The following is a 130,431-nucleotide window of genomic DNA, read 5'->3' on the forward strand; positions in this document are numbered from 1 at the left end:
CCAAGATTTACAAGCAACGAATGAAAGTCTTCCATGACAAGCAAATTATGAGAAAATCGTTCACTCCAGGTCAGAAAGTGCTTTTATTCAATTCTCGCTTGCACCTATTCCCAGGTAAGTTACGCTCTCGTTGGTCTGGCCCATTTATTGTTCATACTGTTTTTCCACATGGGGCAATTGAAATTAAAGACCCAAAGAACGGTGTCACGTTTAAAGTTAATGGTCAAAGATTAAAGCCATATCTAGAGTACCAACCACATGAAGAAGACACCGAAATAAATTTGAGTGACCCACCAAATTTGAATTGATTTTTTTTTCTTTTCGTTGATTTGATTTTTCTTTCTTTCTTTTTATTATTATTCTTTTGCTAATTGAAATTGTTTTTGCATAAGTGTGTTTATTTTACCATTAAGTTTTCTCTTATCATTTTTAATCATGAGTCTCATACTTAGACCGTTCCTCCTGAACATTCTTAAACCACTTCAACGTGTCAAAACTCATCTCAAAAGACAGATTCAATTTTGTAAAACACATCGCATTTGGGCTCTACAACCACCAGAGTTAGTAGCCTATGTTGAGGGTTTAGAACACCAACTCAGAGACATTGAGAGAAGTGTTTACGACATCCAGTTGGAGCTTGAGGTAAATTCAATAAGAGGACGATTTTAATTTTCTTTGTGTGTTTTAATTTGTTTTTCTATTTGTGTGCTTTAGTTTGTTACCCCGGTGAAATGGCGGATAACGGTACTCTGTGACAATCAAGTCGATTACTTCAGTTTCCCATAATAACTGATATTCTGAGGCGAAGGTATGGACAGAAACGAGATTCTAGCGAAGCTTCACAAGCGATTCCCTTCACTTCCTCAGAATGCCCTCCTTACGATCTATAAAGCTCGGTCCGAACGCATGCGATTACTCATGAGGAATAACATACCTGCTGACATCCGTTGGTTAATCGAGGCTAAAGTACGATCGGCAGGTGAGTTACCTCCAAAATTTATTGCATACATGCCTGGTTGTGGTAAAGGAAATTATGCAAGAAAACGACGAGCTCGAAGAATTTCTGTTGCTTGTCATAAGTGTGCCAGAATGAGTTGCAATAAAAACCCATGTTCTTTAGGAATGGTGTCTGATAACAGGGAAGATAAGATTCAATTCATTAGGGATGGCTTGAATAAGGAGTCATTGGATGATATCCTTTTGTCTCTTGAAACGCATCCCAGTGGATATGTGCAAGGAGCGATTCTCCAGTTATGGCCGTTATTCCAGAAAGAGCATGCACGATATAGTCTCGGGAATCTGACTATAAACGACCCTGTTTGCCAGTTTATAAGAAAACTGGATAGGAAGCCTATCCTCGACCCATAGAGGGCGTTCAAGCCGTTTCTGGACGTAAAACCAGAGGAAGATGTGAGCCACAGTCGCAACTACCTGTAAATATCCTTTTACTTTATTGTTATTTTATTTCACTATTGTCTTATTGTTTGCATTATTGTCTTTAATAATTTTATTACTGTTTGCTTTTTCCTTTTTACTGTTTTCTTTTTGACTTGCGAGCCACGTGCTTTACGCGTTATTTGACACTGACATATTACCTCATACACAACCATGACCCACTATCACCAAGACTCTTAAATGTGATTTCTTTTTTGTCAAGCACTCACAAATTGTTTTCGAGAAGTATCACAATGGCAGCTACTCCCAATAGACAATTCAAGAACATTTGTGTGCTTTCTGGATTTACCTATGGCAAACATAAAGAGTTCGTTGAGGCAGCCATAGATCTTGGTCGAAGCATAGCAGCGAGAAAATTACACTTGGTGTATGGAGGAGGTAATCGAGGGTTATCAAAAATGGTCTCAGAAGCAGCTTTTATCAGAGGAAGTCAAGTGTTAGGCATCATCCCAAGAGTCTTAAAACCATTGGGCAGTTCGTCTGACTCATCAACTGGAGAAGAGTTAGTCGTCTCAGGTATGCAAGAAAGAATAACTGAAATGCTTAATCATGCTGATGCTTTTATTTTCCTTCCAGGAGATCTTGCAACACTAGAGGCACTTATCACGCTAGCATCTTGGGCCCATCTGCACATCCACCAAAAACCCATCGGTTTGTTAAATGTCAATAACTTTTATGATGGCTTTATCGCATTTCTTAACCATGCAATAAAAAACTATTTCATTCCCGCTAATGTGAAAAAACTCTTTATTTGTGCTCACACTGCTAATGAGCTACTTGATCTGTTACAAGCGTATAAACCGGAGCCAGACCCCTGGACCTTTGTGTTGGAGCGCCCAAATAATGATGGTAACAGTAGCAGTAGTAAGAAGTACAAATTAGATTTAACTCTCCGCCTGTAAATATTTTCTTCTGTGTTGCACCACCCAGGTGATGTCTTCTAAACTCTACTTCTTTCATTTCAAACATTGAGGACAATGTTTCGTTCTGGTTGGGGGGAGGGAATAGTCGACAATTATGAAATTTTGGTTAAGTTTTTACTAATTGTTTGTTGTAGAAACTAACTGTTGCTAACTTTTTGTGTTGAAGATGGCTGAATATGGAGTGTAGTGACTCTAGAAACGCATCTTCATCGTTTAAAAAAAAAAACTTAAAAAAAAAATTAAGACATTTTTTTTTCTTTATTATGTGTTTATGTTTATTTTTCTTCTTTTTAATTTATCCTCTATAAAAATGCATTTTCCAACTTTTGAGTCGAAGATGGCTGAATATGGAGTGTAGTTCCTCTAGAAACGCATCTTCTTTAAAAAAAATAATAAAAAAATCATTTTCTTTTCTATCATTTTAAATGTAACTTTTCTAAATTAATTTTTCTACATCATTTTCACATTTCTGCATGCATATTTTTTTCTTTTTTATGTTTAGAATAGGTTGGGGGGTAGAATGTTTTTTTTTTTAAAAAAAAAAATTTTGATTTGTTTTAACATTGGGTGACATGATTAATTTAAATTTTAGTATTTGTATTATCTTTGGTCTTAAGTGATGTTACATTATGTTTGCTACTCTACATGTTGATGTTGGAGACATATATGAGTTGCTTGAAGGAATGAACATGTCATAATAAGTACCAAGTGAGTTTTTGAGCCTATCATTTTTCTTGGAGAGTAACCCTTTTGCCCATTCTTTATACAGCTTAACAGTTTATTATTGTATACACGATCTCTAAATTTCTTTTGAGTTAACCCTTAATAAAAAAAAAAAAAAGTGTGTTGCTACATTTGGAGGCCCATCTAACTAGTAGATATGGAAGGTTATTCAGAGCCCTAAAAGACGATGGAAAGGCCATCTTTGATCCGTTTGAGCCTTTCTAGCCATCCCTTTTATTAAATATCCATAGTTAACCCTTTTGAGCCTTTAAAAAAAAAAAAAAACATTTTCTTTGTCAACTTATCATCTTGACCCACTCCGATTTGGAGTATTACCCGATGTCTTATAAGTTCCATCACCTATTTATGTTTGAGAAAATGTAAATAAAAGCAAAAAAAAAACAAAAACAAAAACAAAAACAAAAAAACAAAAACAAAAACAAAAACAAAAGTTGTTGTTTCAAAAGAATAAAAATAGGTGAAATCCACCTTGCAACTTCCAAAAAAAAAAAAAAAATTCTCTGCATTTTTCTCAAACATACACTTTGTTTTCCTTATTTCCCTTCTTTGTTAACCATGTCCCTAGCCTACGTTACGTCCTAATAAAAGTCCTTCTTGATTTTAGGGAACTATAGTCCGAAGTAGAAGCTAGTTATATGGGCTAAAAAGATGTAGTGATGCATAATTAAAAAAAAAAAAAGATAAATAAAGTGGGTTGACTAACATTTTATTTGACTTGAGATCGTATTATTTCTAAGCTGAGGGCATATTTATTTCATCTTGGTGAGAGCATGTGATATCACTTCTTTATTATTTTCTCTCTCAATTACCATTCATTGGAGTGACTATTTTTATTGGGATTAATTTATTTGTGAGAGTGTCACTACTTCCAGTGAGATTTTGGGGTTTGACATGTCATTCTTGAGAGTAGCTAAAACAAAGTCTACTGGGCTAATTCATGTGGATGGTTGATGTGGGTGTGATGTTGCTTTAGACTGGAGATAATGCTTATACTTTTATTTGATTGCTATCATTAATCTGATGGAATAAATACGAGTGTTTCTATTAAAAAAAATATATATATATTTTGAATTTGAATTTTATTTTCGCTTTATTTGCTAGGGACTAGCAATAAGCTGGTTGGGGGGTGTGTTGAGTGTTAGAAAATGCATATTTATAAAGGAGAAAACCGTCATTTTACATTTTAAGTCTTACTAACAACCCTTACTTTTATATATTTAACCTTCTTGTGATTTAATTACATGTGTTTTATTTTAATTAAGTATTTTATGTATTTTAGGGGCATTATAGTCATTTCACAATAAAGGAGAGATCAGACGGCAAAACGGACATCACTTTTGAACTCAGGACGGTCGAAAACCTTAGGAGGAGCATAAAAGGAAAAATGGCACTATTCACATGTACGGTACTATTCACGTGTACGGTACTGTATACGTTACTGTTCACGACACTGTTCACATAGACGGATGATGACGTGGCATTGACCGATGATGTGGCATTGACTGATGAGGTGTCACGATCCTGTTGGACTAAAATTCTTATGTACTGTTGATGGTGACGTGGCAGCATATCAGTAGACGAAAAATCTCGCGTACGGTGCATGCATCACACATGATTATTTTCAACCAAACCGCGTTACTGTTCATCCGGGTCAAACCGCGTTACTGTTCAAAGTCGGGTCAAGTAATCAAGTAAAGCAATGGATGAGTTCCATTACAAAATCACCTGAGCTCATGCTCGCCCTCCAACCATGATTTACTCCATGTATCTATAAAAAGGGGGCCTCCCCCCCCCCCTAATTGGATATCTCTGAATCCATTTTTGGGATCCATTTTCTGTAATTCCCTCTCCATCTTGTATTTTCTTTGTATTTTAATAAATTCCCATTTTGCCCCTAGTTCAATTATGAGTGGCTAATTTTCTTTCAAGCTTGGGTTGAAGGTGAAGTCTCAACATGTGTCATGGGCTTAATTTGGTAAATTTATTTTCTCTTCCCCTCTAGTTTTTGTGGATGTTTTGACTTCTCGTCGACAAATAATACTAATCTTGTCTAGTACCGCCTTGGTTTCACCGGCCCTCTGGTACAAGGTTATTATTATTTGGCACGATAAGCCCTTAGCACCATATTAATTAGAGCGTGGTTCATGAGGTGTGGATTCCCCCCTCATGATTTAATTGGTATTAATAAGGAATATTTAGCCCATGATGCATGTTGATACGGATCCAGATACCCAAGTACGTCAATTTAATAGATTTTCTCTTCAATTTATTCTCTCAATTGCAATTCCAATTTTAGAATTTATTCTCGCCATTTTAATTTAATTATTAGCATATTCCAAATCATTTCCACCATAAATCCAACTACCCATTTACAAAATTAATTCTACATATAATTAAAATCCACCTCCTTGTGGGATCGACACTCGTCACCATTAGTCTATACTACAATAGATTCGTGCGCTTGCGAGTACATTAAAATTTGCACAACAGTCCGCTCCACAATGAAACCAGTAGGAGTTTCTAAAGAGCAAGTTAAGCTAATGGCCTTCCCATTCTCTTTGGCGGATTCAGCCAAGGAATGGTTGTACTATCTCCCCTCTGGTACTGTCACTACATGGAATGAGATGAGTCAGCTATTTTTGGAGAAATAATTCCCAGCATCAAAAGCTGACAGCATTCGGAAAGAAATTTGTGGAATCCGACAGTATAATGGAGAGCCGCTCTACGACTATTGGGAACGATTCAAAAAGCTATGTGCTAGTTGCCCCCACCATCAGATAAGCGATCAACTTCTTATTCAATACTTTTATGAGGGTTTACTACCTATGGACAGGAGTATGATTGATGCCGCTAGTGGAAGAGCACTCGTGGATAAGACACCAGAAGCAGCCCGAAATTTCATTGCTAACATGGCTGTTAATTCCCAACAGTTCAACACCAGGAACAATTTACTGCCGCCACCTAAGTGAGTCAATGAGGTAAGTACTACTTCTCTGGAACAGCAAGTTTCAAATCTTACTTCTTTGGTGCAACAATTAGCTCTAGGGCAACAAATGAGACCGTGTGGCGTATGTTCTATGGTCGGGCATGCAACTGACATGTGCCCTGCTATTCAAGAGGGTTCACATGAGCAGGCCAACGCAGTTGAGGGGTTCCTAAGCCAACCAAGACAAAGGTATAATCCCTACTCTAATTTTTACAATGAAGAGTGGAAGGATCACCCTAATTTTAGGTATGAGAACCAACAACAAGGCATTTCTAATGTGGCACCGTCTCGACCACCGGGCTACCCCCAACGCCGGGTGCAACAGCCTTACCAAGTTCGGCCACCTCTACCTTCTTAAAATCAAGGTACGTCTTTGGAAGATCTTGTAAAAGCTCTCGCTACTAACTCTATGCAATTCCAACAGACTACCCAGACACAGCTCCAACATTTAGATAATCAAATTGGCCAACTGGCCACATCTATGAGTAGGATAGAGGGTAGAACTTCAGGAAAGTTACCTTCTTAACCAGAAATTAATCCAAATGAGAATGCTAGTGCCATGTCTCTTAGGAGCGGAAAGCAATTGGAACCATTATTAGCTAAGCCATCAAAAGTGTCCACAACATCATCGCCCTCTGTGACCAATTCCTCCCCTGAGGCTCTTCCTTTAACAAGGAAAGACGATTCCCACTCGGCATTGCCAGTCGATCCATTTGGCCAGGTAAATACCCCCTCACCTCGAATTAAGACTCTTTCAATTCTTCCACCATGTCCTAGCAGATTTAAACAATCCAAGAAAGAGTAGCAAGAAAAGGTAAATATTCCTCTACTTGATGCTATTAAACAAGTGCCGGGTTATGCAAAGTTTTTGAAGGAATTATGCAGTAACAAGCAAAAGTTAAGCGGTAAGGAAAAGGTAAGTGTTGGAGAGAATGTTTCTCATGTACTTCAAAGAAAACTTCCGCCTAAGTGCAAGGATCCAGGTACTTTAACTATCCCCTGCACTGTTGGTAATACCAGATTCGAAAGATGTATGCTAGATTTAGGGGCCTCAATTAATGTTATGCCATATTCGATTTATAACTCCTTGAATTTAGGTCTAATGGAAGAAACTGGTATAATTATTCAATTGGCTGACAGATCTAATGCTTACCCGAAGGGGGTTGTGGAAGATGTTCTTGTGCATGTCAATGAATTGGTCTTTCCAGCTGATTTTTATATGCTTGAAATGGAGGATGAGTTGTCGCCCAATCCTACTCCTATTCTATTAGGGCGACTATTCCTTAAGACAGCCCGAACCAAGATTGATGTTCACGATGGAACCCTTACAATGGAATTCGATGGTGAAGTGATATGCTTCAATATCTTTGAGGCAATGAGGTATCCTAGTGATGTTCATTATGTTTTTGCCATAGATGATATTAATACTTTGGTGCAGGATTTCTTTGAATTCTTTGGTAATGACAGTTTTGAAATTGCCATAAGCAAAAATCTTACGAAAGATGATTCTAAGAAACATACAAATTTGATAAAGTTGGATGATGAGATAGAGGAAGCTATGGCGATCTTAGATGGAGCAGTCCCATTACGCACCAATGGGTATATTGTTTCTTATCTTGAATTGCCTTTATTAAACGAGAAACTTTTACCTTCAGTTGTGCAAGCACCTACCTTAGAACTTAAGCCACTCCTAGAACACCTGCAATATATTTACTTGGGTGAGAATGAAACACTTCCAGTCATAATTGCTAAAAACCCTCACCCTAGTTCAATAGGAAAAGTTAATTAGGGTGCTTCGAGATCACAAGACGGCGATTGGCTGGACCATTGCTGACATTAAGGGAATTAGTCCTTCCATGTGTATGCATCGCATTTTACTAGAGGAAATGTCTAAACCAACAAGAGATGCACAACACCGCCTTAATCCACCAATGATGGAAGTCGTAAAAAAAGAGATATTAAAACTCCTTAATGTAGGGATTATCTATCCCATTTCTGATAGTAAATAGGTGAGTTCTGTGTAGGTAGTTTCAAAAAAATCAGGCATCACAGTAGTCAAGAATGAAGAAAATGAGCTTGTGGCAACAAGAGTTCAAACTGGGTGGAGAGTTTGCATTGACTATCGTAAATTGAATGTAGTCACTCGCAAGGATCATTTTCCTCTACCATTCATTGATCAAATGCTTGAAAGGTTAAGTGGTCACTCTCATTATTGTTTTCTTGATGGTTACTTAGGTTATAATCAGATCGTTATCACTTCAGAAGACCAAGAGAAAACGACCTTCACATGCCCCTTCGGAACATTTGCTTACCGACGCATGTCGTTTGGTCTCTATAACGCTCCTGCCACTTTCCAAAGATATATGATGAGTATTTTTTCTGATTATGTAGAGAACATCATTGAGGTATTTATGAATGATTTTACAGTTTATGGTGATTCTTTCGATAGATGTTTAGATAACCTTACACTTGTTCTTAAACGATGCACTGACACAAACCTTGTGCTTAATTGGGAAAAATGTTATTTTATGGTTAATCAAGGTATTGTACTAGGCCATGTTATTTCTGAAAGGGGGATTGATGTTGATAAATCTAAGATAGAATTTATTCGCTCCTTCCCACCTCCCACTAGTGTGAGGGAGGTTCGTTCTTTTCTTGGTTATGCAGGTTTCTATCGCAGGTTTATCAAGGACTTCTCCAAGCTAGCATTACCACTCTACAACTTACTTCAAAAGGATGCAACGTTTGACTTCAATGAAGAGTGCCAAAGAGATTTTAAGAAGTTAAAAAAGGTTTTGACATCGGCTCCTGTGATTCAACCACCAAACTGGGATTTACAATTTGAGATTATGTGCGATGCCAGTGACTATGCTGTTGGAGCCATGTTGGGCCAGCGTGTGGGCAAGCTTCCTCATGTCATCTATTATGCCTCTCGTACATTGAATTATGCACAACTTAACTACTCCACCACAAGGAAAGAACTTTTAGCAGTTATCTTTGCCTTAGAGAAATTTCGTTCTTATTTAATTGGATCTAAGGTAATCGTTTACTCTGACTATGCAGCTATTAGGTACTTGCTCACCACAAAGGATGTCAAACCGTGCCTTATACGATGGATACTTCTATTGCAAGAATTTGACATAGAGATTCTAGATAAAAGAGGTTCTGAGAATTTGGTGGCAAATCATTTGAGTCAACTTATCCATAACGAAGATGCACTTCCATTGCATGAGAACTTTCCAGATGAGCAGTTATTACAGGTAGGTACAGTTACTCCTTGGTATGCAGATATTGTCAATTACTTAGTTACCAGGACAGTACCAGAAGAGATAAGCCATGAACAAAAGGCCAAGATCAAAAGTGATGCCAAGTACTATGTGTGGGATGAGCCATACTTGTGGAAGCATTATTCTGATCAAGTTATTAGAATGTGCGTACTCGAAATTGAATTTACTTATATTCTCACCTTTTGTCATACTTGGGCTTGTGGAGGACATTTTGGACCAAAGAGAACAGCCCTTAAAGTACTTGCGAGCGGTTTTTATTGGCCATCACTATTTAAAGATGCATATTTGTTCTGCAAATCTTGTGATCGTTGTTAGAGAACATGTAATTTGGGACCTAAAAATCAGATGCCACAATCTCTCATTCTTATAGTTGAGATTTTTTATGTTTGGGACATCGACTTCATAGGACCATTTCCTTTATCGTTTGGTAATCTCTATATTGTTCTTACGGTTGATTATGTTTCAAAATGGGTGGAAGTAAAAGCCACTCGAACTAACGATTCTAAGGTTATGGTAGATTTTATAAAGAGTAACATCTTTACAAGGTTTGGAATACCAAAGGTAATTATCAGCGACAGAGGCACTCACTTTTGTAACAGGTCAGTAAAAGCTCTCTTTCGAAAATACAACATCACTCACAAGGAATCTACATCTTACCATCCCCAAACTAGTGGGCAAGCTGAGGTGTCTAATAGGGAAGTGAAATCAACCCTTGAAAAGACAGTTAATCCAAATAGAAAGGATTGGAGCTTACGGTTTGATGATGCACTTTGGGCATATAGGACCGCATACAAAACTACTATTGGTATGTTACCCTACAGGTTAGTATATGGTAAGCCTTGTCATCTTCCAGTGGAACTTGAACATAAAGCATGGTGGGTTGTGAAACAATGTAACCTGGAACTGGACGCCGCCGGCTAACACAGAAAACTCCAATTGCAAGAATTAGAGGAAATTCGAAATGATGCCTATGAGAGTTCACGAATCTACAAGGAAAAAACTAAAGCTTTTTATGATAAGTAGATCTTGAGAAAGAATTTTAAAGTTGGACAGAAAGTTTTGCTATTCCATTCTCACCTTAAGCTGTTTTTAGGTAAGTTATGTTCTCGATGGGCTGGGCCTTTTGTTGTTATTAATGTTTTTCCTCATGGTGCAGTTGAGATCAGGAGCTTAAAGACAAGTAAAAAGTTCAAAGTTAATGGTCATAGGTTGAAGCCTTACTATGAAAACTTTCAGACACTCAATGTAGATAAGGCTCCACTTTATGAATCTGCGTACGTTGATGAGTGAAACTTGAGAACCATGTCAGGCTGAGGACAATAAACCAAGTGCTTATTGGGAGGCAACCCAATGGCTGGAGAAAAGATTTTGAGAGTACGCCATAACAGATTTGATATTTCTCCCTCTCATTCTCATTTACTTTACCCACTTTGTGTTGAATTTTGTTTGTTTCTGTTTGTGTGTCTCATCTTATTTTCCCATGTTTAATTCTGTCTTTTGTTAGCTTAGGCTTACATTGAGGACAACGTAAGAATTAAGTGTGGGGGGGTGGATTTCGAACTTAGTTTTTATTGCTTCGTCTTTTTCTTTTTACAAAAAAAAAACATTGTTTTGAATATTAGCCAGTAATAAGAATTTGATTGACAATGAATATGGTTCTTAGAAAGGGTTGAATATTACCTTAGTTTATACTTGATTTTTGTGTTGATTTCCTCTTAATTGAGATTCTTTAAACAATGAGCACTAATATCAATTCTTTCATAATTTTAACTTAGAATTTGAGATTGACGCAGCTTGAGTTGAGAATTTTAGATTGAGTAAATGACTGTTTGTCTTGATTCTTATCTCCACAATACAGTGTAGTATACACAGGCACCATAATCAGAAATAGCTACCTATAACCCTTAAGAGTGAAGCTATCCTTGGGTAATTTGGTTTTTTTTTCTTCTATGGAAAGAGGGGATGATACGTGGCGTGGTATACCTAATCGTTTGGTCAACGAGACGTACTATAAAAAAAAAAAATCAAAAGAAAATGCACACAAATGCCTGTAAAAGAAAAAAAAATTGGAGATCAATATGATAAGATTAGTTTGACCTACTCTTTTCTTTGTTCGAGGCAAAGGCTGCTGACATTGAAGATTTTGGAAATGAATTTTAATTGAATTGATTCACACACACACTATGAGAATCAAAAGAGAGATAAGATTGACTATTGAATTAAAGTTAGAACTTCGATAATATTTGAAATTTTCTTTGAGCTATATGACTTATGCAATCTTTGAGGCTAGTTTTATTTTAAATTCTTTTGTTCTTTGTTCTTAAAAAAAAAATGCAATGATGTTTGTGGGTATCATCGCTGAAGCCCTCATGAGAGTATAACTCATCCACTGGGACCGCTTAGGGGTTTAAAGGCTTGTTGCATACGCTAAATGCAATCGTGATTTCCTACGAAAGTGGACTAGTTTAGGTTTTCTTTTTATTTTTGTTCTAGGTTTGCTCGAGGACGAGCAAAGGGTAAGTGTGGGGGAATTTGATAAGTGCATGTTTTCCATATATTTTGCTATTAATTTTTCCATCTTTTTCTTGTTTTGGTCTTAAATATTCTAGTTATTTTAGTTAATTTTTAATTTAATAAATTATATTTTATTTTGTTAATTTTTATCTTAGTTTTATTTATTTTGTTATTTTAGATATATTCTGGAATTAAAGAGAAATTAAATCGGAGCATTCAGGAAAAAAATTTGATTGAAGATTAAGAGACAAAAGTGCACAAGAAATCAAGAATTGGAAGGAATTAGAAAATAAAGAATATTCTCTAATTAAAGCTTATATGGGCCAAGCAAAATTAATGTTGCACGTGGAGCTAAAATTGGAAAATGAAAGTAAAAAAGGAAGCCAAGCCAATTAACAAGCCAAGCCATCACATGAAAGCAAAATTGGAAAACAAAGATTGCAAACCAAAAGTGGCCAGCATGTGAAAGGAAAGAGAATAAAGCCTTTTGGCTTTAGGAAATCATGGCCAAATCATTATTGGCTTATTAATTGAAGCATGAAAGTGGCGGTTTTGGGCTTTAGATTTAATTCTTTCCATGCAAGGATTTAAAAAAAAGCCACAATTGAAGCATTATAAAAAAGGATCAAGCGGAAGCAACACGGGGGGATTTTATATATTCGGCAGCCAAGAGGATTTAAGGAACTACCAGCCGCAAGAAGAAGAAAAAATCAGCAGCCATAATTAAATTGAAACAAAGGCAGCCGCTTGAATTAATCTCCATGATTGATTTTGTCAATTCTCTTATTCCCAATTCATTTATGTTAGGCTAGATTTTTATTTGGTTGAGGGTGAATTCAAAACCCCGAACATGTCACATGATTAATTTTTAATTTCTATCATTCAATTTATTTAATTGAGATTGTTTATGTTCTTCTATAATTAATGTTTATGGTTTATTCTTGTTTTATTTGAGTGGCCAATTAGATAAGACTTGAATAATTTTTATTGCTAGATTAAAATTCTTGATCCGTAATTGTCTTGATATTTTAATCATTAGTAGCAGGTTGGAATCAGTGATTTCAATTGGAGAACATAACCCAGGTTAAATAATCCGAGCTTGTGTGTTTATTGCCTAAATCAACCTAATATCTTTCTATGTTTAATGCTTCCATTATCTTAAATTTAAAGAGCTTGTTTTAAATTATTTAATGGTTAGAGATTAGGTGAAGAGCTTGTTTTGCCTAACGACACACTAAGGAAAGATTGAGACTAACAAAGCTTATTGTTGTCTACGGTTGATAGTTTCAATATAAATTGATGATAGAATTGATATATTATGTGCATGTTTGGTGGTGGCTAATGATCCTTTAACCAAAGTTTTCATCATTATTATTTCTTTTTCCTTTAATTAGAGTTTTTATTAAATTCTTGTTCGTAGTTTTAATTTTTTTTTATTTCTTACTATTTAGTTAAAATTTCATAAACCCCCCCTTTTTATTTATAATTGGCATTTTCTTTAGTTAGATTAATTTATATTATTATTACTATTATTATTACTACTATTATTTTATTTTAAATCTTGCTTTAAAGTTGATAATAAATATAACTAGCATAGTTTCTGTGGGATCGATCCTTACTTGCTCTGTACTAATTATTTATATTAGTGGTAAGGTTTTAAATTTGGTGCACCTTAACGACACTACCACATATTTTGTTATTAATTCTTGATAATACAACACAAATATTTTTAAATTATAGATGATGATTTCTATCAAAGATTTAATTATATTCTAACATATTGAACTAGAAAACACCAAGCAATTGAAAAAAAAAACAAAAATTTAGAACACTGAAAGAAAGAAAGCCGGCCGGAGAGGCATACAAATTCTTTTTTTTTTTCAATTGTTTGTTCCGTATAATTATATTCTTTAATTATGTACACTGAAAGCAAAGTCTAAACCTAGCATATAAAAAAAAGTGAAAGAATTAATATAAATTACAGCGTTTTATTTGGATAAGGTCGATCATCATGTTAATATAAATTTAAAAATGGAAAGGCCTCTAACAACCGTCTAAATCTTTTAGCCTTTTTTTTTTCCCAATCCCCTTGTGGTCCAAATTAAGCCATCCCTTTCATGTCGACAATCCAGGTCTCACATTATTGTTTTTGAAGTACTTACCATTAATTCGGTGACTAAGCAGCTATATATTTTAATAAAATCTTTCCAAAAATATCGTGAATTATTGATCTAATCATTGAGTATTCATTATGGGAATCAATGGACTTATTTTCTAAGCCATTTGTACATTTAATTATTAATTAAACTTTCCTTCTAAGTTTGCAATTACTTCTAAATTCTAACAATGTTCCACATGTGAATAAATAGTATAAATGATTGTAATCCATATGTAATACCCTTTATAACCTTTTTGAGTTAGATTGAAAATTATACTCGACCAACCAATCAAATTTGAATGAGATCCAATAAACCCAATAATAATGCTAGCTTGTCTTACGAGCTTTTTTATTATTTCACAAAATTCAACTGATTAACAATGTGAGCGATGGCGTGTTACTGATAATACACACAGACATTGATAAATTTATTCTATTAATTTAGAAGAGGATTGGCCTCAAATGGAGCCATTGGCGTGAGGAAGCTACCAAAAGGTCAAGGAAAGTGGCTTAGTGGAGGTTACAATTTCATCTTACCACTTTCTATATAAACACTCGCACAGGCTGCTGTTTGTATCACTCAAAAATAAAGCCAAAGCTTGCAAGTGCTTATCAGAAAATGGCCACTACTAAGAGGCTACGGTTTCATCTTTCCCCAAGTTTCTTCTTTCTGTTATTACCGTTGCTCTTGCAGTTTCATTCTGGTAAATATTTGTTTTCTTTTTTTTCTTTTTTCTTTTTTTAATACGCTGGTACGTAAAACAGTTTTCACTCTTGCATGGGTTACATTATTTTCTTGTTTCTTTGACTCAGGAATGAGTGAGCTGCAGTTTAATTACTACGCACAGAGTTGCCCAAAAGCCGAAGAAATCATCAAGCAACAAGTCGTTCAGCTATACTACAAACATGGAAACACTGCAGTCTCCTGGGTCAGAAATCTTTTCCACGATTGCGCCGTCAAGGTATTTTAATCCGGATTTAGGTTCAATGTTGATCTAATAATAAGCTTTATATTAATTGATTATCTCTTTTCAGATTGTGATGATTAATAGTTAAATAATTTTGCAGTCATGCGATGCATCGCTCTTGCTGGAGACAGTGACAGGTGTTGCATCGGAGCAGGCATCGGAAAGAAGCTTTGGAATGAGAAATTTCAAGTACGTGAGCACAATCAAAGCAGCTCTTGAGGCTGAATGCCCCTTGAAAGTTTCTTGCGCCGATATCGTGGCCCTTTCTGCACGAGAAGGCATTGTCATGGTACGTCAATTAGTTCGTTAAAAGGTCAGTGATAGCCGTGGTTTGACGAAATGATGACGAAAGTTTATTGTTTTAAGATTTGTAGAATCATTTTTTAACAAAAATGGGAAGAAATTAATGTGACCATTTCTAAAATTAAGAAATCTCTGCGATCATTTCAGCAAACCAGGACGGCGCTATTATCCTTTTATCCTCTTGAAAATTGAAAATGTTTCCGAAAATCAAATTTGATTATTGAAACGGATATGTATTATTTTGGTGGACGTGTTAATTATTACTAACAGTTGGGAGGCCCCCGTATCCCAATTAAAACTGGACGAAGGGATAGCAGAGTGAGTTATTTGGCGGAGGTCGAAAAGTTCATCCCCAATCACGATGATAGCATAGCCACAGCCCTTTCCGTTTTTAATTCCATTGGCATCGATGATGAAGGAGTCGTTGCTCTTTATGGTATTTCCACTTCCTAACATCTTTTTTTTTTCTATTTTTCCCCCGATAATGACATAATTCGTGTTTAACTTTCTTGCAAGTTGTAATTAACTTTTCGTAGGGGTAATTTAGTCTTCTTAATTTATTATTTTTAAAAATTATGAGAAATTTTATAATAAATTAGAGCTACTACGTTAGTCTTATAACATTTATTTTATAAACCAATATAGAAGTGATGTTTATATTAAATTCAATTATATATATCACACATCTAATAATTAGTCATATTAACTCTTATGTAATACGGATTTTCTCATAAAATATAACTTTGGTTTTGGTTTGGGGAGCAGGAGCTCATTCTGTAGGACGAGTCCACTGCGTAAATCTCGTACACCGACTCTATCCCACCATTGATCCCACATTGGATCCCGTATACGCAGAGTATCTCAAAGGCCGGTGCCCTACGCCGGACCCCGATCCCGATGCAGTTGTATACGCAAGAAACGACAGAGAAACGCCAATGATTCTTGACAACAACTACTACAAGAACATAATAAACCACAAGGGATTGCTCATTGTTGATCAGCAATTGGCTTCTGATCCAAGAACAACTCCATTTGTTCAGAAGATGGCCGCCGATAACAGCTACTTCCACGAACAATTTTCCAGGGCCATCGCCTTGTTGTCGGAGAATAATCCTCTTACCGGAGACCAAGGTGAAGTAAGAAAGGATTGCCGCTATGTGAATATATAGCAGTTAATGAGCAATATGAGGGTTGTGTTTTTATTTTATTTTTTTTTTCACTTAAGAGACCTATGTCTCTACTGGTTTCTTCTGTCAATGTTTGCAAATTTGAAGTGCTTTGTGCAAATATCGAAATAAAGAGTTGCAAGACTGTGCAACTGTGAGTCTGTATAATTGTGTCCTTAATTGACTTTTTAAAAATTAAGCATATTAACTTTATGTGAAATAATGAAATAATTTTATTTTTTTCAGTCTGTTTGGGGGAAAAATAGGAAGGGTAGTAAAGCGCCATGTGTTGACGAACGGAATAACTCCAGCACAATCTGAGGTACCCAGTATGATTCAAGGTACCCCACATAATTAGTGGTACCCCCCACAATCCGAGGTACCCCGCGCAATCTGAGGTACCCGGCATGATTCGAGGTATCCGACATGATTCAAGGTACCCTGCACAATTAGAGGTACCCCACATAGATTGAGGTACTCCATGTAACTGGAGGTACCCGGCAGATCGAATGCAAGAGAACCCTTCGAAAAAGTCCGCCGTGAGAAACGTCTCCACCTTTTAAAATGTATTATTCGATTTTGTTAGAATCAGGAATCAAAAATGCTGTGCTAAAAGGGGGGGACAGCCGCCTACCACTCTGCCAAAAGTGAAGGACATTGTCCCAAGGACAGTGGTCCTCGGCCACCTACCCTACAACTACTGCAGAGGTACCTTGGACCACTCTCCAGTGCGCGCGACATTTCCAAAGGATGAGATACGCCACAAACATGCACATAACGACCCAAAAATCATAAAAAGGTAAAAAGACGTTAGCCAAAAAGGGTACGCCACGTGGCAGCTGAGGTACTCCATATATAAAGGTGCTTAGGTTTCATTCTCTATCATGCTCTCACTCCCCATAAACATTCACACTCCACAAAATAGGTTTTCTTCAACCTTAAACCTTAATTTACAGAGGGTTGGCAAGCTCTCTTTACCATAAAAAGCTTGAGTTTGCTAACTTGAGCGTCGGAGTGTAAATGTTGTGGTACCTCGGCTTCACCTCTAACCTTTATTTCACTATTTTACAGGCGTGAAGCTCATTTGGAATAACTCTTTTCTTGGTTCGGACCCATCTCCATTATTGCCACTCCCTCTTCCCCTCTCACCTCCATAAATTTTTGATACACCTCACACAACAAACCAGCGAGGTACCCCGTCTCCCCCAAAAATACAAATTCATTCTTTTAGATAGGTTTACCTTTTCCTACCCCCAAAATCCATCGAAAACAACCAATTGTGGGGTACCTCTAATTGTACGGGAAATCTTGAATCATGCCGGGTACTTCGGATTGTGCGAGGTACCACTAATTATGCGAGGTACTTTGAATCACGCCAGGTACCTCAGATTGTGCTGGAGTTCCATTCATTGACACATGGCACTTTACTACCCTTCCTATTTTTCCCACAAACAACATCCCCCTATTTCTTTTGGCGAGAAGTATTGGAGGTAAGAGAAACTTATTATATGATGTATGAGTGACATGTGGCGATGTAGGGTTCAACTTGGCGAGCGGCTGGACCGGGGGTATTTTGCATAGTTTTTTTTTAGTGATTAAACTTTGTGTATTGTCGAGCTAAAAAATCTTCTCTTTTTCCTTTTCTTTTCCTGCCTTTTTTTTTTTTACGATGGGAACGAACAATTGTCTTCATGTCTCTCTCCCATTTTTGTTGGGAAGTGGTAGCTGTCTGACATGCAGTTTGAATTTTAAAAATATCAATCTCACGCAAACATCCATGACTTCCTTTTTTGTGCAATGTACTCTGTCAGGTTTAATTAAAAACCCCTAACGTAAATATCAATCTCTTATCAACTATTTTAAAAATCCCAAAACAATCTCCCATAAAGCCGATTGTCTCCAGTGGCCTCTTCCTTCAAACTTTCGTCTTTTCTCCTGACTACATCAATATTACTCACAGGTAAAAAATTTCTTCTTTACTCTTTTTTATTATTTTTTTTGCCCGATCGTCTCCCCTGGCTTATTCCATCTCTTTACTTTTCTTCCTTTTTTATTTTCTCATTTCCTTCTTCCAGTGTTTTCTTTCTTTCTCATTTTCTTTTCTTTCTTCATTTTCTTTCTTTCTTCTCTTTGCTTTCTTTCTTTCTTATCTTTTCTTTCTTTCTTTCTCTTCCACTCTCGGCCGACGTTCTTCTCGCGTGTTTTTCGGAGTGGGTCTTGGCTGCTGCAGCAGCGGTTTTGGCTCCCGATCTGGTCAGTTCTAGGCGGTCTTCATGGCTTCATGGTAAGATCCTGATCCGGCGATAGACACGGTAACCCCCTTATTTGTTTTTTCATTTTCTCATTGCTTTCTCTCTCTCCTTTTTTTTTCTTCTCTCATTTTTTTATTTCGGTCGGCATTCTCCTTTGCGATCTCCGGCGTCGGTTCTTGGTGGCCGCAGCCACGACAAATGGTGTTGGTTCGGTGACTGCAGCCCCCCCCTCCGCGATGTCTTCTTTGTTCTTCGTTTTCTCTTTCTTTCTTTTTTATATTTTTATTTCAACAGCATCCCCCTTGGTGGTTTCCCGTAGTGGTTCTCGATGGCTGTAACGCGACTACCGATGTCAAATCCGGACAGTGGCCATCAGCATTCCAGTCACCGTGATGCTTTTCCCCCTGCTGTCTTCTTTGTTTTTCATTTTCTCCTCTTTTTTTATTTCAGTCGCTTCCCCTTTTGCGGTTTCCCGCAGTAGTTCTCGGTGACTGCAACTGCGGCTACTGACGTCAAATCTGGACGGTGGCCAGCGGCATTCTTGTCACCGTGATGCTTTTCCCCTACTATTTTCTTCGTTTTTCATTTTCTCCTCTTTTTTTTAAATACATATATTTATGCTTATTTTTTGTCTCCACATATGTATCTTTTTACTCATTGGTTTTGTTGATTGCAACTTTGTCACCCCACGACCACAAGTCCTGATTTGTCAAGTTGGTGAGTTACAAGTATCCTTCCTCATTCTTCCTCCTTGGCGCATTTACAGTGGCGTTATTTTGCATACTCTGAGAAATTTTTTTTTTTTTTTGTGGTTGGTGTTTGCAATTGATGGTTAATGTGTGGTGGGTGGTGTATGGTGTAGATATATGGTTGGGGACTTGTGGCCTGGTGGTGTGTGGTGTGGATATGTTGCTGGGGACTTATAGTCTGATGGTATGTGGCAGGAAGTAAATGGGCAAGAAAAAAGTGGCGCCGAAGAGGAGTCATGTGGTTGAGGCTAGTAGTGTTGACAGCCCCCCGCAGGATCTCCCTCCCAAATTTTCATTAGTAAGGGTGATAGGTCTCCCCCTAGTGCCTCTAGGAGTGGTAACTCATATTCTAAACTCCCCCCTATGAGTGCTTCTCGTGTTAGCCCGTGTTTTTCCAGTAAACAACCAACCCACAGTCTTCGAAAAAGAGGTGGGTCATGCAAGCCCAAGGTTCCAACTCACTCCTCATATCGGCCTCCCAAGTCTCCCTCTGCCACAATTTTAAAATATGGTAATCTTTATTCACTAGGTGCTATGAGGGCTACTTTGGGGGACTTAGAACGAATTAGAACCAAATACAATATTCCTCCCTCTGTCCAACTTAAGGTACCCCATGTGGATGAACGACCTGAGTGCCCTAAATCTGACAGGATTGCTCTTCACATTGACCTCTTTGATCTTGAACTCTGCTTGCCTCTCCAACCTTTCTATATGAAGATGTTTAGTTATTTAGGGGTGGCCCATGGGCAGCTGTCCCTTCTAGGGTGGAGGACACTTACGGGCTTGCAAGTGCTATGGTCGGAGGTATTGAGGCGTGATATTTCTATTTGAAAATTGAGGGACCTTTACCAATTCAAAAATCTCAAGGGTCTCGTTATTGTTTACTTCGCTGCTTGGGGTGATCATGGCAATATTGTTAAGGGGGACCCCGCCTTGAAGAAGGGTTACAAAAATGGGTGGTTTGTTACTGAAGGTAAGTGGGGGATAGAGACTCTAGGCGATAAGGGCAACCATGTGGAGGTCCTAAATTCCTTCAATGTAGACTGTAAGTATCTCCCTTATTTACTGTTCTTTATTGTAATCCTTCGGGTAAATGTCTCGCTAACCTTGAGTTCTCCATGATTTTACAGGTGTGACGTGGGCTAAAGGATCATCCCCAGTTTAGGAGGTGGGGAAAGAGGTGAAAAAGTTTGTGGAGTGGCTTCGAGGTGTACAGAGGGGTAGTGATGTGTTAGAGAAGAGCAGGTTTGGGAGAGCGGGGCTGATTGACCGAAGTTTTCCACCTACTTCCGGTGATGACGCATGTATGATTTGGGTATTGGGGGGTACCCTATTATTATCTACGGGATTGGGGTACCCCATTATCACCGCATTCTTTATTTAGCTTTCGTGTTTTTCGTTTCCCGTTTGTGTATTTGTAGTATTTAGCGCTTGTCCGGTTAACATTACTTTTGTACGTCGGGTGCAGTTATGGAGTCAGTGGGTGACGCTTTTGATGGTTTCTTCCAAGTGGTAGTGGGTTGAGCTTCTAAATCTCAAGATTCAGCGTTACCCCAGAAAAATACCCGGCCACCTCAAGCTCTTAGACTAAAGGAGAGAAATCTCAGGGTACCTCCCACAGCAGGTCGAAGGGTACCTTTTATTCTAAAAAGAGAAAATTCGGGTTGGTTTCTACTTTTCCCGATGAATTATGCGAAGGTGACCTAGACCCGGCTTCCAAAAAGAAAGTTTTACACTTGGCTCGTTGTTTCTACTATTTTACTGAAAATGTTACCTCCAAGGTCGCTGAAGAGATGGAGAAGATGAGTTTGAGCGAGCGCTATGGTCAGGCACTCAGGGCTACCCAAGAGGTAGGTTTTACTGGGGTACCCCGCGTGTACCCTCAATTCTTTACTTATTTATTCCTATTGCCATACACATATATATATAACATGTCTTTAACAAACTGCAGGCATCCTTTCTCCTCAGCCACTGCCTACCAGATCTCGACTCCCTTATTGCCGCCCAATCGGAGGTCGACAAATTAAGGGGTGAGCTCCAAAGTCGACAGTCTCGAGAGGACAAGCTTGCTCGAGAAGTCAAAACTTTGTAGGAACGCATTACTGACCTACCTGAAGAGAAAGCTCGAGTGGAGAGGGACTGCGATGAGTTGAGGGCCATAAACAAGGATCTATTGTCCCAACAGAAGAAGATGGCGGAGGAGGCGTTCTCTCTTATCATGACAGAGGTATGGAGCGTGGATCCAGAACTAGAGGTACCCCGTGTGGAGAAATTTATCAACAAGGCCACGATTCTGAAGATGATTGAAGAAAGGAAGAAGTCTTCCCATGCACAGTCGGGTACCCCTTCTGGGTCGCCTAGGGTACCCCGTGTGCTTCAGCTGTTGCCTGCCTCAAATGCCCCTGCTTCGACTGCTTATATTTCGGGTACCTTAAAGTCCTCTGCTGATCGCCTTCTGGAGACGTATGGTGGGGACAGTATTCCACCCTCGGTGTAGCCATTTTATAGTGCTCTTATTTTTCTGGATCTATCCACATTTTGCTATTTGGAACTTGTTTCTTTCTTTTTGGTTTCTTGGGATATTTTACATCATTGAGATCTCTCTTTTGTTATGATACCATGTTACTGAGCCCTCCATATTTTGAGCTTGTATTTTGTATCCTTGTTATTTTACAAATGAATGCTGGGCCAAACTGTTATCTTGCAAATTTCTAGGGTACCTCTCATTATATGCGATGAAGTTTTTTTTTAAAATGGGTACCAAAGGTACCTTAACAAATATTCAACATCAGGCGCCTGCTAGTTTATGCAGATTGACAAATTTGGTGCATGTTCTTCTCGAAAACTATAGCGGGTCCTCCACAAATAGGTAATCAAAACATCTTCACGACATCTTGATCAAAAATTGAGAGTGCGCAATTGGTCCAACCAATTAATTTCTTACTCTTTCAAAGTTTTCTCTGAATTTTTTAAATGGCCTACCCCTACTTTGCTCAAGTAAGAGGACGAAGGTGCGAGTGTACTCATACCCAAGCAGAACTTCGTGGCGCTAGGGTATGCCAGCTTTACTTCACCCTCGGGTCTTCTTTGACCCTCCGTCTCTTTGTTTAGGTAGCTTTGTCATGTTTCCGCAAAAAGGCTACCCCTGGGCTGTTCATTCCCTTGCCAATCTTGGATTTGAATAGATCTTGTATGATCTAGATATGTCAGGTACCCTTACTGGTCCTGTAATAGGTTAATCATAATTGACAGGCACATGGAGAAAATTACATATAATCAGATGTGAGGGTATATTATTGGTGATAAATGGATATAATCCGCATTTCATGATCAAAGTGGCGAAAGAACACTATTGTGCAAATTTTATTGAACTCGCAAGTGTACGAATCTATTGTAGAATAGATTAATGGAGACGAGTGTCGATCCCACGAGGAGATGGATTTTAATTATATATAGAATTAATTTTGTATGAGGGTGGTTGAATTTGGGATGAAAGTGACTTAGATTATCTTAAAATTAGAATTGAAATGACGAGAATAAATTGAAGTGAAAATCTATTAAATTGACGTACTTGGGTATCTGGATTCGTATCAACATGTACCATGGGCTAAATATTCCTTATTAATACCAATTAAATCATGAGGGGGGAATCCACACCTCATAAACCACACTCTAATCAATATGGTGCTAAGGGCTTATCGTGTCAAATAATAATAACCTTGTACTAGAGAGCCGGTGTAACCAAGGCGGTATCTAGACAATATTATTATTATTTGTTGACCAGAAGTCAAAACATCCACAAAAACTAGAGGGGAAGAGAAAATAAATTTACCAAATAAAGCTCATGACACATGTTGAGACTTCACCTTCAACCCAAGCTTAAAAGAAAATTAGCTACTCATAATTGAACTAGGGGCAAAATGAAAATTTATTAAAATACGTATAAAATACAAGATGGAGAAGGAATTACAGAAAATTAATCCCAAAAATGGATTCAGAGATATCAAATTAGGGGGGAGACCCCCTTTTTATAGATACATGGAGTAAATCATGGTTATCGGATTAAAAATAGTTTGGACGCTCAGGATTGCGTCACTCATCAGTCAACAGTACGTGGTTTGATCACACGGATGAACAGTAACACAGTTTGACCCGAGTTGAACAGTGACGCGGTTTGGTTGAAAATAATCCTGTGTGATGCATGTACCGTACGAGAGAGTTTTGGTCCACTGATATGCTGCCACGTCACCATCAACAGTACATAAGAATTTTAGTCCAACAGGATCGTGACACCTCATCAGTCCATGCCACATCATCGGTCAATGCCACGTCATCAATCCGTCTATGTGAACAGTGCCATTTTTCCTTTTATGCTCCTCCTAAGGTTTTCGACTGTCCTGAGTTCAAAAGTGATGTCCGTTTTACAGTCTGATCTCTCGTTTATTGTGAAATGACTATGATGGCCCTAAAATACATAAAATACTTAATTAAAATAAAACACACAGAATTAAATCAAAAGAAGGTTAAATACATAAAAGTAAGGGTGTTAGTAAAACTTAAAGTGTAAAATGATGATTTTCTCCTTTATAAATATACATTTTCTAACACTCAACAAACACCCATCATTTTTTTCGATAAAGAAAATACATTTATAGATAACAAAATCATTGATCAATACATGACTTAGTTTTGTTACCCTAAAGAGAATGAGAAACAGCAAAGCCTCCTATCCTTTTCATTTAAAAATTAAAGAAAATCTAAAGTTGCAACTGACCAACATAGGGTATTTGGGGTACCCCATATGGCTTACCACACAAAAAAAATAAAGAAAGCAAATAACAACATAAGACTAAAGGTTAAGACATTGTCTTTTAGTAATATTTCCGTAGCATTACCGCATTCCAGGGGTGCCTCACGATTGTCCCATCCATGTGGAGTAGCCTGTATGCACCTGACCGAACGGGTTTGTCCTATCCATGTGGAATAGCCTATAGCATAGAGGGTGATCTTTGACGACTCAATCAATAGTTGATCCAAGGCACTTTTGAAAATAATATTAACGGAGCTGCCAGTATCTACAAGAGTTCTTACTACCTTACTAGTAGCAGCCTTCAACGTAATTACTAAGGTATCGTCATGGGGGTATGAGATAACCTCAGCATCTTTTTCCCTGAAAAATGATAGGCGGGGGATGGTGGGGTACCTCCAGTGTACCTCATCCATTAAAGTTGACTTCTCTGCCAATATTAGTGGTTAACGACAACGATCTACCATAGCATTTGATGGCCCTCCTCGACTGGCCAACTAGAGTTGGTCCGCCCGTGATCATCCGAACATATACGCATTTCTTATGTCTCGGGGGTACCTCTCGTTCAGGGCTGCCATCAGCTACCTGCTTGCCCTTATCCTGCTCCATGGATTTCTAAACTTCTCTCATGCCAGCAACAAATTCTTTGAGGTACCCGCGAGGCAACCCGTGGAGGGCTCCGTGCTCGGGTACCCTCGGTATTGGTGCTTCCGTCCTCTTGGGCTTCTCTTTATTCTTTGTAACCTCGGCCTTATCTTCTTGGCGCTTCAAATGGCATTTCTCATCCATCTCCACATGCTGCAACGCCCGAGAATGGGCTTCCCATACAAAAGTGGGCACTTCTTTTGGAAAGAACATTATAATTTATCCAACCGTAAATTTTTCTCAAAATGGATTAGTGTATATTGGTTCCCAAATGCTCCGGTTCGCAACACCTCTTGGTGGAAACGGCTCACATACTCCGCCAAAGGTTCGGCTTCCCCTTGCTTAATAAAGGCAAGTTTGGAGGGTGCCCCATCTTGAGTGGAAGCATAAGAAAATTCTTTAGTAAATTCAGATAACAATTAGTGTAGGAAAGATACGTTACCCGCCTTCAAAGACTGAAAACATGACTTCGCGGGGCCCGTAAGTGTGTGTAAACATCCTACACATGGCATTCTCATATACACCCTTGATAAGCATTTGGTCACGGTATAGGTATAGTTCAACATGCTCCGAGGGATCAGTGGTACCCGGGTATTGGGGTATCTAAGGCATGGTGAACGCTTCGAGAAGAGCTGCCGTCCGCATCTCCATAGTGAATGGCGATTGGTAGGTCATTGGTGTTGGAACACTTGTGATGTTTTGCTTCTCGGAGAGGAGCCTCACTTGGGTTTCTAGGTTCTTCATTTTTTCCACAAGTTCTAGGGGTACCCTAGGGTACCTGATGACGTCGCCGCTATTTGAGAAGCTCTTTTGGCGTTTAATTTTTCACGAAAATCCTCGTGAGTACGCTTTGCATGCCTCGTACCCTGGTTGCCGCGGGAATTGCAAGAGGCAGTGGAACGCTCGTCTCGGGAGCCCACGGTTTGAAACCTAGAATGGTTACTCGATGGCCTATGTTTTGGCTTGCTGGCCTCGGGTACCTCTTTTCTGACCATAGCTTGGTCGTCCGTTTGAGGTGGTGGAGTATTTAGCGTCACTGGTGGAAGTAAACTTTCGGGTGCCCGAGATCTAACCGTCTTAAGTATTGCATGGGCAAGATCCTTGAAACGCTTGTAAGAGATAGGTTCCTCATCTTGGCGAATACCCGTCAATTGCTTGATACCATTGCCCTTGCTAAGACAGGCTACCCTTCTTGCGGGATCACTACCTTCACCGCTGCTATCATCTCCCATCCTTGTAGGATCCGCCATTAAACTTTCGGGAGGTACGTCGGGTGCCATGTATTGGAGTACACACAACAACTAGTTTGGTAACCGCGATGGAGGCTTTTTGTGTGCTTCCCCACAGACGGCGCCAATTGTTTTCGATAGATTTTGGGGGTAGGAAAAGATAAACCTATCTAGAATAAAGAATTTGTATTTTTGGGGGAGACGGGGTACCTCGCTGGTTTGTTGTGTGCGGTGTATCGAAAATTTGGGGAGGTAAGAAGGGAAGAGGGAGTGGCAACAGTGGAGAAGGATCAGAACCAAGAAAAGAGTCCTTCCAAATGAGCTTCACGCATGCAAAATAATGAAATAGAGGTTAGAGGTGAAGCCTGAATACCCGGCGTTCACACTCTAACGCTCAAGTTAGCAAACTCAAGCTTTTTATGGTAAAGAGAGCTTGCCAGCCCTCTGTAAATTAAGGTTTAAGGTTAAAGAAAACCTATTTTGTGGAGTGTGAGTGTTTATAGGGAGTGAGAGCATGATGGAGAACCTCATCTACCATGTGGCGTATCCTATTTTGCTAACGTCTTTTTACTTTTTTATGATTTTTGTACCGTTATGTACATGTTCGCGACGTATCTCATCCTTTGGAAATGTGGCGCATGCTGGAGAGTAGTCCAGGGTACCTCTGCAGTAGCTGTCGGGTAAGCGGCTGAGGACCACTGTCCTTGGGACAGTGTCCTTCACTTTTGGCAGGGGTGGCAGGCGGATGTCCCCCCCTTTTAGCACGACGTTTTTTAATCATAATTCTAACAAAATTAAATAATATCTTTTAAGAGGTGGAGATGTTTCTCATGGCAGACTTTTTCAGATAGTTCTCTTGTATTCAATCTTCCGGGTACCTCCAGTTACATGGGGTACCTTAATCTATGTGGGGTACCTCTATTTGTGCAAGGTACCTCTATTTGTGCGGAGTACCTTGAATCCTGCCGGGTACCTCAGATTGTGCTGGAGTTATTTCGTTCGTCGACACGTGACACTTTACTACCCTTCCTATTTGTCCCCCAAACACAGTCCAAAGGCTTTCAATGGTGTATTCAATCTTTTGAATTATTTCATATGTGTCAACTAATTCAATTACTATAAGAGGTGGACTATTGGCACCCCTCCAAAATTCTTTTGAAACCCCTGCTTCAATAATGTTAAGCTTAATGTCAAAAATACCCTTATTTCTAAATAAACACATTTAATTTGTGAATCTTTTAATTTTCTATTATTTTCTTGCTCCTCACAAACAAATTTTTATGGGTGATAAACTTCTTTATAAAAATCAATTAATTAAATAACATATTTATAAGATTATGATGTAAAAAATTTTATTATGAGCCTTAAAAACAAAGTAGTTAATTTTGTCAGAATGTATTTTGTTTATTATCAATAGATTGTCTTAGTAATTGAAGAAAAATTTATAGAGAATTCAAGAAAAAAATTACATGTGTGAGTTTGATAGCAGAGAAAATACAAGTTTGAAGTGAGATAAAATAGATATAAAATATATTAGAGTATTTGTCCTTAAATGTAATTGTAATAGAAGAAGGGTTTTAAAAGGATTTTGGAGGGGTGCCAATAGTCCAACTCTTACTATAATTGTTTAAATTGAAAATAAGATATTTAGGTTCAAACCATGTTTAGATAGCGGATTTATCATTTGACTGAAAAAATATATATATAATAATTAAATGTTTATTCAAAAAATATATAAATGAAAAATTTAATCCATATGAAATAAGATAAGTGGTTGAAAAATGATATTAAAATTTAAAGTTTAAAATATGCCAAAAATTCTTCACATATTTTTTTTTTGTTTTATTTTCAAAACCATTAAAATTTCCCTCAAGAAAATTTGTAAAATTACGTAAATAATAACTGTAAATACGTGTACATATAATATCAACAAGACATGCATGTGTCTTGGGCCCCGATTTCTGCGGTCTGAAAGGCCTGCAAATGAGGCCCAATTTAATTCCGGTGTTGTTATCCCATCCAACATGATAATTTACAAGGGGTTTTTGTCACGTACAGTAGCAGAACCCACGCTGCCCAGCATTACGACTCTTGTCGTTTCATCTACACCGTCCATTGGAAAAATGACAAATTAAGAATGATTAGATGTCCCAGTGGTGCCGTGTCCCAGTGGTGCCGTGCATGTCCACCTAATAATTGACCCACGTAGGTCCCACCATATGCACAAATTTTCAAATCAAGTGGTAGACTTTTCTACAGTCCAGGGCTGCAGGCAATCAATTCATACAAGACCAAACTCATAACTTGGAAAGCTCTCAATGCCACGCGAAATTCCGTTAGTGTTTGTGGGCTCATAATTTCATGTGATGACGTGGCGGATTACGCATAGAGTGACGTGGCCAGCTAGGCTTATAGTTCACTCATGGTCATGCCTCATGCGTAACTGCGTAAGAGTTTATATAGCCCGCCATGGCTATTGGCGAAGCGCCTAAGCCTAAGCTAACCATTTGTTGACTCGATCACGTGAAATTATACTGTTTAGTACAGTCACGCTAAATTCTTATCTTAGTTGGTCCGATAAGTCATAAATGCCGTGGCGAAACGACAAGCTTACGCACATGTTGGAGTCCGTGCGAACACGCTCCTTGAGCCTAGATAAAAAATTGAGTCCCCAAAACTGCGGCTTAATGCAGTAATGCTACGGATAGCAAGTATTTATCTTAAAATAATTCATATTTATTATTAATTAGACGGCAGGATATTAAAAAAAAATTATTTTAAAAATAATATTTATTTATCATTTAATGGTTTCATGTGAATACTGGCTTAAGGAATATAAAAAGGGATGTGCATTATAATTATTAAAAAAATAATATTCTCACAATAATTAAAACCACTAATTTTGTGCTCAGTATGAATCTACTGTTGTGAGACAAACATGACTGCTATTACCATCAATACTTGTTTAATATTATAAGATTCTACAATTGTCGTATATTTGGAACATTGATGCTATCCGTGTCCATAATCTAAAATTGCGTGGTGAGGGAGAAGGGAGCCGAGACTGTTATTGCATGGTGAGGTGAATAGATATGAGACTATTGCTACTTAGTAAAGGAGAACGAAGCCGAGACTATTGCTGTGTGGTGAGGGAGAAGGGCGCAAGATGCGTGAGAGAGTTCGTAGCATGCGCGCGTGTGTTTCTCACAACAATGAGATTTTATACCAAGTACAAAACGCACCATTCTATACTCAATATTGTTCTATTGTTGTGAAAATATCAGCACAGTAATTATTAAGGGTAAAATTGGATTCCATAGGTACTTATTCAGTAGAGGGGGATGAATTTAGAATAAACATTTTTTTTATACGATAAAATATCATTTAGTTATGAGTTTTTAACCAAGAACTCTTTAACTAAATTGGTCAGTTTTACCTTCTTTATATTGAAGGTAAAGGATTTAAGTCCCCTCGTATGGTTTGTAAGAGTTTATTTTTTTATGATTCCAGAATGTTTTTATATTTTGCTTTAATTTTAAATTTCTGCAGCGATTATGTATTCCAGAATGCTTTTATATTTTGCTTTAATTTTAAATTTTTGCAGCGATTATATATCTCTTTGTATTGTACGTAATTTTGAAAAAAAAAATGAACTTCCTGGCATTTTATCAATTAAATTTTGCTTATATTGCAATTTTAAAATATAATTAAATTTACTTTGGATAAAGCTTTAGTACTTGAGCAATCTTTAACATATTTGACGACTTCATCATTAGCTAAATACGCATACACACACTAGTTTTTAATAATTTGTATATATAAATTTGGAATAAGCAGAATTATTTCATGATTAACAGATGCAATTTTTTATATTATTTGAAATAAAATCAATGAATCCAAATAACTCATTTTGTAGAAAGAAGATATTAATATGATTTTAAAATGAGAAAAATAAAATTGTTCAAATTTTGCTCACGTTAGAGTAGGGACGGCAACATGTGAGTATCAGTACGTTGCTTACCTATACCAATGTCTCCTGGGCACCTACACTCAAAAAACAAAAAAAACTAAATTTTCTATCATCCATTACGGGATTTATTTGTCATTATCAAACCGACCTTAACAAATTTAAAACTATTATCAAACTCGCATCAGTATCTGGTAAATTTTTAGTAAGTTTCTAAATTTCAAACACTTTAGTTTAAAAAATGCATTCAATCTAATTTTTTTAAAATATAATAAAAGCTATAAGTTTATAATATTAGTCATAAAAACCTACATGAAATACTTATCAATTCTAACATTTGTTAATGTAAATGAGAAATTAAAATTGCACGCTTAAAATGTATCAAGTCCCATCACAAGTGTCAACTGGGTTTGTTCAATTGAAAGTTATTGATTAAGAGGGGGAGTGGAGACTGATAATACAATTAACATTATCGGCAGACGGTGCGAAGTTGTCCCTTTTACTGAACCCGCTACTCTAAACGGGTTTTGACTTGTAATAACAAAACCCACCTATTAGCTACTAAAAAACATAATAATCCTAAGTGGGTGGGTAATATTTTCAGGTTAGCGGGTTGGAGGACAAAATTGTCAACCCTTAATTTATTTATTTCTTAAAAACATTTATAATTTTCTGAATTGAATTGAATTGTTTTTCTGTTACACCGATGAAAAGGCAAAAAAATTTACGGAAAAAGAAAAAGAAAAACGACAAGCACCACGTCCAAGAAAGTTAATGATAATAAAGCAGGTTCATGTGTTGGATTAAACTCGGAAGCCACAAAAAGTTTCAATTAAAAACTCTAAAAAATTAAAAACGTTTTCAACAACAAAGACAAATAACGCAATCCCCCCGAAGTAAATATTCCGTTTTACTTGTCTTTATTGTTAACTTGGCACATAATACAAATGGGGGCCGCTCATGACACACCAGTGCACGGTGAAGTTTCTGGAGCGTGAAGGTCACGTACGCCATTGTTGCACCCAAGCCCCACGTGCGACCCCTGATGTGTTCGAAAAAGTGTGTGAGCTGAAGAAAAAGGCTGCTTTATCTCACGTAAAAGAAAGAAGGAGGAAAAAAAAAAAATGTAACCGTTACAAATAATGGCCACGTGTCATCAAATCAATCCACCTGTCTTCTTCATCTCTCCTTTGGATTCTCTACTTCCTCGCTTGGGTTTTTATTTGTTCCGTCTCTCAACTCTCAACCCTTCTCTCTCTCTCTCACTCACTCAAAAATCTCGTGAGAATTTAATCTTCTTCTTCAAAAAACAAATAGTAACCAATGAGCTTCCGCCATTTCTAATTAGACAATGTTGCTATTTTCTTGCAAAATTTTGACGTCTCTTAACCTATCTCTCGTGTTTTGTCTCTTCGTCATCAACAATGCTGTAATAACAATCTCCACCGCAACTGAATTCGACTTCGGCACTTTAACTTTAGCCAGCTTAAAGCTTCTGGGTGACGCCCACATGAACAATGGGAGCGTGCGCCTCACTCGTGACGTCACCGTCCCCTACGACGGCGCCGGCAAGGCCCTCTACTCCAAACCAGTCAGATTCCGGCTGCCCGGGACTCACACCCCGGCGAGCTTCTCGACCTTCTTCTCCTTCTCAATAACCAACCTCAACCCGTCCTCGATAGGCGCCGGGCTTGCATTCGTCATCACTCCGGACGGCGAGCAGGTCGGCTCAGCCGGCGGCTCGCTGGGGCTTCTAGACGAGAAAGGGGCCGGGTTGGGGTTCGTTGCAGTGGAATTTGACACTTTAATGGACGTTGAGTTCAGTGACATTAATGGAAACCACGTGGGTTTGGATCTAAACAGTATGGTTTCTACTCAGGTTGTTAATTTGGATACCATAAATGTTGATCTTAAGAGCGGCGATCTTGTGAATTCTTGGATTGAATACGACGGATTGACTCGGGCTTTTAATATATCCGTTTCGTATTCTAATTTAAAGCCGAAAGTTCCAATTTTGTCCTTCACTCTTGATCTAGATCAATACGTCAATGATTTTATGTACGTTGGATTCTCTGGGTCAACTCAAGGAAGTACAGAGATTCACAGTATAGAATGGTGGAGTTTTAGTTCATCATTTGAGTCAAATTCGGGTACCGGGTCAGGGTCAGCGCCGCCGCCTCCAACGGCTAGCTTGATGAACCCGACAGCTAATTCTGTGAAGTCACCGCCGCCGTCATTGGCTCCTTCTGGTTCAAGTACTACACAGAAGAGTAGCAAGTCATCGTCTTGTCATAACCAGCTTTGCAAGCAAGGAGCAGGGGCTGTGGCAGGGGTGGTGACGGCTAGTGCATTTTTCGCCATCTTTGCCGGCGTGCTAATTTGGTTCTTCTCTAAAAGGTACAAACATGTGAAAAAATCTGAGTCCTTTACATCGGATATTATTAGAATGCCTAAGGAGTTTAGTTACAGAGAGTTGAGATCTGCTACTAAATGCTTTAATGCTAATAGAATTATTGGACACGGCGCGTTTGGGACTGTTTATAAGGGAATTTTGCCGCAGAATGGTGACATTATTGCAGTGAAGAGATGTAGTCATAATAGTCAAGGAAAGGATGAGTTTTTATCCGAGTTGTCAATAATTGGTACTCTTAGGCATCGGAATCTTGTTAGGCTTCAAGGTTGGTGCCATGAGAAGGGTGAAATTCTGTTAGTGTATGATTTGATGCCCAATGGGAGTCTTGATAAAGCTTTATTTGAAGCAAGATCACCTTTGCCATGGCCACATAGGAGTAAAATATTGCTCGGTGTGGCCTCTGCTCTGGCTTATCTGCATCAAGAATGTGAAAACCAAGTGATTCATAGAGATGTTAAGACTAGCAACATAATGCTAGATGAAGGGTTCAATGCAAGATTAGGAGATTTCGGATTGGCGAGACAAGTTGAACACGATAAATCACCTGATGCAACAGTTGCTGCAGGAACAATGGGGTATTTGGCACCCGAATATCTCCTAACTGGAAGGGCAACTGAGAAAACCGATGTGTTTAGCTATGGTGCCGTTGTTCTTGAAGTAGCTAGTGGAAGAAGACCAATTGAGAAAGAGATTACAGGGGTTGGCAAAGTTGGTGTTGCGAGTAATTTGGTTGAATGGGTGTGGAGTTTACACAGAGAAGGGAGATTGTTAACGGCAGCTGATGCAAGGCTTGAGGGTCAGTTTGACGAGGCTGAAATGAGAAGAGTGCTGTTGGTTGGGTTAGCCTGCTCGCACCCAGACCCTTTGGCTAGACCCACAATGCGGGGCGTGGTTCAAATGCTTGTGGGTGAGGCAGAGGTCCCCATTGTCCCAAGAGCTAAACCTTCAATGACTTTCAGCACTTCTCATTTGCTGTTGAGTTTACAAGACAGTGTATCAGATTGTAACGGCATGATCACCCTTTCCAGTTCCTCATCAGAAAATGATTTCATCCATGGCGATCATCTAGTCTAAGCATTATCATCATCATCAAAAGGTCAAGATTCCACCATCCCTGTTTGTTATTAGGTGTTAATTAAATTAACTCCAAATATACACTGTATTCTTTTGTTTTTGTATGTAAACACAATAACATGGAAATGTAAGCATAGGGTTTAGTTAGTTAGTGACCTAGGGCCGCATTTTTTTTGTTTTTGGGTGTTTAAATTATGAGATAATTGAATTATCCTATACTAATTTGTACAATTATGGGCCCTAGAGCAAAGCAAGTAATGGTGGTGGGTGTCATTTTCTAGATCTCATTGGAAGGTTGGCTGGCTAGTTGTTTTCACAAGCAATCCCCTCCATACTCAATAGTCAAAAGCGCTACAACAGTTTGAGTAGAAGTTTGGTAAAGTATAGTGGCAAAAGGAGTGTGCATATTTATTGTCCCATGGTGCGGTTGGCCTGATTAATAAAACAACCAGAGCAATGAAAAACAATTTTTCGCTTAGAAAATTCCATCATTGTTTTAATCGTAATTTGTATGTTAGTTGTTTAATTTATTTTTCTTGCTCGTAGGAGTCCTATGTATGCAAGTCAATTTTTAATAATTTGTTGGTGGACTTGGCGAAGTTATTGTATACGTGTGGGTCGTTGAAGCAGTGAGTGAAGCTTTTGAAAAAGACCAAAAATTTAATTTTGCTTCTAAAGGGGATAACATAAGGCTAGCTTTTGTGTCTATCATTTCGGGTTAACTTCTTATCATTAATTAAAAAAAATTATCACAAATCGAATCTCAACAAATCCTAATGCAATGTTGAGTCACTCATGCATATGATTTAAGAATATGCCTCTCTTTTAGGTAAAGAAATCATAAAGGGGTGAAAGAGAATTCAGCTGTTTCCATGAATATTTTATTTGTCACCAAAATGTCTTATTGGAAGTGAATGTTGATATTGTGCAATTTTAATCTTTTACATGTGTGGACTTTGCTTAAAAATTTAGATTAATATTGGATTTCCAATAAAGAAAAAAATTAATGTTGCTTAATTTAGACTTTCTTTGTTGAGATGAGGTTTTGTGCGGAGCATTTTTATAATATTGTGACTAATAGTTACCGGATTAAAAAATAATATGTTATTAAATCTTAACTATATATTATTACAAATACAAGTGTAAAAATATTATAAAAACTCAGTTTTCAGCTCAACTGAACACCAAATCTAAATATTTTTTTGTATGTACATTTTTTTGGGAGATTGCCAATTTTTTCTCTACTAAAATTAATGGATGGCACTTACCTCACACAATTTTTATAATATCCATAAAAAAATCCTGAGTATCAAAATTTAAAGGAAAATAAGGGTAAATAATTCATTTAATTAATAATTTATCTTGGAAATATAAATATAAATATATATTTATTATAAGAAAATATCTTATATTTCTTTTTTTAGTACTTAAATTTTTTTATTTTAATTTATATGTATATGTTAATTTATAATAAATATAAAAAAAATATTTAAAAATAAAAGTAACGCGATAAAATTATACTATCTCAAAATTATTGACTATTATTAAAAAAAAAAAAACAAAATGATATATACACTAATTTCAGACTTCCAATAATGGAGAAATCGACAATTTCTTTTTGTTTTTTCTTTTTTGGGCGTCAATATGAAATTGGCATGGCCCATGTCCAGCGCACGGCGTACCAGCCAACTATAACAAACTACACAACAAACTATCAATATCTTACCATGCATTAACAGTACTCTCTCACTTTTGTCTGGCACTTGAAGTGTGAGACGCCAAACATACGCCGTGACAATACTGTATTTTGTGTAATAATAAAAATTCTAAGGGGCGTGTGTCTAAATATAGATTTTGTGCAAATTCGATATAAAATTGGTATTATAATTAATTAAATAAAAATATTATGATATTATATAGTGTAATAATAAATCTACATAAAAATTTCGTTTTCAAAGTTATTGTCATACTTTTTAAATATACTTTTTATATTTTCAAGTTTGTAATTGAATGATAATCAAACTTTGAGTGTGAAAGTTTGCGACTGTTCAAAAGCAAGTTGTGCTTTGGAGGAAAAAAAAAGGAAAATTATCACTTATATATTTTTAAATTATCATATAAAAAGACCATATTACCTTTTTAATATTATTATATTTAAATAACAACTAATAATTTGATGGATGGTAGATATATTTTATTAATTTAAGATAGATGATTGATATATCCTTAAAGTATTATAATAAATTTAATAATAGAATAAATTAAGGGTATATAATTAATAATTTTTTTATAAAAATAAAGGGCAACGTCGTAGGCATATTTTTCATAATTTGTGTGTCCCAAGTCCCAACCATAACTGCGGAAACAGACAGAGAGTGGAATAATAATGTGGTTCGCAGTGAGAATCTTGCCCATGTGGCACTATATGATTGGATACAAATATCATCTACATGTACCAATCAGAGTGGTCCAAGATATCATCTACATGTACCAATCAGAGTGGTCCAAGATTTTAGGTGCAGTGAAGCATGCCAGTTGCCGACCACATATAGAAATAATAAAAATATACGAGCCAGAGAGTTAAACTGAAAATCTTGCCTGAACTCGAATTTTTAATAATTAAAAATAAGTTTATGTGGTGAGTTTTTATACAGCAAAATAAGTATTTAAACAGGTATTAGGTTATAGAATTTGGCTTCATCTTAATATTTTGGATATTTAACTAATTTTGTACCTCTTCAAAAAGAAAGTTGATTTTGATGGTTCATAATAATTAATAAGACTGCCCACAGAATTTGTCCTGTACTAATGGCCAACTACTGGATTAAGAATTCTTAATCAATTTTTGGATAATGACATTTTTGAAGTCACGAAGTGATTCCCTTTGCCTTTCTATTGATTTCCTAAAAATCATTATCACCATCAGTCACAACGCGTGTTTTTTTTATTCTTTTAAATATGGTTTATTAAGAATTTATGTTCGAGTTATTTCGATATGATCCTTTTGATTTAAATAAATTTATCTTGGCTGGATACCATTCAAAGAATGCATGTTATCCTTAAATTATTTAATGTAGTCTCTTATTAATATATTGAGCTGTAATTTAACGGTAATTAGACTTTTTGGACTCTTGAAGTCGATAGTTATAATAAATTTTGGAAACGGGAAGCCTTTCTTTTGGAGATGTTTTGACCATTTTCTAACAGAGCAAATGATATGTTTCGAAAGAAGTTGTGATACAAAATTTATTTTTTAAATAGTATTTGTATTTGATGTGTTATTTATTTATTGGTATTGTGAAATTACATTGATAATTGATGATAATATAAAATTAAAGGAAATTTTTTTTACATAACCATTTTTAAAAACCTATTATCAAAAATAGTCATAGGAAAAAATGTCTTAAAATAGTAACCACCCACACTTGTTATGGACTAAATTACCCCTCCCCAAAAACCATTGTCAAAATCGCCTAAATCACGCATCCCCCGACATCGCCCATCATCGCTTGTCATCTCGAAATTTCTTTCTACTACTCCATCATCACAATCTCACCATCACAGCCCCTATTATCGTAGCCTCCATTAGTAAAAGGTTCTATATTGTCAATGACATTAGGATTCGACCTAAAGGTACAACTCTTTTACACTTTTACAATAAGTTTTAATTGGTTGGTGGATTATTATTGATAGAAAAGCACACTAGAATATATATTGGCATGAACAATTCAAAGATTTTTAAAAATTAATGTTTGTAAAATATAAGCACATTAGGTGTTCGTTAAAATGTCTCTAAGAATTTTTTTTTTCAATTATCTCAATAAATTTACTGAACTAGTTCCTAGTGATCCACTCTTTAATACCAAAGGTACTTACTAGTATGAAATTTACACTTATTTCATAAGCTTTTTTTTTTTTTTTGGTTTATGTTGGGTCTAGGCACGCCCATCGCCTACATCGCCCATGCACGCTGCGGGCGATGACGCCCATCGCTGCCCAGGTGCAGCATTGCCTGCACTGACCTAAACGAATTTTTTTGTTTAAAACAATAATTTAATATTTATTGTATTTAACTTTCAGATATGTCTTGCAATAAAATGCTGCCTTGGACTTTAAAGATACCAACTAAAGATCATTTCCCAGGTGTTCTAACAAATTTGATGAAAATGAAGAGAGTGATTAGCCTTATGTAATCAAAGTTGACTGAAAAACAACAAAAGTTGTTCTGAAAATCAATATTTGGGCATTTTACTAGTATGAAGGAAATTGAGATTTAGTGGCATGCTCGTGCATAATTTGTTACTTAGAAAAGTGGTACAAGAAGTTAATAAATATCAAATGTGGTTTCATGTTGGCAATGAGTTGTTGCGTTTCTCGATTCGAGAATGGTGTCTTATAACAGGACTTAAATGTGGTGAATTGCAAGATTTTGAAGAGTTAAAAAAAAAAGGTGGCAGTTGGCGAATACGTGATGTTTATTTCAATGGCAATGATGAATTTTAGCTTCAAGAATTAGATACAAGGTTTGAAGCTTTTGATTTTACCAAATCAATGACAAAGATGCATTAAGAATTGCCTTGTTCTACTTTGCGGATAGAGTTTTGTGTGCGAGACACAATGAGAGGCTCATCCATAAATTTATACTGTATGTCGTCGCATATTTGGAATGCGTTAACAACTTTTCTTGGGAAACATATTCGTGGAATATTGTTTATGATTAAATGAATTCTTCATTGAATGGGGAAGGCTGAAAAATTTAAGAATGAAGCAAGTAACAAGCACATACATGAGACTTACAAATTTTATGGCTTTTGTTATCGAGTGTAGGTGAGTAAAATATAAATACATGTATATGTGCATGAATATAGTATAGTGTTTAATGTATTTTTTTTTCAATGTAGGCCTATATTTTTTAAGCAGTTGGAGGAATCGTATATGGCACCCTAACAATGTGTTGATTGATTTTGTCTTCAGTGCTAGTTAATAATTGTTGTTTAATGCATATGAAATCAGAGTAGTTTTGTGTTTAGCTATTGGAGGGAGTTTGAAAAGTGAAATGAGAGGAGTTTTGTAGAGTTTGTATTTAGTTGTTGAGGTGAAATAAGAGAGGAGCTTTGGGGAGGGGCAATTTAATCCATAAAATTGTGTGTGGTTAATATTTTATGTTCTATGGCTAGTTTTGAGATAGAGTTTTTGAAAGTGGCTATATAAGAAAATTTCCCTAACAAATTCAATGTCTAACACATAACAATCATTGTTGTTGACACATCATTTGAGGTATAATTTTTGTATCTTAAGTTTTCAAGCATATCATCATTCTTTTTGGAAGTAAATCGAAATTTAATCTCTAATGAAATTTATTCTTATTAAGATGTGCATTATATGGCCATGGTAGATTGGTGCTTTTAGTAATGTTGATGGCATCAATTTGACTCCGTGAGACTCTTTATTCATTTTCCACAAAACACTGGATACATGTAGATATATTTCACTAAAATAGGTAGAATATTAGTTAGGGGAAATTATCTCTAAAATATGTAGGATAATCTTTAGTCACACACACACATATATATAGACTACAAAAAAATTTGACTTGTTATATGCACCAGCAATATTTTCAAACATATATCAATCAATTGTTTTACCACTAACACTGTTAGAATTTATTAAAGAATCTAAAAAAAAAAAACTACTTTACCTTAAATTTATTAAATGATCATTTTTACCCCTTGAGACTTTGAAAAGATACACATTTGTAATTTTAATTAAAAGCCGTTATTTACAACAAAAACAATAAAATAAAAGTTTATTTAGCTGATTCTCCTATCTGTCTATAGTTAAGCTTGTTATGTGATTATAAGTTTTTTTATTTTTCAAAGTTTCAAAAAATAAAATAGTCTTCTACTATATTCAAGGATGAAATAGTGATTTTGCTTAAATTCCTTAAAAGGTTGTAACAGTTCTAGTGGTAAAGTAATTGATTGACACAAATTTGAAAATATAGACGGTGCATAGACTATGTCAAAATTTTTAGTAATTAAATGTACATATGACAAAATAGAGGTGGTAGTACAAAAATAATTTTACTGAAAATAGGTTTTTCAACTAATCTCAATAGAATTTTAGATTACATGTATATGTATGTTCGCATTGTAATATATTTGTAGATGATAACAATTTAAAATGATGCATGATATTTATCTTTGAAAATTGAAAAAAAATAGTTGTTGTATATTTATCTTACATGTCTTTGCTTATTTAATTTCCAATTAAGACCTAAAAAGGATTTGCTATGAGTTTCAGAGTTTATCTGCAGTATCGTATGGTTGGACTATTCAGGCCCATTTCTGTTCTATGTTAAGTTGATGGACATGTTGCTGGCTTGCTTCAATGGCCAGTCCTTAATATGGCCTTTTATGGAAATTATAATTAACCATTAATAATAATAAATTTAACTATTATTTAGCTCTGTACGCCAACTCTACAAGCATTACATTATTATGTAAAAATTGCAACTAGCTAATAACAAAAATCATATGATTACAAAACAATAAGAGGAGTGATCACTCTACACGTGAAAATTTATAGTAATATTATGTCGAATGTCATACTAACTATGGATATAAATTTTATATTCGAATTTCGTAAATGGTAAATTTAGTTAATGGGAAAGTTTCTTAATTTTCAAGTGATTTACGCCACTATGTTGTTTGTATATAAGGGGGATTTCAAAATACCCAAATTCTCTTATAAAAAAATAAAATAAATAATACCCACATTCTCACATGATGAACTTAAATGATACACAAATTCCCATGTGCATTGGTGAAGATGTTGGTTTCCGTTTTGCTATCCAGCTAGTGCGTATTTTATTTACGTTACTCTTTAGAAAATTATTAGTGTGTGCTAATGCTATAATGCAAACTTTGACTTCGATTTTTTTGTTTTTTTTGGTTAGGCGTAGACGAATCTTCCATTAATAACATTAATTTATCTCGTAGCTACCTAACTTCCCGAATACCAGCACAAAGTAAACCTTTTCATCCACAATTTTGTGTCATTATTCAATATTTTATCTCGAGATTTCACTGTAGATGATGTGATATTAATTGTAAAATAATATAATTAATTTATCTAAAACCTGTAAAAGATTATTAATTACTTGACGAATAATTTGTTTAATGGAATTAGGTGACTACGTAACGGAAAAATGAAAGCTCATGCATTTAATGCAAGAATACCAAATCCTAATTTTGTGGCCAAGGCCCAACACGGCCCAAAAAGGAAATAGGACAAAAATAAAAAATAAAAAATAAAAAGTTGGATTAAGAATTTTGTGCTATAAAAATAAAATTGGAATATTTATCTCCTTTTACGTTAGATCTAAAACCTTTTTAGTTTTATTTTTCTGGAATCTTCTCCGGTTCGTTTCGTGCAGTGAGCCGATCTGATCTCGGGTTTCAGCCATGGACGAGGAGTTCGAATTTGGTGATAAGGCTCCTCCCTCTTTCGATCGCGTGGTATTTTTTATTTTATGTTTTTATCATTTTAATTATCTCGAAATTATCTGCTGATTCACGATGTCCACGTTCACTTATTTGACTTGATTTTGCATTTGTAATTTGTGGATCTATTCGTTTTTGTAATTTTTCTTTAAAATTTCTCGCGTTGATCTCGTGTTCTAGATCGGATAATTGGAAGCTGACATTGACGTTAAATTTAGTCATATTTGTAGATCTTTATGACCATTGAGCATTTAATTTTAATTAGGACTGTTTGATATCTTTGAAATTCGATGAAATTGTGATGGCATTAATTGAAATTAATCTTTGAATGCTTTCGATATGCGAGTTTTTAAGAGTAAGTTAATATATATTATTTTTCTGTCAATGGAGTTGTTTTATTTATTTATTTGTTGTTCTATTATGGTACTTTAATCATCGCAAAATTTAGAATCATTAATAATGAGAAATTCTGGTGGGATGAAATAGTTTTATGAAGCTCATGCTGATGGTGATTATTTTAGCTTAAGCTTCATATTAAACTGTTGATTTTTTTTGGGGGGGGGGGGGGGGGAGAACTGAGGAAGCCTGTCAATATTTATATATGGCATTGGAGATTCGTCTCTGGTCTGTCAATTAGGAATGTAGGTTACAACTAATAACAAAAAGATTGTGAATACTTGAATTTTCAGCCAAGTCACTACACGTTAAAATAGACTTATTTTTTCTGAATTTATGAATCATTTGAATTTTTATAGTTTGAAAATCCTTTTTAAGTTACAATTCAACTGATTAGTGTGTTTATGGAGCAGTAGTTAGGCAATTATGATTGTGGTCTCTATTTCGTCGGGGGAACAGTGAGAATGTGGGAGAGTCTGTGAGATTTTTTGGCATGCATTAATTAATCATTCACGAATTATACTCATCTGTTGGACTTGGGATGTTTTGTTTCTTGTCATGTTATTATCCCATAGATAAATTTGTTCAAGCTTTCAATCGCACAGCAGGATGATACCCTGTTTTACATGGCAAATGAAGGTAGAAAAAAAAAATTAAAATATGTTCTTATCCACCTTGAACTTCAGCTCTTTAGAGTATTTGGCATGTGTTAATAAAGTAATGTGGAGCATGGTTAACAGCAATTCGGTTCGTGAAGGTGAGTTAACCACAAAATAAATTTTAGGGTGTGTTAAAAAAAAAAAAAAAAGGTCTGCCATTATGGTAAGATTAGAGCCCCGATGCTGTCGTAATATCAACATGTTGAGTGTAGTTGGTACAATTTTATTCTTCTGTAATTTGTTTTCTCACGTGTACTTACAGAACGTAACTTGCTTTAATGATAAACAGGGAAACACAGTTAAGGATGCTGGAGCCAAAGGGTTCAATCCAGGATTGATAGTGCTGCTGGTTGTAGGAGGGCTGCTGTTGGTATTCCTCATTGGCAATTACATACTGTACATGTATGCACAAAAGACCCTTCCCCCGAAAAAGAAGAAGCCAGTCTCCAAGAAGAAGATGAAGAAGGAACGACTGAAGCAAGGTGTCTCTGCACCCGGAGAGTAGAAATTTTAGATCCGGTTTTGGTTCTTCTCCTTAAATGTTGAACATTCAAGTTCGAATTTTTTCTCCAGATTTGGTGTCAAGAGAGTTGTCCCAGTTATTTTCTCTGTTTTCTCAATACTGGCTAGAAACCTAACCTCATGATTAGAATTGACCCTATATTTGGGTAGACTAGGAGGCAAATGCTGTTTGTCAATTATATGCAGTTTAATTTTCCTCATGTTCCCTTTTTTCTCTTATATTGCTGCTCTGCTTGAAAGAAAGTGTTATGCTGTTATGCTGTAGGGATTAAAGTTTCGGTTCATAACCTATTAGGATCTATTGGCTTTCTAGTAACTTGCATCTGATTCTAGTAACATTCAGTTTCAATTACGGTTGAATGTTGCTAATGTCTGCATATGAATTCGAATGGGAAAGGGGAAACTTGCATTTTACTTGCACTCTGCTCAGGCCTTAGGGTTAATCATGTTCCTTTTGGTGTGTGATCTTTATTTCGAAGTAGTGTGGTGCAACATAAAAGCTAATATCGCATCCAACAATAAACCTCTTTTATTAAAAAATAGAAACAGAAAATATAATTGAGGTAGGGGGTAGCGAAGTTGGCAAAATTAATTAACGTAGATCTCATGTAAATTAGAACATTTTGATCCAGTGTGTCTGAAAAGAGCTCCGGATAGTATTTAATAAGATATTTGCTAAAGAACAGGTAATTGTGCATTGCATGCTATTTCTTCGATTAATTTTTTTCCCAATATTTTAGTTTAAAACCACAGTGACCACATCCAACGTCGTTGGAGCCTTTGGAAATTCGAGTTAGATTTTTTTTTCCTTTTTGGCTGAGGGAATAGAAATTAATGACAGATAAAATAGGAAGAGAAGAAATTGATCAATATCGCGGCAAAGCTTATGTTACAAACACTATATCAAACAGCCAATGCATATAGGTCGCTGATTTTGATATTTCTTAAATTTAATGGGAAAACTATTTTAATGTAAAACGAGGTACAGTCGTAATAAATTTAAACAATTAATAAAAAAATTTAATATTAAAGATTAAGATATATTAAAATGAGAGATCATTAATATAATGAGTAAAAATTCAATAAATATAGAATTAAATAAGTTATAAATTCAATTAAATTAAATAAAAAAATTATTGAGCAACTTTGTACTAAATTTGCGATAAATATAAATGGAAAACTTCAAGAAAATTAGAGCAATAACCGTGTTGCCTAGCTGCAGCCTGGTTTAAAATAAAACTTTAAAACTTATTGACTTTTTTTTAATTACTATATTTTCTAAGGACTTAAAAATTTATAATCGTAACAAGCTTTGCCCAATATAAATAGGGATTCGCTTGTAATGCAGCTGCTGAATCTTATGCAGCCGCTTTTTATTATTATTTTTAATTAGTTTTATAACAAGAGACCCGTTATCCCTTATTTTAATTTGGTTATGGTGAAAAACATTAAAGCTAAATATCATACAGCTACCCTTATTTTAAATAAATGACAAAATAATCAATTTAAATTATGGAACTACCAAATACCCCCTCACTTTACAAGAAAATATATTTAAAAAATGAGACATATTTTTTCTCAAAATAAGTGTCTAAGTAAATAAACATAATATAAATTATTAAATATCTTTTATTATATTTATAAATTTAATGATATTTTGCATAAAAAAATATCGTATTATTTTATTAATGTTTTGATAGGTCAATGCAATCTAAATATCTAGACCCATAATTTATCAGATTTAGGAAGAAATCAATTCCACAATACGTATAGAGTGATTCAAAACTCTACTCACGCATGAGAATAGTTTTTGTCCAACTATTGGATAATCATCAAACAATTATCTTGTTAATTATATCAAACATTATAATTACTACCAAATATTATTTTATTATTATTATTAATTTAATACTAATGGCCAATATTATTGTATAATATGTATAGACATATATAAGATATCTCAATCTCTTATGTAAATTAATTCATAAAAATATGTGAAATTAATATATTCTTTTATACTGCATATTTTGATGGTTACATTTATTCACTATTTTCAAGTTACACTATTTTCTAAAATACTTATAATGGACTCTTCTATATGTTAAATGTAATGTTAATTTTTTTATCTACTGCTTTTAGTAGTATCATAATTAATGATTTATAATATTAAATTTATTTTTTATGTTGTTAGTAACCATTATTACTTTGTTAGTCAATATTAAATTGATTAAAATAAACTCAACTATGATACTTATTATATCAATATTAGATGTTTATTATTAGAATGTGTATATGGTCTAGAATCTATATATATGATGTTATTTTAATTTTAATAATGTCACTATTTATATTATTCATTTATTAATATTCTTTTAAAGGTAGGGCATATGAGAGTCTAAATATAATTATTAACTCTTACCTTCCACATGATTTAACTTGGGACATATACCATATTTTCATAAATAATTACATTTATATCTTTTTGGATAATTATGCCCTATGATCATGGTGACATAAATTCACAATGTAATTATCAATGTAACAAAGATAAATATTATTTTTTTATTAGTTAGCGTAGCGACAACTAAATTTTCTCCTTATCCATGTGAGTGAGTTTGAACCCTTAACCAAGTGGCACCCACAATAATAATTAAAATTTGAATACAACTAATAATGTCGTATTTATTATATTTATTGTTATATATTTTAAGCATGACACTATTACTATTTTTTAGATAATAAAATCAAGGGTCACTAAAATAGAGCAATTAAAAATAAGTGGCATTTAGCACAAGTATTCACGGATTAGATTTTGTGAATTGGACATCAATCGATATCCGATCCATGATTTTGCGAATTATAAACTTTCAATCCAATCTAATCCATGAATTGATGAAATTCATTGTAAATCCAGCTCATACCTTTGGGGATAACCCAATTCATATCCAATCCACCATTTTATTGATTGGTTTACAGATAAAATTTTTTTAATTGTGTCCAATCCATGAACTAATTAAATAAAAAAGCCTAATATAGAAATAATGTTACTACTGATTAGATTCATAATTGAATAAGATTTAAATAAATTAATTGTCTAAATAAAGCGAGAAGAATACATTCAAAATTTTAATATAACACACTGAGAAGGAAAATACCACATTTGTTTATATCAATCCATGAACATTAGCTAAAATTATCTATCTAAATCTATACAAAAGTTGAAACTTGAGAGTTTGGATGATTTGTCAAAATATCCTCCTATAATTTGTCAAAAATGCTTTAGAATTTGTACTATTTAAGAAGTTATATTTGTTTATTTATTTTTTTTTATTTTGTAATATTATTGGATAATATATAATATGGTATTAATTTATCTTAACTTATTTATCCATTAGTAATTAGTAATGACACAATTATAAATTTTATTTTTTAATTAAATAAATATATTTTTTACAGATTCATGGATTTTTGCATATTTGCATAAGTAAATTTATATCTAATCCATTAATTGTGGATTTTTAAATTTTCAATCTAATCTAATCCATCAATCTACAGATTGAATTTTTATGGATCGGGTTTTTGCGAATCAAATATATTGAGCAGATTGGATTGGATTTTGAACTCTCCTAGTATTTAGAATATAAATTATAAAAATAAGTATAATCATATTAAATTAATTTACTAAATCAAGTAAATTAAAATTAAATGAATAATTTTTCATTTAGGCGGGCAAAACTGCCACTAAATGAAATACTAACAAAATTTATTTTTAATGTATAAAATTGAAAATTTTTAAATTTTTATTAAAAGTATAAATACTTCATATTTTGCTTCATGAGAAATCCTAGCCGCTTTAACTAAAATTCTTCAATTGATCTTTGTTAAAATAGTAAGGGGTGCAAACATAATTCATCTTATTGATATTATTGTTATTAAAAAAAATATTATTATTAGTTAAAAAAGGACCTGGAACATGCACCGATGTTGTCAAAATATAATGAAAATAATAGGAATATAAAACCATGATAAGGTGTAAAAGAGTAGGAAAACTTAACCTAAAAATGGGATCAATTAAATAAAAAGCTGAAATATTATTAAAAAAAAGGAATTTATAAGGTGAACTTAGAACATCACCCAAAATATTGGAATACACATAAAAGAGTAGGAATATGTAACAAAAAGATCGTGAAAATAAAGTGGAAATCGATTAATGAAAAGTGGGGGTACCAAAAAATAAACTTAAAACGTCCACTCAAAATATTAGAATTCAATGTAAAAGAGTGGGAATATAGAACTAATCAATGGTGATAAAAAGAGTGGAAGAGCTCAACCCAAAAGTTTGAACAAGTTAGTAAGAATTTGATAAATTCTAATGAGAAGTAGGGATATAAAAAATGAACTTGAAACATCTAAATAAAATATTGCAATTCAATAAAAAGAGTAGGAATATAGAACCAAAATGTGGGAGAAAAAAAGTTGAAGAGATTAATTCAAAAGTTGGAATAACTTATAAAGCAATTGATAAATTCCAATTAGAATTAGGGATCTTAAAAATAAACTTAAAATAACAGCCCAACATGTTAGAATTTAGTAAAAAGAGTAGAAATATATAACCAAACAGTGATGGGAACCAAAGTTGAAGAGTTTAACCCAAAAGTTGTAACTACTTACCAATAATCTGATAAATGATAACAATAAGTAGGAATTTAAAAAAATGAACTTGACACATGCTCTTTGCTGGAATTCAATTAAAAGAGTAGGAATATAGAACCAAAAAGTGGTGGAAACAAGAGTTGAAGACTTAACCTAAAAGTTGGAATAGAGTCATCAAGAATATGATAAATCCAACGGTGAGTAGAGGTTTAAAAGATAAACTTAAAGCATCCACACAAAATCTTAGAAGTCAATCAGAGTATAAATATAGAACTAAAAAGTGGTGGAAACAAGAGTTCAAGAATTTGACTTAAAAGTTAGAAGAACTTACCAAGAATCCGATAAATTCCAACAGTAAAAATAAACTTGAAATATCCACGCCAAATGCTGGAATTCATTGAAAAGAGTAAGAATATAGAACAGAGTTAAAGATCTTAACTTAAAAGTTGAAATAACTTACCAAGAATATAATAAAATGCGAAGGGAAATAGAGATATAAAAGTTGAACTTGATATATCAACCAAAATGTTGGAATTCAATAAAAAGAGCATGAATATAGAATTAAAAATTGGTGGGAATAAGAGTTAAAAAGTTTAACCCAAAAGTTGAAATAACTTACCAAAAAATTGCTAAATATTTATGAGAAGTAAGGATTTAAAAACTGAACTTGATATATGTACTCAAAATATTGAAATTCAATAACAAGAGCAGGAATATGGAACCAAAAAGCAGTGGAAGATAAGTTGGAGTAACTTATCAAAAACTAGATAATATTTAAGAGAATATAGGGATATAAAAAGTAAACTTGAAATATCCACCTAAAAAGTTGGAATTTGATGAAAAAAATAAAAATATGAAACAAAAAAGTAGTAGGAAAATGAGTTAAAATAACTTACCAAAATTTAGATAAATCACAAATGAAAATAGGAATTTGAAAAATAAACTTGAAACATATGCTACAGATATTGAAATATGAAAAATTAAGTAGGAATATAACTATTTTGTGACTTATCTATAGTATTTTTATAATTTTTATGCTATTTATAAGTTTAAAATTATTACAATCTTTTGCCTCATATAATTACAATTTTATCTTTTTTTGTCTATTTTTCATAATTTTTTCACATTAAAAATAAGTAAAAATATAATGTTTATACCGGTTAAAAATCGCTTGTACCGGTTGGTGCACGGAGCTGTATGAGATAGGGCATTGCATGGTAGGTTGACTCTATTTTATAGAGCATACCTTTTAGTTATATAAAAAGATGTGAAGTGTAATCATGTGGAGTTGGCAGAAATAATCGATATATGCAAATCGGTATGGTCAACACAAAACATTCAAATGGCCAAATATTACAAACAGAACAGATCTCAGCCTCAGCCTCACAACCTTCAATCTTAATCCATTGTAACAGTTGATTTCTTTCAAAATTTCAGCATTAACTATATGAATAAATAAAGCGAATATGAATAATAATGTAAAGTGGAAAAAAAGAAATTAATCTAAGTTATTTTATGCAATGATATTGTGAAATCTCACTTGAATTTTATTTTGAAAATTTATAATTTTATATCAGGCACATGATGATTAACGCAAAAGAATTCTAATAACAGAATTCATGCATGAGGGGAGAGTTTGATTTTATTAGTGATAGGCATGTGAAGTTATATATATATATATATATATATATAAACCATCCCAAATGATGTAATATGTGATGTATCATTTGTACTTAATTGATTTTTACAAGTACCAACGAATTAATTATATTATCATGCCATTTATTTGATGTGTTTCACATTATTTAAAAGAGTACTACTAAATGTCTAGAACGGCAAGAGATAGACGAGTGAATCTCTCACATTTTTATGATTTAAAAAATTAAAAAATTAATAAAATAATAAAGAATTAAGATGAAATCGAAACAAAATCTCTTATCAGTTTATCCTCACTCCATCTTCGCAAAGTACCTTCCCACTCTCAAACGACTCTCTTGAACAGGACCGTTGCCAATGACGACATGACTGTCGACGATGACATGACCCCTGCCACCATGCCGACAACAACATAATCATTGCCAAAGGTATTTGTTTGCGGCTGATTTTGGGTCAATGAAAGAAAACCACAAAACCAAACCAAGAACAATAAATTTATTTTTGTCGGGGAGTGGGGTGCCTCGCTTGTTCGACACGTGCGAGCTGTTTAGGCTTTCTGTGGAGTGTAGGAGGATTGAGATGGCGATGGATATGGAAGGGGTCTGACTTCAGGTGCGGAGGGCTGGCAAAAATCATCTTAAACCTGCGAAACAACCAAAAAGCGGTCAGAGGTGGAGCCGGGGGTGGTCGACGACCACACTCTGATACTCAAGTCACAGTTGGGTTATCTCAGGTTAGAGAGCTTGCAAGCTCTCGATAATAGAGGTCTTAAGGTTGAAGAAACCTTAGTTTTTCCTGGTGTGTGTGTTAACTTAATAAAAATTAAACTTGAGTATTTATATGGTATACTCCGGTCGCCGCACCACCTAGCATTATACTATTGGCGTTCCCTGCTGTCATGTCATGAATATTCTTATTTTCATGTGTATGGCAGCTTAGGCGTTTCAAAAATATTCATGGAGAGCAAGTTTGAGGCATATTCACGTGCTAGGCGTAATGGAGTGATCCCGCGTACCTCTGCAATTCCGTTGTAATTTTGCAGGTGTGGCAGGAAAAGCTGGCGGTCCCAACTGTCATAATATCAAACTTTTGGCTGATTCGCTAGCGTGACAGGCGATTGTCTCCTCTTTTGTAGCACAAGATTTCCTCACCGATTCCTTATTTTTTGACACGTATTCAGCAGATCTATTTTAGATTCGGGGCCCACTTATCCCTTGACATTTTTCTAAAGACTTTTTGTACCCTTACATGGTGTACTCGAGGTACCCCCGGAATACCTAGTGTACCTTGGGTACCCAAGGTTCCCGAAGTAAGCTAATTTCTTAAATATCGACACGTGGTGCTTCATCATTGGCCTCATGTTTCCTTCCCAAACAACATCCCCATAGTTTCTTTGTGGCGAATATAACTGAGGCACAAGAAACTGTTGGAGGAATTGCACATGACACGTGGCGATATTTGACCTTTATTTATTTATTTTTTATTTTTACAAACAGTAAACTGATGCTTGTCTTTATGTCTCTCCAGCTTCTCTTGGGAAGTGTTAATCGCTTGACACATAATTTGAATTTGAAAACACCCTTTCTGCAAAATAAATTTGACCTCTCTTTTTATGAGGTACGATTTGTCAGGTTTAATTAAAACATGTTCCTCTCCTTTTATGTTACCACTTTATTTTGAAAATCCCAAAAAATCTCTCATTAAGTTTAATTGCTTCCAGTGGCTTCTTCTTGCTCCCTGGCTTTCATCTTTTCCTTAGCTTTATTTCTCATTCCTTTTTGGCTTATCGTCTTTTTCTTTAGTTCATCTTCTCCTGGGCTCCATTAACATTCCATAAACAGGTAAAAAATCTTGTTTTATTTCTCTTTTTCCTTTTTTTTTAAAATGCCTTTTCATGTCTCATTTTCCATAGTTTCTTTCATTTTTCTCTTTCTTTCTCTTTTCTTCTTTCTTCTTCTGGTCAACTCTCGTTTTCCTCTCTTTTTTTCTTTTTTCTTTTTCTTTCCTTTATTTTTCTTTTCTCTTTCTCCTTTTCCTTCCCTCTCGATTGCACTTCTCTTTGCGCGTTTCCGGCGGACTCTCGGCGTTTGTTGCAGTGGTCTTCGGCGCCCGATCTGTCCGGCACGCGGCTATGTCTCGTGACTTCTGGCGGGTTTGGCGCGGTACTTCTCTCCCCCACATTGGCTTCCTCGCTTTTTTTCTTCTTTTTTTTTGGCCGACTATTCTTCTCCTTGCACATTTTCGGAGGGACTTTCGGCAATCGTTGTTGCGGTTTTCAATGCTGAATCCAGTCGACAGTGGGTTGCAGCTTCCGACGGGATCCGTTCTTCCTCTACTGCGTTTTTTTCCTGTCTCCCTCTTTTTTTTTTATCATCTTGACTCCTTCATTTTTTTTAATCATCCAGGCTCCCTTTTTTTTTTTAATCATCCATACTCTTTTTTTTTATCACCTTGACGGCTTCTTATTTTAAAAAAAAAAAAATCTCTAACGAGTTTCATTGTGCCCATGACAGCTTCTGCACAGCTTCATCTTTTAAGCAATTTCTTGCGATCCACGACTTTTCTTGGCGGTTTACAATCTCTTTATCTTCAAATTTACGTTCTTTGGCGACTTCAATTTACTACTCTTGATATGAATTTTTATATCTATTTCGGTTTCTTTATTCTGAAAAATACTGTTGTGGCTTTGTTTCTTGATTTCATGCAAAGTGTTGGTACTTTTTCTTTTTGTTTATGCTTTTATTGGTGGATCTTGGTGTTTCACTTGTGATAAATGAGGTCTAAAGTTGTGAGGGCATGTTTTGATGTGGAGATTTCTTTTCAACTTGTGTATTGTGTTTTCAGGGGAATAAGATGGGGAGAAAAAGAGTTGGGATAAGGGGTCGAAATATTGTTGACGATTTGGGTGGTGAGGAGGCCTTATGTTCTGAGTCAGCCCCTTTTGTATCCATTAGTGATGACAATAGGTCTCCTTCGGGTAGCCCTAAATTGTCCTGAAATGATCCTCGTAGTAAATCTAAAACTAGGGGGAAGCAACCGGTTAGGGCAGCCTGTAAGAAAATCCATGCAAAAAATTCCAGACCCAAATCTCATACCCCTGTCAGCATCCTTGAACCTCCCGTGGTCTCCCCCTCTGTCTTTGTAGCTCATAAGCTCTATTCACTAGGGGGTAGGCCATCTACTTCAAGAGATTTAGAAAGGGTTAGAGTTAAATATAATATACCTCCTTCTGTCCGCCTTAGGGTATCTCGCAAGGGTAAGCAGCCCGAGCACCCCCATTCTGAGAGTGTAGCCCTTCATATTGACCTTTTTCAACTTAGGTCTCTGTTTGCCTCTTCAGCCATTTTTTAGAAAAATATTCAATGAGATGCAGATTACTCCCGGACATTTATCTTTACCCAGTTGGAGATTGCTCTCGGGTTTGGAGGTTCTGTGGCTGGATATATTTGGGGAGGATATTTCTTTCAGATATCTGAGGGGGCTTTATCAGTTAAAGAAACCTGCTAGTTTATCTGTAGCTTATTTTACTACTTGATGGTTCATGGTAGTTTGGTGAGACCGGATCCCTTGCTGAAAAGGGGCTATAAATATGGGTGGTTTGTGGCTAAAGGTGAGTGGGGGAGGAGTATACCAGCAGGGAATGAAGTTGTGCAAGTTCAGAACTTCTTCAATAAAGATAATATGTATTTATTTCCTCATCTCTGCCTTTTTTATGTATATATACATGTCTCGCATGAATTTTCTTCTTATTCGTTGTTTCTTGGGGCTTTTTCAGACATCACTTGGTCTAAAGGGACATGCCCAGTTCATGAAGTGGGGAGAAAAGTGAGTGGTGTCATAGAGAAATTACAGTCTTTCTAGAGTGAGGGTGATGTTCTGAGCACTACCCGGCTAGCGAGAGCTGGTTTGACTGAGGAGAGTCTTCCATCTTCTTTGGGGGGCGATTCACGTATGGCTATATGGTGTTGCTGGGGTACCTTGCCTTCACTGGTTTTGTGGGTTGCCCCATCTTTACACAAACTTTTTTTTTTATTTTGGCAACCATATCTTATTTTTCTTAATGTGTCTTTTCGCCTATGACGATTCTGATGTTCATTTTTCTGATCCATCTCTCAATCTCACTTTTTTTTTTTTGCTTGATGTTGGATAGGTATGGACCATTTCGCCGAAGATTTCGACGCCTTCTTCAGTCACATGAGCGGCAGCTCATCCAATACCTTGGGTACCTCAACAAATGGTTTTTGACCTCCCATCGTTCCAGACGCCAAAGACAAATTGCATGTTTCCTCTTTTGGGAGTTCTCAGGGTACTTCGGCTACCCACAACAGGAAGCTTGGCTCTCTATTCACGGTTCTTGGAGATCTTATGGAGGGTGAGCTTGACCCGGTGGCAAACAAGCGAATATCTCATCTGGCCGATTGCTTCCTCCATTCCTCCGAGTGCATTTCTACAGACATGACCATGGAGGCGGATAGATTGGACTTAAATGAGCGCTCAAGGCTTGTCATGACGTGAGTGCCTTTCTCTTTATATATATATATATATATATATATACCATCCTAACTCATTTTTCTTCTCTTTATTATTATTATTATTATTATTATTATTATTATTATTATTATTATTATTATTATTATTATTATATATATATATATATATTATGTGTAGGCGGCCGTCTACCTTAGTCACAGTCTCCAAGATTTTAGTGGCACCTCGGCTGCACAGACCAAGGTAGAGAAGTTGCGAGGTGAGGTCAGACTCAGCCAATCTCAAGAAGAGAAGCTTGGAGAGGAGGTCATGGCTTTGCAAAGGCACTTGGACGACCACACCCAGGAGAACAGTCGAATGTCTAAGAAGTTAGAAGAGGTGGAGTCTAAGCACGACAAGCTATTATCTCGCCAACAGGAGATGATGGACAAAGCTTTTACTCTCATCATGACTGAGGTCTGGAGTGTCGACCCAGAGCCGGTGGTACCCCGGGTGGAGAAATGGGTGGATAAATCGGTCATCCTGAAAGCGATCGAGGACAAGAGGGTAACCCAGGCTCCACTATCTCACAGCCCACAGCAGTCTTCTGGGGTACCCTAGGTACCCCAAGCGAATCTCTCTTCTGTTGCTGTTGTTTATGAGGGTAGCAACTCTTTAACAGCGGGTGTTCCTGCTGATGCCCTTCGTTGAGGGGAGCGGTGAAGAGGATGTTCCCCCTTCTGCGTGATCCTACTTGTTATTCAGAGTTTTATCCCGAGATGTTTCAGCAGTTTTCTTTCTTTGCTTCTGTACCTTTTGTAGTATGGTATCCCCCCTTGATATGTTGGGATAGTTGTCTTTTGGAAGATTGCCTTAGCAATCTCGCTACTTGTTTATATTAAACTTCCGCAATAAACTTGATTTGGCATGCCATTGAATTCCTTGCTTATGATTAATTTGTGTAGACTTGTGGGGGTTCCTCGGGTATCCCAGGTACCCCCTGATCTGTTTTTGGTGATTTGTCAAGATTTTCGTAGATATGCTCGCTGCTCGTCTTAATAAAGATTATGGCATATCTCAAATAATTTAATAATTCTTGCATCATCATAATATAAAATGAAATTCATAATTGGCGCAACGAGGATGTAAATAAAGATTATGACGTATCTCAAATAGACTTGTGGAGTTTCCATGGGTAACCCAGGTACCCTATTTTTTTTTTTTTTTGTTCGGGGACCTTCTTGGCCCCCTTTCTTACAGAAATGGTCAAAAACATGCTTGTTTTGCCATCTGCTTCTGGTCAATATTTAATGAAATAATGCGAATAGAAGTGCATGCTTGCCTACCTCATTTCTTTTAGGCATCCAACTCTTGTGATTGCCATTTGTCTATTCTTTAATTGGCTCAAGTTAAAGAATGGAGGTGTGGGCGTGTGTATACCTTAACGAAGTCTCATGGCGCTAGGGTATGCTGGTTTACCTCGCCCTCGGTCTTCTCTGACCCTCCCTCTTTAAATTTGTTGTATTCTTTCTTATTGACTTTTACTTTGAACAGATCTGAACAAATCTTCATGATCAAATCAGGTCAGTTACCCCAGGTACCTCAAATTATCTTGAAATGGAGTAATTATAGTTGAAAGGTGTATACAAGACATGACGTACTAAGATAGAATCACATTAATGGTGAAAGTTTAACCATAATCACATTCGGTAATCAAAAGGAGAACATTACATAAGCCTAACTCATTGTCCCAATGAGAATAGGAAACTGTATAGATATCCACTCTCTGGGACTTAGGGAATTAAAAATTTCACTTGCACATGTAGGGTACCCTAAGTACTTTTTATGGCTTTACCACATAACACACATAGTAAAGAAAATATGAGATAGATAAAGTGAACGATAAGGTTTAAGACACTGTCCTCATATTAGTAGTACTTTCTTAGCATTGCGGCGTTCCAAGGATGCTTGACGATTATTCCATCCATGTGAAGTAGCCTGTACACCCACAATCCTACCAGCTTGTCTATGCGATATGGGTCTTCCCAATTTGCTTCGAAAAAGCCCTCCGAGGGTATCCGAGTGTTCTGAGTTACCCTTCGTAGTACTAAATTCTCTTTCTTGAATGATCTGGGGGGTACCCTTTGTTATATAAATCTGAAACGCGGTGTTGGTATATTGCAACCTTCAATTCTGCTTTAGCCTTTTTTTCTTCAACAAGATCAAGAATGGATGCAATCACAGAGGCATTCTCGGCTTCATCGAAGTATGTGGTTCTGTGAAAGGGTATCCCGATTTCTGCTGGAATGACCACACCAGTCCCTAATGCTAGAGAAAATAGGGTTTCCCTGGTTGAAGTATTCTAAGTTGTCCGAGAGGCCCAAAGAACGCCGGGTAGCTCGTCTACCCAAGCTCCATTCCTTTCCTCCAGCTTCTTTTTTAGGATATCATTGATGATTTTTTTGATGGCTTCCACCTATCCATTATATTGCGGGTGAGCCAGAGAAGCAAATCGGTTGGCTATCCGAAGCTCCGAGCAGAAACTCCGAAATTTTTTATTATCGAATTGCTTCCTGTTGTCGCTGACAATTGCATTAGGGATACCATATCTGCATATAAGGTTCCTCCAAACGAAATCAGTGGTTTTTCTCTCGATAATACTTGCCAACGGCTTCGTTTCTACCCACTTTGTGAAATAGTCAACGACTACAATTGCATATTTATCTTGCCCTCTCCGGGTTGGCAGTGGGCCAATGAGATCTATACTCTAAACAACAAATTGCTACGGAGAAGACATGACAGTTAACTTTTCTGGTGGAAAGTGGGGTACCTTGGCAAATCTCAGGCACTTATCACAACTCTTGACCATGTTTTTAGCATCCTCCCGCATCGTAGGCTAATAAAATCCTTGACGAAGGGCCTTTTGTGCCAATGATTGTGGTCTATAGTGGTTACCATAAATTCTTTCGTGTATCTCTCTCATGATATATTCGGCTTGTTCATCTCCCAAGCACTTTAAGTAAGGGAGGGTAAACCCTCTTCTGTATAAGGTATCCTCGATGAGACAGTACTGTGCAGCTTTATATTTTAGCCTCCTGCCTTACTCTTGTCTGAGGGCAGATCCCCACTCCTGAGGTACCTTATGATTGATTGCATCCATGGTACCCCAGCAGTTATCGACCCTACTTCTTCTGGCTCAGGTATATTAACACTAGATGAGGGTATATACTCCGTAGTGATTGGACCAACCGACTGAGTTGCATTAAAGGACGCCATTTTGGCGAGGTTGTCAGCTTCACAATTTTCTAATCGTAGAACTCTTCCCACCTTGACCTCAACAAATTGGGATATTAATTCTCTGGTTCCCCCAATGTACCCCTTCATATTTTCTTCTTTAGCATGATATTATGAGTTGATCTGACCGACCACCAATTGAGAGTCACTCTTGATATGAACCATTTTTACACCAAACGTCTTCGACATCCTTAGCCCCGCTATTATAGCTTCGTACTCGGCCTCGTTGTTTGAGGCCTTGAACGCGAATTGCAAAGCATAACATAGCTTTACTTTACCTGGATCGATGATTATTACTCCCGCACCACTTCCGTGCGAGTTGGAGGAACCATCCATATAAATTTTCCAAATGTATTGTTCTTTAATAGCTGGTGTAGTTTCGCTCGAGTACCCCGGGATCTCCTCACCCCCAGAATCATTGGCGAATTCTACAATGAAATTGGCAATGGCTTGGGCTTTAATAACTGAGCGTGGCTTGAAGATGATGTCAAACTCACTCAATTCAAGAGACCAGCGAAGAAGTCTTTCGGACATGTCCAACTTCTAGAGAATTTGTCGAAGGGGAAGGTTTGTTACAACAGCAATGGAGTGGGCCTAAAAATACGGTCGGAGTTTCCTTGGAGAGATTATCAAAGTCAAAACCTGTTTCTTTATGGCGGGGTACCTCTTTTTCGCATCCACCATTACCCTACTGGTGTAGTATATAGGCCGTTGGACCCAATCTGCATCTTCTCTAAGCAACACATTGCTAGTGGCGTGCTCGGAAACGGTGAAGTACAACAGAAGCACTTCTCTGGGCTTAGGCTTGGCGAGCAACGGCGAATTAACGAGGTACTTCTTTAGCTTATGAAAAACCTCTTCACACTCAGCGGTCCATTGGAGCTTCTTTCCCTCTTTCAAAGATTTAAAAAATGGCTTGCACTGCTCGGTGGCCTTGGAGATGAAACGACTTAAGGCGGTTATCCGGTCAGCTAAGCTTTGGACTTCGTTGATAGTACTTGGTGACTTCATCCCAAGAACCGCTCGGATTTTTTTGGGGTTAGCCTCAATTCCCCACTGTTGCACCATGAATCCAAGGAATTTACCCGAGGTCACTCGAATGCACATTTCTCAGGATTTAGGCGCATATGATGCTTTCTCAAAATATTGAAGGTGTCTCTGAGATGTTCAGCGTGATCACTAGCGTACACTGACTTTGTTATCATATTAACGATGTATAACTCCATGGTACGACCGATTTGCTGTTTGAAGACCTTGTTCACCAAACGCTGATGGGTGGTGCCCGCATTCTTCAAACCAAAAGGCATAACCTTGTAGCAGTACAACCCACGATTGGTGATGAAGGTCGTTCTATCTTGATCGGGCTCGTACATTGGAATTTGGTTGCACCCGGAGAAAGCATCCATGAAACTAAGCATCTCATGTCCCGCTGTAGCATCGACCAGTTGGTCTACCCGGGGAAGCGAGAAGATATCCTTAGGGCATGACTTGTTTAAATCCGTGAAATCTACACACATGCGCCATTTCCCGTTTGACTTCTTAACCAAAAAAACATTTGACACCCAGTCGGGGTACACCGCCTCCCTAATAAACTCCGCTGCTAGTAGTCGGTCCACTTCTTGTTCAATAGCGTCATAGCATTCCTAGTTGAAAGTTCGACGTTTCTGCTTGACAGGCTTATGATGTGGATCGACATTGAGCTGGTGACATGCAATAGAAGGCGGGATACCCAACATGTCTGCGTGAGACCAAGCGAACACGTCAAAGTTTTCCTTTAAAAACTCAATAAGTTGCTCTCGGTGTTGGTCAGAGAGGTTGGAGCCTACTTTGACCATCTTGGTTGGGTCATTATTGCATATCGAAACAGACACAAGATCCTCAATTGGTGCTCCTCACTTTTCATCTTTCGGTATTTGGGGATCCAGAGGTATCTCGACCTCTCCCATTGATGCTGAACTGGGACTTTGGGGTACCTATAATACCCTACGTCTACTTCCATTCTCCCAACTTCTTGCTGATGCTGGGAATTCGTGGACCGTTGAGCTTTCTTTCGTGCAACTCTCCTACGTCTAGCAAGTGCCCGCTTGGATAGGCTGATAAGTGGCCTTGTGCTGACGGGGTACCGCTCTAGGAACATATTGGTGGCAATTTGATAACTCGCCTTCGAGGCGACGGAGTAACACCCTCGAGCCGATTGCTGATCCCCTTTGATTATGATAATTTTTCCGGCAGTTGGAATTTTCGTGGCAAGGTAATGCATGAAGATTACTACTTTAGTTGTTGCTAAAAATAGTCTTCCCAAGATGATATTATAGGCATCGGGATTATCAACAATAAGGAAGTCGATCATATGGACCACCCGGTAGGGTACCTTGCCGATTGTAACGAACAAAGTAATGATACTCTTGGGAATAACCATGTCTCCTGTAAAACCAACGAGTGGCGTGTCACATGGAGTGATCCTTGGCTCGATTAGCAGCTGATCTAGGGCGCTTTTGAAGATGATGTCCACGGAACTGCTAGTGTCCACCAGAGTCCCTGCTACCTTACCGGTGGCAACTTTTAGTGTTATAACCAAAGCATCATCATGGGTGTATGAGACGCATTCCGCATCTTTCGCTGTAAAGAGAATAGGGAAGTGATGGTCAGGTACCTGGGGTACCTTAAAGTGATTTTGACAAGCGAAGCTGACTTTTTTTCTAGGGCGATCCAAGGTTGGTGACTTGCTGTAACGTTTAATGGCCCGTCTAGATTCCCCCGCGAGGGTAGGTGTTGAGTGTTAGAAAACGCATATTTATAAAGGAGAAAACCGTCATTTTACATTTTAAGTCTTACTAACAACCCTTACTTTTATATATTTAACCTTCTTGTGATTTAATTACATGTGTTTTATTTTAATTAAGTATTTTATGTATTTTAGGGGCATTATAGTCATTTCACAATAAAGGAGAGATCAGACGGCAAAACGGACATCACTTTTGAACTCAGGACGGTCGAAAACCTTAGGAGGAGCATAAAAGGAAAAATGGCACTATTCACATGTACGGTACTATTCACGTGTACGGTACTGTATACGTTACTGTTCACGACACTGTTCACATAGACGGATGATGACGTGGCATTGACCGATGATGTGGCATTGACTGATGAGGTGTCACGATCCTGTTGGACTAAAATTCTTATGTACTGTTGATGGTGACGTGGCAGCATATCAGTGGACGAAAAATCTCGCGTACGGTGCATGCATCACACAGGATTATTTTCAACCAAACCGCGTTACTGTTCATCCGGGTCAAACCGCGTTACTATTCAAAGTCGGGTCAAACCGTGTTACTGTTCATCCGCGTGGTCAAACCGTAGACTGTTGACTGATGACGTGGCGCAATCCTGAGCGTCCAAACTGTTTTTAATCCGATGGCCATGATTTACTCCATGTATCTATAAAAAGGGGGCCTCCCCCCCCTAATTTGATATCTCTGAATCCATTTTTGGGATCCATTTTCTGTAATTCCCTCTCCATCTTGTATTTTCTTCGTATTTTAATAAATTCCCATTTTGCCCCTAGTTCAACTATGAGTGGCTAATTTTCTTTCAAGCTTGGGTTGAAGGTGAAGTCTCAACATGTGTCATGGGCTTAATTTGGTAAATTTATTTTCTCTTCCCCTCTAATTTTTGTGGATGTTTTGACTTCTCGTCGACAAATAATAATAGTCTTGTCTAGATACCGCCTTGGTTACACCGGCTCTCTAGTATAAGGTTATTATTATTTGGCACGATAAGCCCTTAGCACCATATTGATTAGAGCGTGGTTCATGAGGTGTGGATTCCCCCCTCATGATTTAATTGGCATTAATACGGATTATTTAGCCTATGATGCATGTTGATACGGATCCAGATACCCAAGTACGTCATTTCAATAGAATTCTCTTCAATTTCTTCTCGCCATTTCAATACCAATTTTAGAATTTATTCTCGCCATTTTAATTTAAGTTGTAGCATATTTCAAATCATTTCCACCATAATTCCAACCACCCATTTACAAAATTAATTCTATATATAATTAAAATCCACCTCCTCGTGGGATCGACACTCGTCACCATTGATCTACACTACAACAGATTCGTGCGCTTGCGAGTACATTAAAATTTGCACAACAGTAGGACCTGCTGCTATCATTTGAACATAAACGCCTTTCTTAGACCCCTGAGGTACCTCAACTTCGGGATTAGGGTTAGCAACTTGTTTACCCTTATCTTGCTCCGAGAACTTCCTAGCCTCCCGCATATCAGCCACAAACTCCTTGAGGTACCCACTCAAAATCAATGACTCAATTTCTTTTCGCAAGTGAAAGCATTCGGCGGTGCTGTGGCCGAAATCTTCATGAAACTCACAATATTTCAAGCTTCGCTTCATATTGGGGTATTTCCGAATTGGGTTAGGTGGGCGAAGCATCCATGTATCCCTAATATGGTAAAAAATATATTTTGGAGATTGATTCAAAGGATAAAAAGAGTCATATCATGGTTTATGTGACGTTTTCCGTTGTTCTGACAGTGGTGGCTTAACATATTAGGGTACCTGGGGTACACCAGGAATATTCAGCCCTCTCCCACGTGGGGTTGGATAAGGTGGGCTGTGTACCCAGGGTGCTCGAGAGGGTACTTAAGGTACCTCGGCTCACTTGGGCTTCTCCTTGCTTTTCACGACTTCGGCTATGTCTTCTTCTCACTTTAGGTAACATTTCTCGTCCATTTCTATTTGTTGTAGAGTTCAAGAACGAGCTTCCCCATATGAAAGAGGGCGGTGCTTTTGAAATGACCGCCATAACTTTCCTAAACGTAAATTCTTTTCAAAATGAGTGAGAGTATGTTGGTGACCAAACGTACCGGTACGCAACACCTCTTAATGGAAGCAGGTTATGTACTCGGCTAAAGACTCTGATTCCACTTGCTTGAAAGATGTCATATCTTGGGAGGAAGTATAACCAAACTCATGAACAAAATCTTTTAGGAGCTGGTCTAAGGAGGATACACTACCAGCCTTCAACGATCAGAAGCATGATTTGGCTGGTTCGGTGAGGGTCTGCTGGAACATCCGGCACATAGCATTGTCGCCCACTCCTTTAATCAGTATCTGGTCACGATACAACTCAGTATTTTCCACGGGATCTGAGGTACTCGAGTATTGCTGTATTTGAGACATGGTGAATGCTTCTGGGAGAACTATTGTCTTAATCTTCATGGTGAATAACGAATTATACGCTATTGGTGCTAGAGCACTGGTGGAGTTTTTTTTTTTCAAAAAGGAGCTTCACTTGAGTTTCGAGGTACTCCATTTTTTTCAGGAACTCGCGGGGTACCCCAGGTGCACCTGAGGATGTTGCAATTGTTTGGGAAGCTCTTTTGGCGTTCAACTTGTGCCGCAGATCTTCATGGGCTTTTTGTTTACGTTTGGTACCCTGGCTACTACGAGAATAACAAGAAGCAGTGAAGCATTCTTCCCGAGAGCCTCCGGTTTGAAACTTTGAACAGGTGCCCGATGGCCCATGCTTTGGTCTACTTCCCTCTGGTATTTCAGATCTAGGTATGATCTGCTTCTCCCTGCCTCGAGGCATAACATCTTGAGTTGCCGGGGAAGTGGCTGCTTCGGGTACCCGAGATCCTCCTGCTCTAAGAATTGCGTGAGCTAAATCTTCAAAGTGTTTATGAGTAACGGGCTCCTCGTCGGGTTGAATACCAGTTGATTCCTTAACAAATTTGCCTTTCTCTAGGTCGGATGCCCTTCTTATCGAGTCACCCCTCTCATCACTGTCGTGGTCCTCCGCTCCATCATGACCTAGCATTAGGTTATCAGCGGGTACGTCGAGTGCCATGGTGGCGCAAGCACACGTACTGATAAGCTTAGCACCGTGTGGAGACTTTTTGCGCGTTCCCCACAGATGGCGCCAATTGTTTGCGGCTGATTTTAGGTCAATGAAAGAAAACCACAAAACCAAACCAAGACCAATAAATTTATTTTTGTCGGGGAGTGGGGTGCCTCACTTGTTCGGCGCGTACGAGCTGTTTAAGCTTTTTGTGGAGTGTTGGAGGATTGAGATGGCGATGGATATGGCAGGGGTCTGACTTCAGGTACGGAGGGCTGGCAAAAATCATCTTAAACTTGTGAAACAACCAAAAAAGAGGTCAGAGGTGGAGCCGGGGGTGGCCGGTGACCACACTTCGACGCTGAAGTCAGAGTTGGGTTATTGAGGTTAGAGAGCTTGCAAGCTCTCGATAATTGAGGTCTTGAGGTTGAAGAAACCTTAGTTTTTCCTGGAGTGTGTATTAACTTACTTGATAAAAATTAAACCTAAGTATTTATATGGTATACTCCAGTCGCTGTGCCACCTGGCGTTATACTATTGGCGTTCCATGCTGTCATGTCAGGAATATTCTTATTTTCATGCGTATGGCGACTTAAGCGTTTTAAAAATATTCATTGAGAGCAAGTTTGAGGCATATTCACGTGCTAGGCATAGTGCAGTGGTCCCGCGTACCTCTGCAATTCCGTTGTAATTTTGCAGGTGTGGCAAGAAAAGCTGGTGGTCCCAACTGTCATAATATCAAACTTTTGGCTGATTCACTGGCGTGACAGGTGGCTGTCTCATCTTTTGTAGCACGAGATTTTCTCACCGATTCCTTATTTTTTGACACGTATTCAACCAATCTTTTTGAGATTCAGGGCCCACCTATCCCTTGACATTTTTATAAAGACTTTTTATACCCTTACATGGTGTACCCGAGGTACCCCTGGAATACCTAGGGTAGCCAGGGTACCCAAGGTTCTCAATGTAAGCCAATTTCTTAAATATCAACACATGGCGCTTCATCATTGGCCTCATGTTTCCTTTCTAAACAGTATTATTTCATGATCTCTCTCTGACTCACGCACTCGAACATTGGAAAGTGAATACTAAACTAATATTTGCTCCTTAAATATTGGCCGCAAATCAACCTCCCTAAATATTTGCTTTGCCTAAATTTTAAGATCCTAAAACACGATGGAAAATGAATAGTAATTAGTGAACAGCTCTAATTGTCTGAAGCCAAAGAGTGAAGAATTATCTTTACTTACTATTTGTGTTTTCTATCATGTAATTGCTTGTTTTTTTAGGCCTTGGCTAGGATTCTAGATTGATTTTCTGGGTTTGAGAGGTTTGTTGGGTCTAAAGATTCTAAGAGCTTTTACATGATGAATCCTGATTGCATTGGAGGTCCTGAACTTAGTGTGTATCTGCTTAGGGTTCAGCTTTCAAAGTTCGAGTTATAATGAAGAGAAAATGAAAAAAAAAAAGAAATGGATAACGGGTTAGTTGAGATCTGATCCCCATGTATTTTGCAGCTTTAGGTTTTGGGTAATGGAAATGCAAAAGCATGATAAGATTATAGGATAAATATGGGCAATGAGTATATGAATGTATATGTATTAATTCTCTTTTTCGAAGTGGTAACAAGAGCAAATGTGTTTCTATTTAAGAAACTTTTCTGATCTCTCTGTCATTTTTCTTTTCTTGTGGTTGCTATTATTCATATAAACTCGCTGGTTAAATTGGTTTTATGGCTTCACATTATTCGTGACGTGAGCTTATGTATTGTATTCAATATAATAGCACATAAACAGTCATTGGTACATTTGCTTAAATGTATGTAATGGAGCTTGTCGAGGAAGGTAACTTGTTAGATGGCACATTAATTTTTCTATAAAAGGAGTGATTAGGCAACTATCTGATATATGGTGACTGTTTTACCTGGAATCCTTTAATTTTTTTTTTTTTGGTTTTGACCACAAGGTATCATGGGGAGGGCTTCAACTGTGGGAGGCACCTTTAAGCCCGTACCACAACCCAGACTAGAAGTCCCCCTCGAACTGAGAGGCACAGGTTCTCCTGACAAAGGCGACTTCCCTGCGACTCGAACTGGGGAGCAAACCCAGTCAAGCCACTTAAGGGGACTCCATAGCCAGTGGAGTCAACACTTTATTGGTGGAATCCTTGTAATTTAAATTGTAGAATTCAAACTATTAGGCAAATGCACATGAATTTACCGCAACTCTTTATTAAAGAGCATCTGGAAAAAAAATTTACTGTATTAACTGGGAAAAATACTGATCAATTTGGAGATATAGTAACCTTTAATACTTTTGCTTTAACCTTGCCATGATGCCATTACAAGAAACAGCTTTTAATAAATTGAGAAAACCAGTAGATGCTAAAGCACTAGGATTGTTTGAATGCATTCATTTGCAATTACATCAGGAATATTAGATTTCATTACACTAAGATAATGATTTTTATAGGGATTATATTTATTTTATTCATTTGATTTTGCATTTGTCCTTGAAAAGATGCTTGGAACAGTGCATATCTATGTGGTCCTTAGTCTAAAATATTCTCTATGGGCAGCAAGAAGAACACGTAGAAAGTAGAAACCTCTCCGTTTCAATGTAGATATCCATTGGCAAATAAATTATTTCATTTTTTTGCCGTCAGCCTTTCTATAGGATTTTTTTTTCTGGATTTTGATTAAAAAATAAAGTGAAAATTGTTTTGTTTGAGTTGTTTCAGAGTGCTTTGTGTTCTGATGTTTTTTTTTTTTTTTGACAGTTTAAGTAGTCTATTAATGACAATATCATCTAGCACAAATAAAAATGAAAACTCATTGTAAATATATAACAAATGTAGTGATCAAATGAAGTTGTTAACGTCACATACAATAAAGAATCCAAATCACAAATTTTAAAAAGGTAGAGGATGTAAGAACTTTCAATGGGCAAATGACTCTAAACCAGCAAAGAAAAAATTTACTTGTTAGTGGAGGAAGTTAGGAAGTTGGCATTGGAAATTGAGTGTTTGTCTGTTAAATTTCAATTGTTTCATAAAGAATTTGAGCATATGCAAGAATATGAAGTGCATATGTGATTGTTTGACGATAAATTTCGAAGGAGGCAAACACCATGATTTGATTTTGTTAGAATACTTATGATTGTTGTACTGTACTTTATATTTAAGTGTTATTTCTAAGTTGTTTCAATTTATACTATGTATTGAAAAAAGACTTGTAAACATATATGATAACATTTTCCTTCGAAATATAAGTTTGTGAGTTGTTTCACTTTATTAAGTTTTGAAATTAGATTCATATTCTTGTTTTAATACTAGAAGAACTCAGGGATGACAAAAGGCGGGCTTGGAAAAAGCCCAAGCCCACTTTAAGGGCCTGACTTGGGCCGGGCTCGAACTTTATTTATTTTTTAATTTTTTTTATTATTATAAATTTAAAATAAATTAATTATCAACAAGTTTTTATAATCATAAATAAATTAAAGAAAATGAACATTTCAAAGTAAAATAATAAATAAAGTAAATAAAAACTTATAAATTTAATTTTCTTTAATACTAGATTCTTTAATTCAAACACCCTCTTAATTTATTAACGCATGAGAGAGAGTTTAGTATCATAATTTTAACTTTTTTGAATTATCATTGATTTATAATTTAAGAATTTAAGTTTTCTTTTTTCATTTTTAAGTTACTTTTCAATTTTAATTATTTAAATTCTAATTTATAAATTTATTTTTTTAAAAAAAAGTGGGTTTGGGCCTGGCCAGACTTATTTTCTTGAATACTTGTCCAGGCCCTCATTTGTGAGGGTTAGGCCGAAGCCCGCGAGCCTAGGCCGAGCCAGCCCGAGCATTTTTCCCACCCTAAAAGAACTAAAACAATCTTTGTTTTAAATCTTTGTCGGATGTCGAAATAGCATACAACGAGTACAAGCAAATTCAAATTGCAATGATTTATGTCATAAAAATTTATCAAAAAACCACTAGACTAATAAAAGTTACTAGAGAAAACAACAAGCAGTTATTGATGTCAACAGAAACATAATATTCATAGATCAATAATTCATCAGTACAATTCATCTTTTTAAGCCAAATCTAACCGAAATGATAAAGGAAAAAAAATCTGAATAAAATACAAGTCAAACATCAATCATGGTGATCATTATCTTCATTATATTGTTGATGTAGTAATTATTGAAAATTTCCATTTCTAGATCCTTCATAGGTTATCGAAGGAGAAAAATAATGTGACTACAAAGCATACGATGGGACTGATTGTTATTATACAAAAAAAAATCATATTACGTTTTAGAAATTTGAAAATATAAGTATACATTAAGAAATTGTGATTTTAAGATGACGACTTATTGTGTGCTAATTATAAAAAAATAATTGATAAATATTATTTCCACCAACTTAGGATGGGTAAATAGGTACCTAAGCAAATAAAAAAATATATGTAAAAATCATATTAAAAGTTTTAAAATAAAATTTCCTCATGAATTTAATCCTTACATTATAGTAGCATGAAGCTCCATATTGGTTGACATTTGCATTAAAAGTATTTCCTTCTTGTGATGTCTACATATACTCAACAATATACTTGGTTAAATATTTTCAAAATAAAAGAAAATTTTAAAATAAAAATTCATAAACTTACTATGGCCATATTGCTCTGCTGTGTTGAGATCTCATAAGGCGATGTAACATTTTCTTGTAAATCCGGTGAAATTTGGCGAATAATTAAACGAAGACCAACTAAAATTAGAAAACATATATATGTATTTGAACAGACCTTTTTTTTGTGCAGTCTTGTTCTTTTGTACAAGTTTCTTATGAATTAAAGATTATTGATTACATATTCAACATTGTTGTTGTCACAACTTACTTCACCAATAACAGTTTTTTTCCATACTTCCACAATAAATTTGGTTAGAGAGATCTTTCATTACTTTGTCGATCTAATCCAATATAAATTTGTAACTATTTTCATCATCAGCAGCTATGTCTACAACCTCAGTGAAAACAGTACACATTTTTTCATATCTCTCCCACTTAATGGATGAATTCTGCATATCATAATTGACTTCTACCATACTATAGCATCTCCTCATTCAACATTGTTACGTATCAACATTGCAAGGACATATCTACAAAAAATCCCCTAAACTGAAACTTTGAACATATACAACTAACTTCACACTCAACTTCTTCAAAAACAGCCCGAAAGCTTCGTTTCTTACCTTGCCCATATGATTCCATAGAATTCAATATCTCATAAAACATCAGCACAATTAATTCTTGTGAGAATTCTTTAAACTTAAAAATAGTATACACCTCTTCAACTTACTTCTCCATCACATATCTTGTCACACATTGAGTCTTTTTGCTGAAACACTTGGCATCTGCTTGCCATTGGTACGTACATGCACACGTTAACTAATCATTCTTTTTTTTTCCAAAAATAGCACCTTTTTTTTCCAATATAAATTAGCCGGCCACTACAATGTACCAATTCATCTTTTCTTCTCAATGTATTTTCATATTGCTTCACAAACTACTCTAAATTTATTTTTGAGGGAACAAACCCATCAAAAAATGCGTTCATACTTTTATTTTATTGAGTTGTTGACATTCCTACCCAAAACTTATCTTTCAAATAGCATGGAATCTCACGATGCCTCTCATCAAATAAATCATTTAACTAATCATTGTCCCATAAATCATATATTGTAATCATGTCATGCCAAGCTCCTTCGAACATAGCAAGGCTCATTGAATCATTAACAACAAAAAGCAAAAAAGAAATAATATCTTCACATTCTTTAAAAGCCTCTAACTTCTAAGGCACATTCTTCATTATATGCCATAAACACCATCGATGCCTAGTCGTAGGAAAAACATTCTCAGTTGCCTTTGCATTACTTTGTCTTGGTCCATTATGACACCAATAAGAGGAGAACCAGACATGCATGATAGCCACACCTCAAATAACCTCATAAATGTCTCCGTATCATCGTGTGAAATCAATCTGCATCTTAATCAAATAGACTGACTACGATGATTAATTTCAACAAAAGGAGCAAATGGAATATCATACTTGTTGGTAAAATATGTGGTGTCAAATGTGATGATGTCTTTAAAATATTTGTAAGCTGCATACTCCTCAAATTTGCACAAAATGGATTCTTTTATCGATTATGCTCATTCAAATTAATGCTAAAAAAAAAATTGCATTCCGCTTGCTTTTCTAAAAGTACTTTAAAATTGACATAGCATTTCCTTTTCCAAGTTATAATCGTCTTACTTTGTCAACATGATTTCCACAATTTTTTTCTAAACACGAGACAATTTCATGCCTGCCAGTTTCAACAACGATACAATTAAAATTCTAAGCAATGTTAATTCTCGTACAATCATTCATTTCAATATTTTCTTGCACTTGCACTAATTCTACGATTACAAGGGAAGTACCTAGCTCAATTCATGATTGTGTTGAAGGTTTAAAATTTGAAGAACCCATTTTCCATCTTCATTTAAACAACCTCCAATTTTAGTATCACAACCAACACAATATGTTTAGCTTCGACAGATCAATAGATTTACTTTTCGACTTGTCACTACGGCCAATTGCAAATATCGCGTATTTTAAAATCTCATCACTCCTTTTCTTACTAGTTAGCTTTCTCATAGGAAATGCTTCTTATTTATCATAGGCTTTGTAAAACGCAAACATTTCCTCATACTATCAAATACCTAAGAGTTAGCTCATATTTGTCCGATTGCACATCTTCAATTGCGCGTTCAATTTCTAAATTTTTTATTTCTACAAAATAGTTAACATTTGTATTAAGAATAAGTTATTATAAATTTCTACAAATTTTTTGTCCAACAAAAATTTAGTCCATTAAGTTTCTAGCAATTTAAATTTTAAAAAAAATTCTAAATCAGGTGAAACATAAATCAACCAAAATCAAAGTATTACTCACTAAAAAGGCAACCTCAGGTGCAGAAATAATATGCTGGAAGAATCATATTATTGTTTCAGCATATAATATTAATTTTTCCAAATTAAGTTATCACACAAAGACTTATCATAAATCACAAAATTTAAAATTTTGTACAGAATTATCATTAACATTTATAATAAAAAAAAAAAGACCCTTACAGAATTCAAATAAAAAAAATTTATATTATTTTGCAAATTTTGATTATGTATCTATGGGTTTTCCCAGAAAATTAATCCAGAATTCCAGCAAAGAATCGAGCCGAAGGTTATTAGTTTAGTAGTCACTCAGCACAAATGGGAAAAATCAAGGCGGAAGCAAGAGTTGTAGAAGGCCAAAGAATTTCTGGAGACTTTCAAATCTTGAAAAACAAGCAATTCCATGATGGAAAATACAAATAGTAAGTAATGATAATTCTTCGCTCTTTGGCTTTAGACAATTAGAGCTCTTCACTAATTGCTATTCACATTTCATCATGTTTTAGGATCTTAAAATTTAGGCAGAGCAAATATTTAAGGAGTAAATATTAGTTTATTGTTCATTTTCCTATGTACAAGTGCGTGAGCGAGAGAGAGAGATACCGTGAAATAATACCTATGGTCGTCACCGACGGTCGTGTTGTCGTCGACAACTGTCCTGTACGAGAGAGCCGTTCGAGAGAGGGAAAATGTTTGCGAAGATGGAGTGAAGATAAGTTGATAAGGGATTCTCCTTCGTTTTCCTCTTAATTCATTATTTTTTATTAAGTTTTTAATTTTTTAAATTATAAAAAGGGCGAGAGAAATGACAGCACGTAGAGGTGGCAAAAATACTCGTCCGGTCCGGACCCGGACCGTACCCGGGTGTTGCGGATCGGGTAATATCCGGCCCGGGTATGAAGCCGGGTCGGTCTTGGGCATCACTTGATAAACCCAGAACCCGGATTTTATTTAAAAAAATTATAAAATATATATTATTTTAAATATTTTATATTTATTTGACTTATTTATTATACATATATAAAATTTTAAACACTTAAAGTTTATATTTTCATGTCAAATTTTATTGAAATAAATTTAAAACTTATAAAATTATCAAAAAATAAAAAATATATACACATAAAATATTAAAAAATATAAAATCCGGGTATCCGGATTAAAACCCGGCCCGGACCCAGACCCGGACCGGTTGCATCCGGGCAGGGTCCGGTCATGGCAATACCCGAACCCGACCCGGGGTTTTGCCATCTCAGCATGTACTGTCGTATCTCTTTTCTTTCTCTCGTCATTCTAAATTTTTGTATTTAAAATATTCCATTGAAGAAAGAAATGAATTCATCCTTTTGCTTTTGTTTTTGTTTTTTTCAAATACATCCTTTTGTTTTGCAAGGAAAGATAGAATAACTAATTTCAGCTCACCTTTTCTTCCTCAGGACGAGTCAGATTGTTCAAGGTCGTTTTATTTTATCAACTTTATGTTATCCTTAAAATAGCTACAATTTATTTTTAAAAATTTTAAAAAAATAAACATATATAATTTGGGGAAAAAATTTAATAAAAAAAAAGTGTAAAAGATGGCTCACAGTCCGAAATCTGTCCGAAATATTGTTGCAGAGCAGAGGCTTACTGCTACATTGAAAGAAAACCTTAAAAGAATAGACTAGAAAATTTATGTTCAAACCACATTGAAAATAAGATCATCAAGCATCTAGAAACCATCTAATTGATGAGATCTGTAATTATAATGCATCATTTGTATTAGCACTACGCCTTTATAAATTCTAGTTGACGAGTATATCCGTGTATATATCGCATTAACGAACACAAAAACAACAAAGTCTACATATCCATTACATTTTATTTATACTTGGTTGGGTAAACCAAGTCGATATAATAGGTATTGCAATTTCGAGAATGAAAATAAGGTGTAACATGATCCCACAGTATTTCATCCAACAAACAAAATATACACAAGATAAAATCTCTCTTCAGGTTCAGGCATAATTCCAAGGAAGCATATGGCCTTAGGCTCCACGGCCCATTGTCTGCTCACCAGGAGGGAGCATGACCAAGACAGGTTGAGCATTGAACCCAGGGTGGGGCATCCTTCTTCGGAGCTCACGACCTTCTTGGCAAAGAGCACAAAGGTGGCAGAACACATGGGTGGCAAAATCGCATGACGACTCACACTGCTCACGTTGCAACTCATCTTCCACGCAACTTCCACAACATCCACATGACCTATTAAGTGCCTCAAAGCTTCCCTGTTTGGAACAGAAAATTGGAAACAATCAACACTTCCTTCCACCTGTTTCTTTGGTTACACACACCCTTATAATTTTCCATCATAAGAAACAACACATTGAAGGGAGGAAGTCCCTATTACACCAATATGCAAAATAAAGACATTTCAGAACAAAAAGCGATTTTGGAATTTCAAAATCAACCAAACTGCAAAAATGATCTAGAATACAGTTATAACTTACTGATGGAAAAACAGTATCATAAGCTTAAGTTTTCCCAAAAACAAGCCCTATAACGAGCTAGAAATACAGAATGCTTCAGCATACCATGTTCATAAAACAAGAGCAAGTTAACAAATCATCTATAAGAGTCCAAAAAATTGGTGTATTGATGGAAGATAACCTTAGCAAAGCTCTACCACAATAATTAAGGCCAAATCTTTTAATGAACATAAAATGATCCCATTACCATCAATTAGCAAGTTTAGAAGAAAGATATAGTCTGAAGACCTCCGAAGACAAGAAAAATGATCCTTAATCAGAGATAAGGTACCAAAAGAAAATTAAATATTAGCATAGTTATTATTAATGCAGATATTTGGACAAGTATTCTAGACAAAACGACAATGAAAATATTAGACAAACTCAGGAATACATTTGAGTTGATAAAAACTTAAGATGACAGGGAAGCAAAGTGCAAGAATAACTTGCCTCCAGATTAAACTTTCGGCGGATAGCAGTACGGCTAGGATATGAAAACCATGGTGCAAGGCAATTCCAACCAAAAAAGGCATTACCAATCAGGTACAGACCAGAGTAAGGCAGGCAGTGATTTGCAAAGGTTCCTGGAGCAGATGCAAGCCTCTCAACATTGCTTCCATACAGAACACATGGTGCCATGCCTCCAAGAAGACCTAACCAGTTGGCATGATTAATGGTTAGTATAAAAAGAAAAGGATAAGGACAAGGAATTCGAATTTGAAAAACTAAAAGAAGAAAGTATAAATTCTACTCTAAACATCATATAGCAAACACAAACCAAAAGACAACATGCAATAAGATTTCATCAAAACAGAAAAAGAAGAAAGTGTAAATTCTACTCTTATTGATTCACCAGAAACAAACATTGCATAATGTACAAAGAAACAAAGCCATCTTGAGACTAAAGCTACAAAAGTTATAGCTAAAACTTATTTAAGTGAGATGCAAATATATTGGGATCACAATTCATCACCATTTTAATATATACCTTGACAGCTGCAAAAGAATGCAAAAACCCAATAACGACCTATTGGAATCAACAAAAATGAAATTAAAAAATGCCAGTTTTTTCCCTTACACCTGTATGATCAACAAGCTACATACATTTTAAAGCTACAAAAGAATACAAAAACTCAGAAACGTCCAATTGGAATAAACAAAAATCAATTTACATAGAACAATGACCAATTTTCGGCTTAGCCCCTGTATGATCAACAAGCTATATACATTTTAAAGCTATTTATTGTTCTTTAATTTTCCCTTTTACGAGAAATGATAATCTTTAAATTCATATTGATGATAATTGAATCTACAAAAACAACAATAATTAGATCTAAATCTACGCATAATTTTTCCCTAAAATGATAAATCAAAACCCTAAGATCTCACATTTCAAAATAAAAAGAAAAAATTCAAATTCTCAATATCATAAAATGGATCTAGATGAAATTAAAAATTAATAATAAAAGACTCACAAACTTCAAGATCGCTGCTGCAAAACTCATCATTGCGACCGAGGCAAGCGAAGAGACTCGAGTCCCACAGGCTCCGTCCCATCGGCTCGCCCATCACACTCCCGTGACCCAACGGCAGCCCATTCGCCGTCCAATCGTACCCAGCCGACGCCGGCGCCTCGGATTTCCCACCTGGCGGAACCTTAACGCCGTTGGTCTTGCCGTCAATATTTGACTTCTTCTCGTCCTCGGCATCTGCTGCCACGTGGTGATTGGTCAACAGAGGGCTCGATTCAGAATCGTTGCCGCTGCCGGTATCATTGTTGTGATTGTTCGCCATTTTTGGGTTTGTTGGATTGATTTTTGAAGAATCAATTCTTTTTTCTTTTTTCTTTTTTTCAGAATCCGAAGATATGCAAAATTGGTGAGAGGAAAATTATAATATAAGATTCAAGCCGTGTTCACCGCGTTTTGTTTGTTAAGCGTTCTGCTGCGTAGACACCTGGTCTTCGGTCAAGGGGGATTTATACGCTGTGAATGTGAGTATGTTACCACAGGTCCTGATGGAATGATTTCCTCAATTGTGGACACGTGGAAGTTTCAACTCTGATGTCTGATATCATTGTATGTGGTTCTTTTTTTTATTGAAATTACTCAAATTAACTTTGTAATTTCCATAAGAATCAATATCTATTTGGAAGGTGAGATGGACTTTTCACTCGTACTATATGCCGTGCCGAAAAGATTTTTGTCGGCACTAACGAGCTCCTCGTGATTTCAGTATGGGTATATATTTGGGGTAATTTTTAAATCGAGTCCTTATCATTTGTAGAAAAAAATTTAAAGACCAGATTTTTATAAAATAAATCAATTAAATCCTTTTAAAATTTAAAATTCAAATACAAATTTATGTCACTCAAATTCTTAACCTAATTCTTCCATTAAAAAGGTTAGTGAAAATGTTAATTTAAAAAATTAAAAGACAACTATACCCCTTTATATTATATTAGTGATTTAAAGTATAATTTTGCCCCTGGGAATTAATTTTTTTTTTATTTGACTACCTATTTACCATTTTAAATAAAAGGAAACAAAAACTCTGCACCAAATTAAACAAAAACTTTAGTCAATTTTTATAAATTAATTCAAATATAAAGAGCACCACTTAAAAAAAGAAAAAAAAACTATCATAACTCTTGGAACTAGAAATGAAATTTGCTATCCATATAATTCCATCACATCTATAAAAATATGGTGATTGTTAAACTAAATAATATATGTGTTGAATATAATATTAGAAAAACCACACTAACATTAGGTCTAATAATAAAATTAAAAGTATGAAAGTCAATTAAATTCAAACTAACGAACACCTTTACAATATTGAGGTAAACTAAAATTCAAACACAAGAAATGGCTAATTGTCAACATTCTATAATGGAGAATTAAATGCTGGCCTAAGGTGAAGTTATATTATTCTACTCCTTGTTGACAATGATAGACTCTTCATTTTAAGGTTAAGGTATAGTCCACAAAACTTGTGTATGCAGTCCCACTGGTCGAGCGACATTGATTAAAGCATGATTGGCTTGTTCAGAACTATTGCCAATTGTTTGTTCATTGACATCTATATTTTGCGATTGTAGGCTAGTTCCATGCTATCCAAAAAAGAAAAAAAAGACCTTAATTTCATTTAAATGAAAAAAAAAATGAATCAATCTATCTTATATAATTCCATAATCAGATCAAACATATACAATTAGTGATATCCTATTGGTTGGCCACACACCACCAAGACATTAATCCATTTGATAACATAACAAAAAAAAAGATAAATAAAAAGAAATCTATTTTCATCAGTAACAATATCAGACCTCTCACATGGAGAATGCTATAGTTTTTGTAACATTAACTTAGTTTTTTTTTTTTAAAGAACATTAACTTAGGTTACTTGAGTTTACTTTAAACTGTAGTCACCTATCAAAAATAAAGAATAAGGAGGTGCTCAATTGATTTTTACTAAAATGTCCTCAATACTGTTAACAATTTTAAGGATGGCAAAATCCGGATCCGGATTCAGATGTAGGTGCATTCGGATCTAGATCTGCATTTATATTTTTATATCCGGATCCACATTTGGATCCGTAAAAAAAATGTGGATCTAGACGCGGTTAATATCCTTAATGGATGCGGGTGGATATTCCAAATATCAATAAAAATCAATTGGAATCAACAAAAATCAATGTTGTTAACTTAACATTTTTAATGGAGGAATTAAGTTAAGGACTTGAATGACATAAATTTGTACTTGAAAGTATTTAATTGATTCATTTTATAAACTTATGGTCTAAAATTTTTTTAACAAATAATAAGGACTCAATTAAATATTATCCGCATTTTTATTGAAGGGTGAATTTCTTTGGACTCCTTGACTTTTATTGAAATATCAGACATGTAATGAAAATTAAAAACAATTTAATTACCTTCCTTTACCATTCTCAATTGTTACAAAAACTCATGCTTTAATTATTTTGAAGGTAAAATAGTTACACTTTTTTTTAAAATTATTTTTATATTATTAAATTAATATAAATTAACCCATATAAATTGCAATAGATATTAGTTGCAATAAGCAAAGGATTTTACACATTTACAAACTTATGTTTTAACTTAATATATTTATGTCACATTTGTAACTTGTAAGTGACTACTAACAATTATAAAATAATTTTCAATTATAGAAATTTTACATATATTACTAGTAACACCAAATGCAACATAGGTACACCCAAAAAGAGATTAGGTATGAGTACTGCTACCCTGATAATCTCTCACCGGCTAAATACTTTATTAAATATTGCTTTAATTTTCTTGACTCAATACTAATAACTTTAGAGAGTGATTCACAATTGAAATAATTCCATTATTATTTATTTATTTTTTTAAGAAATATTTTTGAGATACAATATTATGAACTTTTCTCCAATATAAATCTGTCGGAGAAACCATATTTATATCATGTTAAAAAATTTTACTTTTGTTATTAACAAATCTACAACCATACTTATCATAATCAAATTTAAACCGAACAAAAAATGTAACAAATTTCATGTTTAACAAAATATATGATTATTCATATAGTGCTGGTTAACGTTATTAATAAAATTTCTCAAAGTAATTCAAAAGATTAGAGGTTTGAAACTCGTAGCATAATCAATTTTAAACCTTACCCAGTTTTTACCTTCTTTTTTTTTACAAATTTTATATTTAACAAAATATACAATTATTGATGGTGGTAACAACTTTAGAGACTCAAACTAAACTCACAGTTTCACTTTTAATGTAGAAGCCACAAGCATTTGCCTTGTTCGATTAGTTCATTCCTAATTGGAAAAAAATTGATTGGATGGACAATTCATCTTAAGATTGTAAATGAGAATCTCACGAAAAATTTTGCCAAGCTATTTTCTCTGGCAACCACACAAATCTTTTTCATTTTTCTAATTTTGTGACAAATTCAGAGGCAGATATCTGTAAGGACGAGGACCATCCCGGTCGGGGCAAGGCCTTTGGATCTCGGGTTGTAGTTTCTCTTTGAAAAATATATATTCAATTTTAGTTTGGATACATGTTACTTTCGTGCATAAATTTGACCAAACCCTAATGCCACATTACATGTGAGACATCACATGCACAGGACCATGCCTGAAATCCTTATTGATGTCAGAAAGATACAAAATACAAAATAAATAACGTATATGTTCTAATACAAATTAGATGTGTACACTATCTCGTGTTGTGTCGATTCAATAAAAAAAAATTAAGTTTAGGGTGCATTTGAGATTGAGGTTGGACAGCTGTAGGTTAAAAGATACAGCACTAAAGTATTTGGTAAACACTAACTGTTGTAGTTTGGAAACTATATTAATATGATTTTTTACTTGTATGATGAAAAATATATTATATCTTTAATAATTTTATTAAAATTATTATTTATTACATATTATTAATTTTTATTTCATAATTACAATTTTTTTTCCATAGCAGTTGTAACTTAAAATTTACAGCACCTCAATTCCAAATACACTCTTAATCATATTTCGTTTCAGAATCGTATTATATTCTCTTAAGAAGTGGATCTAACATGAGATTGTTAACTTAATATTAAAGTACCTCTCTTTTTATTAAGTGAAAAAAAAAACAAGAGTACCATAGCAGCATAGCATTTTTATAAGATCCATTAACCAACAACATTAAATTGAGCATTGTATTAAAACATAAGACAGCTCAAAATATACCGTCTTTAATTCTCAATCAGAAGCAGGTGATAAACATCCAACTCTTACCATAATTTGAATATGTTATATGGAGATCGGATGAGCAAGCTGTCATTCATTCTGCAATTGATTTGAGCTTCAGGTAGTGTTTCCAATGGAAACCATTTATACAAAGCACAAATTATTATCAAGTTTCATTCAAAGGATCAGCCCCTACAACTACAATTTTTGCTCTCTTGTACAAATTAAAATGTTAGCTAGAATTCCCATTTCAGATAAATGTTAATGTTGCAATTCATTAAAAATAAGCACAACTTCTAATTAAAAACTCCATTGTTATCACAGAAGAGCTATATCACCACGGTTCACAAGAGACCAGCACTAAAGGCTTAAGCTATTTAATCATACGATCACACAACTCACATTTACATATCCATATTTTTGTAGATAAAAGTGAAAAAAGTGACTCAAGACTGACAAATTTTCTACACGTATTCTTAATATACCTATTGCAAAAAGGAACTTTACTACTATATAATAATAACTTGAATCAAAATTAAGTACTTCAAATTGGCTTCCAAATTAAAACTTCTCTATCCATGAACTTTCTTTCCCTGCAAAACAAGAATCACCCACATAGAAAAGTTTAAACACAAAAAACACTACAAAACAAAGTAACACTAGCAAGCAATCATCAAAGATTAAGTGAATATCAGTACCCCCCCAAAAAAAAAAAAAAAGCATAATGGAGGCTTACATTTTTTCTTCCGGTGGCCTTTGATTCTGGAGGCAACACGGCACTTTCATGGCGGATCACAGGCTTCCCACGGCCATGAGAATGATCCGGCGGAGGAATTGAAGAGTGTGTCTCCGGACCTCTGTAATCAATCTCGTAAACCTCTGAATCCAGCTCCGGCAACCCACCTTCATCATAAGACAAGGCAATCGATTAAGGCCTTTAATATTAGATTACTTGTCACACAAGGTAAACAATTTTTTAATCTTTTATTTTTCAAGAATCTTGAAAAGGAGCAACGTACCTAATGAACAAAATGGTGTGGCGAAGAGAAGGAACAGAAGAAAGAAAGTGGTGATGCTGGACTTGAGCTCCATGAGCTTGCTGCTGAGGCCAAAAGCCAAAAGCCAAAAGCCGTAATCCAGAAGTAGTTGAGTGTGAGAATCAAAGCTTAAAGCTTGAGAATGTGGTGCTGGTGGATTTATAATGAAAAGGTGGAAGTGCACACGGGAGAAGCACGGTAGAAGAAAAGCAGTTGGTTGAGCTTATTGGGGCAATTGAATTTTTTGAAACCGTCACCATCGACACAGCAATAAGTTGCGAGGAAACGATGTAGATGTGTTGCGTTGGAAACATTTATGAAGCGTGACCATGCCCTGCACCTAAAACCCTTCAAGTTATGTTTAATTTCATTCAATATGATAACGTTTAATTATTTATTTTTCTTTTTATTATATTGTTTTTTGGTGACAAGTCCATGTGTGTATTATTGAGGTGTGCTATTGAGGGACACCCCATTTAGCTCTTCTGTCACCTACTCTCTTTTCTATATTCTATGTTTCGTTTTCTATTATTAAACACAAAATGCCCAGAATCATTAATTGAAATCTTTTAATTTTTGGATGAAATTATAGAAACTTAGAGAAACTGATGGAGATGTGAACCATATATATATATAACACAAACTAGGTTGATGAAACTTGAAAAAGAGGCAATGTGATTGCAGAATTTTTAGGAATAAGATTTAAGTCCTGAATCTTATAAATCTTAAAACAGCCTCACATTTGAGTTTTGGTCTTGAGAGTATCATAAGAGTGTGTTACATTATTTATTCAATCATTCAATAAAATTTTGTTACGTACACATATTTTAGTATTGACTAATTATGACAGTAAACACGATGAATTTTGAAAAAGAAAATTAAGGACATAACATGGTTTTATTAGCACCTGATCTGCATCCATATTTAATTAAAGTCTTGTACTGGTAAGCAGCTGAATTACACAAATAATAACTTTATTAATTATTATTTTTTTTGGAATTAATAGGCAACAATATTACTAAATAAACTAGATTTATCTTGTGTAACGTTGAATAAGTCAATTTCAAAGGAATTATTGGTGGGCCTAACATGTTGATATGTTTATTGAATGGATATCCTCAAAGGATACAGTTCTTAAGCATGCAAGGAAAGTATATGTGTCTCACCATTGGTGAAGTTGTGTGGTGCCTTCAGAATCGTTAATTTTTTGTGGCCATCTTAATCCTAGCTTGACCAAACTCCAAAGCAACACAGTTCTTTCTCACTCACGATGCTCAACTCAATTGTTAAAGATAATTATAAGATTATTCATTCACCAAAATTATATATTTCAAAATTTGGATTTAGACTAGATGACAACAACTAAGAGTGTGATAATTAGCTATAAGTAATTGTCATGGTCCGGTCAGCTCAAATTTACATTTTAAAATGTATGGATTTTTGCGTGAATTTTCATTTATTATAACCCGAAAAGTAGATTCTAAATAATCATAATCTAGTATGATTGTCAATTTTGTGGTGGCAAATTCCTCAATTTGAAACAATTCAATAAGAAAGAGCTCAAAAATGCATGGGTTTTGCCTAATCATTGAGAAAGTGTAATAGCACACCAAGACAAATACTAAATGATCATTGAGGTCTATTTTAAACATGATTTTATTTGATTGATTGTATACCCCATTTGTTGGCTAAAGAGTGTAAGGTATAGATGTAAAATTCCTATTGGAAAAATGGAATCAAATAAAAATCTAAAACCCGAACTGCCATTGTACTCATTATTTATGTCATATTTACGTCTTGGATTCGGATTCTGGAGTGGGGCGTCCTTGAAATCAATTGTTTATTTTCTTTTAAAGTGGATAAAGTGGGAGTCTCACACCGTGTTTCCCACTCATTTTTATAGTGGGAGTGGGCTCTAGGCTCCCATTCTCTTTAATTTTGAAAATACCGTTAACAAATATTAAAAATTACAATTTTATCATATATAAAATGGGACAAAAATATTTAGTCTAGATTATAAAAATAAAATTTATAAATTTTTTTAATTTACATCATTAAAAATATTATTAATTATTATTTTATATAATTAAAATTAAAAATAAATAGGTTATTGTACAAATATATTTTCTTATTCATTTTATAATTAAACGTACGTATTCTTTACATAAGAGTAAAACCGTAATTTTTAATAATTCACTTTCAATTCAAGATAAAATAAACACAATTGATATTCTCATTAGTAATCCACACTCTCATTCTATTGTAAGTAAACACGTCACTCCTATTCCCACTCTCACTTCAATCCGAGAAGTAAACACAATATTAGTGCATAGAAGAAGAAGCATAATTTCATATACTTCAAGTTTTATGGATTTGAAGCTATAATATGAAGAGTTGTTGGGGACCCAACTTGTGATAGTTGAGCTTATGAATGTTAAATGCCCATATTGTGCTTTGAATTTGTGTCAAGTTAGGTCCAACATCAGTAGCCTGGATCAAGGCTGGATGGGAATGGGTTTTTGCCTGGCGCATTTTCATTAGCTGTTTCCTGTTTGCTTCAAAGCTGTTGACTCGTGTCAAAATTGGTGAAACAAACTTTCAACTTCTCATCTCAATTCGGTCGCAGGAAGTATACTGAGTGCCAATTAATGAGACAACTTATCTTCGAATTTGAGTACCAACTTACAAGAAAAATTATCTATAACTGCCGAATTAGAATGCGACAGTTAATTAGAAGATAAATTGCCACGTTTTATTGCGACTCAAATATCGTCTCTAGTATAACATAATAAATTAAAGCTAGTTTTTCTTCCAAATCCAGGGAATTTTCAAAGTAAAATAGTAATGCACAGCTATCTGAAAGATCAGTAAGTGGCCTTGATATGTAACTATGATTCCAGTTTTCTATACTCTAATTATCTTATTATTGCTTTATGACCATTATCTGTCATGGCGGGCCACTGGTTTACTGTTGGTTGCGTGTCACTCTGAATGACAACATAGGATTGCAGCAGAACGAAGCTTCATCTTTTTTGTGAGCCCTGCAAAAAGCTGTTCAGTGATTATTTTAAAAAAAAAAAATTCCCCCTATTCGGTGGCCCTTGTGCCTGTTTATTTTGATGCCTCAATAGCCAAGCCAAACCAAAATCAAACATTCAAATCTAAATGGTTGCATTTTTCTGATTCTGAGAACTCTGCTCTGCAGAGACGTGTAATCAATCACTCAGCTTTGAGCTTTTCCAATTTAGTGGCAGACAACAGGTACACCATTAGTCAATTACCAAAAGCAATCTCTGCTCAGGATATAGCTACAGAATTGGTAACTGGATTATTACCTCTGTGTGTTGTGTAAGACTGCAGCTGCTCTCCTTTCTCTTCCGAGAAATAAGAACATAAATAATTGCAAAGGGAAAAACGAATAAGACAAACTTCAATAATTTATTTTCCTACCCATCACAGATATTTATTCTTTTCACTATGATCTAATAGTTCCTTCATATGAACTCTTCATAACTACAGAATGAAAGCGCAAGTGCATAACCACAAAGTATCAGAAGGCATAGGTCCCAAAGGGTGATGACCATAATTGATACCCCACAATCCCAATTTAAAAAACTTTTATCACATCTAAAAGACAATTATTCAACTAAACAGGAGCCGAAAATCATGGCCTGAGCTCAATGAAGGGGGGCTAGTGATACAGCCAACAATAGTAGAAATCTATTACGTAATAGATGTATAAATGGTGAACACATTTCAATTTTTGAAGATTCCGTTACTGTACTAGAAATAGGTCCAAACTCAATAAGATATCTTAAACCAGTACCTTTTTAAATAAAAACAACCAATATTGTCCAAAACTAAAATCTTGGTCATCCCATGTTCCTTATCCAGAATGAATGAAATGCGTATGACAGATTATGTTTCTTAATTGATATGATCCTTTTTTTTCTTTTTTCTTTTTTTCCAAAGTTTAGCTACATTAAAATACATGATATGCACATGATTGTAGATCCCTTTGACTCTCTTTAACAATAGATCTTGATAGCTTAACTAATGTAAGGTAAGCTACCAATTGCAACTAAAAACAAAGTTCAGTGTCTAGTAGTATTATTTATTCTGTTACTTCAAAATGTGGGTCACCTGAAGAAGATTTGTATAAACTTTCTACCTTAGTATAAAAGTTAGTCAGAGTATCCAAAGATGCATAAATAAGTAAAAAGTTTCTTAGCCCCCAAAAGCCCCACAAAGCCCAAAAAAAAGAGGGGTATGAAACAATGAAAATGATAAAGAAAATGAAAATAAAAGCAGAAATTTATATATCTGTAATAATAAATACAAGTGCCCATGAGCTGCTGTTGACTGCCGAGCAGTGGCGCTGGCAGCAGCAGAGAAGCTTAACATCAACAACATTACAACAACAACAAAACACAAATACACAATTTTCCCTGTTGTTTATATTTCAGTGTACGAATCAACTTTACTTTACTTTATAGCCCTTCTTTAATCTTTAGATTATAGCATAGAGAGCCATAGAGATTCTCTCGTACAGCTCCACATGTGAAAATAAAAATAATACAAAGAGAAATTCAAAATAAAAACAAAGATTATATTCAGTTAAGTTGCCAAAAGAAACCCAAAAAAGAACAAACTGAAAAATATATATCTATAATTGATTTAATTAATTAAATTGATTAATTCATGTGAAACCCAACCTTCTCTGCTTCCAGAAACTCAACTGAGGATCAAGCTTCTCTCCGGTTCTCGCCGGTTCAGATTTACACCTAGTGAGTATCAAAGGCCGCATAGTTGTTACCAACTCCTCCTCCTCCTCCCCCTCTGATTCAATATTTGCAGATTTCACAAATTTTTCTCTAATTTTATCAATTGGGCCCTCAAATTCTTTGAAAAAACTCAATTTTTCCTCAGTTTCTGGATCCATTCTCGGTTGTTGATCCGAATCTCTGCAAATGGACTCTCTTCCCGATGTGGGATTCTCTTCTCCTCCGCTTTCTGGCTCTGTCTTTGCCTCTGCTTGCTCTTTTTCTTCTTCTTCTTCTTCACCCCAAAACCTACTTGCTAATGAAGATGATCTGTATGGTGCAGATCTACACCTTGTTAATAAAAAAGCATTTTTTGGTGGTGTTGATGCAGGAGAAACAAAAACTTTAGCAGCTTCCTCTCCTTTTTCTTCTTCTTCGTTTTCAGTTTCTCGAACAAAAGATTCACTTTTGTCGCCAAATTTTGAATCTTTCTCTAAAGAATCTCCTCTAATTTTGCTTTTTCTTCGAAAGCTACCACGAAAGAACAACACCCATTTGCACCAAACGGGTTTTAAAGACCTAGGCTTGAGTCCTTTCCCCTTAAAACGGCGGCAAAAGCAGCCGTTTTTATCATTTTCACCCATCCACTTGCACCGCCGTTTATTCGGGGCTCCGGTTCTTTTTCCGGGTTGTTGTTGTTGTTGTTGTTTCGACGACCGTTTGACCCGTACTTGGCCCATGCATGTGACTTTCGGCGAAGTGGGTTCCTGTGTTTCAATGGCGGCACTCTTCTTTCTTAGCACAAACATTGGACTTGAACGTGACCTGCCTCTGCTTCTGCTCCCAACATTGCTCCTCAAGAACCGCATCAGTGGCGGCGGATACTTCTCCGCCCGACCCGGACTCGACATGGGCTTAGTAGTAACCTTCATCTTCATCGGAGAAGATTTGCTTTATTGATTTATTTTTTCTTTTATTGTGAGAAGTGAAGACTGAAGAAGAAGAAGCAGAAGATATGATATGGTGGTGACTACAGTTGTAGTTCGTTGGTTCTTGCTTTATGTGTTTTTGTTTTTGTGTTGCCTTTTGATTTTTATTTTATCTTCGCACGGATGGGTGAATAGATTGTATAGATTTTTCTATCTGGGAGATTGTAAGGTTCTGTTTGGCTTCGCTTGGACGGTTCTCCTAGAACAGGTTTCTTTTTCTTTTTTCTTTTTTTAATATAAATTAAAGTAAAGTCTAACAAATAATAATTGATAGGATTTCTGTAGATGTAGTATATGTTTTTATAGTATTATTTGATAAGGGGCTACTGTAGACCCTTAGATTTAAGTAACTTCATTATCTTTTTAATCTTTAAAAAAAATTATTCCTTTAATTATGTTTATTTTTTTTAAAGTTCATTGAAAAAAATATATTAATATGGTGAATATAACTTTATAAGTTGAAAAATAATATGGTTTTGACTTAATTTTTTTTTCAAATTTTACTTGTATGTTTATTTTTAAACGTCAACTATATGAACATAATAGATTTTATTTATAGATATTGTAATGTAAAAACTAAATACCAAATTAATCATGAGTGATGTATCAAGGAATTTAAAATAATCTTTTAATATATTTAGAACAAAATTATGAATGAATTGACATATGCGAATGAATTTATGGCTCTAATTTCTACTGCAACTATAATATTGCAACATTTTTTTTAATTCTATTATACACAGATTGTCACCGTCATACGTTGACACACTAAAGTACTTGTCCAGATACTTTAAATCCTCTCTAATGAGATTACAATTAATATTTATAATTATATTATACAATTGGGACCACCGCCATACATTGACATACTAAAGCACTTGTCCAGATATTTTAAACCATCTCTAATGAGATTAGAATTAATATTTACAATTATATTATATAATTGGGACCACCGCTATACATTGACACAATAAAGCACATACCCATATACTTTAAATCTTCTCTAATATTCGAAAATCCTTGCACTCACCATTGTAAATGTAAGACTTCTCCTATTAGATCAAAGAGTCATTGGTCAATATTGCAGAATTTTATTATAACTTATTTCGTTTATATTTGAATGTTTATATTTGAATAGAGAAAATTAAAGGAGCTGTGGTTTGTTAGAATACCATCACATAAATAAAAAAAAAAAATGGGCTCTCTAGCTTATTTAATAAGTAAAATATCTCAATTTAATCTTCATTAACTGGTGAAATTATTTATGTCCAATAAATTTTGATATTTTACTTAATTTTAATTAATTATTATGAACCGTTGGATATTATCCAATGACTTTTTTTTATCTTATTATTGATACTGAAGTTTCAATCTAATACCATGGCATTATAGAGGGACCCTAATTGATATTTGTTTTGATGTATTAAAATTGAAGTATAATTAGTACCTATCGAAATCTATCTTGACATATTAAAACTTAAATGTAACAAAATTAAAATCTAGTCAGTACCCACCAAAATTTTTCTTAATGAATCAAAAATAAAAGTGTAATGATATAACCACAAACTCTTATATAAATTTATTTTGTACAAAATAATGTGACATTAATTTATTAATTGATTAAATATCTTTTCGCCCACATAATTTATTTCTATTTTTTTATATTTTCATTCAACTAATGAGTTAATGACACATTAATTTATATAAAATAAATTTATATAAGAGTTTGTTATTGTATCATCACTCAAATTAAAATCCAATCAACACATGGTGGGTTCAGCCTCAATGTATTAAATTTGAAATCTAAAGAATGGTTACATAAGCTGGCACAAGTAACAAAGTTTCAAGTCCTGATAATTTGAAAATAATAATAATAATAATAATAATAATAATAATAATAATAATAATAATAATAATAATAATAATAATAATAATAAATAACTAAGAGCATCTCCCAAAGGCTCCATAAATTTTACTCTTTAAATATTCATTTGCTTACCTATGTGGTAAATAGATGAGTGAAAAAAAATATTGTTCTCCAAAAGACTTTTCAAATATAAATGAATGAATATTATTTTAATTAAATAATTATTTTTTTAAAAGAAAAAGTTAATAGTAATTAAAGTACATTTTTTTTTAATAAAAAATAATAAAATATAAATTAAAGGGTGAGAAAGTAACTTTTCAAATTTGAAGAAAAAGAATCATTTCGAATCTTAATTAGAGTATCTTTTAGATCCTTAAATATTGATATAATTCTTAAAATAAATAATAAAATTTTATTTAAAGAGTTTTTTTCTGAGTTATTTGGCATTTATTGGCGTTCTTTTGTAATAATATATAAATAAAATAATAAATGTGCATGGTAACAGTGATGTAAATTTTTGCAGTGCAGTGATAACAGTTTGATGATCTTTGGTGCCGATGTTAAAGCCACTTTAGTGTTACTGGGGAGTGGGGCATACGTTGTGATTTGCCCACGTAGCTAACCAGGAGATCATGATTGGTTTAGTGATTGATTCATCTTTTTTAACTGAGGCAGTCATCATTTGCAGAAGGAGCTGTAATGAAGTAACTTTCATTTCATTTATTTAGTCAAGGTTCATTATTAGAAATGAGCCCACCTTTGTCTCAATGTCAAAGAGCTTTGATCAAAGGGGAGATTGTAAAATTTTATCCCTATTAAAAGCATTAAATGTCATTCAACCTTTATTATTTTTATAATAATTAATAATTCCCAATAGCGTAATTTATTATAAATTAAATAAACAAAAAAATATAAAATATAAAATATAAATACTAAAAAAATAAAAAATATATGTTTTGATAGAAATAATAAAATATTTTTTATACTTTTTATTATTTTATATATTTAGATAAAAATGTTTATAAAATAACAAAAAAAAGGAAAATATGTTATTATTAATTTTTTATTTCTATCAAAACATATATTTCTTATTTTTTAATAATTAAACTTTTAATTTTAATTTTTATATATATGATTTATTTTATTTATAATAAATATAAATAAAAATATATTTTAAAATAAAGATAATACTATAAAATTATACTGATAGAGATACTTTAGCTATTATAAAAATAATAGAGAGATCAAAACAATCTGAGTTTAGTGATGGACATCTATTGGCTTCATTATTTAAATTGAGAGTTCAAATTTCTCCGCAAGATCGAAACAATCTGAGTTTAATTTTTCTCTTCATTTTTAAGCAACATAAGTTGGTTACCACCATTAGCAAGGCTACGCAAATATAATTGCTTCTCCGAAAAAATCACCCTTGTGTAACATTGCAACTACATTAGTTTGTTAACAATCTTGGTTTGAATTTGTTTATCGAAATAAATAATTTCCTGCAAAGCATGGTTCGGTTAACTGGCTATTGTTATGTTGAGACGGTAATCCTCTCTTCATTTATTTGAGCAAAAATATAATAATGTGAATTATTCATAATTTAAAAAATATTTTGAACATTCTTTTACTCTTCGCACTCATTTAATAAATTTAAAAATTAATTTTTTATTATGTACAGTTATTCACCTTTTAAATATACTCATAAACTCTCTATTTATTATATTGTTGTTTCCACTAAACACTTAAAAAAGTTATTGCTCAACCCTTTTTATAATATAACAATAGAAATATAGTCTATGATCATTGAAATATTAAAATCAAACAAAATAGGGTCAACGTTGAATAAAAATTATTTCAAAAATCATAGTAAAAAATTGGTCTTGTCAAATAATTGTTGAATTAGATTTGATGTCGAGGGGAATGTTTAGTGTTTAAATTGTTCGTGAAGTAGTAAAAAATTAGTCTTGCCAACTAATTGTTGAATTAGATTTGATGTCTGAGGGAAATGTTTAGGGTTTAAATTGTTAGTGAAGTGCTGGACCTTTTAAATTGGAGTTGTTATGGAGTAAATGTCATAATAGTTATGAAATAGAAATTGATTGTGTTTAGTAAACTTTAATAGCTATTGAGTGAATATTAGTAATAATTAATACACAATGGGGAGAAAAAAGCTACTAAGCTGTTAAAATTCAGCTAGAAGGTGTAATAAAAAACTTATTGGCTTGACTTTAGTAACTCAGTTGCCCCCAGCACACTAAGTACTAGATGGGTGTCTAAAATTTTTTAAAAGAAAAGTTATATGTTAGACTATATTAATGATGTGTTTATTTTTCGAATTAGGAAATCAGAATTATTGATCGGGTGTACTTCGCAAAATAAAAGCCAGAATCAGAATCAGAATCAAGATTGTGAGCCCACCACAATTTAAGAGTGAGTAATGAGAGATTGGTTCCCACGGGGGGTTTGGGAATGAGTCTCCAATTCCTTAACTTCCAACTTTACCCTCATTTACATTTCAATAATCCAAAATAGCCTCTTTAGTAATAGTAATAGTAGTAATAATAATATTATTATTTTAATATATAATAATAATCATAGTAATAGTAGTAGTAATTATTATTATTATTATTACTACTACTATTAGTACTATTATTATAATTATTTTTTAGCAATTTGTAACAATCTAATTCATTCCTGACTTTAATTTTAAGACAAATAAATATATTAATGGCAATCCAAATCATTCTGATTCTAATTCTTATAGTTCAAGTAAATAATTTATTTTGATTTCAATTCTCTATTCCTATTCTAACATTTTTTTATTCTTAACTAGTAAACATGGTTTTCCCAACAAAGGAACAGAAAAGTCAACAAAGGTATCAGTCTCCCAGTTTCCTTGCCTGCCGGCAATCCAAAGAAAAAGTGCTTCACCATGAAGCAAAGCTGGCTAGATGGCTAAGAAGTCAATTAGAAATCAGAATCACTTTGTGTAAAGTGTTCAGCTGCAGACACTAGGAATAAAAATAAAAAGATGTCCTAAATTAAAAAAATGTACAGAGACAGTGTTCACTTAAGGTCAGCTATAATATTTACTGTTACATTCTATGATTGCACACTAAATTGCTTTATCATCCTAAAGAAATAATGTCAATTTACATAATAATTGCAATACTCTGTGCCAACAGGTCTTTTCATCCCAACCAGGGACCTTGATTGCAACTCTACTTCATTACTGCAATCCCATTTGCTGGCACAATCTTGCTCCTCCCGTGCCTGGATTTCATCACCTGAGAAACAGAATCAGCATTCAGCATTAGAAACTATACCAGCTTTTGAAGAGAAGCGAATTTTGTGGTAACCAAATGTCATGTCAAAGACTACAACAGGTGCAGAAGCAGGAAAAATAATTAAAATGAATGGCGTCAGAAGGTTGAAACTCCTGCCTGGGATACTTGACAGAGAGAATTCAGTCAGGCGTTTAACGCAGTCCTTCAGGGCTTGGAGTTCGTTTTCCTTCTCGCCAAGTTTGGATTGAGCCGAATGCAATTCAGATTCCAGGTCCATGATTTGGTTTTCCTGCTGTTTAATTAGCAGATGGGACAATTTCTGATCCAATTCAGATGGTGACACTCCATGACTTTGGTAAAAATCAGAACTCTGCCCCTCTGCTTCATGGAACTCCATTGTTGAAACCTTGGTCTGCACAACATTTCTCCGATCAATGACAATTGGTAATAATAAAATGCATAATTGTTAGAACTGAATAGAGCAAACCCAATACAGGGCAACCCAAGGTTACTGTGTGCTGATGTATATAAGACATACTTAGCATGCCAAGCTGATTTATGATGTATGTGACCAGAAGCATTGTGTAGCTTATGATGAAGTCACTATTATTCAATTTGTTCACGTTTAAAATTGACATAATGTTATACATGCCTTCTTTACCTATGGCAAGGGCAGTATCTGCAACCTTACTGTTGTACTGAAAATCAATGAAACCAACCATTCTCTTGATAATAGGTAACAACCAGTAAGCATTAGCATAAAGCCTGGAAGCTTGAAGATAATTAAAGCCTCTTCATAAAAATTGAGTAATAAGACCCCAATATTTCAATTAAAACCTCCATGTGTACATTTATGTTCCCAAATGCAATATAAAGGCTGAAGTCTAAGCAAAAAGTAAATTTTAAAAACTATTCTTTTCTAGCCAAAAATAAATTTATTCAACTTCCTACCATTGATGAAAAGGGAGAAAAAAAAAACAACTTATGGATTTTTATTCTTTGATGATTATAAAAAAAAACTACCTTATGTGTTAAGATGTAACACATGCAACCTAATTAAGGAGAAGCATATTCATTTGTTTAAAAAAGTTCTATAATTGTATCTGCACATAACTCAGATCTTCGTGATATAGGTACAGATAATGCATCAGTATGTGGGACAAACATTTAAGCGTTAGGTAAATCAACAGTTTGCCTACTGGGACTTACCTCATGCAAATTTAATTTCATATCTTCATGGTAAGAAGATTCTGTACTGTACCAAGGCAGTTTTTGCAGTTCAGACTCCAGTTCTGCTTCCAGTTTATCCATTTCCAGGACCTCTGCATCTCGCTCTTCAGTAAGAACACTACTTGTACATTCACTATCATCAATTAGAGGCAAACCTAACACTTTTTGGTCACTAAGGTCTCGGTTCCCACTTCTTGACTTGAAAAGCACCTGCTGAGTTTTGTTGCTGGTAATTTTCTCCAAGTTTTCAGTTTCTTCATTAGCAGAAGTATGAACTAGCACACTGCATGATGATTTTCTTCTATGTAGCTCAGATTTTAGTTCCTGAACAACTTTGGCAGTTTCATCCATGGTTGTGTTTAGCTTACTGATCTCAGCTTTACTGGCTGATATCATGTACATCATTCCAACACCAAGTCCCCAATTGAACAAAGAGCTATCTAAAGAGTATAATACAACATATAAGATGTTAGACTCAAAACATCGCAAAAACATTAAAGCATATTGAACTGCATTCCAGAGAATAAAACCCACCACACTTGTTAATGTAAACCAACAAAACTAAATGGGTACAAGTCCACTGTAAACATAGTCAAGTATTTCTTATGAAAAAAGAACATGGTAACAGCTATTGGTTTTTTTAATGTATTTTAGAACTCATAGGACTCGCAAGCAAACATAAGTTCATGAAAACTTGCTCTATGTAGAGTTTTGAGTGTTTTGCTTTCATTGGTACTTCTCGTCCTTGGTTTTGTGGATTTGTAATCCCATCTTTCGTTGTAGATCTCTCTTATAGTTTAATATATCATCTTTGTTTCTTAGCAAAAAATAAAATAAAATATTTTCTGGCTTCCCTGAACCATGTGGAAACAATTGAAAATTATGGTTTTTCAACTCCATTGAACTTCAAGACCAATGATTAGAAACAACAACGGTAGAAAATTTATCATTAATCAAAGTGTGTGTCCTTTTCACGAGTAGCATTTTTATTATGAAAGGTTCTTTGTACAGAATTTAACATGTAGCAATGATAGGATTTATGGCATGAATAAGATCAATGAAAGCATTAAGGTAAAAATTGTTAGAATCTTCTTGATTTGTACTTCCTGGCAATCAAACAAAATGATTTACAAGAACAAACATGAGCTTGAGCACATTGTCACACCAAAAAAACAAAAAAAACAAAAAAATATTTTTCCCCTTAGTTGACAGATCAATTGAGCATAATGTAAGGATGATGGAAATAACAAACATATGCATGATTTGAGATTAAATTATTTCAGCTTTTTATTATTCTAAATGAGTCAATGCATTTAACAAAGTGAAGGACTAAGACACCAACCTATTGACTTTTGCCAGAGGACAAACCTCCATGTATTATCTAAGACACATAGAGAACTTCTAGCTTAGGCACCAAATCCGTTGGTTGATTCTCCTGCTGCTTAACTTCAACTTTGGCAGCACTTTGTCAACTGCGTTAGCCTATTCTCTTATTAGTGAAGAACGCTCTTCTTTTAGTGAGACTCCAGCTATTTGCTTAGCTAGAGTTTTTTCAGTGGCCAAAATATTCTCTTATTCAATGAGTCTTAGTTCCTTAAGACCGTTTTAGAGAACTTTTAAGAAAAAAGATTGTCGTATAAAAAATTGCTCAATTCAGAAAGTTTTCTTACTAGCAGCAAATTTCCATCTACTAAAGTATCCTAAAAGCTTGTGATTTCATCCATAATCTAATAATAAAAGAATATTCGTGACCCAGTAACCGCAGTTATGAAATCAACATAAGCAAGTATGAATAGAGTCTATAGCTCCACTTGTGGGTGGAAGTCAAGTGAGTGAGTGAAGTAGTGAAGAATGTGAGAATCAATGCAAATTAGCAATAAGCATGGAAATGAAAAACATTAATGTGAATGACAGTGTGTCGCATGAAGCATAAGTGAATGAATCCACTCAATTGGGAAAGAATTGAGTGATATAAGAGCCAAAGTGCTAAATAAATAAATATTGTAAATGCTTTTTCTTGTGTGCCAGTGTTAATGCTATTGTGTCTGTGATTAATGAAAGGGTGTACTTAATGAAACTAGCATACTAATATTGATTCAAGGCATTGAACAATATACATGTACAAGTGCACACAAAGAAAAACCATACCGATCGTATAAAATAATACAGTACCTAGTTCACAATAAATGTTTCTCTTTACACATCTAAAGCTAATTTGCACACAATCTCACTTCTTTTTCTCACTAATATTACATACCTACAAGCAACTCACTAGCTATTCAGACTTCTCTTACCTCACACTTGCATAAAATGGAGTCATAAGCTCCTATTTATACTTGTTTATGTCGATTTCATAGCCAACGTTATTGGCTCATGAATATTCTTTCATGTTCAAATGATCAAATAAAACCTAAAGCTTCTACAATAATTCAAATGGCTGTGACTGATAATTGTGGCCGGTTAGAGAAATTTTTAACAAGGAGAGCAGTCTCTACTCAGATATTTTTTGTGAAAGTAAAGTCACTTTTACTGCATGGCCATCAAATTATGGCCAAAGTACATGCTTAAGCAAGCATGCAACTTCGACAATAGTGAAGGCATCAGTTTAAATGCATGGTAAGCAAAAGTTCAACAAACAAAATACACTATATAAGGTCTGAATGTAGTAAATTTGCAAGTCAAATTTGTAGACTACAGGGACCTTGGATAACTATAAAAGCAGAGTGCCATTTGTTTTTCGAACACATTAAGCTTTGGCCATTCATAAGAAAACCTTCTAATTTTATAATTTATTGGGTATTTCTCCCATTTGTGTCTTTCCTCAAACTGAGAGAGAGGCCACTATTTAATCTTTCCCGTAGACATTTCCCTCACATGGAGGGTTTTAATGCATAAATCTTTTGTCCATTATATTTCTCCATTTATTTTCTTTGAGCTGTATATTTATTTTCTCAATTTTCAATTTACGCTGCATGATATGTCCTCAGCTTCCTAGCAGTCGTATCAGGGCTAGGCATTGTGATGTCAGTAGGGTACTCATATGATTTTGTACATGTATAAGAAAGTTTTGACACAAAAGCCATAAAAATTTGCCTAAAAGTCTTAGTTTTAAGTGGGACCATTCCTCCAGCCTTTTCTAGGGAAACTTGAGATTTGAGAAACAGAAATTTCAAGCTTTTACATATTCAGCATGGCATTCGACCCAGGTGGTAAAAAAAAAGTAATTTTTTCAATCCCTATCTAGCAAACGAAATGCAAGATGATAAAAAACTAAATTAATCTCAAGACATCATTACATCATCACATCATCACATTTTCACAGCAACAAAACAGATCATGAAAAGATTAATAATAATAATAATAATAATAATAATAATAACCTTTAGAAGAAGACGCTCCACGCTCAGCAGCACCATTCTTGCTTGTCCTCCTCTTCTTCAAGCAAACAGCAACAGCTCTCCTTTTATTCAATTCAACACCTCCACCAGCAGATCTTTTCTCACTCTTCACCTTCTTCTTCTCCTTCCTCAAAATTTTGGACCCACTATTGCCACCAGACGACTCAGGGCTCGAAAACCTAAAGATCCCCTCTTGTTTCTCGCAATTACTAACACACCCAGATGCATTCAAACCCTTTTGAACAACATGAGAGTGATATTTCACATCAACATCAAATGGGTTCCTTTCTTTCTCATTTTGATCACCTTGGCTGCCGAACAGGTACTTGGCCACCAGGCTTGTGGATCCCGCTGCCGCTGCAGCAGCCAATAGAAGTTGCCACATTTTGATTTTAATTTTCAGATCAAGAAAGAGCAAAGATCAGGAGAAAGAGAGCAGAGTCCAGAGAGTGAATGTGATGGAGGGATAGGACATTTAATAAAAGAGTTAGGTGCGGTGGAAGAGTATCTCTGTCACCTTTCCAATTTTCAAAATGATTAATTTGATTACGTTTTTGAGTTTTGTCAAGATTGACATATAAGTTAAGTACAGTCAGATACTCAGATGTTTCCCGCTTTGGCTTCAAGCTTTCTAATTTACAAAAATTTACTATTTTTTTTTATTGAATTGCTCTCTCTCTCTCTCTGCGGACTCTTGGCATCACGTCACGTGTGCTTGCTTGTCAATCCAACGGCTCGATATTTCCATTTTTTGTTTTTCTAGTTTCTTCAATTACAAAGATGGCTAACGGGCGGATGGCACGTGGCACTATATAAACACATACATTATGGTGTGGTATCAATACGTTTTGGTAGAACACACGGCACGGCACACAATATTTTAGACACGTAAACTTTAAAAGTACGATAAAATTATAGATGAGTTAAACATGACATGACATGTGAAAAAATCCCAATAAACATATTTCATATAAAAATAAATTTAAAATTTTATGATTTTATAAATAATTTAAAATTGAATCTTTTAATATATTTTATTAAAATAAGTTTTTTAAATTCATTTAATTTATAGTTTAAAAAAATATTATAATTGATTTATATTATAATTTATTAAATGAATAATTGATATTATGATTTTAATAAATACAATTACAAATATCATGATTTTATAATATATTTATTAATATTATATGAACTATGATCAATGACTCTTTGTAAGTCCTAATTAATAATTAAGTTAACTCTTAAAAAAATTTATTCTTATTGTTGTTGTTAAATATTAAAAAAGAATTCTATTACCATAGAGTCAAACTTAATAATTAATATTACATTGTTTTACCATTGTTACTTTATTATTATTGAATATGGACTTAAGCTTTGAATTTTTTATTTTATTAAATTTGAATAAAAAAAACATTTTTTATTCTATTAAATTTGAATAAAAAACATGTGGACGGCAAAAAAATACATAAGCTTGAAAAAAATAAGGCAACAACTTAGCATTCATTCTTTAAAAAATAAAATAAAATAAAAAGTTTAGTGGGCTTGTTTTTTAGGCATGGTCCGTATGGGCATGACACAATTGGTGCCAGGGTGGGCCTAACTCCCCCCCCCCCCAAAGTACAGTACGAAGCACATAGTGGACACGACACGAGCACGAACACATATTATCTTCCTTTGATGGCGAGTAGGGCTAGCACGACACGGCCCGTTAGCCATCTCTATTCAATTATTGCAAGTTCATTATTTGTTCGTACCAATCCTACAAATGATTTAGGTCTTATTTGATATTGAAGTGTTATGAATGACTTAAGTCTTATATGGTATTATAGTGTTGCAGCATTTAAATTACAGTTGTTGTAAAAACAAAATTTTAATTATGAAATAAATATAGATAATATATGATGAATATGATTTTTAAACAATAATTTAAAAAATAATAAATATATTATAATTTTTCATCATAAAATGTGAAATTAAATCAACTTAATTTTTAAGTCACAATAGGAAGTGTTTATTAGATATTTTGATACTTTAACTTAAAAATTACAGCTATCCAATCTTAATATCATAGAGACCATTAAGATGAGAATGTTGATCAGCTTTCTTAGAATGAATTATGAACCATTTATTATTATTTATTTTTGCTTTCTTTTTTCCTTTTTTGGAAAGAAATTAGACAAATGGCGAGTAAATCTTCCCGTTCGTCATTGTTGATAAACAAAGTATGGTAACAAGGGAATTTAAAGAATTTGTATAATGTACAGATAAATGACTGTGAAATTAATCTATAAATAAAGATATAAAATTAGCTTCGGATGCAAGTCAATAAAATCTTGGCTAATAGAGTTGATTCTCTTTTCATGTGAAATCTGGACTCATTTGATTCAAGTGAAAATAAAACACTAATACTACGGATATTTCATCGAGATACATAGTTTACAAGTGATGTATTCCCAATTATTTTAAACCTAAATTAATTTTGTCTACCTCCCAAAATTCAAAACTAATACTTGGAAAGCAATTAATTATTCCCTTGAGAGCCTCCTAATCCATACATTTATTGAGCTAGAAACATGTGAAAGATACAGGCGACACATCTTTAGAACTCATAAGAGATCATAATCATGCCAGAAGAAAATCTTTATTTGTACATAAATAGATTAAAAAAAATCGAATTTGGTTGGCCTTTTTATATAATTTATCAATTTTTAATATGGTTCGGACTTCAGGTTGGCCTATAACCGACCCAACATTCACATTCACAGTGAGGACATGAAAAGGACTCACAACTAGAATAGCACATGATATCAAACAGCATTAATGATGCCATTAATTCATGAAAGCAATTTCAAGTAAAAAGTTAAGCAATGAAAGTTATGTGAAACTAGAACATTTTAGATTGGAAATGAATATTATTCATAAGAAAGAAAAATTTACCCTTGCAAGCATCAGATCTTAAAATTAAGATGAATTCTGAACAAGTTCAGCATCTTTCAAAAAATAAGAAACTTAGAATAATCTATAAACTCCCCAGCTGATGCCTAAATATTGCATTATATTATAGTTTGTAAATGTGATAAATCTAGAGAGTATGGTTTTCTTGTAAAGTGATAAATCTAGAGAGCATGGTTTTCTGTACCAGTTTTTTCATCGCACAGAAACTGCTGCAAAAATTATTATATGCCTATTTAGACGGTCTAAACCCCAGAGCTAGTCCCTCCAGCTAGGTTTTTGTGTGTTTTTCAAAATGAAGTGATAAAAAAGAAAGAAAGGCACGTATGCTTAATCAGCTTGTCCGGCTTGTCCATGCAAGCTATACCAGAATCTACAACACAAATTTGGATCTACTAACCTGCCAACAAAATCAAGAGTGATTATCAACATCAAAGGGTCTCCCCAAAACATACAATTTTACAAGGGCACATGCATAGTAGGAAGAAATGAAGTGTGGCAAGAAAAGTTCTGAGCAACATTTGTAAAAATCAGCAATGCAAATATGCTTATACAATTTAAAGACAATGATGAACAATGATGAACAACGATGAAACTAAGCAATATTCTGTATAATAGTAATAGCAACGTCAGCACACATCAAATTATAACCATGACTTTCACTAAATAAAGAAATTGATGTTTACTGAAACCAACATTCAATATATATGTTATAAGCGCCATTCCTAGTACAAAAAAGGAACAACTCCAACCTCACCCATGAAATTCTATGCGATACTTGTCAACTAAAGGAAACATCACATAAACATGCAAGTCATCCTCACCATTTGGACCCACCTACATAAATGATTTTCTGCACAGAATTACCCTTCCCTGTGTTCATTAAAAGACTCGAACACAGAAATGCTAGTTTCTGATTATAGATTTACAGTCACCTTGCTCTCACAACATATTTTCAAAGATGCATACTGACTTATGGAAAATTCTCTCTATAAAAGTAAGGCACGGTTTATTATCATATAAGTCCCGCAAAACATTTCTACCACATGTCCATCCTATTCTAGTTCTATCACATTGACTTAAGGAAATTTCTCATTCTAAATTTTAAGGCACATTTAATTATCATTTAAGACCCTAAAAAGCAGCTCTTCCACACATCACCACTATAGTTCTATCATGCTGTTAGGTAACATTTAAATTGAGGAGAAGACAAAGGGATGACAGGAAGAAGGAAAGGGACAAAGTTCCTTCAACTCATTTGGTTTAAATTAAACCACAAAAGGGAAAGCTTTTCAAGGGATTAGCTTCCTTCCAAGTCCACCAAATCTTGCAATGAAAATGAAAATGAAAATGGTAACAAATTTTGTTCTCCCAACAAATTCTCCTGTCATTCCTCTAAACCAACAGATAGATGGAAATAAGTTTTCCATTCTCTTTTACCACATTTTCCTTCCTCCCACTCTTCCTTTCTTGCATTCTTTTCCCCTGCAAATCTACCTGACAAAATCTATAATAGTATAATTCCATGTTCTTGGATGATAAATCCAAGGCATTGAAATTGCACACAAATAAGAATAAGAATCCTCTCTGATCTCCTGAGGCTTTTATCAACATTGAGTCACATGCGCATTTGTACATGGATTAGTTTTTTATTGTTTTACCTTCCATTAACAATCAATCAATAATGTGTATTTATAGAAGTAAGAACATAGATCAGGAGAGAATGTTGATCCCACATTTAAAACTTGTCCATCAATCCTCTCATCATGTGACTTTCCAAAAAAAAAATTCTCCATAAAAATATTTCAAGTACTTATAAAATTCAACAGAGTCAATCGGAACTCGGAAGGCCATGCTAAAAAAATAAAAAGACTCAATTTCCATAGAAGACCCACACTATTGCCTTAACATAAATTTCAGATTAGAATTCTACAGGAAGATTAAATTGTCTTTCCAAAACTTCATCATTTTTCATTTTGGTTAAAGCATAACTCAAAAGCAGCAGTAAGATATGAGGATTGCTAAGTAAAACGAAAAAGTAAGCTTGCACTACATGAACCATATCAAAAGGCACTGTAACCTTATAATCAAGCAAATTCATTTTCCATATTGAGAAACAAAAGCAATGAAAAATTAATGTAATAAACGAGGATCTTTGCATAAAACCCTGTAACAAATAAAATGGATAATGGATTTTACACCCTGCCAGATGATGAGGAGAAATACAATTTGATGATCAAAGCAATGTAAGTTCAACTTTTTAGGTTGCAGCATCAAGTCATTTCTGTGACTGGTATTCAATCCAAAACCTCATGCATTCTTCAACTCATTTAAGAGATCCATCAAAAACCAAGATCTTTTGTACCACCAGACAGCACTAAGCATAGCCACCGTGAGGTTTCACAAACTTGAAAACAAACTTACAGCCACGAACACTCAAAATAGTTTTATCTTACACAATCTATAAATAATTTCCTTCTAGAAACAGCATACAATGTGGAAATAAGGTTGCAGAAATTTTGACAAGGGCCTTTATGTATAATTAAGCTATTCATTGCTTTATTTATTTATTTATAAGTTTAACTACTGCTGATGTCAATGTGATAATCAGAAACTGAGTCTATTAACCATGACAACATTGAGGCATAACCAGGTTGAGTCAAGCATTATGCATCTCTCCCACATCTTACATGACAGAAGATGCAATCAACCTTGGACAAGGAGGCCAGCAGTGTCATATTTCACCAGCATAGGCAGGTTTGGCCTGATCCCACTGAACTTTATTACCACTTACTTGGGCCTTACATAATTTCATATTTAAGTGAAATTCACTGTAGCTAACAATGCTTTTCTCAATAGTCATCAGTAATACAATGGTTTCCATAGGCTTGATTATCCCAAAAGTAACCACCAAATGCATAAAACTCATAGAAAAGACCCACCGTTGCCATAATTTTCTAACATAAATGTCCCTTAAGCACAGGTTTGATAGCTACGTTTAAACAATCATACATCAAATACCATCCACTTTCTGTTCCGACTACAAAGCTTACTTTGACAGAGGCATTAAAAGAAGTTTTAACACAAAAAGCCATGCAACAATGAAATTCCAGAGATCCTAATCCTTCTTTCTGGCCTGTCATTAAAAACTTACCAATCTATGATATTCACAACTCACACAACGCCTCACATGATAGTAAACAATATATGCAAAAATGATATAATTCTGGAACAGCGTTTCAATTAACATCGCCTTAACATAAAAATCACATCCATTCATTACTATCCTAACCTTCTAGATCAAATTTAACCGCTACTTTAGTGCTATACATACACGATCATTTAAACAATTCACAACCGAATTCAAATCAGAGCAAAACATTCAATCAACGAACTCAAAAGAAAACACAACAGCGACAAAGAAAGAAACATAAAAAGTACTCACATACCCAGATGAGATTTCATCAGTCAATTGCTTTTAGAAACCTTGTTAGCACTACTTCTAGCAGCCCTGGCATTGTCGTACTCGAACTTCAACGGATTAGGAATATGAGAAGTATCCTTGACATAAAAATATCTCCCAAAAGCACTCTCCTCGATAGCCGGAAAATACGGAAACAACACCGAATTGACAAACCAAAACCACCCAGCTCCGATCAAAATCCCCAAAATAGCCCCGGCAAAGACCTGAGCGACTGTATGGTAACCCAAATAAACCCTCGAGTACATAGTCAACACAGCCAAAGTCCAATGCAGAACGTTTGAGAACCACCTGTTTTTAATCCCCCAAAGCCCGATCCCTTTGCAAGTCAAGAGCGTAAAGTAAACGGCGAAAAAGAACATGTACTGGGAGTGACTGGAGGGCCAGCCGTGGGAATCGCACGTTTCCAAGAGCACGCACATCTCGGGGCGGGCCTGCTGGACCGTCGTTTTGATGAACTCGTTGATGAATTGGGAGACTAAGAGGCCGAGAGCGAAGAACATGCCTTGAATCTCGCGGCGAAAGATGAAATGGGAAACGAACCCGCCGAGGCTTATGAAGACGGGGACGAGCGAGACCCACGCTAAGAAGTGGCCCAGCTGATCGCCCTTTCGGTACCGCACGTGGGTCAGTGTCACGGCCTTCAGCGGCGGCGTGGCCATGGCGGAGTGGGATGGAAAGATCTGAGTAAACGTGAACGAATGAATGAATAGTTTGGTAGTAAGGAAATTCGAAACTGAGTGAGAGATGGTGTTTTTTTTTTTTCCCTCTTTGGAGAGACCGTTAGGTGGAAATTAAAGTGTGCTATGAAAAGGAAGAAGAAGGCGACGCGTGGATGTCAATTCAGAGAAGGTGTGCTGTTACTGGTTGTCAGTTTCACATGTTCCCCATTTATGTTATTTTCTGTTATTTTTTGTCTTTGAATTATTGGATAAATTGAATTGATATTTATAACTTCCTCTGGTTATATTTGCAGAAAAAGAGACAAAGCGGTTTTTCTTAAGTCCAATGGCTGGCTAAATTTATATACCAGATGACTTATTTTGCACAAGTTCAATGGATTCTGGAAGATTCAGCAAACAAAGCCCCAACTAGAGGATATTCGGTTGAATTAATCTTACCACACGAATCATATCTTGATTTGAATATTATCGCTTACTTATCACTTTTGGGAACTTGAACTTTTTAATTTATATTGGATCAGTGTTTCTTCAGAAAAATTTGTTTACTATCAAATAGGGAATGAAAAAAAAAAAGGAATTGGGCTTAATTTTGGTGGGTTTGAAGAGAAACAAGATGGATTATGATTATATGAAGTTGTAATGTAGGGTTGATTTGGGATATTGAGTGGTTTAGGGAACAAAACTTTAAAATTTAAATTATAGTAGGGAGGGGGTGTATGAAGAAAATGGGTGTCAAAATGAATCATGTTGAGTTCAAAAGTCCAATAACCAAATCTATAATAATAACACAGTTTAAAATACATCCACTTAGTGCCAGATTTATCCCTGGAATAACAATTTTCTTCATTGTTTGTATCTTCTTTCTTTATAGAATATGAATAAGTATTGTGGTATTTTCTTTTTACATGCGCGGTTAAAATTCAAATTAACAGCTTACACTCTTTTTTTTATTTACAATTCTTTTATAAGTATTAAAGTATTTTTTTTTTTGTTTAAATCCATTACACATTAATATGTATGAGCAGCTCTATTACAAGAAGTATCTAAATATTTTATTTTTCTATACTCTTATTTTATCCTTTTATTTAGATTAACATCTCTTACAAGTATACTATGTGGTTGCTATTGAATTATATGTTCCACGTAAAGAAATAATATCAGTCTTGATATTATTTATATTATATCTTTAATTACTTTTTAATTTTTTAATGCTAAGCTTCAAGAAATACATAGAAATTAAAGATTACATCTTCAATATTAGCAACATAAAAATTATAAATTTATCCGTAACATTAACCCAAAAAAAAAGATATACTAAAATTTTGTTTTTGTTTTCAAATTTTGTCCTTCTTGTTCACGTCTCTGCTCTTTAACATTTATTCCTATTCTCTTTTAACAATTTTTATTGTTTAAGTGAATCAAAAGTTTTAGGATTAAGCATTGCAAATTATTAACAAAGTAGTGAAAAAGTGAGAAACTTTATGTGAATCGGACACCCTTTATCAGTATAGCCTGACGTTTGGATCCATGAAATGGCACATAAGTTTTTCACAAAAATATGGTAAACATTTGTTTTTTTTATGGACAATTACCAATAGCTTTAAGAAGGCTGAGCTTTGAACTATGATGAATCGTCAATTGAATTTGATTCTATTGAAATTAAACACATTTTTTTTATTTAAAAAATACATATTTTATTCCTTAAAAAACAAATTTTATTTGTACTTAATATTAAAAAATTGAAAATCAAATCACTCAACTGCTCTATGCAAAATTTTGATTCCAACTTTAACATCACATAGATTACAGGGTTGATTGGCAAATTTTATTTTCAATTTGAATTCATTCATTCTTCTATATTGTATTTAAAAATTTTAGTGCAAAAATTATCTTTGTTAAAAAAGCGTATTTTAAAAAAAAATTGTTAAAGTAGTATGAATAAAATAAGCTCTTGCTCAAAAATTCTCTTTTGGTGGATGTGGATATGATAGTGTTGATAATTGCATAAGAAAGAAGAAAAGAAAATAAAAATAGGAAAAGAACAAGTGCTAGATGAAATTTAATAAAGTTTTGGACAGAAGATTATTTAATATTTATAAAAAAATTGTAAATAAAAGTGAGTATAAAGTGTTCAATGACGATTAATATTTGTCAAGCATAAAAGGCAAAAGTGGGGGTCTGGTCTTGAAAATTGTAGAAACTATTACGAAATGCACTAAAAAATCAAACAAACTAACATTGTTTGTATTTTCAGCTCTCTAAATTTCTAGGCTCGATTAACCTATTTCAAATTTACAATTTTTATTATAACAATCTTTATCAAGTATTTTTACCACATAAATTGCTACGAAACATTAGTTCATACCTAATCTCAAGATTCAAATGAAAATGAAAATGAAGTATTCACATCAAACATAATAAAAATTATTTTATAACTTTAATTCTTTTATTAATTTGAGTGTCTTTCAATCAATTGTGACAAATTTCATTAACATACACAAATAAGTTAACGAAGAAGAAAGAGCAATAATATATGAAGGAAATTAAACCTTCACAACGCATTATAAGAGCTTGAAGTCTTGAACACATGACTTCACAATTGTAAGATTTGGGTTCTAATCACTTATTGCGACTTTCACTTAATGGTGATATAATTTGATTAATTTTTTTTAATTACATAAGACTATTACTCAGATTACAACTCATATTACATGAGAGTATAACTGATATTTACAAATCAGACTATTATTGGGACTAACTTACATCAATACTAATGGAACTCTGCCCAATTTTTAACTCTTACAAATATTCGAAGAATGTCCACTCACTTATGAATAAAGAAGAGGACTGCATTCACTCAATTTTAATTGAGAAAAAAAATACCCACACACTACTTTTATGGGGGTTCGAACTACTGCCCTCCAAGTTGGAGGACCCTCACCACTCGGTCAAAGGCCGAGTGGCTGATATAATTTGATTAATTGACTATTATTATTAAGGATACTTTGGTAACTTCATCGTATCCCACGCATATTCATGAAATTACTTTTGGGCGAGCAAGGCGCCCGGGGGGGTACCATCGTAAAACTAGAAAATGCTAGGGGCTTTCTCAAAAAATATCAAGAATCAAAGGCGGAAGAATTTTGGCGCTTGGGCGCGTGAAAAAGCGATCGATCGTTGCATTCTGGGGGCGCTTTCGAGTTTACATTCAAAAAATTTTCACTTCAACTTTCTTCGCGTGAAGATACAGCCTCGTAGGTTCCTCTTTTAATGGCTGACGATAGCTTGAATCATCACAAAAGGGACCCTATCAAGTCTTCAGGTAAGTGCCCTGGCCCAAAACCTTGGTACTAGGTTTTCTTATTTGTCGATTTCTTTTTTATTTTTTCTGTTTGTTGCCGCGAAAATTACAAAAAAGAAAAATTAGAGTCTGGCTTTTGACATTGTCTGAGGTTTGATAGATTGTGGAGAACTCACTACGAGTTGCGCAAGTAGTTAAAGTAGGTAATGACAGTAATCAATGTGACTACAGTAATTGATGGGGCTATCAAACGACATGTCGTTCAATAACGGAAAAAGAAAAATGAAAATTATTATGAAGATGTGTTCTGTTATTTGGTTTCTAGTTGGGAATGTTGCGGCACAACGGCGGAGGCAAAATGCTGTTACTGTGGGGAAGGAAAGAAGGGAATCGTTGGTTCGTGCGAAGCGCTTGTGTAGAGTTGGGACTAGTGCTGATGGTGAAGTTTCCTCTGACAGTGATATGATGGTTGATGAAGAGCAATCAATTTTGGAGATGCAGACCTCATCAGCAGTGGAGGAGTTGAAGTCCGCTGTTGCATATCAGTATGTCAACAATATATTTACAAATTATAAGCTGAGACATATAGTTGATTTTAAAGGATAATGTAGTGCTTAATCTTGGTTTCCCATATCTAGCGTTACTGTAGTTGACTGAGACTGAGTATGTGTGGTGTGGATTTAATATATATTGCAGGATATGGTTGGGCAAATAGTTCTTCCTGCTTATTTTTTTTTTCCTAACTGTATGTCTATCGTTTTACCTGTTGCTTGTTTGTGTATTAATGAAACAAGTTCTTGTTTGTGTATTGTTTGAGAAGTTCAAGCTTTGTGCTGGATCCAACTTATTTGCTTTATGATCTGTCTTTATATGTCATATTTAGTTCTATTGCCCAAAAAAGAAAAAAAGTAGTTTGGCTTGGCAGAGGACATCGTGGAAGTTACGACCTTAGGAGTTCAGAGGGAATCTCCTGAAACATTTTAGTGGAATATGAATAAAACTATGGGAAACATAATAGGAGGTAACTGTTCGGACATTGTTGGGAAGCCGCAAGTGCATGAACGATACTATATATTAAGGACTGGTATAGCGTATGATAAACCTCATGGGAAATAACTTTTCCGCTGATATTATTGAATGGTTTAGAAGAATTTTATGAGCAAATATTTTGCTGTCATGTACTTCTGGGAAACGAGCTCCTTTGAAAGTGCAATGTGTTTTCTCAAATTATTGCAAGCAATTATTCTAGAAAGTAGTTTGCCTGTTGAAGGAAAGCTGATTGTGGCTTTGAGAAATTTTATCTGCATATATAATCACTTGTCACATAGCTTACTTTTGTAGTGTATCATCATGATGATCTTTCATCCATACGGCTTGGTTCTTAATTCTGTTGTTGAAAGTTTTACCAACTCTATCTTCACTCTTCAACTCTAGTGGGAAAGGGGCAATGCAGAAAAGGGTGAATGCCCTTCGTGAACTGAGGCGTTTATTGTCAAGATTTGAATTCCCACCCATAGAAACTGCTCTTAAAGCAGGAGCTATACCCGTCCTTGTGCAGTGTCTTGCATTTGGCTCTCCAGATGAACAGGTCTGAACACTTTGTCCTGTTTGGTGGTTTCTTTGCCATATTTTATGAATACATTTAATTCGAGTCATTCTGAGCACCAAATAATGATAGATTTTTATAATGACAGATTTTTATGTTTATTATATCTCTTTTTTATTATTTTCTTTGGGTATTGTAAAATGGGGAAAATGGGGACAACTGTGAACGTGTATGTATCACTAACTGATAGGTTCCAAGTATCATTTAGTTGGAATACCGAGCTATCCTAAAGCAGTACTGAGTGATTATTTATTATTTTATCGTACTCAGCCATAGACCTCATAGTTAGACATTATGCATCTAATTCTCCTTTTGTTTCACTAATTGTGGTTCTCGCTGGAAAAAGATTTAAGTGAGATGTACAACTTTTGCACAATGTTTTACTGTTGTGTATGAGAAACTGGCAAATAGTAACCGGGGATTAAGTGAAGAAAAGATAGTTGTTTGGCAATAAAGATAAGCATCAGTGATGCATGGTGATGGTCACTGTCAGTGATGAATTATGACCTATCGAGCATCAATAGTTGTCGGTGATAGATTGATAAAATTGACAGTTTTCAAAGACTGATGATGATCTCCAAATACAGTCTTTAATACACAATGGTCATTGTCGATGATAGTCAGCATTGCTACCTATATAGCATCAATAGTTGTCGGTGATAGATTGATAAAATTGACAGTTTTCAAAGACTGATGATGATCTCCAAATACAGTCTTTAACACACAATGGTCATTGTCGATGATAGTCAGCATTGCTACCTGTATAGCATCAATAGTTGTTGGTGATAGATTGATGAAATTGACAGTTTTCAAAGACTGATGATGATCTCCAAATACAGTCTTTAACACACAATGGTCATTGTCGATGATAGTCAGCATTGCTACCTGTATAGCATCAATAGTTGTGGGTGATAGATTGATAAAATTGACAGTTTTCAAAGACTGATGATGATCTCCAAATACAGTCTTTAACACACAATGGTCATTGTCGATGATAGTCAGTATTGCTGCCATTGAAGTTTTTGTCTTAACAAGCTTGGTTGGTATACAATGGTCATTGACGAGGCACTCATTTGGTAACAGTGGAAGTTTTCCACAAATTTTAGGAAATGAATTACAGCTCTAAAGCTACTAATTGATTTATGGAGTGTAATTACATATCTTCTATTAACTTTCTCTTTTTCCCAATGCCGTACCAAACTTCAATTTACTTTTTCATGAAACTAAAGAATCCAACATATGCATGTTTATTCTGATTATGCTGTTTTTGTTTTCTATGCAGCTCCTTGAAGCAGCTTGGTGCCTTACAAACATTGCAGCTGGAAAACAAGAAGAAACAAAAGCTTTGTTGCCTGCACTACCATTGCTTATTGCTCACCTGGGAGGTACAAGTTGACTGGTGCATTTTTCTCCTTTTGATATTGAGGAAGAATTTTATGTCTACTTCTTCCAATTTGTACTGCTTCAATGTTTTACTGTTTTAGCTCATATTTAGGGAGGACGTGATGAAATCAAATTAATTCTGACCACTTTTTTCATTGTAAAACCTGCATAATCTTTCCTATATACTTGTTATTGTTACTTAATTGTTCTCTTATAATCTATTAGGTACCAGACATATTTAGTTTCTCAGTTTCTTTAAATTGGATGGCAAAAGATCACTTGCATTGCTTTTGTGCAGAAAAGAGTTCCTCGCCTGTTGCTGAGCAGTGTGCATGGGCATTAGGAAATGTTGCTGGTGAGGGAGAGGAGTTCAGAAATGTTTTGCTATCCCAAGGGGCCTTACCACCTTTGGCAAGAATGATGTTGCCAAATAAGGGTTCAACTGTGCGTACAGCTGCTTGGGCATTGTCAAATCTGATCAAGGTTTTCATCTCTTTCTTAATAAAAATAATTGTACATATGAATGTGTATTGTTGAAGTTTGAATCATGGGTCAACACCCATGGTTGTGTTTCTATGTATATTACCAGTCTTTTTCAACTTCCGTTTACAACATATTGGTGGATTAGGTTCTTTTTGTGTATGTGCATCCCTGTTAGAGTATTTGGCTTCCGCAAACTCAATATACAACCTAACTGCAGCATGTCTGGATGTAGGGACCAGATCCTAAACCTGCAACAGAACTCATCAAAGTTGATGGACTTCTGGATGCAATTCTCCGTCACTTGAAGAGAGCGTAAGTGGGAAATTATCTCTTTGGATTCATAAAAGTAATTACATTGAGTTCTGGCTTCAGGTCAGTGCTGTATACATAATTTAGACACACGTCCCCAATTCCTTTTTGGCAGTTCTGATTTTTATCCATACATCCACATTGTCCATCTGAGATATACTTAGCTTATGCTATTTTTGTCAACCCTATCCTAGTTTATGATATCCATACAGTATTCCAATCTTATGAACAAAATAATTTGATAGTTGAATTTTTTGTATCCCAGACTAAATTGCTGAGGAAGCTAAAACTTATTGTCTTTTTGGGAAAGGGCTAGTGAATTGAAAATAGTGGGTTGATGGAGTTGTCCTCTTTATACTGTGGATGTCTGGCCAACAAGTTTTGTCTACACTATGTATTCTCTCAGTGTCTTAGATGATGTAATTGTAGTTTAATGCTGTTGCAAGGGGTTATTTTCACTTGAAATGGAAATAGAACTTCTGACCAAAAAACATGATGCTGAAACATGAAACTTGAATACAATCCGGAGTATTGATACAAAACTTATTGATCTTCCCTACTAATTTCATATATTAACTTTAATGTTGATAAATCTTAATATAGATGTTCTAAATTTACTTGTATCTCCTATTTCCCTTATCATTTGAGTACAAGTATGTCTGACATTTTGGTTGTGAAGTCCCTTTTCTTAATGTGTGATGTGTCAGTTGTGTACTGTTGTACTAAGTCCGAAAAAATTAATCAATTTGAGATCAAACTTATCGAAACAAGTTGCAGATCAGTAAAGCAATATCTGAGAACAAGATTAGAGCAAGAACTAATTAGTTGAACGCATACACCAGCAAAGAAAAGAGACAGTTTACGCGGTTCAGTGTACAAAGTACCTACATCTGCGGCCAGAAAAAAGCAGCATTTGCCTGAGTTTTATTAGTTATGAAAGTTACAGAGTCTTCTACTATTACAAGAGAACAAATCTTTTCTGTAGAACTTTCCCTGAAACCCCTTAGATTCCCCAGAAAACTCACGTCTTGTACTTCTGTTGATCAGCCCCTTCAATATGCCCAGAAAACTACAATCCTAAGGCAAATCCAAAGTTAGTCCTTACTAACTTTACATAACTGTTTCTAGGCTTATAACATCCGACCTAATATGCCACAAAGGCATAACAATTAACATCCTAACAGAATTCAACCATCCTAGGTTTAGATGTACCATGTCAGGTTAGTTTCAGGGATCTGTTCTCCATGGCTGCCATCTTGCCTGTGGGTGTTTTGTGCTTTTTGGTCCATTTTATTTGACGATTGCTCATCTTTGACTTTCTTTGTTCTGTGTGCACAATTTCTAGTTTGTGATGCTTTGACCTTCAAATGCCTAGGCCTCCGGGCTGGTGCTATTTTATGCTCTTTAAACAGTTCATAAGGATATTATATTTAAAGGATTTTTGCAGTTCTTATAGAATTTATGCATGGGAAGACTTCTATGAGAAAATAATTAGCTTAGAGCTCCTTTCGTCTTGCCAGAATTATCTTCACTTGACTTTTATTAAGAAATATCCATCATATTTCTTCCATTTTCTGATAGAAAGAGTCAGTTTGTTGCTCCAATTATTTCTTTCTTATGAAAAAGTTTTAGTCTTGTAACTTTTATGTTGAAGTAGACTGAAGTTTGTGTTTAATCAAATGAACTGTTAATTTCAGGGATGAGGAATTAACAACGGAGGTAGCATGGGTAGTTGTGTATCTCTCTGCCCTTTCAAATGTAGCTACCAGCTTGCTGGTGAAGAGTGGTGTCCTACAATTACTTGTAGAAAGATTGGCAACATCAAATAGTTTGCAGTTGCTGATTCCGGTAATATGCAAAATGAGTAATCACTTCCTTTGTGAATAATGAAACTATATATTTTTCCTGATTAATAAGTGCATTTCTTTTATTTTTATTTTTATTTTTCTTTGAGGATATATATACATGTTTAGCATATAAAGTTTAAGATGACAAATCTTCTGCTCCTTCACTTAACATGCAATGGTTGCCTATAATATTTTTGAGGCTGTTGTTTACTTCTATGCATGGCATTACAAATATACTAATTCATAATGACCGTTTATGTTGTGTGGTAGCTGCTGATAATGTTTGCTTTACATGCCATTTGCTTACAAACTTCTTGTGTTCTAATTGTGGTGCTTGATTTTTCAATTTAGTTGTTGAAAATCAAACTAAGGTTCTGAAAACTACATCCCACATCACTAGCGACAGAGTTCTTGGACTAGTTTATAAGCCTTGGGCTTGATTTTTCCATTTAGTTGTTGAAAATCAAACTGAGGTTCTGAAAACTACATCCCACATCACTAGCGACAGAGTTCTTGGACTAGTTTATAAGCCTTGGGCTCTCCTAATTGAGTAGATGCATTTTGGGTTGTAAAGCGAAACAACAAAACCATGACGGGATGTGTGCCCAAAGCAAATAATATCTACTTGGTTGTTGGGCTTGGGCTATTATAGTTAGTATTAGAGATGACTCGTGACCTGATGCATGGATGGATATGTTAATGATATGATTTCATTCTGTTTTGTTTCCGATGACCCTCACAATGACGCGATGTCTTTAAGGGAGGAAGTATTTAACATCCCACATCGCCAGTGAGAGAGTTTTTGGACTAGTATATAAGCCTTGGGCTCTTCTAACTAAGTAGATGCGTTTTGGGTTGTAAAGCCCAAATAACAAAACTGCGACGGATTGTGTGCCCAAAGCGAACAATATCTACTTGGTTGTTGGGCTTGGGTATTACAAACAGTAGAAGAGAATTCCCACCTAGAAATGTACGGACCTCGCATCGCTTGGGAAGAAAGTAAGGAAGAATAGAATTAGGTTTATGCCAAACCTTTAGGCTTTGTGATTTTGTTGCTAAGAAATATATAATTGAAGTATTCAAGTAACGCACAGGTCACAAGTTTGAGGTTTAGATTCTTTTGAACATAACTAAAAGTGAATTTTGGGGATGAAATTCTTTTAAGGGGGTAAGATTGTAATACTTTAATTCTCTTAAGGGTATTTATTATTTTTATTTATTGGTGATCTTTGTAACTTAGTATAAAAAGAATAAGATGTTTTGCCTTTTCCAATAATGAAAGAGAGAGTGTAATCAGCTAACAGAAAGAAAGAAAGAAAGAAAGAAGAAGAGAGAAAAGAGAATAAACATAATTCTTTTTATAAAAAGACTTATAAGAACATCGCATGTTCATGCTTATGCCAATGAACTTCCACACACAATTATGCCCATGTACATAATCACGTTTAACACATAACAACACATCACACAAACACATGGGCAAAATCATATAAATTTATATTCGTACATATCAAAAATATGCTTTTCAAACATGTTAAACATATACATATTGTTGATTGTGATTCATTTATAAGTCTAGTTTCCTTACCTCTTGGCATCCACATGTAATAAATGCGTATTGATATCATCGGCCTAAAAATCATTAATAAAACTCTCAAAAGATATAACCAAGTCCTAATCATAAATTCCACTGTCCTCAAATTTCTCATTTTAAACATCTCCTAAACTCAATATTAAATACTCTGAATACTCGATCTCCAAAATAAAACAGCCCATGTTCTCTGATTTTTAATAAATTGTTACCTTATTGGGAAAATCTCGAATTTTACAGAGCATATGCTGGCATATTGGAAATTCATTGGTAGAAAGTTCATGGCTAAATTCCTTCAAAAACTATTGAAAATAATTTACGTTTCAGACATCATTAATTCTGTCAAACAGTTTTCTGTTTTGAACATACTTGTTTTAAAGATATAAAACAATTTACTGTTTTACCATAAGATCATGAAAATTTCCAGAATCACACTAGACATATGTAAAATTTATTGGTCCAAATTTTATAATTTTTGAAGAAGTCTAACAATGGTTAAATAATTTCGTAATTCATGTTCTTCACTGAAATAAGAAATTTTCAGGTTTTTATACTTGAGTCAAAAAAAAAAAAGAACATAATAAATTTTGAATTCTTAACCGCTAAGCTTGAAACAAGTTTTAAAACATTCTTGAAGATGTCTAGTTTAACATATCCAAAATCGAGAATCAAATCAATTTGTACAAATTATTATGATTTTCTAAATAGCTCACTGTCGGCATATTTTCTGCAAATTCTTAAGTTCTACTTCTACTACAATTATCCAATCATGCTTCTCTGTAACAATTAACATGGATAAAGGATTGAAATTTACCTCCAATCTTCTCTAAGCGCAATATCCATTTCCAATAACACAACTTGATCTCATGTGTTGCTCATGGACGAACTAAGAAGAAGACTTTCTTCTTTTCTCTTTTTCTTTTATTTTCTCTTTTTTCTTTGTCCGTCTTCTTTTTCTTTCTTCTTTTTTTCTCTCTCTCAACTGATCACACTCTCTCTCTTTCGTTAATGGAAAAGGCAAGGCATCGTATTCTTTTTATACTATGGTACAAAGATCACTAACAAATGAAAAAGACCAAAATTCCCTTGGGAGAATTGGAGTATTACGATCTTACTCCTTGAAAGAATTTCGTCCTTGAAATTTACTCATTCGCCAAATACCATGTCTCTATAGAGAATAACATCTTCTGGTTACCGTTTATTACGTCATCTTTCCAGCAGTATGTTGATGTTATGTAATTGAACAGTACTGCAGCTAATATCATTATGACTTGTTGTAACGCTAATATTTTGATAACTTTTGATTTTCCATAATGTGGATTGATGAGCCTAGGAGAAGAGGATAATATAGTTTCATGATTGAACTCACGTAAATGCATTCTGTAATTTACTATTTTCCAAGGATCATTATCACCATCTTCAAGTCATGGTTGCATTTGTTATGTGTTATCTCTTTGAGCAGTATTTTAATCTGTTGTATCATTGCATAGTTTTGCAGCTAATATTGGTATGAGCTGTTTTAAAGATAAGTTATTGATTGATCTCGGGTTTACCGACAAATAATTTTCTTCCTAGGTGCTGCGAAGCTTAGGAAATCTTGTGGCTGGCGATTCAAGCACAATTTCTGATGTTCTTGTTCCAGGACATGGAATCACAGGCTAGTTAACTACTTGATGGTTGCTAATGAGAATTTTGTATTGTTCAGTACATGTTACATATGAAACTTAACGTAGATGGAACATTTACAGATCAAGTTATTGCAGTTCTAGTGAAATGTTTGAAGAGTGAGCACAGAGTCTTGAAGAAGGTAAATTATTACTATTATTTTGGGTAACTAAATTAGCTTTCATCTCCAGATCTCTCAGCAGCTTTATTATCTCGGCAGGAAGCAGCTTGGGTGCTATCTAATATTGCTGCTGGTTCTGTAGAACACAAGCAATTGATACATTCTAGTGAGGCTCTGGCATTGCTACTGCATCTTCTTTCAACATCACCATTTGACATAAAGAAGGAAGTAGCGTACGTTTTGGGCAACCTCTGTGTCTCACCAACAGAAGGTGAAGGAAAGCCGAAATTGATTCAAGAACACTTGGTTTCCCTTGTTGGTAGAGGGTGCCTTTCTGGTTTCATTGATTTGGTTAGGTCTGCCGACATAGAAGCTGCCAGACTAGGCTTACAATTCATGGAGCTGGTAAGGGAATATACTAGTTTGTTTAACAATTTATGGACTCACTTTTGTTCCCATTGCCTTTGGCTTGTTTATTTTGTCACTGCTATATGGTCTAGGCATATTTTAAATGGCATACTAACATTTTACTGAGAGTGAGGCAAGTTTACTCATGCATCATGCTGCATTATCCAAGTCAATTAGGGAAAAATTGTAAAATTCTGGTGATGGATATCATTCTGCTAATGCCATGTAATGGTGAAAAATGCTTCAACAAGGATGGTAGGTTGGTTCATGTCAGTCTCAACATTTTTATTTAATTACTGAAAGTCCTTCGGCATTCAACATTCAGCTCTGGTCCTTCATATTATTTTGGCCTGTAGGTTTTGAGAGGGATGCCAAATCATGAGGGCACAAAGCTTGTTGAGCGGGAGGATGGAATTGATGCCATGGAAAGATTTCAGTTTCATGAAAATGAAGACCTGAGAAACATGGCAAATGGTCTGGTTGATAAATACTTTGGAGAAGACTATGGGCTAGATGAATAGGTTGAACGATACAAGGATTAGCTATGCTCCCCAGTATACTGCTTCTTCTCTGACTAATGTTTACGTAACTTTTTTTCATGCATTGTAAATCAATGGATGGATGTTGAGGATTCATTCATAACGACATCATTTTAACCAGATGTGATAATTGATGTTTGTAATGTTCATGCTCTAGTCTTTAGACGCTATTGTGTAATATGTTCTGACAGGACAAGTAAAATTTTTAACTCTCCCTTAGATGTGTGAGATGTATTGGAAAAGCTTTTGACCTTTCAATGTTTACTAAAATTACATCTCTTAGTTTATGCGTTCTTCATGCTTTGCTTCACGGTTTTTATGCTCTAATAAAGAATCAAACAGATTTTTGTTATATTAATTATAATGTCAACTGCTTCTATAGTTGTGGGCATGTGTTCTCATAGTTGCCCAATTTTGTTATGGAAGAAACTCTTCCACTGCTTAATAGCTGTTACTGGATCAAAAGCTATAAATAGCAGCCAATTGCTTGTAAATGAAATGATAATATTGAGATAGATAATTGAGTACAAAGAGTTTTATAGTTATTCCCTTGTTGGATTGATTATTATCATTCTACTCCTTTGACTTTCAATTCTTTATATATTTTGCATGTATAATCTTGATACTTCCCAATTAAATTCACAATACATTATCAGCATCGCTGCGCTCTAGTGCAAGAAGTATACTATTCCTTATACTCTTTATTTTATCTATTTATATAATAGAATTATCATTATAAGTATGCTCTGTGGTTATTATTAAATTAGATCTTATACATCAGAAAATAAGGATGATAATAATATTTCCTTGTTTATTTTCTCGGGTAATTTTCGGATACCTATCCTGAGGTTTACCCCTATTACGCTTAGAGAGAAAGTATGAATATATTGACATATAGCACCCCTGAAAGTATATAAGCGTTAGGGAGCTGTTTGGTTTGACAATAAAAATGCAATAATGCCCTTCATTCTACAGTGCAAGAACTGGCAATTGGTCTTACCTTACAGAGTTGTCAAATCATCCCTTACTTCTTGGCGCCAAGTGCATAAGAACAAAGACAAGGCTGATATTATACTCTTATAATAACTTAATTTGACAATAAATAAATGATATAATGAGACAAAATTCATGTGATTGCTGGAAATGCTAAGATCCCCTTAAAAAAAATGTATTGACAGTTGAATTTAAAAGCAACAAAGCAAGGTTGATTTAAAAGCAACAAAGCAACAGCTCAATTGAAAAGCAACAAAGCAAGGCTGATATTACCGTTAGAACAACCCAACGATAATATCGGCCTTCTTGAGCTGTATTTAAGAGCAAATAACAGTCATTTTTTGCCAAGATTCACCACTATCTAATGTTTGTTATGGATTCAGCAAGCTCACAACAAACAACAAGATCCAGCAGCCGTGAATGCAGAGGATGGAGGGATGAGATTAATGGCAACCTCATTTGATTTGCAAATAAGATATGTAAGTGCAACATAAGAGCAAGTGTGAAGATTTTGGAATTGGATGACAACCCAAACAAGCTATATTATTGTTGTATGGACAGCAGACATGACTGCGGCTACTTCAAGTTCTGGATGGCATCCCCTAATGATTTCAACAAAGGTGAAATATTTGAAGGTATAGGAACATGTCAAGCAAATTATGAGTTGCTATTGAACATGCAAAAAGAGTTGACAGATTTGAAGTTGCTGATGCAAAACACACATAAAACAATGGGGAAATGCAGTGGTATGAAAATATGTTTCCTGAGCATGTTCTTTTTCATTTGTGCTATTATAGTTTTAATAATGTGTGTAATTTTAGCTGCAAAGTAGGCATTATGCAACATTGACAGCCGTTACCAACCACCAAAAGGAAATTGAAAGGAAGAGATATTTTACAGCTTTCCAGGAAACAACATGACATGAGACATTTAGAACAGTACAAGCTTTAATCAGTTGCTCATTATCTCATTCAAGTTTATTCAACTCCAAGCTCACTTAACTCCATCTCAATATCATCATAACATTAAAACAACAAGCAACTGCAATAAATTTAAATCAAAGCATAATATATAATATGAAACCACAAAGCATGGCCATATGGATAATTGTCATTCTAGTAGAAACTCAGTTTGAACATTCATTCTTTGGCTACAACATACCGAGCCTTTACAAATGACAGAAGCACAGCATATAAATATATATAGTTATATCTCTCATCATAGTTTCAGGTAACTAAGCCAAGACAATTATATATAACCTATCTTTGGCAGTATGAAAGTCTCTACGTTTCAGCAAAATATAAATCAAAAGAACTCAAACCTATATGTTAGGTGAGTAACAGATGATACACCATCTATTGATGCTCTGGAATTCAAAGGTGTTGCATCATCTAATCCCCTCAAAAAAATCAAGTATAGGGTTATATATGTGCTCTGTCCTGTCACATACTTTTAGCTCTATGTTCTTGAATCTGCTGGATGCTTTAACTTTAGTAATCATTCTTGAGTCAAATGCCCTGCAAGCATATTGCATATTCAATATAAAAACCACAAAATTAAGAATATTAAGTAACTTGAAATGTTTCCAAAATCATTATTACCATTATCATGGGCAGATGACTGCGTTTGGCTAGATGGATTGCCTAAATCCTGTGAGTTGGTCTTACTAATTGGTGCCTAGAAAATGAAAATTAGTGATTAGTTCATAAATCATGTGTTTGCAGCAGTTTTCATTAAGAATAATTTCAATACATTTGTTTTACCTTGCCTTTAACCATTTTCTTAGCCCTTTTCTTCTCATTATCACGAGTTGTCCTTGGGCAAGTCCTCTTGTTATGTCCCCACTGGTCATAATGAGAGCACCTCAAACTTGAACTTCGCTTAAATGTTGAAGATTCATCTGCTTCTTTCCTCCTTTTAGTTTGAGGTCTACCAGCTGATCTTATGGCTGTAGGTGGCTACAAATTGTCGTGAAGTTCAAGTGGCCACTTTTTTACATCTGGAACTGGTGTAAACTGATGTTTGTATGTTCCAATAAAAGCTGTTTTTTTCAAATATGGATGTATAAAGTCTTCTACAGGGTATCTCTTTGCATCTATGCAACAAATGACATGTTTGCAAGGAAGTCCAGGTATTCCCCATTCACCACAGTCACAATTCTTTTTCGCCAAATCAACAACAATAATCTTTGTTGCATCTTCAACTACCTCGAAAGTTTCATTATGCCCAAAAATAATAGACAATGATCTTGCTGCTACTCTTCCCTCAACTATCTTTCTTTTCACAACTAGTGGTAGCTCATCATTCCATCCAAAGGCTGCCTCATGCCTTTTGTGAATTAAGCGCATAATTTTCCTTCGTATCTCCTCAAACATCCTTACAATTGGCAAACCTCTGTAGTTGTTAATCCAATTATTAAAAGATTCAGTCATGTTATTAGTGACATGACTGCATTTTGTGTGTGGGGAGAACAAATGCTTTGCCCAACATGCAATGGGAATTTTCATTAGCCATTCATAACCATTGGGAGTTATATTTTTCAATTCTTCCATATGGGAATGAAAGTCAGTAGCACTAGAACTCCTACAAGCCCTTTAGAAAACTTTTTTCAACAACAACCCAGGAAACTTGTTCTTGAAGTTTGCATAGATATGTCTACAACAAGACCTTTTGAACGACAGAGGAAATACTCTTTCTAATGCATTGAGGATACCTTTTTGCCTATCACTCATGAAGCATAAACCTTCACCACCATTACAGCCGACTTGATCATATAATTTTTCTAAAAAATACAGCCAAGACTCATTATTCTCAGTGTCAACCATGCACATAGCCAAAGGATAAATTCCATAGTTTGCATCAATGCTGACAGCGGTTAGGAGTACACCTTTATATGGCCCTTTTAAATGACAGCCATTAACCCCAATGAATGGCCTGCACCCTTCAAAAAATCCCCTTCTACTACTGTCAATACAGAAGAACAACCTCTTGAATGTGGGAAATTCAGCACCACCAGTCCAATCCATTTCAATAGAGACAGTGGAACTAGGATTGGAATTTAACAAAGCATGCTTGTACCTAAATAATTTACTATAACTGGTCTTATGGTCTTCACCAAGTAACTCAAGTGCTTTCCTTTTGGCCCTGTACAACCTTTGATTATTGCATTCAATTCCATATCTCTGCATCAAAGCAGCAGCAATAACAGAAATCTTGATTTCAGGATTGGCCTTGAACAAATGTAGATATGTGGCTGCTATCCAATCTGAAGTTGCCTCATAATTGTCATCAACTCTAGGACAAGTGTGCTCAGGGCAGTAAGTTTTAATCTGAAATGATCTCCTGTTCCAATTAGGGCTTGTGTGGATTCTCCAAGTGCAATTTGGTGCAGCACACACACGTCACCCTTGTTTTTTCATTCTTCAACCTTTTCAATCTGAATCCATTTCTAATTGCAAATACCTTCAACACTTTTCTGAGCTCCCACACATTGACAAATAGCTGTCCAAGCTTTAACAATATCTCATCACCAACAAAATTAAATTGAAAGCCACCTGCATTTTTTTCATATTTAATGCAAGTTTGTTCTTGGACAACATCATCATCTGACTCACCTCCACTGTCATCCCCAGATTCATAGTCATCAAGATCATTACCAGGTGGATCAGTCTCATAATCCTCTTCATAATCATCTGGATTAGAACCAACCAGATCAGAACCATGTGGATCAGTCTCATAATCATCTTCAAATTCATCTATAGATGCGTCATAACAATTATACAACTCTTCATTTCCACTTTCCACATCATTATTCAATTCCTGAGTGCACTTATCTGCTGAACTTTCAACCCTATTCATATCTTGAAGCACTTTCTTAGGAGTCACTGCAAACCTAGCCCAATTGTACCCCTTTACTCTAAGCTGTTCAAATGCCTCTAATAAGTCTTTGTCAGTCAAAATTGCTTGCTGCTCAGTCTGCCAAGGAAATATGACTTGAACCTTTATCCCATTTGCATTCCTAATAGGATGACCCCAACAAGCATCCCTGATATCAACCCATAGTTTGTGCAAGTTATACTGCTCTGGAATAGCTAAACCAACAGAAAAAACTTCACCATCTATCACTGCCTCAATGTCAAAGTATAGCCAGCTGCATAAACAATGACAAAAATAACTAGCCTTTACAAAAATATATGGATAATAGTAGTTCACAGAATGCTAAGCTCTGATATTACATGACTGATGAGTGAATTAATGTTATTATTATTAGTATTTGGGCATATTGGCCATCTACAAATGTGTAAATCTCAGTAACTTTGCTTATGATACAGTGTTAAATTCCTAAAATCAAACAAGAATATAAAAAATGCAATAAGCAATCCTTTCAATTTTGCCAATTGCAGCAAGTTCCTGAAACTGGCATATGAACCACAGACCTTGGGTAGTCGCAAGTATTACATTCTAGCCTTGTGAAGCTCTTTGTACCAGCCATATGAACCACATATTCTAATTGTGTACTCATAAAAACTGAAAGAAAACCTCCCAACATTGTACCCAAAATATCTACTCTATGTTTGCCGAAAGAAATGATGGAATAATATCTTTGAGTTCCAGCCCAGGCCTTGCCATTTTTAATTTTACCTTCTCTCATGACAAAGCCTAAACCTCTTATACAAGTTCTAAGCAATTACGGGATCTTCTACATTAGCACATGCACCATCTAAATAAGAACTGAACTCGTAAGAGAAAAGCTCACTAGTCAACTAAACTAGCAACCTATTGAACAGAATCCCAGAATAAATTAAACCAAAATTAAGCTTAAGGATTTTATAGAAATACACACCTGGTGCGTTCTTCATTGATTGACTGCTCAGATGCCGGTTGTGGCTGAAATTTAGCTTTTGACATGCTTAATCTTAGAGAATTTTTCTCACAATATCTTTTAAGTTTATCTAAGTTGAAACCAGTGGGTATTATATGGGAATGAAAGTCAACCCATGAAAAGAAGTAGAGATGGGGCGCCTCAACCCATGAGAAGAAGTAGAGATGGGTCGCCATCCCCTTGGTTTTCATTGTGTTCCATGCTTTGTCACTGTGCATTTTGTATGTACAATGCTTTCGTTCAGCAGCCATTGTGCAGGATGCAAGTGTTTAGTTTAATCAGTTTACTGTTTCTTAACCATTTAAAAATTGTAAAATTTTACAATTATGTTATCACCCTTTCAAACCAAACGGCTCCCTAACGCTTATATACGTCAGGGGTGCTATATGTCAATATATTCATACTTTCTCTCTAAGTGTAGCAGGGGTAAACCTCAGGGGAGGTATCCGAAAATTACCCTTATTTTCTCATAACATTACCGGCAAAGTTTGAAGATGAAGGATTAGAGGATCAATCACTAAATCCAAAATGAAAGTATCCTTATCAATTAATAATTGCCTATTCACTTTTTATTTATTTTATTTGTATCCTTTTTATCATGAAATTTAAAAAATGTTTGCTTTATTATAGATATACTAGCGATGGCAAGGGGAGGGGACCACCATTCTTGTACCTATCTTTGATATTCTGCATATATTCCCGTCCTTATCAGAATTGCTTGAGGGGAAGGGATATAAATCCTTGAGGGTTCTTGCTTCTTGAATAACTAATACGTTTTTAGTTTTGAACTTAATTTAATGATATTAAAATAAAAGTAAAATTTGACAATATATCTTAAATTAACATTAATCAATTACAAAAGTTACACTACAAAATACAAATCATCAGAATAATTATCTTTATAATCCTATAACAAAAAGAAAAAGAAATTATTTTTATGTCAATAATAAAATAAATGAAATGTAATATTTTTAATAAAAACATTTACCTCTTGCGTCTCTTACTCCTCGTATGTGTGGATTGTGGGCTTGTGGGCTTTGAGCTATATTAAGTATAAATTACATTAAAGTTTTTACATTAACTAATATTTGTATTATTTGAATAAATGTTTGATATTTGTTACTTACACCAATATTTAATATTTTATAATTCAAATTTATTATTTATTCACTAATAATTCTAAAAATATAAAATAAAAATTAAAAACTAAAATAGGAAAATGGGGAGGGGATGAGGATTTCATTTCATCCATGTCTCTTCCTCGAATAAGAAATTGGGTAAAAAATTATTTTCGTCCCTTTCCCAAATAAAAAATTAAGTATAAAATCATCTTCGTACTCTTCATGAATGAGGAAAATCCCTAAGGACCCTTGTCTCCCTGGAGATTTTTGCCATCCCTTAGATATATAGACTTTAAGCATAAATTATACATGTTATGAACAAAAACAATAGGGATTTATGAGAGTTTTAACTCATAATATATTTTGAACCTAAGATTGATTTTTTATTTACTGCATTTATTGTTGGATTGATTTTCCTTTGCTAGGAGTGAGAAACCCTTGATATGTGATTTGTTTACTGCATTTTATTTCAGGATTGATTTTCCTTAACTCAAAGGGAGAAATCCTTGACAGGGATTTGTTTACTATAATTCTTGTAGGATTGTGATTTTCCTCCATCAAGGATGAGAAAAGCTTGACAAGTGATTTGTTATATTGCAATTCTTGTGGGATTGATATTAGCCATGAGCTTTCATGGCGATTTTATGATCCCATAAGTGTATTATACTATGAGTTTTGTTGTTTATAAGGTGAATTCAAACACCTCTCTTGCAAAACGGCAGCGTTTCAACCTTCAAAATAGATTAATGAATGGATGTGAGGCAAAAGATCACTTAAGCACTAAACGACATTAATTGGAGTCATTTCAAGCTTGACTTAATTGAAGTTGTCAAGCAAGTAAGCACTCATTATTTAAGTGAAGCCCAGTTCGTTATAACTGCCTTGTGTATACGTGTCAAACACTTGTACATTTTGGGTTGTTAAAGCTATTATGAAGCTAGTTTGTAAGTTGAGTTTTTCAAGGTAATTTTGAGACTAGAGATGGCCAATGGGTAAGGCCGACACTAAATCAATGTCCATGCGTGCTTGTGTCTGTGCCGTGTTGCGCTCATTATGTGTTTTGTGACGTGTTGTGCTTAAGAAAAAAAATTCAATAATTTTTTTTTATTTTTTAAGAGCGCATGTTAAGTTGTTGGCATATTTTTTTCAAGTTTATATAATTTTCTTAGTTTTATACCTTTATTCAAATTTAATAGAATCAACAACAACAATAATGATAATAATAATAAAAAAAATTTCTTAAGGGTTAACTTAATTGTTAACTTGGACTCACATATAGTTATAAATCATAGTTCACAATAATATTAATGCATATTTATAAAATCATGATATTTATAATTTTATTCATTAAAATCATGGTATCAATTATTTATTTAATAAATTATAAATATAAATCAATTATCGTATTTTTTAAACTAAGAATTAAATGAATTAAAAAATTTCAACTTCAAGTTATTTGTAAAATCATAAAATTTTAAGTTTACTTTTATTAAAAAATAAAACGTGTTTATTGCGGGCTTTTTTATCGTGCCGTGCTTTTAAAGTCCGCGTGCCTAAAATTCTAAGCCCGGCTCACGTCCGTGTCATGCCGCGTGCCCTACTGAAACGTGCTCGTGTCGTGCCGTGTTGTATGAACACGTGCTATGCCTTGTGTCGTCCGGCCCATTGGCCATTTTTATTCGAGATGATTCAAGAGTAATACAGAGAGAGATTAGAGACAGAGAAAGTGTAATCTTATTCTCAAGAGTCTTGTTCATACAGCTCTGCATCTCATTCCTTGAATCATCAATGAAAGCTTGCCTGATGGATTCATAAGTAGATATAGGTCTTACAAAAGACTAAACCACGTATCTTTATGTGTGCTTTGTGTTTTGATTGCTTTCAGCTCTAAGTTTTGTTTTTGATTCATTTATAAGTGTTTTGTTTAATTTATTTGTGATATTGGATTAATCTGATTAGCTTACTTGAGTGTTTGTGTTGAGCAAATTTTATTGTACTCGTAAAGAATGAATGTATTGTAGTATAGATTTATGGTAACGAGTGTCGATCTCATGAGGAGGTAGATTTAATTATGTATAAGGTTAATTTCTTAAATGTGTATGTGAATTGGTTAAAGATGATATTTGAGCAGTGCTAAGATTTAAAATAAAAAAATGCGAGAATAAATTAAGAATGAAAATAATTCAAATAAAAGACTTAAACTTTTGTATTCACACTCAACACTTCACCATGAGCTTAATATCCTTTTTAGTTCCAATTAATTTACGAGGGGGTGCTTTCACTCTTCGTAAGCTTTACTCTAGTAAATACGATGTCAAGCGCTCAGTGTGCCAAATGATCTTCTCTAAGTGTAGTGTTAGGTATATATTGTGCCAGACGATAATAATCATTTTGTCGAAAAATGTGGCAAGACTGTCCACTAAATAACTTTAATGCACTTCTGTCAACACTAAGTCAAGATGACCCATAAATACTATAGGGGAGTCTCTTTCTAATAAATATGATGATCATTGTGCTTGACAATAATGATCTTTCACTAGGAAGCCGGTATACCGTGCAAAATCTAGATAAGATATATTGTCTATCAATAATAAGTCAAAACAATCACAGAAATTAGAGAAGAAAAGAAAATAAACTTATCAAATTAAACACATAGATCATGTTGAGGCTTTACCTTCAACCTAAGCTTGAAGATTAGCCACTCATAATTGAACTAGGGGTAAAATGATAATTTTATTAAAATACATAGAAAATACAAGATGGAGTGAGAATTACATGAAATAAATCTCAAATTTGGATTTATAGTTGTCAAATTGGGAGGGGAGAGCCCTTTATTTATTAATACAATGAGTAAATCATGGCCATTGAATGAAAACAATGTGGAAACTTAGGATTGTGCCATGTACCAAGATCTGATTGGTTGGAATACATCATCAAGTCCAATAATATGTTGCAATATCATTGGTCAACACCACATTAATATTTTTTGGTCGAATAAGATACTACCACATCATCGATTAATGCCATATTAGTATTTTTTGGTCTAATAATATGCCGCCATGTCATCAGTCATTACCAAATCATTTATCAATGCTACGTCAGCTGCTCAATGCCACATCAGTTTGTCAACGCCACATCAATTGGGCGCACCAAAATCTTAAAATTATAATTTTACCCTTTATGCCCTTCCTAAAGTTTTTAGCTATTTCGAGCTAAAAAATGCTTCTCTTTTGCTGTTTGATTTCTCGTTAATTGTGAAATGGCCACAATACCCATGACATACATAAAATACTCAAATTATAACAAAATAAACACAATCAAAATAAATACATAGAATGCTCGGTTTTTTTGTCTCAAGATAAATACATACAATGGGTATTAGAGGCCTTGGATATAAAAGATTTAAAACTTTTTCAAGTTCCATTGGTAGCTCATTTCAGACTTTGTAAACTTTACTGTCTTACGACATGGGATGATAGGCTTGAGATGCTGCACATTCCATATGCAATGCTATAGGTTGTTTAATATATGCCATGATACTAATAAGGCTTGATATCTCACATGTTGTGAGTGTTATTAGTAGATACATGGCATCACTAGGCAAAGAACAATGGAAGGGAGTTAAGTGGAAAGTTAGGTATCTTAAGGGGCCTCTGAAACTTAAATTGCTATATGGAAGGAAATATAGAGCTGAAAACGAATAATGGGGTTATGTAGATTCTATTATGCAAGGGATTTGGACAGAAATGGGTCTCTTATAGGCTATATATTCATGTTTAATGGCTGCCTAATCAATTGGAAAGCTAGTTTACAACATGTTGTTGCACTCTTTACAACTGAAGCAGAGTTTACAATAGCCACTAAATCAGTTAAGGAAGTTATTTGGCCTAAAGGTTTAATAGCTGAGCTTGGTTACAAGCACGAGAGTGTATCACTCTTCTATGACAATTCCAATGCATTGCATTTTTGTAAGAATCCTGCTCACTATGAGAAGACAAACTATATTGATATTAAGCTTCAATTTATCAGAAATAAGGTTCCAAAGGGATGATCAGGATGATTAAGATGCATATTGATGATAGTCCAGCTGACATGCTCATAAAAGTTGTTCCTGTAGGTAAGTTCAAGAAATGCTTGGACTTAGCTGGTGTATGCGGTTCCTCATATGCTTGATTTGGTGAATGAATTAGTTGCATGATGTTTGATTCAAAGTGGAGAATTATTGTTTATAAGATGAATTCAAACACCTTTGTTGCAAAACAACAACGTTTCAACCTTTTTAATGGATTCATGAAGACATGTAAAAGGCATAAGATCACTTAAGCACTAAACAACATTAATTGGAGCCGTGTTGAGCTTGACCAAATTGAAGCTATCACGCAAGCAAGCACGTAATTACTTAAGCGAAACCGAGTTTGTTATAATGGCCTGGTGTATAAGCGTCAAACACCTGTACATTTTGGATTGTTAAAGCTGTTATGAAATTAGTTTATAAGCTGAGTTTTTCAAGGTAATTTTGAGATGATTTGAGAATATTAGAGAGAGAAAGAGGGGGGGGGGGAGAGAGAGAGAGAGAGAGAGAGAGAATGTTATCTTGTCCTTCGGAGTCTTATTCGTAAAGCTCTTTATCTTATTCCTTGAATCATTAATGAAAGCTTGCCTAATAGATTCACCTGTGGATGTAGTTCTTGCAAAAGACTGAACCACATATTTTTGTGTGTGCTTTGTATTTTAATTGCTTTCAACTTTTAGTTTTGTTCTTGATTTATTTACAAGTGTTTTATTTAATCTATCCGTGATATTGGATTAATCTGAATAGCTTATTCAAGTGTGTGCAACTTAAAATTGATCTTGCAAAGATCTTTACACAAAGTATTGATCTTATTGTGTTACAAGAACATATCAATCTCTATAAGTTTCAGAGGAATATTTGTTTAGAGCTTTCTCTACATCAACATAGGAGGAAATTATATATGATATTGACTTTCATCGACTTGAAAAACTATCAAGTTGATATATCTTATCATTAAAGGGGAACTAATCAAAAGGAGCACTCATCAGAGGGACCACCCATTAAAGGGATCATAATATTTCTCGTGAAGAACTTCTATGAATAATTTGAACACATGTGCACTGTATTCTTTTTTCCTTGATCAGGTTTTATCCACTGGATTATACTAATAAAAGTTTTTAATGATGTAATTTTAAAGCATGTCTAACACCTGAACGCCACTTTATAATTCATTAAATTATGTCTCTTTTGCTTAAGGTTTTACCTGATAAATATTTTTTTGAGTGAAGGTTAAATACAAGTATCATCAAGTTGTTGATATTTAAGAGGGAGTGAGAGATTGTAGGGATAAAATCATAGAAAAAAGACCTGACCCGGACGTTCACTCGATTGACCTGACCTTAATTTTTAGGGTTTTGGCTCTAATTTAAAGAGTTAATGGTCAGAGTAAAGCTCAAGGAATTAGGGTCTAATTATTTTCTTGTTAGGGTTAGGGCATTATCAAAAAGCCTAGACCCAATCGTTGACCCTTAAATTAGTTTTTAAAATAAAAAAAATAGAACACTTAAAATTTATTAAAACACTCACACCACGTAAGTGCTCACAACTGCACCTTAAATATATTTGTCTCTATTTCTTATTAATTTAGTTATTTTGATTTGAATTATTTACTTATTGTTAGTTTGGTTAATCTGTTAATTTGGTTAGACTATTATATGTTGTGTTATTGTTAAAGCTAAATGAAAAAAAAATAATTTATTAAATTCCTTACAAACAAATTCAACATAAAAATAGAACAATAATAATACAATACTATTAATAAAGATGATAAAGATGTCGTATTCTAAAAAATACAAAAAAAAAAAAGTTGTGCTCCGAGCCGGACCCTTAGTTTGAAAGGTTGGGCATTTTAAGGATTATGACCTTTCATTTTAGTTATAAGGCCAGGTTAGGGCATGACATGGCCTGAGTCTGATCCAACCTATTACCAGTTTATGGGATTATGTTTATCCACCACTTGATTTTTGTGTAGTGTAGCATATATACATCAAATTAAGGTTTATTACAGACAACACCTTGAGTTTCAAAATAAGCCTTTGTTATTGTGTTGTGTGTTTCATACAATTGAATTTTGAAAGTGTGGTGCATGTGACAAAATCTTCCACATGCAGCTATTGCAAACCATCGAGAGCAAGCAACCATTGGAGTTCTTGAACACGCTCAAGTAGCTGAAGGAACCCACCTAACAGCAGCTATCGAGGCTATAAGCAAGAAAGAAAAGCAAGCAGGAAATGTAGCATCATATCGGTTAGTTGAGCTTATCTAATAGCTGCTTGAACAAAATCTATAAATAGCAGCCAATTGTTTGCAAAAGAAATGAGAATACTAAGATAAATAATTTTTTTTTGATACGCTGATATATTACAATTAGATTTTACTAATATTTATAATCAGAAATCTATCAAAATTTTATTAACATTTACAATTAAAAATCTATCAAGATAATTTTTGATACTTTTAATACTGTACAGTCTAAATTTCTATTCTTATATAATACCAAAGGAATATTTATGTTCTCCTATTATTATGAAGATAATTTAACCCTTATCCAATTTAATTAAGAGGAGAATTGAGCCTCAACAATGCCGACGTAAAACCATTCACTTAAGTTAGATTAAGTGGTTGAGTGGATTAATTGTGTTAATGGGCCAAGAGCCCATTGACCACTCACACAAATAATTGAGAGTAATAATACAACCACAAATTCTTGTACAAATTTATTTTGTACAAACTGATGTGGCATGATAAAATTGGTTGAATTAAATATCACTTGGCCCACATGATTTGTTTTTATTAATTTATATTTTCATTCAACCAATAAATTAATACCACGTCAGTTTGTACAAAATAAATTTATACAAGAGTTTATAGTTGTATCATTACTCAATAATTGAATACGAAGAGCTTTGCTAAGTGTTCTCTTATTTTCCTCACAACCACTCTGGGCCTGCCTTATCACACAAAATTTGCAAAACCCTAACGGGTGCTAACGTAATTTCGAATAAGATGGAGGGGCTATATACAATATAGTTTCTTAAACCTTAATGAGGGTTTTAAATTTTCAAAAACAAATGCAAAATCGAACGAGTTCATTACAACGACTCCTGCAACTGCAATCTCATAATCCTGCTAGCAGCAATTAATGAATATTTAACTTCATCTTTTAAACAATTTTGCAACTTTTTTACGTTAAGAGGTAAGCTCCTTGTGATATTTTACTAGACGTGATTTTGTCGATTGATTTTACAATTTTTTTTTCGGTAGTTTATATCTCATTTTCCATTACTTTTCGTTTCATTTATTAAACTGTTGCAATAGGTACAATAGAACATTAAATTTTTTCAATTTTTAGTGACTGATTTTCATTTTCCCATTTTTGTGCTTTGTTTTAAATTGTTTTCCAAAGACTACGATGGAGAAAGGTGCCTCTTTCTTGTTTGCTGGAGTCAGTTTCGATAAGAAAAAATTTGTTACTGATTTCGCCAGGTTTAAGGTAATAATTTCTTCCATATGCTGTACATTGGTTTTCGAGAAAAATAATTAGAATTGTGATTTAATTGTTCTTGTTGATATTATGATTATATACAACTTAGGAAAAGAAAGAAAGTGAAAATTTAGCGGATGATTTTAGCTTGGTCGAGGGTGGAAAAACTGATCCAGAGGAAGCAATGGTGTCGTCTGTCAAGAAGAGGAAGCGGAAGTCAATTGCTGGTGGTATATTCTCTTATATACTCTATATATATATACAGTACCTCTGTTATTTCTTTGACATTGTTCTTACGGGAGAGAGAGAGAGAAGCTTTGACATTGTTCTTAAGTTTTTTTAATGTTAAATTTTTCCATATGTTGATTTTTTTTTATTTTACTCCGTTTGTGTTGGAAAAAGAAACAGTGGAAGGATTCAATGTCTTTAAGAGTTCAAAGCAATTAGTGCCTGCAGTAGATAAAGAGAAAGAGAAAGTGGAAGATGGGCCTTCAAAAGCGAAAAAAGAATTAAATAAACAAATAGAGGTTCTATTTCTTCCTTCGCTTTGCTTTGCTTTTCACACAGTCGTTGCCATTCTTATGCTTGTCTATACTTGTTAGACTTATTATTGTAATTAAATATTTTATGAGGTCAGAGGGATGCAGTTTTTAGGAAGAAGTATAACATTCATGTGTCCGGGGCTAATGTCCCTTCCCCGCTTAGGACTTTTGTCAAGCTCAGCTCAAGGTATGTACCTCTGTTATTTCTTTCCCCTTTATATATCTCTAACTGACTATAAGTTACTTGTAGTATGGCTTTCTGTAACATGTTTTGTTTAGTTTGAAAGGGTATTCGACAACTAAAGTCTTCATGGTTCCTTCAATGTTCATATAAACTAACTGAAACAAAGCTTCAATTTTATTTGACAGTGCTGTTGTCTTCACCCTTCTTCTTCCTTTAGAAATGATTGTGAATAAATCAATGTAGCTACTATTCTCGTAATTGTCAATATATATTTATATTTGTAACAATAACTATTTT

At 34.6% G+C, this 130,431-nt stretch overlaps 11 protein-coding genes across 14 annotated transcripts in view; 5 read left to right on the plus strand and 6 right to left on the minus strand.

The window, feature by feature from the left end:
* Positions 1-14,664: 14,664 nt before the first annotated feature.
* On the plus strand, positions 14,665-16,649 carry LOC18040111 (peroxidase 21). The gene is made up of 5 exons (XM_006428763.2): positions 14,665-14,771; positions 14,881-15,029; positions 15,136-15,324; positions 15,609-15,774; positions 16,104-16,649. The coding sequence occupies exons 1-5, from the start codon at positions 14,687-14,689 to the stop codon at positions 16,505-16,507; spliced, it is 993 nt and encodes a 330-aa protein (XP_006428826.1). The 5' UTR covers positions 14,665-14,686; the 3' UTR covers positions 16,508-16,649.
* Positions 16,650-31,374: 14,725 nt separating this feature from the next.
* On the plus strand, positions 31,375-34,088 carry LOC18039065 (L-type lectin-domain containing receptor kinase VIII.1). The gene has a single exon (XM_006428764.2). The coding sequence runs from the start codon at positions 31,505-31,507 to the stop codon at positions 33,638-33,640; it is 2,136 nt and encodes a 711-aa protein (XP_006428827.1). The 5' UTR covers positions 31,375-31,504; the 3' UTR covers positions 33,641-34,088.
* Positions 34,089-40,998: 6,910 nt separating this feature from the next.
* LOC18039066 (DNA-binding protein S1FA) lies at positions 40,999-43,019 on the plus strand. Its single transcript, XM_006428765.2, has 2 exons — positions 40,999-41,160; positions 42,490-43,019. Exons 1-2 carry the CDS (start codon positions 41,107-41,109, stop codon positions 42,703-42,705), a joined length of 270 nt encoding a protein of 89 aa, XP_006428828.1. The 5' UTR covers positions 40,999-41,106; the 3' UTR covers positions 42,706-43,019.
* Positions 43,020-57,883: 14,864 nt separating this feature from the next.
* Positions 57,884-61,205, minus strand: LOC112097350. Its single transcript, XM_024182535.1, has 3 exons — positions 60,956-61,205; positions 58,662-59,411; positions 57,884-58,407 (listed from the first exon to the last, which is right to left on the minus strand). The coding sequence occupies exons 1-3, from the start codon at positions 61,203-61,205 to the stop codon at positions 57,884-57,886; spliced, it is 1,524 nt and encodes a 507-aa protein (XP_024038303.1).
* A 10,220-nt stretch (positions 61,206-71,425) lies between these two features.
* LOC18039067 (cell number regulator 8) lies at positions 71,426-74,109 on the minus strand. Its single transcript, XM_006428767.2, has 3 exons — positions 73,634-74,109; positions 72,609-72,811; positions 71,426-71,918 (listed from the first exon to the last, which is right to left on the minus strand). Exons 1-3 carry the CDS (start codon positions 73,950-73,952, stop codon positions 71,679-71,681), a joined length of 762 nt encoding a protein of 253 aa, XP_006428830.1. The 5' UTR covers positions 73,953-74,109; the 3' UTR covers positions 71,426-71,678.
* Positions 74,110-78,204: 4,095 nt separating this feature from the next.
* Positions 78,205-79,231, minus strand: LOC18038761. Its single transcript, XM_006428769.2, has 3 exons — positions 78,930-79,231; positions 78,647-78,813; positions 78,205-78,503 (listed from the first exon to the last, which is right to left on the minus strand). The coding sequence occupies exons 1-3, from the start codon at positions 79,000-79,002 to the stop codon at positions 78,483-78,485; spliced, it is 261 nt and encodes an 86-aa protein (XP_006428832.1). The 5' UTR covers positions 79,003-79,231; the 3' UTR covers positions 78,205-78,482.
* Positions 79,232-83,624: 4,393 nt separating this feature from the next.
* LOC112097257 lies at positions 83,625-84,906 on the minus strand. The gene has a single exon (XM_024182261.1). It carries the CDS (start codon positions 84,646-84,648, stop codon positions 83,647-83,649), a length of 1,002 nt encoding a protein of 333 aa, XP_024038029.1. The 5' UTR covers positions 84,649-84,906; the 3' UTR covers positions 83,625-83,646.
* Positions 84,907-89,637: 4,731 nt separating this feature from the next.
* Positions 89,638-95,087, minus strand: LOC18040070 (putative leucine-rich repeat-containing protein DDB_G0290503). Its single transcript, XM_006428771.2, has 4 exons — positions 94,467-95,087; positions 91,066-91,526; positions 90,013-90,268; positions 89,638-89,856 (listed from the first exon to the last, which is right to left on the minus strand). The coding sequence occupies exons 1-4, from the start codon at positions 94,867-94,869 to the stop codon at positions 89,717-89,719; spliced, it is 1,260 nt and encodes a 419-aa protein (XP_006428834.1). The 5' UTR covers positions 94,870-95,087; the 3' UTR covers positions 89,638-89,716.
* Positions 95,088-97,379: 2,292 nt separating this feature from the next.
* LOC18039689 (lipid phosphate phosphatase gamma) lies at positions 97,380-101,827 on the minus strand. Of its 2 annotated transcripts, none has more exons than XM_006428773.2 (2): positions 100,889-101,827; positions 97,380-97,839 (listed from the first exon to the last, which is right to left on the minus strand). In XM_006428773.2, exon 1 carries the CDS (start codon positions 101,580-101,582, stop codon positions 100,908-100,910), a length of 675 nt encoding a protein of 224 aa, XP_006428836.1. In that variant the 5' UTR covers positions 101,583-101,827; the 3' UTR covers positions 97,380-97,839; positions 100,889-100,907. The 2 variants fall into 2 exon arrangements, with proteins under 2 accessions (XP_006428836.1, XP_006428835.1); XM_006428772.2 differs by having other exon boundaries at positions 100,885-101,827.
* Positions 101,828-104,694: 2,867 nt separating this feature from the next.
* LOC18039690 (importin subunit alpha-9) lies at positions 104,695-115,108 on the plus strand. 2 transcript variants are annotated; one of them, XM_006428774.2, is made up of 11 exons: positions 104,695-104,925; positions 105,230-105,449; positions 106,339-106,492; positions 107,793-107,895; positions 108,192-108,376; positions 108,609-108,688; positions 110,383-110,533; positions 113,699-113,780; positions 113,872-113,930; positions 114,009-114,314; positions 114,674-115,108. In XM_006428774.2, the coding sequence occupies exons 1-11, from the start codon at positions 104,874-104,876 to the stop codon at positions 114,836-114,838; spliced, it is 1,557 nt and encodes a 518-aa protein (XP_006428837.1). In that variant the 5' UTR covers positions 104,695-104,873; the 3' UTR covers positions 114,839-115,108. The 2 variants fall into 2 exon arrangements, with proteins under 2 accessions (XP_006428837.1, XP_024038177.1); XM_024182409.1 differs by lacking the exon at positions 104,695-104,925 and having other exon boundaries at positions 104,936-105,449.
* Positions 115,109-129,007: 13,899 nt separating this feature from the next.
* The window catches only part of LOC18038650 (DEAD-box ATP-dependent RNA helicase 57), a 6,770-nt gene continuing 5,346 nt past the window's right edge, over positions 129,008-130,431 (plus strand). Inside the window, exons 1-5 of one of the 2 annotated variants that reach the window (XM_006428776.2) lie at positions 129,008-129,120; positions 129,331-129,417; positions 129,518-129,638; positions 129,811-129,935; positions 130,046-130,137. In XM_006428776.2, coding sequence (XP_006428839.2) covers positions 129,337-129,417; positions 129,518-129,638; positions 129,811-129,935; positions 130,046-130,137 — 419 coding nt within the window. In that variant the 5' untranslated portion in view covers positions 129,008-129,120; positions 129,331-129,336. The remainder of the gene's footprint in view (positions 129,121-129,330; positions 129,418-129,517; positions 129,639-129,810; positions 129,936-130,045; positions 130,138-130,431) is intronic. The other variant, XM_024182355.1, reaches the window with a different exon arrangement.

The sequence above is a fragment of the Citrus clementina genome, unplaced genomic scaffold (assembly GCF_000493195.1).
Source record: "Citrus clementina cultivar Clemenules unplaced genomic scaffold, Citrus_clementina_v1.0 scaffold_6, whole genome shotgun sequence".
Classification (NCBI taxonomy): domain Eukaryota; kingdom Viridiplantae; phylum Streptophyta; class Magnoliopsida; order Sapindales; family Rutaceae; genus Citrus; species Citrus x clementina.

What these genes read in the sequence shown, in the direction of transcription:
- LOC112097350 (XM_024182535.1), bottom strand. Translation starts at nt 61,205, where the DNA reads ATGAAGCGAAGCTTGAAATATTGTGAGTTTCATGAAGATTTCGGCCAC. An exon ending in TGTTCAAATGATAGCAGCAG is followed by an intron (nt 59,412 to 60,955) that starts GTCCTACTGTTG and finishes TTCTCTTTACAG; the next exon opens with CGAAAGATGCGGAATGCGTC. An exon ending in GCACCAATTGAGGATCTTGT is followed by an intron (nt 58,408 to 58,661) that starts GTCTGTTTCGAT and finishes TTGAACAAGAAG; the next exon opens with TGGACCGACTACTAGCAGCG.
- LOC18039067 (XM_006428767.2), bottom strand. Translation starts at nt 73,952, where the DNA reads ATGGCGAACAATCACAACAATGATACCGGCAGCGGCAACGATTCTGAA. An exon ending in CAGCAGCGATCTTGAAGTTT is followed by an intron (nt 72,812 to 73,633) that starts GTGAGTCTTTTA and finishes CCAACTGGTTAG; the next exon opens with GTCTTCTTGGAGGCATGGCA. An exon ending in GCCGAAAGTTTAATCTGGAG is followed by an intron (nt 71,919 to 72,608) that starts GCAAGTTATTCT and finishes TGTTCCAAACAG; the next exon opens with GGAAGCTTTGAGGCACTTAA.
- LOC18039689 (XM_006428773.2), bottom strand. Translation starts at nt 101,582, where the DNA reads ATGGCCACGCCGCCGCTGAAGGCCGTGACACTGACCCACGTGCGGTAC.
- LOC18039690 (XM_024182409.1), top strand. Translation starts at nt 105,142, where the DNA reads ATGGGGCTATCAAACGACATGTCGTTCAATAACGGAAAAAGAAAAATG. An exon ending in TTGGCTCTCCAGATGAACAG is followed by an intron (nt 106,493 to 107,792) that starts GTCTGAACACTT and finishes TTTTCTATGCAG; the next exon opens with CTCCTTGAAGCAGCTTGGTG. An exon ending in GTTTGCAGTTGCTGATTCCG is followed by an intron (nt 110,534 to 113,698) that starts GTAATATGCAAA and finishes TTTTCTTCCTAG; the next exon opens with GTGCTGCGAAGCTTAGGAAA.
- LOC18040070 (XM_006428771.2), bottom strand. Translation starts at nt 94,869, where the DNA reads ATGTGGCAACTTCTATTGGCTGCTGCAGCGGCAGCGGGATCCACAAGC. An exon ending in TGGAGCGTCTTCTTCTAAAG is followed by an intron (nt 91,527 to 94,466) that starts GTTATTATTATT and finishes TATACTCTTTAG; the next exon opens with ATAGCTCTTTGTTCAATTGG. An exon ending in TGAAATTAAATTTGCATGAG is followed by an intron (nt 90,269 to 91,065) that starts GTAAGTCCCAGT and finishes AATGTTGTGCAG; the next exon opens with ACCAAGGTTTCAACAATGGA.
- LOC18040111 (XM_006428763.2), top strand. Translation starts at nt 14,687, where the DNA reads ATGGCCACTACTAAGAGGCTACGGTTTCATCTTTCCCCAAGTTTCTTC. An exon ending in CACGAGAAGGCATTGTCATG is followed by an intron (nt 15,325 to 15,608) that starts GTACGTCAATTA and finishes TATTACTAACAG; the next exon opens with TTGGGAGGCCCCCGTATCCC. An exon ending in AGGAGTCGTTGCTCTTTATG is followed by an intron (nt 15,775 to 16,103) that starts GTATTTCCACTT and finishes TTTGGGGAGCAG; the next exon opens with GAGCTCATTCTGTAGGACGA.
- LOC18039065 (XM_006428764.2), top strand. Translation starts at nt 31,505, where the DNA reads ATGTTGCTATTTTCTTGCAAAATTTTGACGTCTCTTAACCTATCTCTC.
- LOC18038761 (XM_006428769.2), bottom strand. Translation starts at nt 79,002, where the DNA reads ATGGAGCTCAAGTCCAGCATCACCACTTTCTTTCTTCTGTTCCTTCTC. An exon ending in CACACCATTTTGTTCATTAG is followed by an intron (nt 78,814 to 78,929) that starts GTACGTTGCTCC and finishes CTTATGATGAAG; the next exon opens with GTGGGTTGCCGGAGCTGGAT. An exon ending in AGGCCACCGGAAGAAAAAAT is followed by an intron (nt 78,504 to 78,646) that starts GTAAGCCTCCAT and finishes CTTGTTTTGCAG; the next exon opens with GGAAAGAAAGTTCATGGATA.
- LOC18039066 (XM_006428765.2), top strand. Translation starts at nt 41,107, where the DNA reads ATGGACGAGGAGTTCGAATTTGGTGATAAGGCTCCTCCCTCTTTCGAT. An exon ending in CTCCCTCTTTCGATCGCGTG is followed by an intron (nt 41,161 to 42,489) that starts GTATTTTTTATT and finishes AATGATAAACAG; the next exon opens with GGAAACACAGTTAAGGATGC.
- LOC112097257 (XM_024182261.1), bottom strand. Translation starts at nt 84,648, where the DNA reads ATGAAGATGAAGGTTACTACTAAGCCCATGTCGAGTCCGGGTCGGGCG.